This window comes from Cricetulus griseus, chromosome 3, assembly GCF_003668045.3.
Source record: "Cricetulus griseus strain 17A/GY chromosome 3, alternate assembly CriGri-PICRH-1.0, whole genome shotgun sequence".
NCBI lineage: Eukaryota > Metazoa > Chordata > Mammalia > Rodentia > Cricetidae > Cricetulus > Cricetulus griseus.
The window spans coordinates 273,649,584-273,772,183 of record NC_048596.1 but is presented as its reverse complement, the minus strand read 5'-3'; the positions used below and the strand labels follow the sequence as shown (position 1 = coordinate 273,772,183).

General features: G+C 49.6%; 4 protein-coding genes across 13 annotated transcripts; 2 read left to right on the top strand and 2 right to left on the bottom strand.

The window, feature by feature from the left end:
• The first annotated feature begins 13,293 nt into the window (after positions 1 to 13,293).
• Positions 13,294 to 16,096, top strand: Gprin1 (G protein regulated inducer of neurite outgrowth 1). The gene is given in 2 exon segments (XM_035441559.1): positions 13,294 to 15,438; positions 15,440 to 16,096. Coding segments are annotated over 2 exon segments (2,802 nt in total).
• Positions 16,097 to 16,996: 900 nt separating this feature from the next.
• Positions 16,997 to 40,187, bottom strand: Cdhr2 (cadherin related family member 2). Its single transcript, XM_035442979.1, has 31 exons — positions 40,120 to 40,187; positions 39,803 to 39,871; positions 38,858 to 38,997; positions 38,693 to 38,746; positions 38,454 to 38,543; positions 36,199 to 36,288; positions 35,517 to 35,642; positions 35,295 to 35,441; positions 35,135 to 35,210; positions 34,930 to 35,045; positions 34,360 to 34,593; positions 33,468 to 33,623; positions 33,224 to 33,385; positions 32,909 to 32,970; positions 32,121 to 32,364; positions 29,329 to 29,568; positions 27,499 to 27,568; positions 26,627 to 27,232; positions 25,582 to 25,653; positions 25,119 to 25,168; positions 23,148 to 23,296; positions 22,887 to 22,995; positions 21,768 to 21,856; positions 21,330 to 21,398; positions 21,158 to 21,235; positions 20,999 to 21,059; positions 20,796 to 20,920; positions 20,265 to 20,378; positions 20,107 to 20,184; positions 19,764 to 19,821; positions 16,997 to 17,213 (listed from the first exon to the last, which is right to left on the bottom strand). The coding sequence occupies exons 1-31, from the start codon at positions 40,169 to 40,171 to the stop codon at positions 17,073 to 17,075; spliced, it is 3,927 nt and encodes a 1,308-aa protein (XP_035298870.1). The 5' UTR covers positions 40,172 to 40,187; the 3' UTR covers positions 16,997 to 17,072.
• A 14,357-nt stretch (positions 40,188 to 54,544) lies between these two features.
• On the top strand, positions 54,545 to 69,368 carry Rnf44 (ring finger protein 44). Of its 8 annotated transcripts, none has more exons than XM_027409854.2 (11): positions 54,545 to 54,568; positions 63,693 to 63,843; positions 64,009 to 64,198; positions 64,757 to 64,924; positions 65,378 to 65,551; positions 65,642 to 65,803; positions 65,892 to 66,013; positions 66,248 to 66,335; positions 66,416 to 66,537; positions 66,611 to 66,710; positions 66,838 to 66,900. In XM_027409854.2, the coding sequence occupies exons 2-11, from the start codon at positions 63,737 to 63,739 to the stop codon at positions 66,898 to 66,900; spliced, it is 1,296 nt and encodes a 431-aa protein (XP_027265655.1). In that variant the 5' UTR covers positions 54,545 to 54,568; positions 63,693 to 63,736. The 8 variants fall into 8 exon arrangements, with proteins under 8 accessions (XP_027265655.1, XP_027265652.1, XP_027265654.1 ...); XM_027409851.2 differs by lacking the exon at positions 54,545 to 54,568 and adding an exon at positions 54,600 to 54,748; XM_027409853.2 differs by lacking the exon at positions 54,545 to 54,568 and adding an exon at positions 58,950 to 59,963.
• A 10,177-nt stretch (positions 69,369 to 79,545) lies between these two features.
• Faf2 (Fas associated factor family member 2) lies at positions 79,546 to 119,042 on the bottom strand. Of its 3 annotated transcripts, none has more exons than XM_027409858.2 (11): positions 118,900 to 118,962; positions 101,510 to 101,578; positions 98,935 to 99,069; positions 94,869 to 94,945; positions 92,106 to 92,244; positions 90,453 to 90,538; positions 90,259 to 90,350; positions 88,970 to 89,147; positions 86,660 to 86,831; positions 85,789 to 85,932; positions 79,546 to 82,577 (listed from the first exon to the last, which is right to left on the bottom strand). In XM_027409858.2, the coding sequence occupies exons 1-11, from the start codon at positions 118,960 to 118,962 to the stop codon at positions 82,395 to 82,397; spliced, it is 1,338 nt and encodes a 445-aa protein (XP_027265659.1). In that variant the 3' UTR covers positions 79,546 to 82,394. The 3 variants fall into 3 exon arrangements, with proteins under 3 accessions (XP_027265659.1, XP_035298869.1, XP_027265660.1); XM_027409859.2 differs by having other exon boundaries at positions 82,395 to 82,577; positions 98,992 to 99,069; positions 118,900 to 119,042; XM_035442978.1 differs by lacking the exons at positions 92,106 to 92,244; positions 94,869 to 94,945 and having other exon boundaries at positions 118,900 to 119,042.
• Positions 119,043 to 122,600: the final 3,558 nt, after the last annotated feature.

Here is a 122,600-nt window from a genome sequence, read left to right as displayed (position 1 = left end):
CCCACCATAATCCTAACACACACTACACATACACACACCACACCACACACACACACACATATCACACACACACACACACACACACACATACACACAACACATACCACACCACACACACGCACATATCACACACACACACATACACACACACATACACACAACACATACCACACTACACACACGCACATATCACACACATACCACATACCCACATACATACATACACCACACACCACACCACACACACGCACATATCACACACACACACACATACATACACACACATACACACAACACATACCACACCACACACACACACATATCACACACACACATACATATCACACACACATACACACACATACACACAACACATACCACACCACACACATGCACATATCACACACATACACACACACACATACACACAACACATACCACACTACACACACATACACATACCACACACATACCACATACCACACACACACACACCACATACCACACACACACACACACACACACACACACACACATATATTGCATACACATACACATACTACATACCACACACATACATACACCACATACCACACCACACACACATACACACACCACATACCATACCACACACACACACATACATATACCACACACACACATACACACACCACACCACACACACACACACACCATCCCTGGAGGCTTTGATTTGCTAAAAGCAGTCAACCTAGATCAGAACCAGTGCACAGGCAAAGGGGACAGGAACTATGGATGTTATTAATTGGTCATCTCAAAGCTTTTCCAAAGCCCTTAGCATCAAGCAAAACTGGAACGAGGTTATCTGGCTACAGCCCAGGAGTGGGCAGTCCTGGGTGTGAAACACAATCGTGTTTGAAATAGACAGGAACATGATATGGGCATGACGGAGAAGGAGGGAAAACATGAGACACACATGTCGCTTGTGAGCATGTGCACACAGGCACTCAGTGGCTTTGGGGGCTGGTTGCTGTCTCTGCTCTGATACAGTCTGCTTGTCTCCATGGTGCCTGTTGCTACACACGCTCTCTTCAAAAAGTCACCGGGATTGTTTATTCCACCCCCAGCCTGGGCATCCGCCAAGGAGCTGCAGGCACTTGTTTATCTCCTGGTGCATACAAATGTGTATGGCTCCCCAGCAGCAGTCCAACCTGAGGCACAAGCACACACACACACACACACACACACACACACACACACACACACACCAACCACATGGGTGTGGGTGACCATGTATGTTTAGTATAAGGTGAGCCCATGTTCTGGGACTCGGTAGAGTATCCATAAAGGGACACATGTAACTCTCCAGAAAGCTCCAAGTAGGCACGTCATCAATATAGCAACATCTAAACTTACAGAAAAGTAAGAGTCATTTGCCCTGGGTTTTGTCCCCTACATCACCCTATCCCAAGAATGAATTACTTGGATAGTGGTTGCCCAGATCTGGGTCACTACCTACTCCATAGATGAGTCCTAGGGAAAGTGGGGGTGCCGCTACAAGAAAGCACATCTGTGTGAGACTTGCAATTAACAGTGGTGTTCTCCACAAATGCTATACTATGCTGGGCACTTGCAGACCTCTGGAAGCCTAGTGTGACCTATGGTACCATGAGGTTCAGAGACCTCAAAGCTAGCAACTGGCAATGCCAACACTGAGCTCACAGGAGCTGCTTTATTGCCTGTTTTCTGTTCCTCGTCTGCTCTAGCAAGTGTTTCGTTGTCCAGAAAATTTAAAATAACAGTTTTATGAACAAGTTCCTTTGGAACATAAACAGTCATAAGGCACAGCAGGGAACACTTGGAGAGAGGCCTTGGCCATGACCTCATAACAGACACAGCCAGAGTTCCGACCTTAGCCTTCAGATGTGCCCACCAAGAGGACTCTCAACAATCCACTACCCGAGTTTTTATCAAAGAGAAGTCTTCAGACTGCTGCGACGGTTTTGCATAGGAGGCCTAGGAAGACACCCCAGCACCGGGACAGCCCCTAAGCAACATCTGCCGAATGCTGTCATTCGTGTGTACCCCACATCCCTTGCCCCTGGCCAGAGGAATTCTGACGTGTAGAGTACTCCATTTTCTAAGACTCATCCACTGTGACTGCCGTCTTAGTAACCTTGTGCTGGCTGCTTCCCCGTCCAGGGTCACCTTCTCACTCCCCTGCTGGTGTCCTAGCACCTCACAAATGAGCCACATGCCTTTCACGTTCACCTCAGGCTCTCAGAGGGAGGCACCCCCAGGATCGGCATCTCACTGCCCCCCACTCATGCTCCCCTTTACTGGCGCCTTTCCCTTTCCTTCTTCCCCGGGCCCCTCCCATCTCAACATCATCCCTTCTACGGAAGCTGTCACATTCGTTTTTGTCTTTTCCTTTTTTCCTTTTTTATGACAGGATCTTATGGAGCCCAAGCTGATCATGAACTCCTGGAACCCTCTTCCGTCATCCTGAGTGCTGGAATTACAGATGTTTGCCACCACACCTCTTCTCTTTCTCAGGGTCCAGACTTCCTGGGAAGGGTGTCTCCTGGGCCGCTGGTGTTCTTTGGGAGGTGCTAGGGTTCTCATGTTTGCCTGTTTGTTTAATACCCTTCTTCCTTATGCTGACTCCCTCCCCACCCCCAAGACAGCCAGCACCCAGTTGGTGTCCCTCCTGCTGTGGCAGTTCTAGAACTCAACTCTGGACTCATATCTTAGGGCGGTCATCCCACAGGCCCCTCCTTCTCCCAACACTCATACAGTGCGTGTCCTTCAGCCACGAGGTAGAACCTCAGAGGACCAGCAGGAGTCTCTCTCAGCATCCACCTCATGACTAAGGCCAGTTCATTTCCCCCAAGTAGGTAAGAGTCACCTACTATCATCCCAGCAAAGGCTTCCGGGTCCATTTATCACCAATCCTCCCCTGAAACACTGCCACCATCGTTTGGTTCTGCTCCAGCATCATTCTGCCTGTGGGGAGAATGTTGTCAATCAAAGCTGGTTCTGGCCACTTTTGGTGTCTCGTGGACATCCTAAGCCTCAGTTGCTTCCTCTGTGTCACAGAGCCAATAATGCTCACCTTGAAGGAATGAAACGATGAATGTGGATGGGGGTTTGTAAATTCTTTGGCAGTCGGAGAACCATTTTCAGCACCAATAACAGGAGAGAGCGACTCTTGCGCTGTCCGTGGTCCTGAAAACGGCCCGTCTCGTCCTCCAGTGAAAAGGTCTATATCTATCATGAATTTCACTGTTTTTGAGATTTGGAGAAACAGAGTCTTGCTGTTTTACTAGGTCAGTCTTTCCCAGGTTTATCTAGTATTTGTAGCCCAAGCTGGCTGAGAACTCAGGGATAGTGACCTGACCTACATTCCTGAGTGCTGGGTCAAAGGCAGTGTCCCGACCCCTACCTAGGTTTTCCTGCGGGTTTTAAATCCTCCCTTGCCATTTAGATTTTCTTATTATTTTAAGTTAAGGTGATCAGATAAGTAGTGGTTCCTAAGACATAAGCCCAAGTGTGGAGCTGCAAGAAGTGTCCTGTATAAGTTTGCAATCCCAATTCGACCTAATAGAATATTCCCTCGCTCCTGAGTGACAGGGCATGAAAGTCATCCACATCTATAAATCAAATTTTAGGTCAGCATCCCTGACTAAGAGTTTCATTCGCCTTCGTTATTATTTTAGCAAGTGGCTTTCACAGTTGAGGCACAAGGATCTCTTATCACTTCCAAGACAACCAGAGTTCTCATCTGAGAGGTGGATGCGGAAGGGTACCGCTCCTCTCCTCAGATGTAGCGGGAAATGGGCAGTGAGTCCTCACACCTTCCGCAGTTGACACAAGTGGAAGCCCCGGACATCGACACCAGGCACCTTCTTTTCTGTGACCGCTAGTCCCATTTCACAGACCTAGAAACTGATGCGCAAAGAGGTGAGATGACTTGTTGGAGGGTATCCAGGAGGAGGACCGGGCTAACCCTGACCAGAGGTGGGCGGACTCCCCGTAGGGGAGGATGCTGCCAGGAGGATGCGGGGAGCCTCCCAGCCCAGGGCGGACACTCGCCGGAGCGTGGGCAGCAGCTAGACAAAGGGCCGGGGGCGGGGCGGGGGGGGCAGAGGCCGGAAGTGTGGCCAAGGGGGAAGCGGGAAATTTCCTCGCCTAGCCAGCTGGCAGATCGGGACGACCCGGTTCCGGTGTCGCCGCCGCCGCCGCCCGTGCGCCCGCGGTGCTCCCAGCTGAGCAGCGGGCGGGCGAGCGCGCGGCCCCCGGGCCGGGGCGGCGTCTGCCGGCCCTCGCGCGCCCCCGCGGCGCCCCTCCCGGCTCTCGAGTGCGCCCAGCGCGCATGCCCGGGCGGGGCGCCCAGCCGACCGGGACAGCGCGGAGTCGGGTCGGCCCGCCAGCGCGGCCGGGAGCACCGGGGTGGTCCGCGCGGCGCCAGCCGGAGCGACGAGGAGCCGGCGCAGGTACGCGGCGGGCGCGCGGCGGGCGGCGGGGCGCGCGGGCTGGGGTCGCTGTCCAGGGTCCTGGACCGCGCGCGGGGCTCGGGCTGTGGGCGGGGGCGGCGGGGCGGGCGGGGCGGGGCGCGGCGGGGCGGGGCCCGGTGCACTGCCCGGCCTGTGGTGTGGGCAGGCCGCCCCGCGTCCAGCCCCGCTGCCCGCCCGCCCGCCCGCCGCTTTGTTCCGCACCGCGATGCAGGAGGGGGCGATTCCCGCCACCGGGGGGAGGGGCTGATCTCATTGATTCATCCCAGTCGTCACACACCCAATGTGGCACACACTCCTGGACGTGGTCACACACCGCGATCCTGCCTGGGAACCTCATTTTTGGACGAGACCACAGGTACACACACACACACACACACACACCCATGGCCCTTGGCCATTCCATCAGACACTCACATCCGGCCACCTGTGCACCCACCCAGTGCACCCAGTGGGGGCTACACACTCACAGCGTCCATCCTGAATCAAGTCGGCGTTACTCTAATGGACATCCAGCCACCCTGCTCTGGCCAGCTTCTGCTTATGTCCCTGCCATACCCTACACCCTGGAGTAGGCTGTGACCCCTTGCCACATACTTGCTTTGTGTCTTAGCTTGCCGCTCTTCTTCAACCCACACTAGCACAAGTCTGCGCACCTTGAACGTCCATCCTTGCCCTTCTATGGGTTGGTGGATGGGAAAATGGACAGATGGTCTGGGGAATGTTTCTCAAAGGAGGTCTTTTGTTGTTACAGAGCCCTTCACCTGTGGTAGCAGGCGGGGGCTTGTTGCTGTCAGGGTACCAGATGAGGGGACAAGTGGCAGAAATGGGGATTTTCAGTCACATTCCCAGGCATACACAAGCCTTTGTCAGTCTTGTTACCATAGCAGGAGATGTTTGCAGGTGCCTGGCAGCTCTGGCCCTGACTGGGGGTGTAGAGATGACTCCAGACTGGGAAGAAACCCTAGAGGAAAAAGAAAAGCCAGGCTAGCCATGTATCCACATTCCCAGGATGGCCCTGCCTGTGAGCCAGACACCAGGGCCTGTGCACACACCCAGGCTAGCTCTCTCAAGGTGAAACTGGAAAGCCATGTAATGACAGATGCACACACCCACAGGGTCCCAGCGGCCCCCACAAGGCATAAAGGCACACCACGCTTTTCTTAACTGGGACATAGGACCCAGGTCCTGGGCCCAGACTACCCTGAGCTTGTGCAGTCCTGCACAAACAGTCCCCTTACTCATTTGCATACCAAGCGATTTGACCCATACACTTCCATGGTCATTTCAGCCCTACTACCTATACTAGGTCACACACGCCTCCTTCTGTAGCCATGTGCCCATAGGGTGTGTGTGTTCCCGAAGGTATGTGTGTAGACGCAGGGACTTTGGCTTCCTCTACGCATGCCTGTGAGGACCATAGGATTTGAAGGATCTTTGGCCTAGGCCAAAAATAAAGGGGCTTTAAGAGCCAGTGTTTGGACCCGAGTTCAGATCTCTAGAACTCATCTAAAGGCAAACCAATGCCCCTGTAATCCCAGGGCTCCAACTGTGAGATGGGAGAAAGGAGAATCCCTAGAAGCTAAAGGTGTACAACAAGAAGACATTGGAAGTAAAGGACTGACACCTGAGGTTGTCCTCTGATTTCCATGTCTGCATGAGAATGCCCACATTCATACATACACACAAAGAGAAAGAAAAGAGCCTAGTCTGGATGCTGACTGGTAGACGGGGAAGAATCCAGGTTTTGAGCTCAGACACAACTAATTGTGAACTCCTGTCTTCCTCCCTTCAGACTTGGTGTCTTCATCTATGGTGAAGGGTAAAGGCCCCGTTGGGAAATTGTTGTGGAGTCTAATGACAGAGTGAGCCTGAGGATGCTGGGTCCCGGGATGGTCGTGGAAGTGTTTTCTAGTGGTAGTGTGGAGGGAAAGGATGTGAGCTCTAGGCCTGGGCTGCCTTAGAGGAGTGGCTGGAGGCTACTGAGACTTCCTCTCAAGCCAGGAAGAATCCCCCAGACCTGTGAGCAGCAGACCCTTTGGAGTTTGTCTCTGGGCCATTGGAATGGGAGACTGAGGCTCCCAGGGTGGGAAACCCCTTACAGAGTCACAGAGCAAGTTAGTGACTACATTGGGTTTTGACTCACATCTAGTCAAGCTGTCTGTTCCCTGTGCTGGGCCCAATCCCATCTCAGATGCTGAGAACCTGGAGCTGGAAACTGGGATGCCAACCTCTTCCTGGGAGGCTTTGCAGAAGGGGCATGGTAACATCCGGCCATGCCTGCCTATTGGACTTTCCACTTCCTTCTTGGAAAACAGGAGCATGTCACCTGCCTGACAGGTGTATGGGCTCTATAAGCACTTGGGCAAAGTCACTTCCTGCCTTTACTGGCATGTGAATAAAGTGTCAAAACTTAGATGCTACAGGGCAGAAAGGTGACATTCATGAGAATCTGACGACAATAAAAAATCCAAACTCAGGATGAGTGGCAGTGGACAGTTAGCCTTACTGTCCAGGACAACACAGGGAGGGTGAGGTTGTGGCTGCTTGCCTCCCTCAGGCCAGTCTTCTTAGCTCCAGCTGGCTGTTGCTCTGCAGGAAACACGCTCAGCTTGCCAAATTTTAGTTTGCCAGAATAACCTGGACATCTGATTTCCACATGAACTCTATCAATGTTTAGATGTTGGCGACTTTGTTCCTTTATTTAAAATTGGCTTAAAGGGGCTAGAGAGACTTGATCTCCTCCACCCACATTAAAAAAAAAAAAAAAAGCCCTGGAAAGCCAGAGACAGGGATGTCCCTGGGCCTCACTAGCCAGCCAGCCTAGCCTAATGGGTGAGCCCCAAATTCCAGTGAGAGATCCCATTCCGAAAAACAAGGTGGACAGCTTCTGATGAACACGAGCCAAGGTTGACCTTTGGCGCACACACACACACACACACACACACACACTGATTTAAAAAATAATTTGTTAGCATTGTAGGCCAATCAAGCATCTCCTAAACCAGATTTTGCTGAATTTTGTCTCTGTTGCAACCACTTCAGACTCAGCCCCCTACCCCGCCCCCTCCTGGGAGCACAGCTGGGCTCTGACAGGCTGAGTAGATAAAAACAGGTTTTCCATGTACACAGCCTGGCCCTAATGTGAGCAGAACCATGTACACCCCTCATCTACTCTAATTCTCACAACAGGCTTGGTGGGGAGGGAGGCAATGAGTTGGTTTGGGGTGGGGGTTAGTGAAGAAGGGCCCTGCTTGAAGTTTCAAAGCTGCTGGATGGTGAGCTGTCTGCACTTTCTGCCCAGGAGCTGGTGTGAGGAGACCCCTAGGGTGGGCTGGGTTACCAGTGTGAAATAAAGGGTAGTGGGGGCTAGGGCACCCCTCCTTTAAACTTTTATGACCCTTGCAGACTGTACTTCCCTCCATGTGTAATTGCTGGACAATTGTCAAATTCCTAGGTTTCAAAGGAGGAAACAGGAAAGTGTGGCAAACCCATCTTGGTTCTCACTGGAATTCGGGTACTTTCTTTTGCCCATCTGCCCAGACACTAAGGCTTATAACATCCCTTTCCACAGCCCCAAGGACAAGATAGGTCACAAAACCAACCTGTACAATTGTTTTGTTTGGCCTTCATGGTATGCAAAAAAATGAGCCAATATTTAAAATATTAAAAAAAAACCAATCCGTATGTATGACTTTGCTCAGTGAATTAAGGGCCTGGCCACAGAACAGTCACACACACACTTCCTGTTTGAAACACACCAGTGTTTGCTCAGTACCCTTAGGATAAGTCCTCACCACTCCCAGACACATGGTTGGCTGCCACTGCCTCTCCCTCCCTTCTCTGATTCCAACTCTACTCCAGTCTCACTGGCCTTTTCATGGATGGCTCAGATGTTAACCTCCTCAGAGGGGCCTTTCTGGACCACGTGTCCAGACCAGCTGCCCACTCCTTTGTCCTCACAGCATCTCATATCAGAAATGACATCATTTGTTTACTACCAGCTCACTACCCTCTGCTCCTCTTCTCCATATCTGAAGGTCAGGGGCCACACACTCTACATTGCTTACCCCCAACACTCGGGATTTGCACGGGTGTCTGGTGAGTGTTGCATTATGGGTGCATTCTCATTTGCCACAGGGACTGGAACCGGGTGCTGTTGCCTCTGTCTATGGCCTAGTCGTCTCTATTTGTGTCACAGTCCCCACCGTGACTCCTTCTAGTCTCCCTCACTTGCTTCGGGGTCTTCAGTCATCTCCCTTGCTCTATTCCAATATCACTATCGTGGGCAAAGTAAATGAAGACAGCCCCATGCATGCCATTCATGCCAGCCAGGGCCCTGCACTCTGGTGCCCTTCCACATTCTCATCTCCATGCTGATGAAAACCAGATCCAAGAACTCAACCAGACCCCTGTCCCACTTGACTCTTGCACACACCCCATAAATCAAAAAGGTACCAAAGCCAGCTCTCCAAAACCGAGGGCCCTGTAATCCTCAGCAAGACTTCTCTCCTGTGTGTCCATCCTTGGGATGACCTCCATCACCCCAATCCTCAGATTTGAGATTTTAGGGAATCCAGTGGTGAACAGTACCAGCTGAGACCCATCAGGAACCTTAAGTTCAGTCAGGGACTCGGGTTAAATGGAAACGTGCAGAGTGACAGAAACCTGGCTAGGGGGACAGGAAGGGGCCATGAGACTCCAGAGGAAGCTGGTAGGCAAAGAAGGCTTCCTGGAGGAGGGAACACTTAAGCTGAGAACTAAAACTTTAATAAAACTGTATAGGACAATAAAATAAAATAAAAAGATTTCAGGTATTAAAAAAAAACTGTATAGGAGGAGAAGATTCCTACAGCAGAGGGTGTTTGGAGGCTGAGACAGGAAGGAACGCCAAGCCATGGCTGTGCACAAAGCAGTTGCGTGTGTGTGTGTGTGTGTGTGTGTGTGTGTGTGTGTGTGTGTGTGCGCGCGCGCGCACACACGCGCATGCACGCTTGGGTGTGAGAGTAATTCATGAAAGATAAATACCAACAAAGAAAGTCAGTGTGGATATCTAGGGCTTAGATGCCCATTAAGGAGATGCCCACCCTCCCATAGAGCCAGTAAAGGTTGCTTTCACATTCCTGTTTTTCAAAAAGGTGCAACCATGCAAAATGGAACAAGAGTTCCCGTCACTTACTAAAGTTCAGCACAAGGTGTCCCTCACCTGTTTGTGGTGATGCTAGTATTAAGCAACCTACTGTGCTACCAGTCCTAGAGACACAGAAAGTGTGCAATGCACTGGGATGACACCTGACAGTGACAATAGGAGTCTACAGTATGAAGCTGTTATTTTGTTGTTTTCTTGTAGTGTGGGGGATGGAACCCAGTGCCGCACATGCTAGGCAGTCACTCTGCCACTGAGCTACATCCACAGCTCTTTATTGTTGTTTTAGAGTGAACGCTTTCTTGTTTATTTTTTAAGTTGCTATAGGGCTAGAGAAATGACTCACTGGTTAGGAACACTTACTGCCCTTGCAAAGGACCCCTATTCCGTTCCCAGCATCCATGTTACAACCGCCTGCAATTCCAGCCTCTGGCCTCCTCTGGCTTCTGCACATATGTACATATTCCTATATGCAGACAAACACCTGCATGTAATTTAAAATAAGCATTTTTAATTGACGATATTATGCTATATCACCAGTAGCATCTCAACTTTACTGAAGCCACAGGGAGTTGCTGACCCATACTGTTTAGGACTGCACTAAGTATTCATGGTGCTATTCAAGCAACCACAAGATCACCGACAGCACATGTTTCTCAGAATACACACCCACGGTTACAGCACACATGCAGTGTTCACCTGCAACCCAAATTCAGGCACCACAGAGGGCATACAAAAGAAAAATAAGATCCCAGCTCTTACTTTAAAGAGGCCATCACAATGAAAGTTTCATGAGATTTTATCTTGGAATTGTCTGCCTATAAATAAACCCAGGAACATGTCCATGCTTCTCCTTGGCCACACGCATAGAACCTGGCGGTTATGCTGGCCCTGTCCTTACATGCCTTTGCTTGCTCAGTCTGTCTTGGGCAACTCTCTCATCACTCTACATGTTCCAGTGACCGTGTGGTGGTCCACGTGGACGTCTCATGTGATTTCCTCATCACTTCAGACATCTTCACCACCAGGTGCTCTCATGCACCCCAATGTACCATCCTGTGTCTGCAGGAACATCCCTGGAAGGGGACTTGCTGGCCTAAACACTATGTGTCTTGTAAACATATTGACAAATACCCTGCCTAAAAGATTACAGCTGATTTAATTTCCCAACAAGAATATAGAGAGTCTGGGTCTAGGAGCAGCATCACTAGACATTAGAAGGATCATTCCGTCTTTCACATAACTAATATGTACGGAGAATTTACTTTCTGTCTGTGTGCCGGCTGTTCTTGACTCTGATGTGTGGATGAGAATAAAGTCCCCATTGCTTAGAAGTGTGTGTGCATGCATGCATGTGTGTGTTATGATTTGTTTTGAGACAAGGTCTTGCTATGTAGCCCAGGCTGACCTCAAATTCAAGCTCCCGCCTTTGTCACTGGATTACAGATGTGCCACACCGTGAAGCTAACATTCAGTGAACACATATCTATGACAGTAACAAGTAGTCTGGATTTTAAAATTTCAGTAAAGCAAAGCTGGGTGTGGTACCTTTAATCCCAGCACTGAGGAAGGAAAGACAGGAAGATTTCTGAGAATTCGAGGCCTACATAGGGAGTTCCAAGCCAGCCACACACTGTCTACACAGTGAGACTGTCTATATATAGAGACACGGTGGATGGAGAGTGACAGCCGGCTTTGGGATGGCTGTTTTATACAGAGTGGGCCAGGACAGACCACAGAGAAGAGACCATGCAGGTACTTGCAGGGAAATGTCCAGTGCAAAGGCCCCGAGGACCTGGGGTGGGTATTTAAGGAGCCAGAGTGTAGCCCACTAAGGTTAAAATCACACAGAGAGAGGGGAGGCTAGAAGGTAGGAAGGACCAAAGGAGACAACAGACCCAGCCAATGCAGGGTCTCGTCAGTTACTGTAGTTGCTGCTTCTTTGCATCAGCTGGGGAGATGCTGAGTGGTTCTGAGCAGAAAGACATGATCTGCTTGGGTTTTAAGACTCCTCTGGCAGCTTTTAAGAATAAACTGGATAGGGAAAGGAAAAGCAAGGGTAATCTAGTACAGAGTGGTGAAGCATGAGGCCCAGGGTGGAAGCCAGATTCTGGATATGTTTTGAAGGCAGATTCATTCTATTTTGCTGATAGGTGGTTCATGGCATACGAAAACTAAGAGAGATTCTAGTGCAGTCATTCTCAACTGTCCTAACGCTGCGACCCTTTAATACAGCTCCTCGTGTTCTGGTGACCCCCAACCATAAAATTATTTTTGTTGCTACTTCATAACTGTAATTTGCTACTGTTATGAATTGTAATGTAAATATCTGATATACAGGATAGCTGATAGGCAACTCGAAGGGGTCTGACCCACCTGTTGGGACCTGCTTCTCTAGAGATTCTGGCCTGATCATGGGTGAGATGGTCTGGGGACAGGTAAGAAACAATCGCCATCTCTGTACATTCTGGATGCTGCATGAGTAATGACAGTTTCTCCGAGTCCATCTGCCTGCCAGACCCTCTTCCCAAATGCTCCCCAGGCATCACAGACTCATCTCATCCCAAACTGTTCCCTGTCTCCTGGCCTCTCCAGCTCAGTGCTATTGCCCAGCAATCCCCACCTTACCCAGTATTCTGCAGGCCACGCCCACCACCACTCACTACTGCCAATTGCCTTCGCCAGTTCTTGTTTCTGCCTGAAGGACCTTCAGGGTGCTGTCTTCCACCAGGGTCCACTGCATGGAAGGGGCTATGAGGATGCGTGGGGATCACTTGAATGAGAGGCTGAGTGGCTTCCTCGGGGTTTTAGTCAGCTCTCCTCGCCTTTCAGCCAACCGCCACACCGCCTCAGAGCCGTCTTGGAAAGCACATGACCATGTCCTTTCCCTGACAGTCCATTCACAGTTCCCCAGGCCTACACAGACATAAACTGGTGGCCTACAGACATGTTTTCTTTGGCCCACATAGTGTTTGGGGTTTTTATTTAAATCTTGAATTAGTTAGCATATTTTACATCGAAGTCTGGATTTCCCATTTTCCTAAGACACCAGGAGAATGAGAGTTCCCAGGGTTCATTTCTCCAGGACAGCTGTTGGCCCCTCTTTGAAAAGCCATGCACTCTACAATTTGCCACAGATGCACTTACCCCCTGTGTTTTGTATACAACCTGCTCCCTTCACTTAAATGACCCATCTAGCCCAGTGACATCCGAAGTTTTCAGTCACTAGCCTTGAAGATGAATGCAGCACTTTTGGAAGCATGTTGCATGAGGTGAGGCTGACAACGGTAAGGAAATGGTGGTGAAATTGAAAGGTCAAATTGGAGCCAAGCTGTGAAGGGTCAGTCTGTCTGTCTGTCTGTCTGTCTGTCTGTCTGTCTGTGTTATTGAGGCTTGGTCTTACTGTGTAGACCAGCTTGGCCTCAAACTAGAAATTCTCCTGCCTCAGTATCCCAAGTACTGGGAGTATAATGATGCAGGGAGTGATAGAGTTAGATTTATGTTTTTAGCCGAGGCCTTCTTGACAAGAGACCAGACAGAGAATCTGGTGAGGAGCCTGAACGTGGCTGGGTCTTTCAGCCATGGAGACCCAGGAGAGTCTCCTAAGCCCGTGTCTGTGCTCTTTGTTTCAGACATTGACATCTGTGGAGGTAGATGCGCAGTACTGAAGACCCAGCCTGGTTCCAGCAGCTGCAGAAGGACGCCAGCCCCTTCAGACCCCTCTGCTCCCCACAGGATGGGAGCCTGGGCACTGGGGGCCCGGTCATGAGGGACTGCTGCTCTTCCCCAAAGGCCATCCCCACACCCCCAAAGCATACCCTTGACCACAGCCTAGGCATGGACTCCAGATACAGCAGTCCCAGCGGGGCTGGGGAAGGGGCCTCCTGCTCTGAGAGCTCTGCTGGGAGCTTAGCCTGCCTGTCTCCCACCTGCAACCCTCTTCCAGAGACAGTAAGAGAACATGGAGCCTTGATCACAGGAACCTCTGAAAAGACTGCGGTAGGGAAGCCGGAGCCTGTGCCCTCAGCAGACAATCCTCCTACAGCCCCAGAGAACAGAAATCCTGTGTTCTTGGAAAAGATGGAGTCCATCTCCTTGAAGCAGGCAGATTCTACTTCCCCAGGAAAGGAAGAGGCTGGGCCCTTGAGAAAGGGAGAGTCCGTGTTGATGGGAGAGGTAGAGCCTGCAATCTGTGGAAAGGGGGAGCCGGGGGCCGTTGGGAGGATGGATTGTACAGCTCCAAGGAAGGAGGACTCTGTATCCTTGGAAAGAGTGGATCCAGTGTGCTCCAGCAAGGTGGATACAGCGACTCCAGGAGGGGGAAACCCTGGGTCCTCAGGCAAAGTGGATCCAAGAAAGGAGGACCCCACATATTCTGGAAGAGAGAATCTTGGATCAACAGGAAAGGGAGATCTTGTGTCTTTGGGGGAAAAAGAAATGGAACCCCCAGAAAAGACAGACCCTGCATCCACAAAAAAGACAGATTCTGGGTTCTCAGAAAAGCCAACTCCAGGATCATCAAGCAAGACAGAACTTGGATCCTCAGGAACAGTGACTCCTGGGACCAAAAAGGTGAATCCTGTATGCTTGGGGATGGTGGATCCTGCAGCTGTGGGAAATACAGAAACTTTGTCCTCAGCAAAAGAGGGCCCTCCCTCCTCAGGAGAGGGAGGGCCTATGTCTGTGAGAATGGCGAAAACAGGACCTGCTGGACGGCCAGAAGGTGTGTTTTCCCCCAAGACAGATCCCACATCTGTGAACAGCACAGGACCGCCAGGCAGCGTGGACCCTGATTCCTTAAGAGATGTGGAACTTGTGTCCTCAGTGAAACCAGAGATCTTGTCTTCTGGGCAGGCAGAACGTGTGTCACTGGTAAAAACAGAAACCCTATCCTCAGGAAGAGAGGACCCACGGTCTTCTAGAAGGGTGGACCACACAACTGTCACAGGAACCATAAAGACATCTCAAAAAGGGAATCCCGAGTCTTTGGGAAAGACAGACCCCGTGTCTTCAAGTTCAGCAGATGCCAAGTCTCTGGGGGCCTGGGGGTCGGTGCCTGCCTCAAAAACTGAGGCAGAGACTGAGGGGAAAGGAGGCCCACTGTCCTTGGAGAAGGCAAGTCCCACAGCCTCGGAGAAGGCCGAGCCCCTCGCTTTCCGCAAGGCAGGCTCCGCAAACCAGGGAAAGGCAGAAACTGTTCCCTCTGAAGAAGTGGGCTCCACGACTGCAGGGAAAGTGGTCCCAACGGCTTCAGGAAAACTAGGTTTGGTGTCCCCGGGGAAGGTGGATCCCATGGCCACAGAGCGAGCAGAAGGCATCCCAGAGGCGAAGGCTCCAGAAAGGAGGAATCCCGTGAATTCTGCCAGTGCCTCAGGGAGTGCTGAGCCCAAGCCTGGGGTCAAGGTGGTAACCCCGCTTCCAGGCGCCTCCTCCCCGGGCAAGGTGGAGGCGCCGTCTTCGCAAGAAGGGCAGCCACGGGTGTCTGGGAAGATGGATCCGTCAGGAAAAGTCGACCCCACGGTGTCTGTGGAGCCTGTGTCCCTGGGGAAGGCCGAGTCCGCATGTCCGTCTCCTCTGTCTCCGGAGAAGGCCACGTCCTCGGGTGGCACACCGTGCGGCGCAGCCCAGCCTCTGGGAGCCGCCGGGAGCCGCGGGGCCCTGCCCGAGCCGGAGCCCGCTGCCAGCCCGGGCCACACAGACCTAGCGGCGGCCGCGGAGCGCTCGGCGGCCCCGCCCGGGCCCCGGACTCGCGACAACTTCACCAAGGCGCCGTCGTGGGACGCGGGGCGGGGGCGGGGGCGGGGCGGCGCCGCCCCGCGAGGACGCGGGCACGCAGGCCGGCGCTCGGGCGTGCGTCTCGGTGGCGGTGAGCCCCATGTCCCCGCAGGACGGCGCGGCCGGCCCGGCCTTCAGCTTCCAGGCGGCGGCGGCGGCGTCGACGGCGCGCGCGCCCAGCCCCGCGCCCGGGCCGCCGTCGCGCCGGGACGCGGGGCTGCAGGTGTCGCTGGGGGCCGCCGAGACGCGCTCGGTGGCCACGGGGCCCATGACCCCGCAGGCCGCGGCGCCGCCCGCCGCGCCGCCCGTCTTCCCCGAGGTGCGCGTGCGGCCCGGCTCGGTGCTGGCGGCCGCCATGGCGCCCCAGGAGGCGGCCGAGCCGGTGCGCGACGTGAGCTGGGACGAGAAGGGCATGACGTGGGAGGTGTACGGGGCCTCCATGGAAGTGGAGGTGCTGGGCATGGCCATCCAGAAGCATCTGGAGCGCCAGATCGAGGAGCACGGCCGCCAAGGGGCGCCGGCGCCGCCGCCCGCCGTCCGCGCGGGCCCAGGCCGTGCAGGCTCCGTGCGCGCCGCGCCCGCCGACGGCGCCGCCAAGCGTCCGCCCGGCCTCTTCCGCGCGCTGCTGCAGAGCGTGCGCCGGCCGCGATGCTGCTCGCGGGCGGGCCCCACGGCCGAGTGAGCCGTCCCCGTTTTGGAGGCCCGGGTCGCCAACCTTCTCAGGCTCCCTTCTTGACACCAAGTCCTTGAAAGCTACGCCCCACCCCCACCCCTGCGTGCGCCAGGCCTCCGAGGAGTGGTGGCAGCCTCTAGGGGCTTCTTTCCCGTCCCTCCTTCCCCAAACACTGACGAAAACCCCTTCCGCAGTCCCTTTGTGGCCATGAGCCCGCACACCCAGCCCTGACAACCCCACCCCGGTGCCCTCACAGCCTTCCGCTCCACTCCCTCAGGTAGCAGTGGGAGAGCACAGGTGCCTACTCCCGTCCCTCCACCCTAGAGCTGAGGCAGGCTCCTGAGATTCCCCAGAAGTGGGAAAGACTGCATGCTAAGTGTTCGTCCACGTGTGCCAGGGTCAATGTGAAGCCACCAGAAAGGCAGACTCTGAACCGGAGGTTGGGAGGGGTCTCCACATGGTGCTGGCCCCAGGGCCAGGGTGTCTCTTGCATGCTGTTGGTAGTCCTGCCCCCTCTCCTTCTCTTCCCGCCTAGCCCGGTGCCCTAGTCCTATTCCCTCTCCTACCCAGTCACTATGCACAGTTCCCGTAGAGGCCAAAGGCTAGGACAGCCCTGGGGCTCAGCTGAGAAGGGAGAGTCATGGAAGGTGTCAGGCCACTGGCTGCCTGGCCCACAGCTGATCTTGGGTATTGGGAGTAGGGTGGAGAGCTCGCTTGACATCCACAGTTCACCTCTTATCTCCCATCCCCCACCACCACACCACACACAACACACACACACACAATGCTGTGAGCCCGACAAGTTCCTGTAACCACTCAGCGCCCTGGTCCCTTTCCCTCTAGCCTCAGTTTTTGGCTACTAACTGTCACAGTATACATTGGTAATAAAACCTTTCCCCAGCTCTTGTCTATGATTGAAAGACCATATATTATATTTTGGGGAAGGTAGGCAGTACAGATTGCACTTGAAGAATGGAGGTCTCCATCACAGATCTGTGGTGTCCAGGCCAGGGTTGGTGAAGGACAGATCCCTCTGCTTCGGTCCACTTGTGCCCACGTGCCTTCCCGAGAGCACTGCGCTCAGGGGCTCTGGTTCCTGTTTGGGCGAGTTGTGTGGAAGTGGCTTCTGGAGAGACAAGGAGGGAATGGTGAAGATGGGGTTCTCTCACCAGACCCTAGGGCAACCTGGGCCTTCACACTCATCACCACATGGCTCCTTGGCTAGAGTTTCTCGCCCTCACTCCTGCTGGGGTCTCTGTCTTTCAGAAACAGACATGGCCAGGCGGGATGGGCCTCTGGCCTTTGCCTAACCCCAAGAGAACAGTGTTCTAGCACTCTGTCCAGTCTTAGGCCAAAGAACAACTTTGTCACAGTTCCTGCCACCTGTTTTTCTCCCCCCCCCCCCAGCAAGCCATGTGTTGGGCAAGGTCGGTAAATTCCCTGACAGAGCCATAGACGCCCTGCTGAGAGGGATAGAAGCTGAGGCTCGCCCTAGCTAAAAGGCAGAGTGGGAACTGGTCAACCATTGTTGTAGATGTCCATGGTAAAATATTAGTTTCTGCTTGAATTTGCCATCTCCTTTTTCATAAATGTCACCCAGGATTATGCCTGTACCTTGTCATGACACACATGTCCCCTGTCCTTCCTCTCGCCCTCCCCATGTGATGTCACACAGCCCACCACTTCCACATCCCCCCTCACACATATCCCTTCCTATGGGAAGGCCCAGCCCCTGAGCTACTTACTCTGCTGCAGCAACCACTCCCCTTCCTCCACAAGGCCAGAGCCTCAAATCCCCTCTTCCTTTCCCTGGATTCTATAAGGGCTTTTCCAGCCTGGGGATGTTACCATCCCTGGTAAACAGTAGAGCATGCAAGAGCCTGGGAGGAGTTAGTCAGTCTGCTTACAGACCCTGAGCCCAAAGCAACCAACCAGCATAGCACTAGATAATGTAACCCAGCACCTAAGGCCAGAAGTCTTGACTTCTGAGCTAATTTATCCTGCAGGCAGCCAGGCCTTAAGCCAGTCAGCACTCCCTGAGCATCTGTGTCCACGATACTTGATTGACAAGGGGGATTGGGTGGTTTCCCGGCTACTCACACCTTGTACACAGTGTTTACAGGGCCCTTATAGGTCATGGCATTCACGGATTGCTAGAAAAAAACCTGTCTGTCCCTCAGCCAGTCACACCGTCTCTCCAGACTCTTCTCTCAGAAGTCCTGCTCTTTCCCAGCCCACAGGTCAATCAGGAACCCCTAACTCCACTCTTGGAGGTAAGTCCACAATGCCCTCCTCAGGGCCTTGAACTTTGTTGCCTCAGTTCCGACAGAGTTCTCTAGCATTTTTCTCAAACCACCTTCACACAGCCCCATCCACACACGGGGCTGACCAGCTTGCTACCCAAGATCCCCATTCTTGGGAGCCCATCTAGAAGTCTTTATGCCAGATTTTTCATCATTATACATTTGGACTCCTGTACAAGCAGAAGCTTTAGTTGAACCTATCTATCCAAGAAATTAGTCCTCTACCAGAGGTGGTGGCACACACCTTTAATCCCAGCAGTCAGGAGGCAGAGGCAGGAGGATCTCCTAGTTCAAGGCCAGCCTGGTCTACAGACTGAGTTCTAGGAAAAGCCAGGGTTACCTAGAGAGACCTTGTCTCGAAAAAAAACAAAAACAAAACAAGAGTCCTCAGGGAGAATAAGGTCTGCAGCACGGGTAGGTTGGGGCCCTTGGGGAGGGGTGGTGTGACAATGCAAACACCACTTCTTTCCCAGAAATGAACAATTGCAGCTAATGGGCCCCAAAGACCTTCCGCTCCAGTGGGAGGAGGGGGGCTCCTCTAGAGAGCCCTGCATGGCGTCACTGACCAGTTCCAGTGTTTCTCCACTCTACCTAGACATTGAAATTGCCTGAAAAGTCAGGCAAGGCAACATGTACCTGAATTCCCACCACTAAAGACACTCGAGCGGGAGGAAGAAAAGTGTGAGGTTGGCCTAGGCTACACAGTAAGACCCTGTTGCAAAACAAAGCTCAGTGAAGAAACTAGAATCTGCTGGGGAGCTTTGGCAGCGTATTCTTGCCCTGTGACACTCTGTCCCACCCCATCCCACCATGGGCCATCGGGATCAGGATCTGAATGTGACCCGAGTCAGTTGTTTTAGAATTCCCCAGGTGATTCCAAACTGTGAGTTCTTGATCTCATCTACTAACCAACTAAACATCTAACCAGTTAACCAACTAACCTAGATAACATGGAGTGGTGTTGTCATTTAATTATCTATTGAGCTTCCCTTCTCTCCTTCCCTACCTTTGTTCATGTCCATATTTCTCCCTCACCTGCTAGCATTTGTATAGAGACCAAAAATGGCTTTTTCTTCTCTTTTTCATTGGTTTGTTGTTTTGTTTGTTTTTATTTTGGAGACTGAACCCAGAGCCTCAGCAAGCGCCCTACCTTCACACTGCCTGCTCTGACTTAATCCCCACGTCAGCCTTGCAGAGTTCATGTTCTGATTACCATTTACAGATGAAAAGAACAGAGAGCCAAAAGCAAGAAGCAGTTCACCAAAGAGCACCTTAGGGAGGAACAGGGAGTGGGCCTCATTCATCCTAAATTCCACCCCTTCAAAGAAGTCTCAAGTCAGAAGCCCCGGGTACCAACCCATCCCCCATCCTACCTTGATTTTCTTACTGTCCGTGTCCAAGTCCACAGCGTTTTTGTCTAGGGAATTGAGGCTATGGGAGGAGGAGTAGAACTTAGATGGTTAGCAAACTGACCCAGCCTTCCCAGTCTGTGACCTTGCCGCCACCATCACCATCACCCCCAACGTTCTAAGTATCACCACCTACACCACGGCCATCACTGCCGCCATCACCAGCATCAGCATCACCAGCTTTGCCATCAGCACCGTGAACACTGTCACCATTGTCACCATCACCATGACTGCCACCATCCCCATCCGCATCACCACTCATCTCCTGCTACCAACAACCAGGCTGGTAGTGAGAGATGCTGTTCACCTGACATTGTCCAAGTCACTGGAGGAGAGGCACTCCAATCCCAGATCCTTGGTGGGGAGGTCCAGCATGGGGTTGGCTCTGGGGAAAAAGTTTGGTCAAGCAACCGTGGCCTTCAGCCATCTTGCAAAGTATCTTGCTCCCTTTTGACTTGTGCTCACCGATCAGTGTTGTACATGTTAGTCCCGGGGATAGCGGCAGTTGAATTCGTTGCTTCTATTGGTGTCTTCCGGGCCTCCTTGCCAGCCTTCATAGCTTGAAGCTTCCGGTGATAACTGTTGAACCGGGAAGAAGTCACTTTTGCAACATAATCACCTAGTGCCTACTGGGAGCCCTTCGACTGTGACTTTACAAGGATCCTGGCTGCTGATGATGTTAGCTGTGTTTTATAGGGAGTAGAACCATCAGCAAAGGGAATGTGTTGTTGAAGAACCACCTAGGCAGCCAACGGTGATACCTAGACTAGAACTCAAGGAAAGCTACCAGATGTGTTCTGGGAAGGGGAAATGGCAACGATTTGAAGTGCTCAACATTTCTGCCCCAAATTCATGGAGGAACCTAGTGCCAAACCCATTTTGCAGGCAAGGAGCAGGCAGTCTTGCTCATGTCCCTGATGCCTGACCCTTTCTACCCACCCCACATACATTGGGTATCTGGGCCAGGAGAGAGCTGGAGACAAGGGGAGACCATACCTCTTCCGCACACACAGGAGGGCAGTGATCAAAATCACAAGGACCAGCAGCAATGCCACTACCAGTCCTATGATGACACTGGTGAGCAGTTTGGGCTGATCGGACTCCTGGATCTCCTGGGAGCTCTGGGGGAGAGGGAGGGTGAGAAGACTGCGGGATTCACACCCCTCCCCTACCTGTGACCTCTGACCCACCACACTCACCACCACCACCAGGCCCAGTTGCAACAGCTGCCTCAGCGCATCCTGGTCTCTCCGAATCATCCTGCCACAGAGCCCTGCTTAGACCCAGGGCCACTGACCTCCCCCGGGGACTTCTTGTTCTGCTTTCCCCTGCCCACCCTCCCAGACAGCCCCACTCACAAATTCAGCTCATTAAGTGTCAGGGCTGACCCATTGGAGAAAACAAAGTAGGCATCTAGGTAGGACTGGACTTGGGCCCTGGAACAGACACACAAACAGCCCAGGAACATCACAAGCCTCTCCAACTATGGTTGCTTGCTTCAACCCAGCCACTGTGCCTGGGGACACTCACCGAGCCGTAGAGTCTATGTTCTGGATCGTCACAACGTAGACAGAGGTCCTGGTCGCCTGGACAAGAGCCCTACAAATATGCAAGCATTACAGATACACCGAGTGGGGCTATAGCCCAGGACTTGGCCAGGGCTCTGCCAGTGGAGTCAAGCAGAGGGAAGGTGTGTTCACTAAAGAGCTGACATTTCTGCACAAACTAGAGATGGAAATCTTTTCTTCCTGGGCCCTTGTTCTTCTCCAGGGCAGGGCTCTCACAACTGCACACGGCAGTTTTGTTCCTGCCCACTCCACCTGGGACTGAGCATGGGCTTCTGGGGTGCAGGCTCAGGGTCAGAGATAGGGACAAGTTCAAGTAAAGGCCAGGGACAGGGGAGAGGGGTGTCTTATGGAGGACTAGCCCCTTAGGCCTTGTTCTGCCCGCAGCCCTTCCCAGACCTACGCTTTAATCTCCTCCACGTTGGCGCCCACTTCCACCTTGTTGGTGGAGAACTGCAGCCTCACACGGTAACTCTGGTCCACAGTGAAGAGCTGGGGGAGAAGGGGTTGTGGAGGGGAGACATCAGAAACACAGGGCAACCACAAGATCTCCGGCAGCACATGTTTCTCAGAACACACACACCCACGGTTACAGCACACATGCAGTGTTCACCTGCAACCCAAACTCAGGCACCACAGAGGGCATACAAAAGGAAAATAAGATCCCAGCTCTTACTTTAAAGAGGCCATCACAATGAAAGTTTCATGAGATTTTATCTTGGAATTGTCTGCCTATAAATAATCCCAGGAACATGTCCATGCTTCTCCTTGGCCACACGCATAGAACCTGGCGGTTATGCTGGCCCTGTCCTTACATGCCTTTGCTTGCTCAGTCTGTCTTGGGCACCTCCCTCATCACTCTACATGTTCCAGCGACCATGTGGATGTCTCACGTGATTTCCTCACCACTTCTGACATCCTCACCACCAGGTGCTCTCATGCACCCCAATGTACCATCCTGTGTCTGCAGGAACATCCCTGGAAGGGGACTTGCTGGCCTAAACACTGTGTGTCTTGTAAACATATGCAGAGATTGACAAATACCTTTCCTAAAAGATTACAGCTGATTTAATTTCCCAACAAGAATAAGGAGAGTCCACTAGAAGGATCATTCCGTCTTTCACATAACTAATATGTACGGAGAATTTACTTTCTGTCTGCGTGCCGGCTGTTCTTGACTCTGAGGTGTGGATGAGAATAAAGTCCCCATCATTTAGAAGTGGGGAGGGGTGTGGTTTATGATTTGTTTTGAGAACAGGTCCTTCTATATAGCCCAGGCTGGCCTCAAATTCAAGTTCCTCCTGTTTTTGTCTCTAAGCGATGGGATTATAGGTCTGAGAGACAGAGGCAGGTGGATCTCTGTGAGTTCAAGGCCAGCCTTGTCTATATATGGGTTCTAGTCCAGTCAGAGCTACATAGTAAGACCCTGTCTTAAAATAACATAATATAAAAACAAAAGAGAAAGGAAAAACACAGGGCTAGCCAAGAACACCAGAGGCTGGAGGCAGGGAATGGCACTTACATTCAGAGTGATCTGGGTTTCCAGTGCGGGACCCACAACAGGCTGGTCCTGAGCCTGAACTGTCACCTGGTATATGCCTTGGAGAGTGGAATCAAGGCTGGTCACCAGCCTGTGAGAGATGACAAGACACAGCTTTATTCTGTAACCGAATCTGGGTCCTTTTGGCCTTCGGGAAACCTACCTGTGTACCTTGCAGGATGGAGACCCTGCCTGAGGCTGTGCTCCCCGCCCCACCCATCCAACCATCCATCACCACGTTACATGATGCTGGCGGTGTACAGGTCAGCATCCACAGACCGGACAATCCGGAAGACCTGGACAGGGTTGGTGGCCCCGTCCTTGGAGACAAAATCTGCTTTCGGGATGGAGAAGTCGATGATACTGTTGTGTGGTGAGTCCTCATCTCTGGCCTGGGAGCAAGAGTGGATGTCTGGGTAAGGCTGGGAAAGGCCTCTCCGTTCCCACCATGACCAGAAGCCGCAGCAGCCACTAAAAACGCGGACGTGCTTTTTATTTTTAATTTTATTAAATAGGGTTTCACTATGGAGTCCTGGCTGTCCTGGAACTCACTATTTAAGCCAGACTGACCTTGAACTTTCTGTGATCCTCCTGCCTCTGCCTCAGAAATGCTGGGGCTACAGAAGTCTACACCACACCTGGCCAGGCGCCAGGCTTTTTAAAGATGAAGTTCACTGTCTTTGACATTTGCCCCAGTACCTTCCCATGCACCCCGGAGTAGCAGGTCACCACCCAAAGTCCTGCCATACTGAGAGTCCTCCCTCTCCTCTCCCCAACTGCCAAGCACATACACGCCTACTCACAAACACAGCCACGCTCGGCTTAAGAGCACCTACAGTGTGCGTCCTCCCTTAGTGTGCGTCCCCCCTTTAAAGCACTCATTTCAGGGCCCATTAATGTGAGCCCACATTCCCTAGTGGGACAAACATTCTAATGCCTTTAAAAAGAATGTGACAGAGAGCTGGGGTGCTGGCGCACGCCTTTAATCCCAGCACTCGGGAGGCAGAGGCAGGTGGATCTCTGTGAGTTTTAGGCCAGCCTGATCTACAGAGCAAGTGCCAGGATAGGCTCCAAAGCTACAAAGAGAAACCCTGTCTCAAAAACCAAAAAAAAAAAAAAAAAAAAAAGAAAAGAAAAAGAAGGAGAAGAAGGAGAAGGATAGCTCCTAAAGACCAATACCCTACATTGTTTTTAGCACACACACATCCAGTGCCCACACCACATGCATGCTATGTGCACACACATGTATGTACGTACGTGCACAGACATATATACACACAGAAAAGCATGTGCACCCTCCTGCACATGTGTCCCTGCACATATGTGCACACATACAAAAGAAAACAATCCAAAACCATGAGTAAATGAGGACATGGGCCTGCAGCTGGCTTGAGGACTAGAAATTAACTGTCTTAAGTCTCAAAAGAACCTACAAAGGGAAAATTGCTGTCCCCAGGAGAAGAGCTGTGCTGAGGACACCCTCTACTCTGCAAGGGAAAGGTCAGGCCTCTCCAAGCCTGGGACATACCATTCACATAGTGTTAGCCAGGAGCCACCAGCCTCTTGTCAAAAGGGGGGAACTGAGCTGGTTGTGGTGGCTCATGACTTTAATTTCAACACTGCAGAAGCAGAGAGTTAGATTTGAGGCAAGCCTGGTCTACACAGTGAGTTCCAGAATAGCCAAGGCTACCAAGTCAGACCCTGTCTCAACATACACACACACACACACACACACACACACACACACACACACACACACGTGCACACACACTTAATCCCTGAGAAGCCAGACAGCTGCAGCCCTAGGGCCTCACCCCACATGGCCTGGCCACCCTCTAGTCTCTCTCACACACACATCCATCACCATAACAAATTGAAAGGATTGCTGTAATTGTGCTCAGGAAGCTATTTAAGTATAAGAAGCCCTTTTAATTTACAATTGGCTATGGGTTCTCGATCACACTCAAGAATCCTGGCATCGTCGGGAAATCTAGCCTATAAGTGGTATTTCTGGTCATGAAATTTTTATGAACATTAAATTGAACAATTAGCATGGGCTGGGCAAGTTCGGCTACAGCTCAGGCTTAGTATCAGCCGGTTGTGAGCCCAGTGTATCTAGGGCTGAAATGTCTTGGGGCAGTTGAAAGGTCGGAAGTCCTTAACTCTGTCCCCTGGAGTTGCTGTGACTGGTAATGCCTGGAGCTGAGAACTCACCTGCACAAAAGCCACCTGCTGGCCGGGGGACACGAGCTCTGGAATGATCACTACAAATGTAAACAGGAAGAGGTCACATGGCTGGGACAGTGCCACCTGGCCCAGCACTGCCCACCAGCTGAGTCCACAACACAAGCCCATCCCCAATCCCCCTGCAAAAGTGGCCCAATGCAGCTGTTCCTGAGGCTGGAGCTGACAAGGCACCCATCCTCATTGTACATATGGGGAAACCGAGGCTCGAAGAGGAAAGGCCTGCCTTAGAGCCAGCCAACAGTTGACCCAGAGCTGGAATGAAAGCTCAGGTGTCCCTTCTAGCCACAAGCTGGGAACAGAGGTGGCCTGGACCCCTCTGTGCCCTATAAAGGGTTTACAGGGGTGGGAGAGGGAGGGTGTCTAAGAGTAATCCCATATTACAGTATGTGTAGCTACAACAGGGTGAGGATGGGCGGTTTCATTCATTCACCAAAGGTCTGGTTGACAGGCAGGAAGTAGGGAGCATTGTCATTCTTGTCTTCGATGACGATGGGGAGATCTCCTGAGGACATGAGGTCATGTGGGTCAAAGCTCTGAGCCAAGTCTGCACCCAAAGAGCCTGGGCTTCATCAGGCTTTCTCCACCCCTGCTCTTCCTGTCCTCTGCTCACCCCTGCTCCTCACCCAGGTGTCCCCACAGCCTCCTCTAGATTTCCTGTCTGTTAAGGTTGTTCCCACCTCACGGAGGATGGACAGCTGGTCAGAGCCACACAAGAGTGGCCGTTCAGGAGTGGGCCTGGATCTGCCCCAGCTGACCAGGGTATTTTATACATGGATGGGTGTCACTCAGTAGCAGCACACTTGACTGGCATGAGAAAGACCTAGGGCTCCATTCTCAACACGCCTAAAAGTAAGTGTGTGTGTGTGTGTGTGTGTGTGTGTGTGTGTGTGTGTGTGTGTAAATGTTATTATGTTTGTCTACATTAATATATAAGTGTGATGTCAGTTGGTCATTTAAACACTCACTCTGAGCCAGCAGTCGTGACACACAACTATAAATCTAAGCACTCGGGAGACTGAGGCAGGAAGATTATAAAATTGAGGCTAGCCTGTGTTACAAAGTGAGACCCTGTCTCAACAAAACAAAACAAAAAATCCTGTCCACTCTGTGCTGTGGCTCCCTGGTCTTTCGGTTGGTTGGGCATCACTAGCTCATGAGCTGAGCAGGGATAAAATGAGCAAATACCGTGTACCTGTGCTGTGCTCATTGTTAACGCGGCCCAGGCGCCTGTGTGGAGGTGAACGAGGGTTTAGCTAGCTCTGGAGTTCTGTCTCCTTTGTGCTGTTTCACAATCGGCAGCCTTTAGCGGGTGCTTCCAGACACCCCACTAAACACTGTGTGCATGCCCTCACACTCCACAACCCGCCCTTAGCCGATCCCCACTGGAAAGATGGAAAACAGAAACCCCAAGAGAACATGGCCAGCAGATGATGGGGGTCCCTGGACCCTAAGCTTCAGCCCGCAGGCCCTCTCACCATTGCTGCTGTAAGCATCAAAGCGGGAATCTGTGTTGAGGTCATGTGCCCGCACAACCAGTGTGACCAGATTACAAGCCTCATAGTCGATGGCCTCACTCTGATTGATGTACACTAAGCCGTTGGCATCCATAGAGAACCATTCATGGCACACGCTGCCCACATCAACGTTATCCTTGGTGCAGATGACGTCCACTAGTTCTATTCTCAGCAAGGAATCGGTATCCACATCCTGGGCTGTCACCTGAGCCACCTGGCCATGCTGGGAGCCATTCTCGGCCACAAGGACGGCCCGGAGTGAGGCCGCATCCAGGGTAGGTGGCTCGTCATTTACGTCCACCACAACTACCGTGACACTGGCTGTGGATTCAAGGCCCTGGGGTCCTGGGTTCTCGGCGCTCACTGTCAGATTGAAGAATTTCTGTGCTTCATAATCCAGGCTCACATCAGGGAGCAGCCAGAGGTACCCCTCGGCCCCCCCGTCTTCCAGCACATAGCCTCGGACAACAAAGTTGTTGACACCAGTCCCGGACAGGCTGAAGCTGATGCGGTTGTTGGTTTCTGTCTGGTCAGCATCCCAGGCTTTCACTGTACCCACAAACTCTCCTATGTACAAAGGACAGAGGTTGGAGGGCTAGCCACGTCGGCCTCAGGCACTCCAGACTGGACCTACAATGGAGCTGTTAGCATGGGCCTTACTATTTGGCGTTAGAGATGGTATATGAACAGACTCTGCTCCAGTGTACCCTACCCAAGTAGGGTATGGTACACCTCACCAAAGGATGACACCAGCAGGAGTATCCTGCATAATACCCAAAGCACTAGGATACATACCCTCGTCATCTGCACAGCTAGCCCATGAGAGCACATACCTGGATCCCTCTCCTTCACAAAGAATTCATAGGAGGATTGGTTGAATATAGGCAGGTTGTCATTGATGTCCTAAAAGGAGAGGCAGGTCTGAGTCCTAGGGACCACGTGGCCCCAGGGTCATCCTCCCCAGAGCCATCTGAGAAGCCAGTAGTAACTCTACTCAGAGAGAGCCATGGGTGTGTCCCTCAGACAGCACCACCCAGTTTCCAGATGTATGGACAGCCTTCCAGAGAGGCCAGGAAGTGGTCCTTCTTCTGTTTGTCTGACCCCAGCCCAGAACTACTCTAGTTCTACTTTCCAGAACTGTTAAAGGCTCCTGTCTGTGTCCCTATCTGGCTTAGTCTGAGGTCCCATTTCTCAGACCGGTGACACAGGCTCTGTGCTCAGTCTGAACAGGGATCTGATGCCCTGGACATCTGTCCTTGCCTACCACACACAGCTGGAGCCCTGTCTCCCATGCTGTCCCCAGTCTTGTCAGATGCCTGGGAGATGCCCTGGACGCTCCCAGCCCTTGCCAATCTGCTGGCATACAAGCACCCTTGATGGCCAGTTTTCTGTGAATAACCACAGGATGGAGACCTGGGAACAGAACCCTAACCCTTCAGTAAGGTGTGCCATCTCTACTCTTCCTCCCACACCCTCCACTCCCTCTTGTCTGTCTTCTCTCTATTCCCCTCTCCCCTCCTTCCCTCCTTCTCGCCTTCCTTCTCCTTTGTCTTTTTCTGAGATAAGAGTTCTCATCATGTGGTCATCTCCTGAGCTTGTCACATCCTTCTGGAAATGCAGAAGGGACCTCTGCTCGCTGAGGCACATGGTCTAAGAGGGACTCCTCAGACCTGTGTCCCTGGCTTCTTGCACAAGGCTGCTGAATTCTCATGGTCGTCCTGACTCACACAGAAGAAGCTAAGACATCAGCTGAGTCCATTTCCTCTCTGCCTCTCCTGTGGCTTTGGCGTCTTTGGGCTTCATTGTCCTCGTTTGAAAATAGGGCAGCCTCTGACACTTACATCAAGAGTATGAAACTCGTGGGGCAAAGGGACCCCTCCACTTCAGTAAGCGTAATTCTTCATTTTTCCCTATAGTATCCTATCTTGTTTCCAGGATGCCAGCAAGTATGAAATCTACCTCAGTGTCTCCATTGTCTCTGAGGTCACAAGGTCCACTATGCAGCCCATGATGAACTAAAACCCTCAATCACCTACCTTAGTCTCTTAGGTATTGAGATACAGGTGTGTACCACCGTGCTTGACCCCTTTCTCTCTCTCTCTCTCTCTCTCTCTCTCTCTCTCTCTCTCTCTCTCTCTTTCTCTCTCTCTCTCTGTTTTTGTTATTTGAGACATGGTTTTTCTATAGCTTTGGAGCCTGTACTGGAACTTGATCTTGTAGACCAGGCTGGCCTTGAACTCACAGAGATCCACCTGCCTCTGCCTCCCGAGGGCTAGGATTAAAGGTGTGCGCCACCACCTTGTGGCCCTTGCTTTCTTAATAAAGTGATTGTCACCATCTCTACCTTGGTGTACAGGAGACACAAGTGGAGTCTGCTTCACCTGCCCTTGGCCTTTGCTTGGTGTCAGTGAGCAGGGTTCCAAGCAAGATTGTGCATGGCAGTCAGAGCTAAGGCACTGCGCGCCTTCCCTGGGTGACACACCTTCAGAACTTGTGCGTTCATTCATGCTAATTTCATCCCTAGTCTTCCTGCCTTCAGGGCTAGGACCACCAAGGTCTGCTATGCTGAGTGCTCAACCTCTCATCTACCATGCTGTACAAGGCAGGAGGCATGACTTGTGCTAGAGTCAAAGAGCTAGGCAGTGTGAGAGCCCCGGCCTTACCTCCACAGTGATGCTGACATTGACTTCAGTGCTGAGGGGAGGGTTGCCACAGTCAGCCACAAGCACAGTTAGTACGATGTGGCCTTCCAGGGCAGGGTCAATGGCCTCTCGGTCCAGTGGCTCCAGATTCCTGAGGAGCCCTGTGTTGGGGTCTATGGAGAAGTTGTGGCTGTAGGGCCCAGGCAGCAGGCTGAAGAGCAGGCGGCTGTTGTTAGTGTCTGGCTGGTCATCGTCATAGGCCTATAAACATAGTCAGGTAGGTATACAGGCCTCAGGCCCAGCCCCTCCCTCCTGCACTGGCCTAAGTGGCCATTGGCTGGAGCCAGGGGGAGACAGGTCATGGCTCCTGCTGAGATGTGGAACACAGCCAGTGAGAGCTCTTGGTCTCAGCGCTGAGCTGTCTGTCTCCCGGATCACTGTTGTGTGCATCTTGCAAACCTGGGCCTAAGCTAGACCCTGGGAAGACCTGAAGTGGAGGTTCCCACAGAGCTGATACTACCCAGAGGGTGGAAAAGCATATGTAGGGACTTGACATTTTTTTAATGTAAAATTATGAAATTTAAAAAAAAAAGACTGGTTTTTCCATGATTGCTACAGGATGCTCCTTTTCTGCGTCTGTCTGTCTGTCTATTCACACACACACACACACACACACACACACACACACACACACACACCAAGTGAATTACATCCCTAGCGTAGTACTATGCTTTTTTCATTTTCGAAGTTTAAAAGATTTTTTTTTTATTTTATATGTTTGAGTGTTTTGCCTGCACGTATATATTATAGAATAGCATTTGTGTGCCATGGCCACAGAAGGGCATCAGTCCCCCTGGAACTGGAGTTATAGATGGTTGTAAGCCACCATGTGGGTGCTGGAGATCAAATCTGGTTCCTCTCCAAGAACAGACAGTGCTCTTAACTGTTGAGCCAGCCCTCCAGCTCCACACCCAACTTTTCTTTGAAACAGGGTCTCACTATGTAGCCCTGGCTAGACTGGAATTCACAGAGATCTGCCTGCCTCTGCCTCTGCCTCTCAAAGGTGAAATCAAAGGTGTGCAATATCACTTCTGGCTACAGTGTTGTGCTTCTTAAACAGCTCATGCTTCATACAAAGGGTGTGTGCGTGTGCACAGATGCATTCTTGTCAGGGCCCCAAACATCTGGATTACACTGGAATGAGCCTGCACAAAGAATGCGTGTTCTTCCACGATCTAGCCTTGTCCTGAGGCCTTCCTCCTGACTCCCAACCATGCTGTCACCCCTAAAGCTCCCTATGGTCCTGCTACCCTTGATGGCCCAGATAACACCATCAGTAAAGGTCTGTGACGTGCTTAGTGGGAGCCCCATGAGCAGGAGTCAAAGTAAAGATCCTCTGTACCCGAGTTCAGCAGAGGACGCAGCCGGTGTTGGGATGTGAGCTAGTCAGTCCTTGTCTTTCTGCCCTGCTCATCACAAATCATTCTCCTCGCTTCAGTTCTGTTGGGTCTTGCTCAGTAAATGCCCCCTTCATAAGCAGCTGGAGACAGCTCTTCCAAAGGCGCAACCCATCTGTCCCTAAAAAGGGCCTCAGTGCTTGGCTAGTTAATTTGCCAGGCACTCCTCTGCATTCATAAGGGTACCACAGTTCTGAAAAATCAGAAGTGTTTCTCCCACGAGGATCTTAAAGACCATGGGCAGGAGGAGAAAGTCCACGGAGATCTGGACTGCAGCCCCACTATTGCCATCGATGGCAGCGCGGTCACAGAAAGGCTTGACTTTGAAACATCTGCAGGGAGCCTCATCCCCTGAGCGATGAAGGGGCTGGGCCAGAGAAGTGACCTTCTGAGGCACCTTCTCTGCGTCATCCTAAAGGAGAGTCTCAGTCTCCCACCGAGAAGGATGGAAGGCTCCCCAGCGTCTTTGGAGTCACAAGTGGGTTTTTACCGTATGACCCTGGGAACCTGGCCACTGAGTTGTCTATTTCAGCTCCAGCTGTTAGGCAGCCCACTGCCAGGGACTGTGTTCCAACTGTGTTCTTTGGGTTCTGGATTTTTTTTCTTTTCTTTTTTTGTTTTTTCAAAACAGGGTTTCTCTGTGTAGCTTTGAAACCTATCCTGGCACTCGCTCTGGAGACCAGGCTGGCCTCGAACTCACAGAGATCCACCTGCCTCTGCCTCCCGAGTGCTGGGATTAAAGGCATGTGCCCCCAACGCCCAGCTGGGTTCTGGATTTTAATGCTACCATTGGACCCTTTAATGATGCCACCCATTTTTGTTATTTGTTCTCTGTTTGGATCATGGGTTTTCTACTTGCTTTGCTTTTCTCCAAGCATTGCTTGCACAGCCCTGACTGTCCTAGAACTTGCTCTGTAGACCAGGCTGGCCTCAAACTCAAAGATCTGCCTCTGCCTCTGCCTCTGCCTCTCTGCCTCTGCCTCTGCCTCTGCCTCTGCCTCTGCCTCTGCTCTGCTCTGCTCTGCTCTGCCTCTGCCTCTGCCTCTGCCTCTGCCTCTGCCTCTGCCTCTGCCTCTGCCTCTGCCTCTGCAGTGCTGGGGAATGTACCAGCACACCTTGCTTGGACCTTCCTTTCTGTGTAAGTCATGCCAGGCCTCTGCAGAGCACCTTAGACCCATTATCTCATGCCCTGCTGACTCTGAGTAAGGACTACGATTCCTCATTTTCCAAGAGGAGATAGATGCCCAGAGAGACTGAGTGACTTCCTCAGAGCCACACAGTAGAGTTCAAACTTCATACAGGGCCAGCATGGTCCCCTCCCCCACCTCCCCACCAGGTCCAAGGTGACTTTCTCACCTGGATGGTCACAGAGACATTGCCACCCTCCTCAGGCACAAAGATGTTGTAGGAGCCTCGAACCACAGGTGCATTGTCATTGACGTCCAGCAGGGTGATCTCTAGTGCCGTAGTGCTAGACTGGTTCCCGCCGTCGGTGGCCTGCAGTGTGAGGTAGTACACTGCCTGCTTCTCCCGGTCCAGCAGCGTGCCGTTTTTCACCGTCACAGTCCCTGAGTTTGGGTCCACCTCAAACAGGTCTTCTCTGCTCGGATTTAACCAATAAAATGACAGGACATGGACTTACATTTGAATTTCAGACAAATGATAACACAGACGTGAAGGAATCTCATGCAATGTTTCCAACATCCTTATGACTGTGGGTTGGTCATGCTGTGAGCACCCTCAAGCCTCCAGGTGTGGGACATTTGGTCCACCGTGTGTGATGACGTTAGGAGGTGGAGCCTTTTAGGGAGTTGTCCCTGGTCTCTTCCCTTCCTCTGGTTTCCGATCTTGTCATGTGATCTCTCCATCTCATACAGGGCCTCACCATGTGGTCCAACATACTCTGAAGTCCTCACATGGAACAGTGGATGGCACCCCACCCCAGGACTAAATAAACCTTTCTCTTTATAAAATGCCCTGCCTCGAGTGTTTTATTATAGTCACAGAGAACTAATCATTTTTAGAATTGTTTTTCTGGAACAGACACACAGCTGAGCACCTATACTTCTGCAAGCTACTCTGCTCTACCTCCCGACACCCACAGGGAGGTAGAGAAGAGCTCCCCTGCACACCTTGAGACTTACCCATTTCCTGGAAGCAGGCTGTAGGTGATGCGGCCCCATTTGTCCTTATCCTGGTCTGTAGCCTGTGAGGCAAAGATGGCAAGACACTGGAGACAAGGCCATCTGTGGTGCCACACAGCTCATTCAACAAGACTGTTGTGCACCCTGGCTCCAAAGGTTCACCACACATTTGCATTCACACCCTCACCCCCGGTTGCATCCACACGAGCATGCATGCTTGCAGGGACCCAGTGACACTGAATGAAACAATGGGACAGTCTTCAATCGGCCCTTTCAGCATCTTCCTCCCAGCATGGCTCATCCAGTATCACTCACATTGATACTGCTGGTGACCACAAAACCTGTTGGACTGTTCTCCGGCACGGTGAGTTCATACAAGCTCTGAGAGAACGTGGGCCTGTGGTCATTAATGTCTCTAAGATGGATGGTCACCGTGGCAACAGAGTAATCATTGCTGACTGAGTCAGTGGCCACAACCTGAGGACAGAAGAACAGGTGGCAATATAGGGGCCTGGTGACCTGTGGCCTCTGTATCGCACTGCATCTTGGCAAGCCATACCTTCACATACATCACTGGCTTCTTCTCATAGTCCACCATCTCTGAGTTTCTTACCACCACCTGCACACTGACAGACCCTGCCGCTCGCTCTGGGGACACGTTGAAGGCGTCAGCATCTTCGCCGTCCAGGGACAGCAGGAAGGTACCATTGTCGCCCTGTTAAGGAGGGTGGTGTAGTAGGGATTGACCCCCTATGTGTGTCTTTCCCCAGTTGTCAAGCTCAGGCTTTCTGCAGAAGCCCTGCCCAGTGAGACCCACAGAGGGAGTCAGGAAAGACCTAGACAATAATCCAGGCTCAGGAAGTTGGGCTGGCTATTCAGCTCTGTAAATGCAGCCTGGGCAGTTGAAGACTGCCCAAGGCACTGTGGGTCCCCAGGGCTAGAGACATAAGCCACACTCCCCCCACCCCTATAATATTCCCACCCCATCCCAGCCTGTTCCCTCGCCCGTCATCGCTGTGGTGGTTCCTTCCAAGCTGATCAGTCAGATCACTTTAAACACCCACTTCCCCAAACCACAGGCCAGCCAGAGCCAACAGCACCAGTGTCCCCGTGTCCCAGCCACTCACTGTTGCCTAGCACCCAATATCAACCTCCATTCCACACTGCTTCTGCTCAGCACCACCCAGTATTCCCCTGAACGTCGCCAGACAGCACGCACCAACCTCCACTTTGCACGACTCCCGGATCGGCGCCACCGTCCTTACCATCGTATTTCTACGTTTGTTCCCCGTGGACGCCACCCATCATCCTGCATACTCTGTAATCCACTGCCCGTCTCAACTCCAGTCATCACCACTCTCTTTCCCTCCCCCTTCACTACCCCCTTCTCCCATCTGTGACCCCTCCCCCCCATCCCTTCTCCAGCGGTGCTCCCCCTCCCGTGCACCTGCCTGATCTGGATCATAGGCCACCATGGTCAGGAAATCGATGGGGATTCGGGCAGAGGTGTGCTCATCCACGTAGCCTGTGAAGTTGTCTTGGGCCTCTTGGGGGCTGAAGGAGCAGTTTGGGAGGCTGCAGTTGTAAAATTCTGGCTTGTGGTCATTGACATCTGTCACCCTTATTGTGACCCAGATAGTTGCCTTGGCCTCTTGCCCGTAGATGTTACGATGCCCCTCAGTGGCCTGAGGTACAAAACAGAAGGCAGGGGGCAGAGACCAATACTCAGAGAGCGAGGTCTAAGGGCAAGGGTTAGAGACCAATACTCAGAGAGCGAGGTCTAAGGGCAAGGGTTAGAGACCAATACTCAGAGAGCGAGGTCTAAGGGCAAGGGTTAGAGACCAATACTCAGAGAGCGAGGTCTAAGGTCAAGGGTTAGAGACCAATACTCAGAGAGCGAGGTCTAAGGTCAAGGGTTAGAGACCAATACTCAGAGAGCGAGGTCTAAGGTCAAGGGTTAGAGACCAATACTCAGAGAGCGAGGTCTAAGGGCAAGGGTTAGAGAGAGGAGCCTCACTCACGGCCACTTGTATGTGCACTTCTCCATTGTCATTCAGCAGCTGCTCTCTGTCCAGGGCGCCGCTGACCGTGATGACGCCATCTTTCTCGATGCTGAACCATCCGGGCCTTGTGGAGTCTGATAGGGAGGTACTTGCAGCAGCTCTTCCAGGGGCTCTGACCACCCCACCCTTACCCCAGCCCTCCGGGGGACACCCTGCTTCTCACTGGTGATGCTGTAGGTCACATTGTCATTGACGCCTTTGTCAGCATCCACGGCCTCCACCTTCAGCACTGAGGTTCCCTGGGAGGAGGTTTGATGAGTGCATTTGACCCTTTGCTTAGACACTCACTGCTATCCTGCACCCTCACAGTCCCCAGCACATACCAAGGCCGCATCCTCAGCCACAGAGGCTGAGTAAAACTCCCTGACGAACTGGGGGTCCAGGTCCGGCTCATCAACCACTGAGATGGACAGGAAGACTGGCTGGGAGCACAGGGTGACTTGGCTGTTATTCCACTCACCGCCTGAGTCCTGTGGGCGAGAAGGTCTCCTGTGAGCCAGTGCCACAACTCTGAGCCCCCTAGCTCTGGTTACACGGGCACTCACACAGGCCTTCAGCTGCAGCTGGTAGAAGGCACTCTTGTTGTTGTAGCTCAGGCTTTCATTCAACACAATGGAGCCATTTTGCAGAATGTAGAAAAGATTCTTGCTGTCATCATTGCTGGGGATCACCTACAACAGAGGCTACTTGGGTGACACCTGTTCATACACCCTCCTCTGAGAGACATAGGGCCAAATACGGGCTCTTCCATTGGCTAGAAATGCCAATGTTTCCAAGCCTTGTAATCTCTCTGAACCCTGGTTTCTCCCCTTGGCTGATATAATTGCTACGGTGGGTTGAAAGTAAGTTTTTAGTTGGTGTTCAAGTAGTGGTGGGATCTCTAGCAAACCAGCCATCACAAAACACTTGTGTTTTGATTGTCTGGGTGAGCTTTGGCAAGATCCAGGCCTCTCTAGCCTTGATCTCTCTGGGAGCTGTGGATGCTTCAGCATGCGAGAGGCTGGTGGGGGGGAGGACTGGACCCTCCTCCAGCAACTGGGCAAAGTGAGATTTCCCTGTGGAGGGAGGCGTCGGGGTGGGGAAGAAAGCAGAGGGTGATGGGGTGGTCAGAAAGGTGGGGGGGCGGAGCCAGAGCTATGATTGCCTTGAGGATGCTGCCCCCTGGTGGACACGAGGCACAGGGATGCTGGCTCCCACCTGGGGGACCCAGCGATTTACAACACTCACCTTCTCTATGTAGTACCTCACTAAACCTGCTGGCCCAGTGTCCTTGTCCAAAGCCAGCACAGAGAACACCACGGAGCCGACTGGCAGGGTCTGTAAAAAAGGACTTTTCACCTGTGTGTCCATCCCATCCCAGCCCTGGGCTGGGCCTTCAGGGGAGGCATTAGACAATTAGGACAGGCAGCCAGGTGGTGGTGTACACCTTTAATCCCAGCACTCAGGAGGCAGGGATAGGCAGATCTCTGAGTTCAAGGCCAGCCTGGTCTAGAGTGAGCTCCAAGACAGCCAGTCTCGAAAAACAAAACAGCAAAAATAAAAGATGGGGCAGTGCCCTTTCCCCCAAATAACCCTGGTATGGAAACTCCTCCCTGCACAGTCTCATACCCCCAGAGCTGATTTATACAATCTCCCAAGACCACAGTGAAAGAACATGCTAGAACCCAGCCTGACTGAGCCTCTCCACTGCTCAGTACCCTATAGCCCACAGCCTGTGTCAGACTTCCACACTCTTAGCTCCTGGAAGTTCCCCATTCTTCCCAGAATATGGTCCAAACAGTTTCTGTGGCCCTCAGCAGTCTCTGCCGCTCCCCAGCCTCTACCTACCCTCAGCCTCTGAGGCCAGCCTCATCACTCACTTTGCATGTGCTGTTCCCAAACCTGGAACATTCCTTCCCTGGAGATTCTCCTGGCAGGCTCCATGCTATCCAGGTCTCTGTCTAGAAGTCACCCGCTGTGGAATAACCCTTCTCTACACTGTGAACATGTATTACTCTGATTGGCTTAATAAAGAATCTGACTGGCCAATAGCTGAACAGGGAAAGGTTAGGTGGGACAGCCAAAATGAGCATTCTGGAAGGAAGAATGGTGGCGTGAGGAGAGCAGATTCAGGGAGAAGCAAGATGGGCCTGCCGTGCTGAGAAAAGGCACCAAGCCACATGGCAAAGCAGAGATAAGAAATGAGGGTTAATTTAAATGTAAGAGTTAGCTAGTAACAAGCCTGAGCTACTGGCCGAGCATTTACAACTGCTATTAAGCCTCTGTGTTGGTTATTTGAGAAGTGACTGCTGGGACAGAAAACTCCACCTACAGTCACCTGCTCGCAGAAGCCAGAAGCAGCCCCTCTGTAGGGACTTTCTTGCACTCCTCCCTGCCTTGTCATCTTTGGAGTTTTGCGTCTCTGAACCACCCCTTGCAGCTCGTTTTTCTGTGACACCTGTGCTCCAGATAGTGAGTCCTGGAGCATCACACCCAGGGGAGTCTTGCAGAGCATGGGTGCTGGGTGGGACCTGTCAGGTGGATGTAGGGAGTCACCCTAGCCCCGCCCAATAGTCCTGGGGCAGGTACCAGGTGGACCCGGGGACTCGCCCAGAAGGGCGTGGTGAAGGAAAGCCGGGGTGACGTAAGGGAGCTTCTTAAGGGGCTGCACGTGGGGACGCTGGCCTTTTTTGTTCTGGCCGCGCTGGCTGGGTTCTATAACCTAGCTCTGGCCTGTGTTTTACCTTGGTGTCTTCTGGAATAAAGAGACCATAATCTTACAGGTGGATCTATGCCTGACCCCACTTCAAAGGTCTTCACAACCAAGTGGTCTTGGGGATTCAGAGATAACACCCTGTTAGTCAAGGGCAGCACTGGGGATCTTCCAGTGAATACAGTTAAGATGATGTACCTCTGGCTGAGGAAAGGGCTGCAGCACAGACCAGCCATTCTAGACCTCTGAATTGCCTCAGATTTCAAGTGGCATCTGCATCCCTGCCCTCTGGGAAGCTGGGCCAGACCACCCTAACAGAGTGGCCCTGGACCTGGGACAGTCCTGTTTATCTGCAGGTGCCGTGGCCTTCTGGTTGGTGGCTACAGACAGTGATAATGACATGCTGACCTATGGGATGAACACATGGCCCAAAGTGAGTGTGTAAAAGCCAGGCCTGCGCATGCTGGAAACAGGGAAACAGCCAGTCTTCCTGCCGAAGCTACAGAGGTGGTGAGGTGTTAGCTTGGAGCCGGGGCTGCCGGCTCTGCACCTCAGGACGGAGGCAGCAAGTGACAGTCTGATCAGCGGGCTCCAGCTACACCTAAGTCAGAGTACCTCCAGCTTTTCAGAAACACGAGAAAAGTGGCTCCCTCTGCATCCTTTTCCTACTGAAAGAATCCTAATCCTAGGTGCATGCTGTAAACTGTGGCCCTGTCATTCATGGCCTCCCCAGACAGAGGCTCCACTGAGTGGTGCCCTGGATGCCCCGCCCCACAAAGACTGGGGATACCTCATTGATGCTGGTGGCGTATGCAGAGTTCTGGAAAACAGGTGCATTGTCATTCTTGTCCTGTACTATCACCCGCAGGTCCTTCCGCACCTGCAGATGAGAAAACCCAGGTGAGGTCAGATAGTGTGGTTTAAGATGCCAGAAGAGTTTCGGGGACACCATGCAGAACTCTGCGCCATTTCTTCTAGATGTGCTCCTTCCCCCACCCCAATCACCCTCCCCTCTCTCCTCCTACTCACTGGGCTGTTGTGATTGTCATCTACGAAGATGGTGATCCCGAAGGAATAGAGTGTCTGAAGCAACAGGGAGAAGAGGTCCCTGTCAGTGTGAGATCCCAGCCATGCTCCCAGGACCATCCTGCCCACTCCCTCTCTCCAGGCCTTCCCTGCCCCAACACTCTTTACCTCAGAGTCCAAAGGGCTGGCGAGCTTCACTTCCCCAGTGTCCCGGGTGACAGAGAAGAAATAGGCATAGGTGCCAGTAATCCCATAGGTCAGCATGTCATTATCACTGTCTGTAGCCACCAACCAGAAGGCCACGGCACCTGCAGATAAACAGGACTGTCCCAGGTCCAGGGCCACTCTGTTAGGGTGGTCTGGCCCAGCTTCCCAGAGGGCAGGGATGCAGATGCCATTTGAAATCTGGGATTCTAATCCCCCAGTCACCATCCAGCCTCCCTAGTGCCTCTGGGCACTGGGCTTCAGTGAGACTGTGCAGTGTTCCGTGGAAGGAACACTCTTGGTTGTGAGACTCACTGCCCATTTGACGGCTGCTTTTTAATTTTCTTTCTAAGGAAAAAAAGAACGGTGTTAAATGACCATCTCCATGGTAAGGAAGACACTTGCCGATTAGGAGACACTAAGATTCAGAAAGACACAGTTCTGGTGCCTAAGGAGACACAGACGGCCAGCCAGTGAGTGGGAATCTTGCCTGAGGTCCTCTGTCCTCCACAACTGTGGAATCAACCAATCACAATGGGCTAGGGACCTCCTCAGCCTCCCAGATCGGTGGGTACTCATGTCCCTCATGTAAAGTGATGGAGCATATGTGTAGAAACCAAGCCTGTCTCCCTTGCCTTCAATCCCCTCGAGATAACTGTAACACCGGATTGTAACAGTGGAAGTGATGGTTTATAATGTAAGGGAAGGAATAGAAGCTACTATAACCTTTTCCCCCCGAGTATTTCAGCTCATGGAGGCTGAACCTGCACTGTGAGATTCAGGTGCAGATGGCTGACCACACACGTGATCTTTCGGGCTGTTCCTCAGACCTGGGTGGGGAGCCTGAGCCTATGTGACCACCTTGGAATAAACACTCCGCTCTGTCCCAGCATAGGGACCATTACTCACCCACTGGTAAGTCCTCTGGCAGAGTCACTAACGATGACATATTGAACACTGGTGGCGTGTTGGCTGTCACTGTAGAGATGCACAGCAAGGGACATCTGTACACTCTATACCCCACCACCCCTGTTCCCTTGGGATGCCCACCCTTATACCCAACCTTCAGCCCAGCCCACCCACCTAGACCGAGACTCCTCCATAGCCCTCCCAGAGCCTGCCTAGAGTGGACCAAGCCGGGCATTTATGAATGAGGACTGGCCCTACAGGCTTCTGCAGGGGGTCCCCAGTTTAACGTTACTCTTGTAGGGGAGGGAGGCACTCACCAGACGGCATGAAGGCAGGAAGCAATGCACAGAGCAGCCACAGCCAAGCCATCGTGGAGGGACCTGAGCAAAAGGTGTCAAGGAAAGGCATCTGGGCACAGCCCTCCCTAGTAGCAAAGCCCACTTGCCTAGGTCCGAGCCTAAGCTACTAACGGCCTTCACTCTATAGCTCTGCCAGGGCCTCTACCGCCTTCTGTTCATCTTCCACTAGGAAGTTGTGGGTAGGAAGGGTGCTGAAACCTACACTTAACCCCAGAATTCAGCACCCACCGAGTGCTGTTCTGAGTGTCTTGGGTGTGTGGTAGCCTAGTGTCTGTAAACACAGGGCAGCTGTTAAGCACTGGGCTAAGTCAGTAGCATGCCTAAGGCCACACAGGAAAGAGTGACAAGACATGCTTTGAACACAGGTCTCCTGACTCTGGAATTCATACACTCGACCGCCACTATACCTCCCCTGTCTCACACAGAATGGTTCTGTTCAGAATCAAAGGTTCAGAGGGCCAGGGGGCAGGGAGAGAAAGGCAGACTGGGCCGTGAGTCACATAGCTGGTGGCCGCTATCACGCACTCGGGGAAACACCCTTCCATACCTCTCCTCTACAACTGTCACATCCCCACCACTCCACTGTGTCACATAGGCCACCTTTCCCTCCCATGTTCAGTGTCATCAGCTGCTCCAGGATTCCCTCCAACTCTAACCCAACCCCTGTTCTCACCACACCACTTGTCCTTTGCTTAAAGCCCCGTGACAGGCTGCTGGTTATCAGGGTACAAACTCCATAAGAGAGCTTCCGAGCCTCCCAGCAACCTCCCCAGCCTCATGGCTGACATCTCCACATGCCACTCTGCCCCGTCAACTCTTTCCAGTCTCTCTCCCTCTGCACACAGAGCTCGTGCTTCCCCAGAAACTTGCCTGCTGACCACACATCCCAGCACTCGCCCGCCCGAAGGAACTGACTCCTCCTCCATCTCTACTGAAATAAGTGGGTGAGTCCATGAATCCCAAGCTACCTAAGGCTAACACGAGACACTAGAGACTCAGCAGGGTGCTCGGTGCATCCCAGAGCCTGTGCACAACGCCTCTGGGCCTGGCTCCCTTGGGGAGAAGACACACTGGCCTCTATACTGCAGCGCCAGCTCCAAGCAAGCGTACAATAATTGTTAATGGTTAATACTACAAAAGAAACTCATCTCTTGCCCCTTCACAAACTCCTGGTCCCTTTCTTTCCCAAACTGCCATGGCTGGCTCCCTTGCGCTCAGTGTCCCCTCAATGGCCAAGACTGGCTTCCCCCCCTTTGTTGTCCACCTGCTCTGAAGTCCCAGCATGGCCTTCTGTTTTGATTCAGATCCATCTTGCCTCTCTGTGGTGGTTTGAATAAGAATGGCCCCCATAGCCAAGAGGTGGTGGAGCGTGCCTTTAATCCCAAGCACTCAAGAGGCAGAGGCAGGCAGAACTCTGTGAGTTAGAGGCCAGACTGGTCTACAGAGTGGGTTCCAGGACAGAGAAACCCTGTCTCAACTAACAAAGCAATAATAATAATAATAATAATAATAATAATAATAATAATATAATAGCCCCCATAGGCTCAGATATTTGAATGCTTACTCACCAGAGAGTGGAACTATTTAAAAGAATTATGAAGATTAAAAGTAGGTGTGGCTTGATGGAGGCAATGTGTCATCAGGAGTGAGCTTTAGGATCACAAAAGCCCAAGCCAGGCTCAGTGTCTTTCTTTTTCTACTGACTCAGATCAAGATGTAGACTTCTCCAGCACCATGTCTGTCAGAGTGCCACCACGCTCCCCACCATGGTGACAATGAACTAAACCTCTGAAACTGTAAGCCACCCCAATTAAATGCTTTCTTTTATAAGATTTGCTGTGGTCATGGCATCTCTTCCCAGCAACAGAACACCAACTAAGACATACAATTTCCCCCCAACAGAAAGAAAACACTGAAGTGAGTATCTTCACACTTCAGGTTACAGAAGTGTCGGGGTTGGGGTATTGGCCATTTTAAACATCTGGGGACCTGTGTTCTGAGTGCCTGCTGCATGATGAGTGTCCCTGCTTACTCCCTCAACAGGTGCTTGCTGACATCTACATCTGCCGTCTGCCAGACCTATTTCCAGCGCTAGCAACACACAGTGAGCAGACAGGCAGGAGGTGGCCTTGCTCAGCTGATGGCTGCCCAAATGTTTGCTGATTACCCATGAAGGAAGAGAGCATGGCAGGGGCTGAGGAGGGAGGTCATAAAGAATAGAGATTAGTTTAGGTGGTATGACAGACAAGTAGTTTTATTCATTTTTTGACATTTTTCTCTGCAAGGAATGGAAACTGTATCTTTTTCCCTATCACCCTGGCTGGCCTGAAACTTGATCTGTAGAGCAGGCTGGCTGTGAACTTGTAGCAATCCTCCTGCCTCTGCCTCCTGAGTACTGGCTGAATCAGGAGTGCTAATTATGGCTTTTTATTTTCTGTAGTTTTTGATGTTCTGACATGTTTGGGGTGTAGCTGGCTGGAGGAGATTGGAGCTAATTCCAGAGACAGCAAACAAGGCCTTCAGACAGGCCTTCCTGTACAAACGGAACAATTCAGTCGGCAGAGATTTGAGGGGTCAGGCAAGGCCCTGTGAAGAGTGGAAGAGCCTTCTGCTTTATCGGTGCCATCCTCTGTCACCCTCTGGGAACCCCACTGGAATGGCAACAGGGACACTGGAAGGTAGGCAGCTGCTGGCATGGTGTCACTTTATCACTTGAAACAGAGTAGGGGTAGGAGTGGAGTGTGCCCCTGCTTGGGGAATCTCCCCTTCCTGTTCTGGCTATCTCTGGCTGTAAAACTTATCACCACAGAGAATACTGGCAAAGAACATAGCGAGGACACGCGTTGTGATGCTTTCCTGTACTCCCAGCACTTGGGAGGCTGGAGCTGGAGCATCACTCAAGCCCAAGGAGCATGATGAGACTACTATTAAACACACACACACACACACACACACACACACACACACACACACACACACACACACCTTTAATTCCAGAACTTGGGAGGTAGAGGCAGGTGGATCTCTGTGTCACCCACAACCCAAAGCCTCCAATCAGAGTTATCTAGATTCAGCCATAGTCATAGTACAATAAAACAGAGCCTCCCCTGCCCCAGACTCCACAGCCACACACAGAACTGCAAACTTCGTGGAAAGACCAACTCTGGAGACAGAAAACTGGAGAGACCCAGGAACATTATAATACTGGGCACCCCCAGAAGACCAACACCCAAGATCAGAAATGACTCAACATTTGGGGCTTGCTCCTGGCATTTAGTATGTAGAGGCTCTACCTCACAGGCCTGCTCCCACGGAAAATTACCCACCCCAGTTCAACTGTGCTGGGGCCATGGGCCCCCCAGGCTGCTGAGCTGTGAGAAGTACGTTCATTCAATTTCACTACTACACACACAAAATCCTAGCTGAAGCCCCAAGTACCACGATTAGAGTGGAGCAATTCTTGCTATACCTAATCCAAACTCCTACAGAATCATGAACATTAATAACAATAAATTGTTGTTTAAGCCACTGTGCTCTGGAATATTTAAGTATATAGCAGTGAGCGGCCAGAACACTATTTCTGCAAAATGCTGAAAACAAATGATTTCCAACCTAGAATCCTATCTATGCCCAATAAAATTCTCAGACACACAGTCTTAGACTGAGCCCAGATTTTTACCTCTCAGGAATCAAGTATAGAAGTCAGCGGAGTCAGAGAAAAGGGTGCCAGCCCTGTAACAGGGATGCAGCTGGCTGACGGTGGTCCCTGAAGACCAGGGGCTCCCAATCCTGTGGGAGGTTTGCATCTTTGGCAGAGTGAAAAGACAGACTTGTGGTGTTGAGCAGAAAAGCAAGCAAACAACCAGTGAAGGCAGGAGCGGAAGTCAGTCCTAGTGGGTGACTCTGCTCTTCAGTGAGCCTGTGCTCTACTCAGCTCTGCTCTAGGCTACTGCAATGCCAGCCCACCTGGCCACAGCTCTCAGGTGCTCCACAGACTTGAGCCCCTTCCTTTTCTGCAGAGCTTACCCCTTCACCCTGCCTTTGCATTCTCACTGAAGTCACCACGGAGCTTGCTCTTCCTCAGGACTCCATCCCCCGTGCTGAGAGTGAACGTAGAGGTTGGAGCATGTTGACCAGGGCAGGGGCAAGGCTTGCTACAAGCGAAGACAAGGTCTGTGTTTGGGGCAATGGTGCTGGGTGGAGATGCTAGTGAGTGGATGAGAGGGGGTCTAGGTGGAGCTGACGGAGGTGGTGGTGTGATCATGGAGGTGGTGATGATGGCAGGTGGATGAGAGTGGGGTCTAGTATGTGGTGATATATTGCTTATGATTTACTAAAGCAATTAAAGCAAAGTCAGCCTCATGGTATAGAGATCAGGCAGTGGTAATACACACTTTTAATCCCAACAGCCAGAAGCTAGGAGGTGGTGGTGCAATCTTTAATCCTAGGACTCAGGATTAAGAGGTAGACGGATCTCTGTGAGCTCAAGGCCACTCAGATCTACACAATAGAGAATCACTCTAAAAGAGAATTATAGCTCACACCTTTAATCCCAACATTAGGGAAGTATATAAGACAGAAGCAAGGTCTCAGAGAGACATTCTTTCTCCAGTCATGCTGAGGAAAGGTTACAGTCTGAGGCTCATGAAGACAGGACCAGCCCATCCAGCCTGAGGTAGAGGTAAGAAGCTAGTGGCCAGCTGCTTTGCTTTTCTGATCTTCAGCTTGAAGCTTGAGCCCCCGGTATCAGTCTCTGTGTCTTTTGTTTTTTCGTGTGACATAGGTGGAACTGACGGGGTGATGGTGTGACCGTCAGGGTGGTGATGGATGAGAGCATGGGGCACCAGAGTACTGATAGATATGCTGCGTGAAGAAAATGCTGGGCTTTCTTGCCAGCAGGGCACGTGAGCACCTGACATCTCCATGGGGCTATAACCTGACATCTCCTTCTATTGGGAGTAAAGGAACAGCTACAGGCTGATCGGTCACTGCATATGTAATTCATCCCTGTCACAAAGTTCATCTCAGTTAATCTCCCAAGAAGGAAGTTTCTCCACCCAGCTCAACATAGGAAAGGGAGTTGGCGAAGAAGGGTGGTGCTGGGCTGGCCCTTTGAACACACTATCACGTCCTTAGCAAAGAAGCTTGGAAGGAACCCGCCTCAGTCACTAACAGGACCCCAAACCAGTGGGGTAAGGTGGTGTGCTTGTAACCCCAGCTAGCTGGAGGGTGAGGCAGGAGGACTGGGAGTCCAACGCTAACCTAGAAACATGGGAAGACTGCACCTTAAAATAAAATTTTTATCAGGCGGTGGTTGTGCAAGGCTTTAATCCCAGCACTCGGGAGGCAGAGGCAGGTGGATCTCAGTGAGTTTGAGGCCAGCCTGGTCTACAGAGCGAGTTCCAGGACAGGTTCCAAAGCTACACAGAGAAACCCTGTCTTGAAACCAAAAGAATAAAAAAAAACTTTACAAATTAGAAAAAATGGAATTGAAAAGGTTTGGAGATATACATCAGAGGCAGAACTCCGGGCTGGCGTGCACAAGGCCCTGGGCTCCATGCTCAGCAGGGGACGAATCTTGGTTCTCTCTTTTCAGGACTTTGCTTTTCTCCTCCTCCTCCTCCTCCTCCTCCTCCTCCTCCTCTTCCTCTTCCTCCCTCTCCTCTCTCTCACTCTGATGTGCCATGTTTCCCCCCAGGCTCCATAGTGCCCACAGAGAGGTGAGGCTGAGGAAAAAGGAACCAAACCTTCATTCTCCAAGGCCACCAAGGGCTCCTCTCAGCCCTTCCTGCTCATCCAAGTTCCTGCCACTTCCCCTCCTGTTCCCCAGTGTAGCTCAGATGGCAGAGCCCGCATCTGCACACATCCGCACACTCGTGAGCCACCTCCCCTGCCTGTCCCTAGCTCTTGGGAGGGAGTGATGACTCAGGCTCCTCTTCGCCTCTTGGGAATGTTAAGCCTCTGGGGGACTGGATCTCCTGCCCTGCATCCAGTCACAGGGGCCATCCCCAGGGCTCCTTTTGGCCCTGCTTCCTATACTGTGTGAGTTGACCCCTTTGTCACTATGACTTTTCACAAACATAGTCACTGACCATAATGAGGCCAAAGTTCTGCAGTCTGCAGCATCGTCTCCTGGATTCCATCACTTAAGAAAATGTGTTGTGAGATCAGAAAGTACCAGGTGACCTGTGTCACCTCGATGGACACAGTCACTCCCAAGATCATGCCTGCCCAAGGCTCACACTGGCTGTGGGACACACTTCCCATCCTTGGTGAGCCAAGTCCTTACGGGACCTGGGTCTCTTCCACAAGGAGCTCCCCCGCCCCTTGTGGGTGTCCTGTCCACAGTCCACACCCTGCATCCTCACCCTGTATTTGCATGTCTCCTCTGCCCCAAAGGCCTTCTGTGTTCCTCGACATTGTGTAAATTCTGTCTACCCTTCAAGGCTGAGGTCATAAATGGTGCCTCTGAGCCCCAGTCAGGGGACACTTGTTCAGGATGTAAGTGGGGGGGGGTGCCCACGGACTGGGGCTAGGGAAACTCCCCTGTTTTCTCTTATGGAGAACCACAAGCCAAACTTGAGCGTGAAGTGAGACCCCACTGATGTCGCTGCGCACCTGACAGAGTTTGCTTCTCAATGGGAGGCTGGGCCTGGAGCACAGCCAGTATCCCATTACCCAGGAGGCAGGAGGCCTGAGCTACAAAGGAGGAGCCTGTGAAAGAGAGAGAAGCAGGGGGGGGAGGAGGAAGACGGGCATTGATGGAGATAGGGAGAGGAGGAAAGAGAACAAACGTAGACCCCACTCGCCCCAGGTCCTTGCTCCCAAGCTCCCGTACCATGCTGCTCATTTGGGGCTGAGCAGGAGGCTCTCTACCGCAGCAGGGTAGCTGTGGTGGACAAGTTACTGCATATTTCAAATTAGCTAGTGACGAGGCATTTGCTCGCTCTCAGCACAAAGACGTGAGACCTGTCTGGGGTGAGAGATGGGCCAAACATCCTGATCTAATCATTAATTAATATGGATGTGGAAATGCTCTGCTATGGTTCATCAATATGTCCAATTACTCTGTGTCAGTTAAAAATAAAAATAGACTTCTATTCATGCTGTAAAGCATCTGAGGAAATGTCATTCTGTGAACCCCCAGAGCCAGGCCGTCCTCTGCTGGGCTTAACCAGCAAGGGCTCCTTCCCCTCAGCTCAGCATGCTTCGGCCACACCTAAAACTCCAGGAAACCAAACGCCTCTAGAATTCCATCCACTAGGATTGAGGAACTACCCAGGACTTCTGAGGGGGCCACAGGGCAAGGGGGCCCCTCCTCTGCTAAAAGCCCAGCCGTGGGCTCTGCCACCCGCAGCCGCCCCACTCCTCTCACTCCCCTGCAGCTCTCTCTCTTTCACTTCCGCTTTCTCTCACTCCTTCCCACAGCTGCTCCCCAGGAAGCGTCATCCTAAAAACACTGGCAATTTGGAGGGACAGCCAAGAACAAAAGGGGTTAAATACCAGCTGCAGGTAAGGCTGGACCCAGGGGCCCCTCTGCTGATCCCATGGGGGTCTCTCCTGATCCCACCAGCCCTGCCAAGTGGTCCAGCAGCAAAGACAGGGAGCCAGGGGTATTTTAGCTTCCATCCCCCAGGGATACCAGAGGCATCTGTAGCCAGAGGCAATACCCCCGCCCCTCGTCTTCTGGAGACAGGTACAGATCAGGTCCCAGGCCTGGATTCCAGCACTTCACACACTGGCTGTCCCTCCCCCTCAGCACCAGGCAAGCCTCCCTCTCCCTCAGCTTCCGTCCCCCTGCTGAGGAACAAGTCGACCGTCAGGCTAAGACCTATGCTGACCAGGAGATCTCCGAAATGAAATGCTGCCTCGAGCCAACCAGCAAGTGAGTCCTGTCTGAACAAGGGCTGGCCTGGCTGAGTCTCCACCCTGTGACCAGGACAAGGACTGAGCTAGGGTTAGGGTCAGCATGGTTAGTGCTCCTGAGGTGACCCAGCACTTGATCTCTGAGTCTATGAGGGACAGCCTCCATACCCCTCCCTGCCTGCTTCATGGGACTACTAGCGGTACCGCACCCACTCTACAGATGCAGGAACTGAGGCCCCAAAGCAGTCGGCGGCCCACTCACAGTCTGAATGGAACTGAATGAAGATCTGAGCCCAGCAGAGTGGAGCCAGCCTTCCCCCCTCAGGCCCAGGGCCAGACTCAACCATCTTCCTCATCTCCTTCTAGAAAGCAGTTGAGGCTGTTAAGTCACTTCCTAGAGAGACCCTCCTCCCTCAGCCTTGAAGGATCCCTTTGGCTGCTCCAAATACCCCCCAGTGACTTGAGAAGGCACAACAGGTGGCTGCCACGGCCTGGAGTAGAGGTCTTAGCCCTACATTCTAGAAGAAACAGACTTCACAAGTGGCCTCACCAATTCAAGCCCCGCTCTGCCCAACCCAGTAAAGTGGCTAGTGCCACAGCTGGCTCTGCCCACTGGTGTCCCCGCTCACCCCAGATGCCAGCGATTGAGTCTGAAGGACCCCAGCTTACCCCTGGCTAAGAGCCCCCGAGGCAGCTGAACTGGATGGCCCCCACCGGTGCCCTGGAAGGGGCACAGAGGTAGGGATGTGCGCCAGTCACAGGTGGGCACGGTCTGGAGACAGCAGCCACACAGCCGCAGACTTTGGCACCATCTCCACCTCCTCCGAGCAATCATTAACTGTGCAGAGACCACACCTCCTCAGAAGGTACTGGCTACAGCTGGAGCAGTCAAGGCCCCAGGGCTGCAGTACTGGAGAGACAGGCAGGCCCACGACCAGAGATGCCCAGCTCAGGGTCCTGCTACAAGCTGGAGGTGATGATAGTCAGAGGGCATGCCAGGACCTGCCATCCTCTCCTGGCTGTTCTTCAGTGGCAGGGACCTGTGGAGAAGGTGGGTGGGGAGATTAGGTGGGATGAGGGAATTTGTAATAACTATCAGGCACCAGGCCTCCAGGCCAACCCCTGAGGCTGGCATAAAGAGGGCACCCTGTGGCTCAAAGAAGGCCCTCGCAGTCTGATAGCTGCCCCCACAAAGCAGGCCTTTGTAGGGCAGCACCAACACTGGACATAGTGGCTTATGCTCTTAATCTCAGCTCTCAGAAGACAGGGGCATTGGATTCCTGTGAGTTCCAGGCCAGGCTGGTCTATATAACAAGTTCCAGACCAGACATAGTAAGATGTTATCTCAAAGAAACAAAAACAAAGAAAAGAAAATCAAAGGATAGGGACACTTTTCCAGGCGCTCCACCCACCTACAATGGTGGCCCCCTCAGAAGGGCACTGGTCCCAAGTTCATTTTATCCTACCACACAGTGGGAAGGGGCCTGCACACCAGATCACCAGCCTGTGTGCCTCCTCCAAGCCAAGTGGCCTGGGGGAGATGCCACTTCCTCAGACACTGCTGTGCCCCTTTGAGGTTCCGGTTTTGAATGCAAACCCTCTGAGAGCGCCCGATCCACAAATGGCAAAGTCCTGGTGAAGGCTGTCTTCATGTCTCTTCTGGGGAGAAGCTAGAATCTGCATTTATTGAGCACCTGCTGTGTGCTTTACATTGTGTCTCACAGACGCTGGGTGCAGTGGGAATTAAGAACCATGTTTGGGATGTCCATCCCCAGAAGGGAGCCTAAAGCCACGCCTACCTCCCTTAGCTGAGTAGCTGAGGGGAGCCCACCTGACTCACAGGATGAAAAATGCTCCCCTGTGCCTCCTCATCACTCCCCTTGGGGGTCCTCTATGCTTCTTCCTGTCCACAAAGCATTCCTCACCACCCCCAAGCCATGGATACCAATGTCCAAATAGCCCAAGAGCCCTTGTCCAGGTGATGGTCTTCTAGTTTCCTTTAGGAAACACCCACTCCATGGCGGCTCCTCCCCTCCATGCTGGGCACGTGACTGAGGTCTAGGCAGTCAGAGTTAGGGCCACAGTAAATGGACAGGTTTGGTTATAAGGATCAATGAGAAGCCCGGCATGGTGGCCTGTGTTTATAATCTCAGCCCGGAGGAGGGACAGGATGATGAGTTCAAGGTCAGCCTGGGCTACATAGAAAGGAGAGAGAGAGAGAGAGAACAAACCTAATGATTGGTCTCAAATAAAAGGCTTTATTTGGAATGGTTGAAAGGATAGATTTCTCCCTCCATGTTTGGAGTCTAAACTGTAAGAAAGTGATTAGGGCACCACACAGCTGTTTTAATGCCACCAGAGCAAATGACCAAGATAACCCTAGACTAAGGTAAGCAGAGTTAGGAAACAAAAACCCAGTCGTGGTGGCACAAGCCTTTAATCCCATTGCTCCAGAGGCAGACCCTTTCTTGAGAACAAACAAATGAGAAAGAAATCGAAACAATATATTTTGTGACCTTGGGTTCGCTCCTGGATGCCATCATGGCAGACGTCACTTCATCCACTATAGGACTCGTCACCTAAGCCTTTTTCTTTGATTTTGTCAATTTTGTTTCTGCTCTGACTACATTCCCCTTAGACGTTAGAAGTCCCCTGTCCTTCCAACACTCCACCAGATGCAAGGGAAGAGGTAAGAGGACAGAACTTGACTGCAGTTTGGCCATCTCCCAAATGCTAACCCTGTGGGAAAGCTACTTCTCCTGAGGCCCTTAGCCCAGCCTATGTGAAACTGGGAGCAAAATCAATCACAATGCCAACTTCATAGGATGCTTCTTGTTGTTTGGTTGTTTTGTTTCTTGGGACAGGGTTTCTCTGTGTGTCCCTGGCTGGCCTGGAACTCACTCTTGTAGACCAGGCTGGCCTAAAACTCACAGAGATCCACCTGCCTCTGCCTCCTGAGTGCTTGGATTAAAGGCGTGCGCCACCACTGCCTGGCACTTTATAGGATTCTTTGGTGCTATAGGAGATAACACTGCAGAAATGGAGCCAGGAAGGTGATTCAGCAGGTAAAGGAGTCTGCACTAAGCCTGACAACCTGAATCTGATCCTCAGAGCCACATGGAAGAAGGGAACCAGCTCCTGTCGGTTGCCCTCCAACCTGCACATCTGAGCTGTAAAGAACTAAGACATACTGCTGGAGCAGGACCTGGCGGACTTCCCATTGCCGCCACTCACTTGGGCACCCAGACTGAACCAGAGCTTTCCTCTGTAACTACTGTTCAGTTACCTGCTGCTCATAGGCAGAGCCATGTCTGGTTCACATTCAATGATGTCTGTCATATGCTCAGTGTAGGTGGACATTTTGACAGGGTAGTTTGAGTCCCCAAAGCCTCCCAAATGTAAAACAAGTTATTAAGATATATGTAGCTGCCAGGCATTGGTGGCACGCGCCTTTAATCCCAGCACTCGGGAGGCAGAGGCAGGCGGATCTCTGTGAGTTCGAGGCCAGCCTGGTCTCCAGAGCCAGTGCCAGGATAGGCTCCAAAGCTACACAGACAAACCCTGTCTTGAAAAACCAAAAAAAAAAAAAAAATCTATGTAGCTGGTTGTGCTGGCATGCAGCCTTTAATCTTAGAACTTGGGAGGAAGAAGCAGGCAGATCTGAGTTCAGGGCAAGCCTGGTCTACATAGTGAGTTCCAGGATAGCCAGGTTGAGACACAGAAACCCTGTCTTGAGAAACAAACAAAAAGACATATAGACTATATACCTGGATGAGGGAAGGGGAATGTATAATTGATTCTTGTCTACAATATATATCTTGAGGTTCTGGGTAAACGAAGCAGTCCATGAAAGAGGTTTCTAAGAGTCTAGGTAGGCAAGACAAAAATAAAAACAGGATTCATTTATTTAAAAACATCTAAGGCCAGGCGTGATGGTGCACACATTTTTCATCCTGGCATTAGAGGAGGGGAGCAGAGGCAGGTGGATGTCTATGAGTCCTGGGTTAACCTGGTCTTCAGAGTTCCAAACCAGCCAGGGCTACATAGTGAGACCATCTCAAATGACCAAACAGAAACATGGCTAAGCCAGTAGTGATGAAATCCTAGAATTCAGGAGACAGAGACAGGAGGATCTGGAGTTCAAGGTTATCCCTGACTACAGTCTGGTTTACACAATGAAAATCTACAGACCAGCTCTGGAGCTACGCTGCGGCTACAAGGTTCAGCACCCAGGAGGAGTTTTCTCCCTGAGGTCTTCCTGGGGACGCTATGCAGGGCCGCACACTCCTGACAGGGTCACTCCATGCGACAGCCTTGACATCGGGCACCATTGGGGTCCATTGGGTGGGGAAGTTAAATAACCTGGTGATGTATGACCCCTGCCTAGGCAGGTGGTATGGACGACGGGAATGTCACACATTTAAAGTCTGTGGCACAGGACATCAGTGTCAAGGTCTCAGTGAACACTGGCCTTTGTTGTGGTATGCAGCTTTGTTTTGCTATTGTTACAAGTGTAACCACTTCTCCACAACTGTAGGATAACTCATTATTTTATTACAGATGGAAAAAAATGAGACCCAAGGCCAGACTATCAGTCAAGGGTCACATGTGCTTGGTTACAGTATCTGAGCAACTATTTTTTTGCCTGATTCTCTGACCACAGTTGGTGAATTCTGCTCTGGGAATCAAAGGGACTAACCTTGGGCTGGTGGCTTGGGTGGTGGGAGGAAAGGCAGGTGACCTCACCAGAGGCTCCAGCTGTGCCTTAGACCTTGGGTCCAAGTACACCAGACTGGTCTCTGTGCCCAACCCAACAGGGTGGACCTAGGACTCATTCCTTGCTCTATGGCAGGGCCAGCAACTCTGAGTCACTACTCTGGCTGTCAGAAGGTGGACAAAGGCTAGACTTTTGCATACACATCTGCATAAACCTGATACGCCAATGGCATCCTTCCCATCTGCCACCAGGGCAGCCTGAGAATTTCACTGGGATCCGGGCTGGGATGATCCATGTCCAATGTCAGTTTCAGGGACTGGGAAGTAGAAAGTGGGGTTAAGAGTCAACGATGACCAGGTCCTAAGGCCTTCCTGAAAGTTACCTCCTAGGTTCTCAGGTCCTCCCCCAAGGCCTGGCCTGTGAACTGCACATAAGGATGGGCTCCAATTCATGGAAATGTCGTAGGGACTAATCTTGTAATGTCTGAGAGCACCAAACACAAAGTCACAGAGCAGTGTTCTTCACACGGCTAACGAGGATACACCTAGGTCATTCGTAGCCACCGCGTTAGCGTTTGCTTTGAAAAACAAAATCACTGGGCATCACGGAGCACACCTTTAATCCCAGCACTGAGGAGGAGGCACAGGTAGACGGGTATCTGTGAGTTCGAGGTCAACCTGGTCTACCCTGCGAGCTCCAGGACAGAGAAGACCCTGTCTCAAAACAAAACAAAATCAGAAAAGCTTCCCGTGGTCTCTGTTCTGTTGCACCCTCTGTGCCCAGAAACTGGTCAAGGTTGAAATCTAGGGGCAGCTTGTCCCTAGATTTGAAAGACTTGAAAGACTGTAGCCTTTCGTCCTCTCAGCACTGCCTCAGGGATGACCCCTAGAGCCACGGCTGACAGAGGCTCCTTGGTGGAATGTGTGCAGGCCTCCATGCCCCATCCTCCTAGATCGTAGCCCTTTGCAGGTACAAAGTTCCTTCGGTGCCTGTGGAGTTGAGGATACCAGACCAGGAACACGTCACCCCCAGAATCAGCTTTCCAACCCACTCCTGGCCTCAGACCCCGGGAACGCCCAGGGAACACATTCCCCTTAAACAGCTCTTGTCAGGAGGAAGCCAACAAAGGAGGCTTTAAAGGCCCAGCTAACCCGGAGGGCAACGGACTGCACAAAGCAGCCAACCAAGTCTGACCGGGCGACCCCTAGGGCCAGGGCGGCAAGAACTACAACTTCCGGCATGCTCTGCCGCATGGCCCGTTGGGAGTTGTAGTCCTCACCGACCCGCTTCCCGAGTGGCTAAAAAAATGGCCCGGGCAGGATCTACCGCGTCCTGTCGTATCTGGCGTCTGTGTTCTGTGAAGTGTCCTTAAAAGACCACAGCGTCCTATTTAACTTGTTTTACAGAAGAGGAAATAGAGGCCGCTCTCATGCCGGGACACAAAGGCACCGAGCGCGAGGCGCTTCTCCCGCACTTCTCCCCCCACATCCGCGATGGTGCGGTCCGACAGGCCCATTGTGCGCAGGGGGAGCCGACGTTCAGCTCGGGCTTTTCGCCCGCGCAGAGGGGGCGTGTCCAGATTCCTCGGTCCCGTCCTCCCCCGCTCCGCGTTGGTGAGGCCCGACCAGCCCTTTGCGCACACCAAGCGGGGAGTTCACCAAGGGGGCGTGTCCGGACGCCCCGCCCAGGTCCTCCCCCTAGCCGCGATGGTATGGGCCGACGAGCCCATCGCCTGCAGTGAGGCGGGGGTGACATTCAGATCGCGGCGAGCCCAGGAAAGAAGCGTTTTCAGGAGCTCCATCCCTATTCCCCCTGTCCGCGATGGTACGGCCCGACAAGCCCATCGAGAGCTCTAGGGAGGGGGAGGCGACGAGCAGGGTCCACTGCGGGCGCAGGGGGAGGGCCGCGGCCGGCGGCTTCCGAGCCGCAGCCTGAGCGGGACCGGGCTTCTCCGGGAGCAACGCGCCGCCGCCTAGTGGGGGTGGAGCCCAGCCGTGGTCCCAGGTAACGCCCGGGCGCGGGCCGCTGTGGACGCGGCGGGAGGTGCGGGCGCTTCGGTGAGGCCGCGCCGGCCCCAATCGTCGCTGCGGCCGATCCGCTCGGTCCCAGTGCTGGGGCGCCCGGTTGGACGAGTTTCTGCGAGCTCTACGCTCGGCTGGTGGGGCTCCAGCGAGGATCCTGTGTCCTGTGGCCCCGTATGGGTCCCTAACATTTCACCCTTTGGCAGCCAGAGTGGCTGGAGGTCCAGGAAACAGCGCTGACCCGGGGCCATCACTGCATCTGTGGTGCCCGAAACCCCAGGGGTCGAGAGTCGGTTTGCATTTGCCCAGTCGCAAGGCGATTCCTGTCTGCGCCCCCCTAGGCTTGAGTGAAGCTGGGGCCAGAGAGGAAAGGAATGGGGGCGGGGGCGACGTAAAATTGAGGAAGTGGGGTATTGGTCCTTACAGGCACTGCACTCCTGTAGCCCCGAGTTTTCCTCTCAGTGGTGTAATGCTCTCCTATCCGACTGCAGACCGAGCGGTGAGGTGCGTGCCGTGTAGGGAGGGGTGAATGAGTACAAAGCCCCCCAGCATACAGCCAGGGTTCACCATCCCACTGCACACACACACACACACACACACACACACACACACACACACACAGACACACACACAGACACCGGTGGCATACCCATTAAGACCCACCTAGGGAGGTAAGGACAAGTCCCCTCTTCCAGTGTTAACCTCTGGACAGACAGCCTCAGGGAAGTTAGGGAAGCCCTCAAGGTCACAGAGCCCCTGAGAGCCAGAGCAGCCTGCATGCAACCATCAGTGTGTCCTGTCTTAGTTATGTTCCGTAGGTGAACAGGGCCTCAGCAGTGCCGTCACTGGCCCCGTTTTATGGATGAAGACAGCTCACCCAGTGTCTCTGAGCTGGACCAGAGTGCTGCTGTCATGAGCACCAAACCCAGAGCACATCTGCACGGAGCCACTCTCTGCTCCCTGCCCATCTGCACAAATGATCGGTTATTTGGAGAGGCAAGGCTTGGGGTTCACCCTTGTCCAAAGCAGAGAGGATGTAGAGTAGGGCCTGCCCACTCTCCCTGGTACAGTAGGCTCTGGGCTCTAGTCTGAGGCTTGGTGGTATTTTGAGAGGTCTGAGTCCCAAGGGGGCTGAAGTGTGCCGTGTGTCCCAAGGTCCCAATTGCATGTTTCCTTAGTTTTGGGAAGGTTGTTGTGTCCTGCCTCTACAGAGGAAGATTTGAGGGGCCAAGGAAGAAAAGGATGGAATACTTCCTCACTCAAGAGGAGGGAGGCAGCCAGTCTTCAGGCTCTCACAGTAGGTGGGAACCCTGGCTGGCACCTTCTTCCTGCTTCAGCTCACTAGTGTCCTCTCATGTGCAGAAGAGGCCTGAGGAGGAGGGTGGAATGTCGCAGCAAGGGCTTTGCCCTTGAACCCTGCTGCGATGTCCAGCTCTTATCTGCTACCTCAAGCCACCTGCTGGGCCCTGAGCCTCTCAGTGGTCTTCTTTTGCCCCGGGAACATCTGTGCTTTTGATCATTTCGAAGTCTCAGGGATGTGTAAGGACCATCTTTCACCTCAGTTGCCTCTTCTGTGAAGTGGGGCAAACACTGGCATTCGTCTCTTAGGGTGAGCCACTGAGGACTGTGTACAGAGCCGCTTAGCGCTTGCTGGAGCTGAGGCAGCTTCCTGCAAAGCACTGGGCCACCCTTCTGGGCTCTGTGGTGAGGGCAGTTACTTCCTGTCTCTGAGAGTAAACAGCACCTGACTACTAGGGTAGGCTGTCATAAGGGGCACACAATAGGTGTGAGGGCCACACCCCACAGGGGATGAGCTGTGATGACAGGGAGGTGCACAGAGGGCCACACTGGGATCCCAAAGCACAGGATTCTGAAGAACAGTCCAGATTGCTGGCTTCTGGTGAAAATTGAGGAAACTTGGTAAAACTCTCCTCCCTTCTGTCCATACAGTTTTGCTTGTGACCAGGAAAGATCTTCAGGTTTGGAGGTGGTTTGGGCATCTTCTGTTCTGGGGAGGGTGTGACTGTGGGCCTCCAGGGCCAGGCCCAGACTGAGGAGATCCATGAGGGGCCTGTATGGGGAAAGGTGGGAAAGGGATTGCCTGGCCAAGTAGGGACCACCCATAGTATTTTTGGGCATTTGTGGCCCAGTGGGAGCCAGGTCCCAGATGAGTCTGGACCCTGCAGAATTGAGATGGAGATAGCCCCACCCGCAGCGTGAGCATGGTTCTGTTGGGTCTGGGAAGCCAGAACAAACCTAACAGGCTAGGAAAGGCACAAGGGAGCTGTCTGGCTGTGTCTAGAGCTTGACAGAGAATCTGCCAGACGTGGGTAGGGGATGTTGAAGACACATTAGGCAGAGAACGTGATACATGGGCCAGACTTGGGTTTAAAAGCCCTTAACTGGATTGTGAGTTAGGGTGTGTGTATGTGTGCTCGTGTGCGCAGTTTCATAAGTGCACATGTGAGCTGGTGTGTGAAGGCATGAGTTCAACCCAGGATGTCATTCCTTAGTCACTGTCCATCCTTTCAAAAGACAGTCTTTGGAGCGAACCAACTAGTCTTGGCTGGCTGGCTGGCCAGCAAGCCCCAGGCATCCACCTGTCTCCATGTTCTTTTTATATGTGTTGTGGGGATTGAACTCAGGTTCTCAAACTTGTCAGGCAAGCATTATCTCTGTCTTTGGAGGTTGGTTTTCTGAGGGAAGAAAGCTGTAATGTCTGCTTGGGCAAGTCACCTCATTCTGTGGCCCTCACACCCTCAGCCATACATCGAGGCAGGGTCGGCCCTGTGCCGCCATATCCCTTGTAAAGGCTGGGTTTCAGTGCCCTTAAAATGAGGAAGGCCTTCAGCCAGGATCGGATTATTGAATGAGACAGTAACTATGACAGGGCTTTGTCAGCTCAGCCCTCTGTAAGAGGAGGTGGAAGTGGGGCGTTGAAAAGCAGGGAAGAATTGATTTATAGAAAAGAAAAGGTAACTTCAACAGAAGGGGGCCAGGCACAGCTGGCCAGAAGGAACACCATCATGGTGCAGGAAGGGATTAAAAACGGTTTAGCCCAAAAGATTGATAGGGTGAAGTTACTAAGTGCACCTCCAAGGCCAGTGTATACTTGGTGGCAGTAAGAAGCCACTGCTGACTCCTTAGAAGCAGCAGGCAGGAGTACAGTGTAAGTATCTTTGAACATGGGAAGGATTTTCTAGTTGCTTGTGACTGATGAAGGAAGAATGGATCAGGAACAAAGAGCATCATTGTACTGTCCACACCTGAGTCCCCACACATTTGTAGACAGTGGCTTCCAAGTCACACCTGTGCCACTGCATCACTAACTTGATCGCCTGTTGCTTAGAGATCTGCAAATTGCCCCCAGGTGCCACCTTGTCATCTGGTTGCTAACTGTACACCCACAGTGCAATTGGTTGGTCTAAAGGACATTCTGAGCCAAAGATTGTTCCCCGTGTCCTTCTGGATCCTTTCTATTGGCTGCTTTTCCTACAGGAATTAAAGTTTTAATGCTTGAAAATTGGGCTTATAAAGGACTAGAGAGGTAGCTGAGCAGTTAAGAGCACTTGCTGCTCTTCCAGAGGACCAGGGTTCAATTCCCAGCACCCACATCAGTTGACTCACAACTGTCTGTAACTCCAGTTCCAAGAGGTCCAAGACCTCTCCTGGACTCTACAGGCAGTGCCTGCATAGGGTGCATAGACATACACTCACATACAAATAAAATCCTTTAAAAATAGACCCAAGACCCCCCCCCCAAAAAAAAGCCAAGCAGTGGTGGCACATGGCTTGAATCCCAGCACTCAGGAGGCAGAGTCAGGAGGATCTCTGAGTTCAAAGCCAGCCTGGTCTACAGAGTGAGCCAGGGATGTTACACAGAGAGACCTTATCTCAAACCTGCCCCCCCCCCAAATGACCTAAGATATATTTTATGGTTTTCAGCAAATTTTTCAGTAAGTTGTACTGAAATTTGTATTTTGAGACAGGATTTCTCTGTGTAGCCCTAGCTGTCCTGGGACTCAATCCGTAGACCAGGCTGGCCTCTAACTGCCTCTGCCTTCCAAGTGCTGGGAGTAAAGGCATGCACCACCACCGATTTGGCTCTGTCTAGAATCTTTTAAAGCAAATATACAGTTACAAAAATTTGAAAACCTAAACCAGGATTAGCAGTGTATGCCTGTAATTCCAGCACTTGGGAGGTAGAGGCGAGAGGGTCAGGAATTTGAGGGTAGGTTGAGATATAAGAGACTGTCTAAAAACTAAGTAAATACAAAGAAAATTAAAATTGCCCTCCCGAACAGGTACACCCCGATAATTCCTGTATCCTTTCAGAAATACTATATGCAGATACAATATCCAGTTGAAATGATAATACTGTTATATCTTACTCAGCAAGTTGGTTTCATTTTTTAAATACTTTGAGGTTATGGGATATATCCAATGTACAGAGTGTACTGGAGCCTGTATGCGGCGGCCACATAGAGTTAACCAGTGTTGCCGTTTTGTGCTGACATCTTGCTCTGGGCCGGTGGGCCTTGGAGTCCAGTTACTCCCGGCCATCCTAGTAGGCAGGAGCGCTTTAGGTCATTCTGGTGTTGTGCAGACACCGAGGCCCACTGTGTTTGCTTGGGAGGCTCAGCTTCTGCCTGGATCGGCCTCTCGGTTCTCTGTGGCTCGCTCTCTCGCTCGCTCGCCCCGGCTGTTCATTGGGTGTGTGAAGACAAGGTCTTGGTAGCCGCGGCTGGCCTGGAGGCGGCCCTGGTGCCTTACTTCCTCGACTCCCAGGTGTCGGAAGCGTTGGGAAACCAAAGCGCAGAAACTTCCTGGGCTTGGCGGAGCCAGCTCTTCCCACAGCCCCCCCCCCCGCCGGGCGCGCTGGGGGCGGGGCGGAGAAATGTTTCTGTGACGTCAGCATGCGCAGGGCCAATCCCCCTGCCCCGGAGACGTTAGGTCGTTTGCATGGGTCGCCAGTCATTGGCCTGTGGGGCCGTCTGGGCTGTCGCAGCTTTTTAAAGGCGCCGCGTAACGGAACCGAGAGCAGGAGAGACCGGGGCGCGGCGGGCGGGCTATGAGGTCATCGCCGGCCTGCGGGGTTTGAACGGGGTAGTGACGTCACCTCCGGGAAGCGTGCCGGCCGGGCCGAGGGCGGTCCTCTCATCTCGGCTACGCGTCCGTCAAGGCCGCGGCCCCAGAAGGTAACCGTGACGCGTCCGTGCGCGCCGAGGCCCCGCACTCGGGCCGCCCGGTCCCCCGCCGCGGCCCGGCTGAGGGGGCTCTGAAGTAGGAGGTGGGGGCGAGCAGCCTTTTTTAACCTGGCTTTCAAGATGGCGGCCCGTTAGTCACGTGCCGCCCGCAGAAGGCGATTGGCCGGCGCGGCGTGGAGGGGCGGGCCCGGCGGGCGGGGCGGGCCGGCGGCGGGGCGGGCCCGGAGGGGGCGGGGCGGAGCCCGCGGGGCGGGGCGGGCGGGTGCCGGCTCCCCCGGCCGCTGTTTGCCGGAGCGTCCCGGCGCGCCCCCGCGAGCTGCCTCCCGCGCTGCGCGTCCCCGCCGCTGCGAATGTTGTGAATCAAACGTGGGGCTGGTTCCATCCGGCCGCCGCGGACAGTTCTTAAAGGGCCAGCCCGCCGGATCGCACAGCTGCGTCCTGCGCCGCCCTCCGCTCGGGTCCCGGCCGGCCGGGGAGGCGGAAGACCGCAGAGCAGGCTCGGGAAGGAGTCAGCGCCCCGGCATCCGCACCCCGACCGCCCCGCGAACAAAGGAGCCCGCGTGTTGTCGGGCGGCTGCCGGTGAGTCGGGCCCGGCCCCCGTCTTCGGACCCGCACCCCGGAACCGCGGGTCCCTCGGGGACTCGCTGTGGTTTGCCGGCTCCGTGGGCGTCGATCGTGGGCTGCCGGGGTGGGGGCGACGGCCGTGAGGCCCCCGGGCCTGGGGCCGCCTAGGCTCGGCCGGGCCAGCCCCGTGCGGAGCTGGGCGCCGCGGCGGAGGGAAGGAGCCACCCCCTCCCCCTGCAGCCGCCACTTCCTTTGTTGTTGCTTTTGTCTCACGCCGAGCACATGGTCCCGGATCCTCGGTTCTTAAAGCCACAGCGCTCTAGCCCTTGCGCTGCGGCCCGGCCTCGTCCCTCGGTGTTCCTCCGAGTGCGGCACCACGGAGTCAGAGGGGTCAGCGGGGGCCCTCCTGGGACAGGTGTGCGAGCTTGGGCCCTGTCCCCAGGGAGGGGTGGCTTTGGAAGACTGCTGGAACCCCACTGCCTGCGTCTGGCCTGCTTAAAGAAGGAGCCTGATCCTGGGGACTTTGTTTTCCTCCCCCACGAATGTGAACACCTGGTTTCTGGTATCTGGCTTTTTAGGGGCGCCCTGAGGAGATTTCAATCCCGGTTTTAATTTGTTGCAACTGAGGCATAGCGAAAACTAAAGGAGTTCTTTAACCAAGGTCACCCAGGGAGCCTACACTGGCCAACGTGCGGTGGTCCCACCGTCAACTGCCTCTGCTGACTTAACTGCGAGTTGGGAAGCTCCCGTTTAGACGGGAGTTGGACGAGCAAGTAGGGAGGGGGGAGGTTGTTTTCCCGCCTAAGCTTGCTCTCGGTCTTGGAGTCTAACTTTGCTGGTCTTCAAGAAGAGAACGAACGTCTCTTTTTGCAAACAGACTCCACGCCAGGGTCAGATGTGTGCTTGGGACACTGTACCTGCCTGACAGGGTTGTGGACTCTTGGGGGCAGGATCGGACTTAGGGGAGAGAGTACAGTGAAGAGGTGTGGTAAAGTAGTGTTGCTGGTTGACCTTGATTGTGTCTCGAGCTCGTGTCCAGCACAGCTACTCATTGGTAGTAAAAAGAGATTCAGCGTGTCCTCTAGAAGGAGTATGTGGTTTTTCCTCTGACCGCTGTCATCATGAGAGGATGGGACTTGGGGAGTGTGGGTGTAGGGCACCAGCCAGGACCAATTAATTCCCTTCCCCGTGGTCTAGAGCAACTCCTTGGGGCTTCAGTAACTGAAATGGGCGTGTCCCCTCTTGACCACTTTTGTTCCTGGTAAGTTACAGAATCATCTTTCCCTGCCGGGGTACACAGCTAGGACAGCATGCCTCTAGTCCTTCAGCACCTAGGGTAGGGACCTTGTGTCTGTCAGGATTGAAGTGCAGGATATCTTACTTTCCAGTAACGATGTTCACCCTTCAGCTGCCATTCCCTTTAAGGATTGAGTCTTCTGTTAACTTTTGAGTGGCCCTTGCTGGTTCGCTGGGAGATCATTCTTAGGGTGTTCCCATTTTTACAGTGGAGGAGTCTGTTGTTCAGGGTCCAGAGGCCATGGGCCTAAGACCCACCCTGGCAAGAAGTTGGGGGTGTTGTTGGGGTGGTGCTGTGGCTGTCAGCACCATCCCTCACTGATTCCCCTGTCTCTTGGTTTGGGGTGGGCCAGGATTCCTGTTGCACGTATTTGAGGGGTGGGTTACTCCTGGCGCTTGTGTGGGACTGGCGTGGAGTCGGGAAGTGAGGAGCTATGTGTCTGAGCATCTGCATTTGGCCCCAGCCAGGGTTCACAAAGCCAGTCATCAACGATGGCCAGGTGCAGAGAGAAGACCGGTTTTCTGACTGAGGAGGACAAGTGTCCCCTCCCTTTTTAGCCTCAGTTAGAGACTAAGATTTGTGGGGAGTAATTTATAATCTCCCAATCTTGACTCACTGGCAACACCCTGTCATCATTACCAGACTGTGTGCTTTTATACACCTCCATGATGGGCTTTATTCAGAGAATCCCTCCCCTGCTGAGTGCCAGAACAGAAGTGAATTCCAGCTGTGGCTTTGGCCAGGTACCCTTGGATAATGTGGAGAAGGCACTCTCCTGTTGAGACTTGGAGAATTGGGACCCAAACTTGGAGAGTCCTGGGTAAAGGAAATGGTTCTTCTGATGTTCACTGGAATGACTGAGGTGCTTAAATGGCCTTACTGCTTTGCTCTGTCAGCAGGTAGCAACATTTGGAACTGGACATTAGATTTGCATAGGTTTGTTGGTTGAGAAAGAGTGGAAAGGCCACCTTGTGGCAGTGATGGCAGGGGGCTGGCTGAGTGTGATAGTGTCTCGGGGCCTCATGGGGTTCACAGTGTCCCTTGCCAAGGCTTCCTCCTGACTCAAGTTCGGAGTGAAAGCCTAGGTTGGAGCCCCGGCCCTGGCCCGTTCCCACTCGTCTTTCTCAGATTCATCCTTTTCAAAAGGCTCTGCTTCCCACATTGGGTCCCAGAGCAAGGACATGGCTGCTGCCAGGCCCAGCATGCTGCCAGTGACAGGTTTCTTTCCTGGGCCCCCTGAAGCCTTGAGGTGGCCTTCACTGTCAGCAGCAAGGTGTAGAGACAGGCTTGAAGTTGCCCTATTTCCTAGTTTCAACACGTATATGGGACCTAAGGCACGGAGCCTCTTCTGCGGAGCCTGCTAAGAGCTTTCCTTAATTAATGGGTGGTATCACAGCTGAGTGTGCACCAGGGTGAAGGGCTAAGGAGAGAGGATGGTGTCTGACCTTAGAACAAAAGTTTCCAAGGGTGGGAATTCAGGGAATGGCTCAGACAATCTTACCTAGCACTTGAGAGTGAGTCCAGGCCTCTTTGGAGTTCCTCTTCAACAAGCCACATTAAAAGAGAACCTGGAGCTCCCAAGAGCCCCATCTGCCTGGAGGCCAAGATGTAGCCCCAGGCTTAAGGGAGCTTCCTCCAGCTTGAGCCTCTTTGCAGCCAGCTGGCCCAGAAGCGTACCGGTGCTTTCTCTGAATTTACCCATGTTCTGAGATTTGATCCAGCTAAGTCTAGCCTGTCAACATTGGACCCCAGGCTCCAGAGGAGGACCTGTCCAGGTTTTATCAGTCTTACCATTCCTAACTGTACAAGCAACTGGATCTTTCTATCACTCTGATGTCATCCTCTGCTTGCTTCCTAGGGTTGTGAGCCCCGGCCCAGCTCCTCTGCCTCCCTGCCTCCCTGATGAGACCATGGGCTCTGGCGGTGACTAAGTGGCCACCCTCTGCCCCTGTGGGTCACTGGCGATTCTCTACAAGATCTAGCAGCAGTCCAGGCCAGCTCTGGGGAAGGTAGGAGGAAGTCTCCATCCCTAGTTCAAGGGCAGCCATCTTGGCTTGGATTGGGGGCAAAGGGCCCCAGGCCCCAGAGCTATCTTGGCTTCCTAGTGTGGGTTATGACCCTGGCTTCCCTCCCTGCATTATAAATGAGTGTTGGGGCTCCTCTGTGTGGTACAGCCTTGGCCACGAGGGGCCCCTGGCCAGCCCACCTGCCCGGGATGAGCACTTCCCCTCCCAGCAGCTGCTGCCCCGACCGCCACACCTCTCTGTAGAGGAGCACCGAGCCTCAGCTCCTGCCGGCAGGAGCCCACGAATGCTGCACCCAGTTGCCCAGCAGAGCCCGTTCATGGTTGATCTCCACGAACAGGTAGGTAGGACAACTCTTAACCCACCCCCACCCCAGCTTCTATCAAGTAGTCTAAGAAGCAAAGCTGATTCTCTCTTGCATGTTAGTCCCGTGATGGGGGGGGGGGGGATGACACCAGGTCCCAGAGAGGGAGGGTCTTCCCTGGGATGCCTATTATAAAGGATTCATTAGGACATGAGTTCTGCCCAACAGGACTCTTGTTTTCTGTTTTTTGAGACACAGCTTCTCTGTAGCTTTAGAGCCTATTTTTGGAACTTGCTCTGTAGATCAGGCTGGCCTTGAACTCACAAAGATCCTCCTGCCTCTGCCTCTCCCTCCTCTCCCTCCCCAGTGCTGGGATTAAGGATGTGCACAACCACCGCCTTGCTACCAACAGGACTTTATGTTTTGAGACCCGGTCTCACTATGTAACCCTGGCTAGCATGAAACTCCCTATGTAGACCAGGCTGGCCTCATGTCCCAGAGATTGGACTGCCTCTTCTGCCTCCTGTGTGCTGGAATTAAAGACATGCACCACATTGCCTGGCCTCCTACAGTTCCCTGGTGCTCTCTCCACAGGTGCACCAGGGGCCTGTCCCTCTGTCCTACACAGTCACCACCGTGACCACCCAAGGGTTCCCCTTGCCTGCCAGCCAACCCATCCCTGGCTGCAGCACCCAGCAGCTCCCGGCATGCTCTGTGATGTTCAGTGGGCAGCACTACCCCCTCTGCTGCCTCCCACCTCCGGTGAGTGAGTGCTTTCTCCCCCTGCCCGTCCCAGCAGGTGTGATCATGGGCACCCTTAGCAGCTGAGCAAAGTGCCCGTGCCCGTGCAGGCTGACAGTATACTGACTTAGCCTGCTAGCCATGACCCTTCTCGGCAAAGGACACGTGTGTGTGTGTGTGTGTGTGTGTGTGTGTGTGTGTGTGTGTGTGTGTGTGTGTGTGTGTGCGCGCGTGTGCGCTCCCACAGAGGTATGAGGCAGTTTAGAGGTCAGGGGTTATTCTGTGCATTGGCAGCCGCACTGCAGTGGAGGCTGTGGTGTGGCACCCTGTGTTGGCGGCCTAGGACAAGGGAGGGACTTGCAGAGCTGCCGTAGCTCCTGGCTCTGTGTGTACAGTAAGAGCCTTCATCTGTGTGGTGTGCCCTGGCCTCCATAGCACAGCACACAAGCCCAGCTCTGTGCCGTCTCTCTGCAGCTGATCCAGGCATGCACCATGCAGCAGCTTCCTGTGCCCTATCACACCTACCCCCACCTCCTCTCCAGTGACCACTACCTTCTTCACCCCCCGCCGCCGGCCCCGCCACCCCAGCCCACCCACATGGCACCACTTGGGCAGTTTGTGTCACTGCAGAGCCAGCACCCACGAATGGTGAGTTTGGGGAGCTGAGGGGGAGGGCAGAGCAGGGAAGGCCAGGACTTTGTGGTGAGCAGCTGGCTGACCCATCCCTTCCTCTTCCAGTCCCTGCAGCGGCTGGATAACGATATGGACCTTCGAGGGGACCAGCACCCCTTAGGTAGCTTCACTTACTCCACCTCTGCCACTGGCCCAGCCTTGTCACCCTCGATGCCCCTTCATTACCTGCCCCATGATCCGCTGCACCAGGAGCTGTCCTTTGGTGTGGTAAGTGCCACCCCTGTCCCCGTAGCAAGCCTAGGGCAGCCGGCAGACAGGCCTGCCCATTGACCCACCACACCTGCTGTGTTTGCAGCCCTACTCCCACATGATGCCAAGAAGACTGAGCACACAAAGATACCGTCTACAACAGCCGCTGCCGCCGGCCCCGCCACCGCCCCCTCCATCTTATTACCCAAGCTTCCTCCCCTACTTCCTGTAAGTGCCAGCGTAACTTCCTTAGAGCCGTTGGGCCTTGTTTTCTAGGGACCGCCCCAGCTCTGGTAGCCCACACCACACACAGCAGTTGTCCCTGCCTTTCTTCTGGTGTGCTTGAACAAACACCAGGGGCCTGATTTGAAACTGCAGAGCTCTGTGCTGTTTGCATGCAGGGGTGGAGGGTGGGCGCTCTGTCCAGCCTCCCCCTGCTGACCCGCACTCTGGCTCCTCCAGTTCAATGCTGCCAATGTCTCCGACGACCATGGGCCCCACCATCAGCCTGGGTCTGGATGTGGATGACGTGGAGATGGAGAACTATGAGGTCTGTGATGCCTGTGATGGGAGGTGGAGACGGGAGGCCGCCAGCTCTAGGTGCTGCTGACCTCCCTTGCCTGGCTCTAGGCCCTCCTGAACCTGGCTGAGCGGCTGGGAGATGCCAAGCCCCGAGGCCTCACCAAAGCAGACATAGAGCAGCTGCCGTCGTACCGCTTTAACCCTGACAGCCATCAGTCTGAGCAGACTCTGTGAGTGTTGCACCGAGACCCCTGGGAGGGTACTCAGCTGTCGGTGTGGGCGTGACACTGTGTTCCTCTTCAGGTGTGTGGTCTGCTTCAGTGACTTTGAGGTGCGGCAGCTGCTCCGAGTCCTCCCCTGCAACCACGAGTTCCATGCCAAGTGTGTTGACAAGTGGTTGAAGGTAAGGTGGCCTAAACCAACTCCCGGGAAGCCCCAGTGCACAGGTATGGGGAGTCTATCCAAGTCAAATAGGTGGGAGCAGGGAGGTCAGGTAAGAGTGAGGTCTGATATGTGGCTGTTCCTCCCAGGCCAACCGGACCTGTCCCATTTGCCGAGCCGATGCCTCCGAGGTGCCCAGGGAGGCTGAGTGAGGCTCCGCAGCCACCCTGCCCAAAGCTCTGGAAACGGGTGGGGGGAGGCAGGGAGTGGCCCAGGGAGAACTGTAAGGGTGGGGCCCAGGCCTGTCTCAGCATTCCCACCTGCAACTCCAGAGCTGGTGCCAGGGTCAGCCCTGGAGAAGCCCCTGCAATAAGCCCCTGCGTTTGCCAAGCTCCAAAGACTCCTTCCCCAAACTGCCTGCCTGCCCGGCCGCCCGCCCGCCCGCCCGCCATGGAGCTGCCTGAGTGTCCCCAACTCAGTGTGCCTCTTAGTTTGTCCTTGGGCCCTTCTTCCTGCTGGCTCTGGGAGGCAGGAGTCCATCCCCACGTGTGGTGGCTGGTGTGGTTCCCGCCCCAAAATGGGCAAAGGAGTAGCCACCCTGGGTCAGCTGGTCTCCTGCACTGAAGTGAAGTGTTCCCTGCACAGGTGGTACTGCCAGGTCTGTGGGCAGAAAGCCTAAGTCCCAGGTCTGAGTCCTGTTCGACTCCAGACAGACTTAGGCCGTCGGCTCTGCCTTCACTGCTGTGCAGATGGGTCTGACTCCCCAGGACCCTCACCCCCAGGTACAGCATTCCAGCTCACCCCCAGGCTGGAGGGCATCCCTGCCAGGCTCTTTGAGAAAATGGGATGGGGGCTCCAAGCTGGACACACATTCTGCAGGAGTCAAGCCACGATCTGGGCATGTCCTTTTGTTCCTGGTGGCTGCCCCTCCACCAGCTACGACGTCAGACCCACGCTCCATCTTCTCCCCCTGTCGTTTTGCATGAATGTGAGGAACAGCAGTTTTTGTTTATTCATTTGGCCCAGAATTGCGTGCAGGGGGTGTGGATATTTAGAGGTGTTTAGTGGGGTTTTTTGGTTTGTTTGTTTTTTGGGTTTTGGTTTTGTTTTGTTTTTTGTTTTTTCTGGGGTTTTTTGTTTTTTTTTTTTTTTTTTGTTTTGGGGTTTTGTTTTGTTTTGTTCCCCCTTCTTTTTTGGTTTAATAGGAGTGGGGTGAGGGCATTAGGGACCAACCAGGACCAAATGCCCAGGGGGCAGAGAAGGGTCAGGTTGTGCCGCACCAGGCCTCCATATGAGTGTGCGGCTGGGACTGCACTGGGCGGCTGGGAGTCACAGGGCAGATTGGGGGTCTGTGCTCAGCTGATAACTGCCATGCACTGTACTGCACATGTCCCTAGAGCCTACCGGGACCGTTTGCTTTTCAGGGACTTTCCTCCAGCCAGGGGCTGTCTCCCACCTGCCTGGTTGAGTCTCCTCCTAGGAATCCCCTGAGGACAGAGATCAGGGAGGGTGTGAACCTCCACCTGGGGGCCCCTCCCAGCCTGATCCCTGCCCTCCAAGGTCTGGAGGAGGCTGAGTTCCCTACCCTCCTTTCAGGTCCTACTCCTTTCCTTTCCCCATCTGGGGTTGCTGCCCAGTGAACGAACCGCGTGTGGGGCCGGCACATCCTAGCAGGCAGCCATAGGCGCCTGCTGCCTCAGGGATGCTCCAACCACCCTCGTTCCCCTGCAGCAGCCCTGGCTCCCTGCCTCCCACCCCAGCCTGCCAGGAGGCCCATCGGCCTGGTCCCACCCCACAAGAACCCAAAGTCTTACTGTATATAACTCCAGGTGATGTTTCTATATTTATAGCAGTGTTGAAAATCCACGTGTTTTACACAGAGAACCACCTTAATCCAACCCTGGTCCCTTCCTCACCCCAACAAAAGGTTTTCAAGCCCTTGTGGTTCCTGGGGCAACAAAATTGGCTCATGGATTGTGTTGGCTGCAGTGACAATTCCAACAAGCAGCTATGGGGGAATATACCTTTTTCTTTTTTTTTTTTTTTTTTTTTTTTTTTTTTAAATCATTTAAGAAAGATTTATCAAAAAATTACTTGGGGTGTTTGTGATTTGCCGACCTTGCTGTAGATGCCATGTCACCAATGATTTCCTGTGGTGGGGGCTCGGCATTGTTTACTCTTTATTTACCAACTTCTGGCCTAGGCATGACAGTGGGCACCTCCCCCAGCATTGCTGGGCCCAGCGCCTGTGTTCTGTTAGAAAGGTTTTTATATATATATACACACATATATATATATAATTACACACACATATATATATATATATAAACACATGTGATTTGGGGGCCCTGTTCCTTGCACATCTTACAGTTACCTCATTTTTCCCATGTATGTATTTGAGAAAATGCTAATATATAGAGAAAATGGTTCTTAAAGCTTAAATGTGTGGTTTTTTCCATCCCGTTGGACTCACATTGGTTTGTAGCATTTAACATAACTAGTATGTTGTATTATATATGTGTATACGGATTGAAATTTTTAACAGATTTGTACTTTTTTTAAAATGAAAGTTGCTAGTTCTGCTTGACCAAGTAGTGCAATCATTATTTTTTTTAATATTGTTGCTGATTTCAGAGGGATATTCACTAATAAATGTATGATGTATACAAGTGCTGCCCAAGCTGCCTCTGGTGTTTGTGTGTTCTTCTGTGGGGAGGAGTAGCTGGGGGTGGGTCACAGAAGACATGGTGCTCTGCTCTGGACTGACCAGAAACAACTGCCCCCCCCCCCCCCCCCCCCCCCCCCCCCCCCCGTGAGTTGGATTCTAATGGCAAGATAGAGACATGAGGAGAGACATCCTTTAGTGGTCCTGACATGTAGATTCTTGTGGCCTTCTGAGGTGAATTCCTGTAGTCCTGACATGTAAATTCTTGTGGCCTTCTGAGGTGAATTCCTGTAGCCCATGCTGGCCTCAGATTGACTGTGTGGCTGAGAATGAAATCCAAATCCTCCTTCCAACTCCCAGTACTTGGCATTTTTTGAGACAGTCCTGCTGTCTGACCCAGGGTGGGCTCAGCTTTGTGACAGTTCTGCTCAGCCTTCCCAAGTGCTGACATTCTAGGTAAATGTCATCACACAGGTCTGGACATTGAAATTCTGAGGTAGTGGGCATGTAACTTAGTGGTAGAGTGTGTTAACTACCCAGTGTGTTCCCAGCCCCATACCTCATTACCTGCACAGTGGTAAAACAAAATCCGAGGTAAGTTGCTATGACTGGCTTGGGATTTGGTCCTGCCTTCTAATTCTGATATCTCTCCAGAGGAAATCCACTCTTGCTCGGGGACTCCTTTTAGTCATTGGACAGCTCTAGTTGTAGACCAAACCTGAGCAATTCAGTTCAGTCTGTCAGCTCAACAGTATGATTGGCCAGGCCACAACCCCAGAGAGGCCTGTGCACTTCTGGCTTCATTTCTCTCCATGGTGGCATTGGATGCAGGAGTGAGCATGTCAGACAACATGCTCTGAAGGGCAGTGGGCTGGCCCTAGCCTTGTGAGGCATTTCTACTCAGGTCATCCTCATGGGGCCTCTGGGTCATTTCCAAGATGGAGGGCAGGATCAGCTGAGGTGTCCAGCAGTCTTCAGAAATCCATTGGAAGCATCACAGTTGATACAGGTTAAGGACTCTAAGGTGACAGGAATCTGGATTGCACGGCTTAGCTGGGCCCTGCGCTGCCATGTGCTGTTGATTCTTAGGGCTATGTGTCCTGTATTTGCTTTGGCTCCAACTGCACCCCCTGCAGCACACTGAGATATGGCAGACTATGTATTGGCAGCAGCTGCATCCCCATGGCCCTAGAGCCATGAATATCTGAAAGTGGAAGTTTGTAAGCTCTTCACAACTTCAGAAAGCCCAAAGAAAAATCACAAGTTTTCAAAAAATTCACCTCTCCTTCACAAAAGACAAAGTAACTTCTCTTTTTGAAAGAGAAACTTCTTCAGCTTGATAAGAAATGTCAGCAAAAAGCTCAACAGCTAAATCCCAGTTAACAAAAGCCTGGATGCTTCAAGAGCCTGTCACTGCTGAGCAGCAGCAGGAAGTCCCAGGGAAGTGGACAAGAAGGGAACATCCTGGATTTTAGCCCAGCTAATGGAAACCAGTGAAGAAAACCCATCTGAAAACTTCCAGACAGTGAATTCAGCCGGCCACAGGGTACAAGGTCAGCATAACTGTGTAAGCTGAGCGGTGGTTTGTGCCTGTAGTTGCAGTCACTCTGGACAAAGAGACAGAATGATTCCTTGAGCCTAGCAACTAGGGGGCAGACTGGGCAAGATCCTAACCAAAACAGAGGAAGGGAGAGAAGAGAGAGAGAGAGAAAAAGTCTTTCTAGGCCGGGCGTTGGTGGCGCACGCCTTTAATCCCAGCACTCTGGAGGCAGAGGCAGGCGGATCACTTGAGTTCGAGGCCAGCCTGGTCTGCAAGAGCTAGTTCCAGGAAAACTTCCAAAGCCACAGAGAAATCCTGTCTTGAAAAACCAAAAAAGAAAGAAAAAAATCTAGAAGCTAGCAATAAATACTGGAGAAAAGAAAGTCATTGCACAGAACCTAGGCCAGCCTTCACGTTGCTAGATAGAAGGTTTGAGCTTGCACCTTGGTGCTTCTGTCTCCTGTGCCAGAACTGTAGGCTTGAACTACCAAATGTGGGCTGTGTTGGCTTCCATCATGCTGTGCACTCAACTGAGCCAATACCCAACTTGGACACATGGAAATGTAATTTAAAAACAGTACTATTCCTAACCAGTCAAAAACTTGGGGCTGTAGAGATGGCTCAGCAGTTGAGAGTATTCCTCTTCCAAAGGACTAGAGTTCGATTCCTAGTTCAAAGTCAAGTGGTTCAAAACTACCTGTAACTCTAGCTTCAAAGGATGCCCTGCTGCTGGCCTCCACAGGCATCCATACATGGCATACAGTCACACAGACATTATACACACAGACATATATTAAAGGAAAATTTAAGACTTACATGCTGGAAACTAAGCACTGACGTATAGACAAATCGAATACAAGCACACACACAAATCGAATCCAAATAAAAGGAAAGTTCTTGGAATCGAAGAATCGGCTCCATAAAGTGCTGCTGTTCCATCTGTTTAACAACTTAACCAAAAGTTCAGCGAAGTTTCTGGCCTTTTCTGAAATAGGTATGAAAATAACAAAGGACCTAGAGAGCAGCTGTAACAACTTTGCAAAGCAAGAACAAAGTGGGAAGAGTCTGCCGGAAAGTAACACTCCGTACATGGCTGCATCCACCAGGACTGTGGAATTGATCCAAGATGGCTCCTCAGGTAAAACCTGATGACTGTGCTTTGATGGGGGAATGTCCTTCTGTATATATATTTCTCTTACTGGTTGATGAATAAAACCAGTAGCTAGGCAGCAAGTATAGGTGGGGAGAGGAAGAGAGCAAAGCCACAAGGAGATACCATGTGGCTACGGGAATGATAGGATGTGCCAGGCAGTCTCTGGTAAGATAAGGCCATGTAGAAATACATAGATTAATAGTTATGGGTTAATAATTAAGAGAGAGCTAGCCAGTAAGAAGCCTGAGCCATTGGCCAAACAGTTTACAATTAATTTAAGCCTCTGTGTGTATTTGGGGCTGAAGGGCGGCGGGACCAGGCAGGACAGAAACTTCAGTCAACAGTGCTTGATCCTCAGGACTCACACAGTGGAAAGAGAACTGTGTCCTCTGACCTCCACATTGTGCCATGGTGCACACCATATCACATACACACACATGCACGTAAAAAGGCAACATGATAGATTATTACAGATAATGGAACAAAAGTAAAGAATCCAGAGGTTGGGGCTAGAGAGATGGCTCGGTTTTGGAGCACTGGCTGCTTTTACAGGGGACCCAGATTTGATCGCCAGCACCCACAAGGGGACTCACTCTGTCCAGGGGGCTAGAAGCCCTCTTCCGGCTTCTGCAGGCGTACGTGTATAGTGTACAGACAGACCCACAGTCTCACCCTGACCGTCCTGTTTCTATTTAGACAAGACTGGTCTCAAATTCACAGAGATTGGCTTCTCTCTCTGCCTCTGGAATGCTGGAATTGAAGACGTGAGCCACCATGATCAGCAAGCCAGTAACTGGGTACCATCAAAACAAAAAACAAAAATCCTGCAAATCATATCGCTGACAAGAGACTCATTTCTCATATATAAAAGCAAAAGTCTGCCAGGTGGTGGTGGCGCACACTTTTAATCCCAGCACTTGGGAGGCAGAGGCAGGTAGATCTCTGTGAGTTTGGTCAACCTGATCTACAGAGTGAGTTCCAAGATAGCCAGAGCTACATGGTGAAACCCTGTCTTGCTGCAGCAAGGAAACTAATTTTTACCTCAGCCCCTGAGACTACACTTCAGCTATCGACAGATCTGTGGCTCAGACAGGCCATTCTGGAAACCTGAAACCTGTAACACTCTAAGCAGTTCAGCTAATACCCCCTCCCCAGCCCTCACCCTCCATCCCTGTGTTACCCAGAGTTCCATTTGGGTTGTCACTCCCTCGAGTGGACCAGCTTTTCCTGATTACAGTTGTTTATCCTGTTTAAGGTCAGTAACCCCAAGTTAATAAGGTACCCTGCTTGTATTTTGTTGTCTGCCAGCTTTGTTCTTGGAGAGAGCAAAACAAGAACCTGGGTGGAGACAGGAGACTGGCCTCCACTGACTACCAAAGCCAATTGCAAGAGTTACCCTTGACTCTATTTATCTAACACTACCAAAATGATAGCATTGGAGAAACTGCAAACAAGTCAGTACAAATGTGGAGTTAGGCATAGGAAATGGCAACATGAAGTCATTCGTGGCGGCAGAATGACTCTGTGTGTCATTGTGTGAACAATGACAAAGGGAAAAGAATCATACGAGCATGTGTGCTGTGCACAGGGGTCCATCTCTGCGAGTTCGAGGCCAGCCTGGTCTACAGAGAGAGTTCCAAGACGACCAGGGCTACACAGAGAAACCCTGTCTCGAAAATCAAAATCAAAACAAAACAAAAAAATGCTGAGCGGTGGCCAGGCGGTGGTGGTACACGCTTTTAATCCCAGAACTCAGGAGGCAGAGGCAGGTGGATCTCTGTGAGTTAGAGACCAGCCTGGTCTACAAGAGCTAGTTCCAGGACGACCTCCAAAGCCACAGAGAAACTGTCTCGAAAACAAACAAACAAAAAACCTTTGAAAGTTATAGATTGTACCAATGTCTATTTTCTGGGTGGTTTGGTTTGCTTTTTAATCCTGGGACTCAAACCTAAGGTTTCTTGCATTTTAATGCTCCCTCAGCATCTCCTAGCCTCTCAGCCTACCAGGTTCCATCAAAGAGGAAGTAGGTACACATTGGATCCTTTTGAAATAGTTTGCAATTCTTATAACCCTAAAGTTATTTTGACATAGGTTATGCATGGTGGTCCACTCTTACAGTCACCCATTTGGAGAGATAACCAGGGAAGACTGCAGTGGGTTTGAGGCCAGACTGGGCAGCATAATGAGCTAGGTCTTAACTAAAACCAAATAGCCTGTGGAAAACTGTAAAGACCCAGAGCAGAAGGGCAAACTGGAATTGCCACATAAAGGTATGCTGTGGGCTTTGGGTTGCTTCCTCTCAGAAGCTCTGCCTGCTTGCTAGCAACTCCAGTTGTGTTTGGTCCATGGGGATAGTGTCCGTGTCCTGTGAGTTCAACCTGTGTCATGGCAGGAAGAACATTTGGAGTTCTTGGGTCACATGGATCATATAAAAGCCTAGGCATTCTATAAGGGAAATCTGGTTACCCTGACTCCTGGGGGAGTCTATTGAGTGCTTGGCATATCATTTGTTTCAAATAAGTTTATTCAAAAAAACCAGCTGACTTCTGCCTCAAGCCAACCAAGGCACAAAATTCTTACCTCCAGAAGCCAGGTTCTAAAGCAGGGGTTAAAATACACAGGCAACAGCTGTTTCAAATGGTCACCGGGGCCTTGAAGGATAGGCCCCCAAATGAAGAGGGAGATAATGTGGGGCTGTCAGCCTCTCTGTTGCATCTGTTTTCCACAGCCTAAGAAACGTCTTACTTCTACCCGGAGAAACTGGGGGCCAAACAGCCTGGTTCTGGGACTGACCAAGAATGACGACAGGCCCAGTGCCCCAGGTTGTCTTAAGAGTGAACAAAGGCCCTGATTTGGTCCGTCTCTTTGTAGGCTACTCTCTGTCTCCAGACACCTCCACACAGGAAGTAGAAAGCCTCGGCCCTTTGAGGAGCCTAGGGTAGGCCATTCTTGGGAAGACAATAATTTCCACTCATTTCAGAGGAAGGCATTTGGAGCGATGCGGTGTGCCCTGGTGGCTTATGCACAGCTCCTCTGCATGGTGCAGGCAGTGGAGGGGCAACACCCAGCCCCCTCTTCCTGTCAGCCTCTGCCTCTCCTCCCTTCCTACCCCACTGCTTCCTGAGTGCTGGGATGAAAGGCAGCCACAGCTAGGCTTTATTTATTTATTTTTGACAGGTTCTACGTAGCCCAGTCTCCCTAGTGGTGTGGTTACGTATGTGTACTCTTATGCCTGACCCTCTTGTTTTTGTGTACCTCCTGAATTTTCCCACCATTAAAAACAGAACTATACCATAGTTAAAGAATGGCGTCTCCCTTCCCCACCTCCCCACAGAGGCAGATGTAAACTAATAATTGTGAAGGCTGAGGGTATGGCACAATGGTAGAACATTTACCTACCATCACCAGGCTCCAAATTCAGTCAGCAACACACACACTCAAAAGCAAACAAAACCCACACCACTGCCTACAGTGAAAGGCGGTCCTCCTCCTATGGTGAAAGGCAGAGGGTGGTCCTCCTACTACGGTGAATGGCAGAGGGTGATCCTCCCTCCTATGGTGAAAGGCAGAGGGTGGTCCTCCCTCCTATGGTGAAAGGCAGAGTGTGAACCTCCTCCTATGGTGAATGGCAGAGGGTGGTCCTCCTCCTACTGTGAAAGGCAGAGGGTGGTCCTCCCTTGTATGGTGAATGGCAGAGGGTGGTCCTCCCTCCTATGGTGAAAGGCAGAGGGTGATCCTCCCTCCTATGGTGAAAGGCAGAGGGTGGTCCTCCCTCGTATGGTGAATGGCAGAGGGTGATCCTCCCTCCTATGGTGAATGGCAGTGGGCGGTCCTCCCTCCTATGGTGAAAGGCAGAGGGTGATCCTCCCTCCTATGGTGAATGGCAGTGGGTGATCCTCCCTCGTATTGTGAATGGCAGAGGGTGATCCTCCCTCCTATGGTGAATGGCAGGGGGTGGTCCTCCCTCCTATGGTGAAAGGCAGAGGGTGATCCTCCCTCCTATGGTGAATGGCAGGGGGTGGTCCTCCCTCCTATGGTGAATGGCAGGGGGTGGTCCTCCCTCCTATGGTGAATGGCAGAGGGTGGTCCTCTCTCCTATGGTGAATGGCAGGGGGTGGTCCTCCCTCCTATGGTGAATGGCAGGGGGTGGTCCTCCCTCCTATGGTGAATGGCAGAGGGTGGTCCTAAGGAGCTGCACTCAAGGGAACTTTCTGAGGTGACTGAAGTCGTCTAAAATCTCCATTTTTAGTGAATGAATAAACTTTTGTGCAGACTTAAAAATCTGGGTATTCTCGAAAACCAAAAAATGAAACAAACAAAATCTGGGTATTTAGCAAGGTGCTGGAGGTGGTGGTGGCGTTTGCCTTTAATCCCAGCCTCAGAGGCAGAGGCAGGTGGATCTCTGTGAGTTCAAGGCCAGTCTGGTCTATAGAGCGAGTGCCAGGACAGCCAGGACTACACAGAGAGACCCTGTCTCTAAAAACAAAACAAAAGCCCTGCCCATAGGTGCGTGAGGAGCACCACTGTGGCCATGCCCAAGGTCTCATTCGAGCAGGTGGGGAGGCAAGGCGAGGCGAGGCCTGGGGGGCTTCCCAGTGGGAGGAGTCCTTAAGCCTCCACGGGAGGTTCACAAATGGTTGGCCCCATTCCTGCCTAGGAACCCTACAGCAGGCTTCCTTCAAGGTCTCCGGGCTCCTTGGGTGAGCAGACAGCCCTTTTTCCAGGAGGGCGGGTAGGCGAGCCAGGCGTGGGTGTGGAGAAAAATAACACAGCTTATTTTATTTAACAGATTGTATTGTTGAATGGTATCCCTCTAAATGTACTGAATTAAAGAAAATTATCATTAAACAAAACAAAATGTAAAGAAAAAAAAAAAGAGCAAGAGCAAAATTTTAGGGACTCCTAAAATTGTAGAAGTAGGAATAACGGGTTATCAATATTTGGAGAATGGCTGGTAGCAGTCACATGGGGACAAGTTGTCCAGGTGAATAGCATGTGCCTTAGCATTGTACTACAGGGTCACCCATCAGAGTGATAGAACTGCTTCCTAGTGACAAGTCATAGGAAATCAAGTTGCTTTGTTTGTTTCTTGAGTCTACGTAGCCCGGGGTGGGCTTAACTAAACCTTCCTGCCTTAGCCTTGAAAATGCCATGTGCAGAGTTCCACTTATAGACTTTATATTACAGGGAAAGCAAGCCTCAACTGTTTTTTTTTTGGGGGGGTAGCTTGAGACAGGGTTTCTCTGTGTAGTGCTGGCTGTCCTGGAAAACTCTGTAGACCAGGCTGGTCTTGAGCTCTGTCTCTGCCTCCCGAGTGCCAGGATTGAAGGCGTGCACCACCATTGCCTGTCTGCAAGCCTCAAAGTAAAGAAACCTGGGCATTTCAGGGTGTCATCCTGAGAGTCAGCAAGAGGGAAAACTAGGAAGTACTGGAGTTGAGAAGCTCCTCAAGCATGGAAGCTGAGCCCATGGGTGTGTGGAAGGGGCCCTAGCAGGGAGACAGCACAGGCGGGGGCCTGGCTGAGCAGGCAGAGGGGCTTGCTGCCAACCCTGAGAGTTCAATCTCCAGTATCCACATGGTAGAAGGAGGGAACTGACTCCTTCATGTTGCCCCTTGACCCTTTTAATCCTCAAACTAAATGAAAATCTTTTGTTTCTGTTTTTTTCAAGCACACAGGAGTTCCAAAGGTGCTGCAATGCAAATGAGGCTATGCCAGAGCCAGGCACCATCAGTCAATAAGCGAAGGCTCACTTCACTCCAACCCCTTATTCACACTTGGGTGAATTTTGTTGTTTTTACAAGTCTAGGAAGAGACCTCAGACCTCCACTCACACTGCACACTGGGCCAGCTTTGTGCTTCTGCTCTGCTACTGCAGGTCCACCAGGAGAAACAGGCGAACCTCCACAGGGCAAACCACACACTGCTGAAAACTGGTATTTAGCGAACACCTGCTGCACAGCACTTACCAAGTCAGTTGTGCTAATGCTACACCAGGCCAGGCAAGGTAGTACATGTCCTTAATTCCCGTACTCTTGATCTTGAGTTCAAGGCCAGGGCTACACAGGGAGACCCGACTCAAGAAATAAAGTGCTACAGCCAGTCCACTTTTTAGCTGCTGAAACCTAGGCCTAAAGAACAGAGATCACATGACCAGAATCACCCGCCACCAAAGTCAGACCACTGTGTCTGGCGTCAGTTTAAAATGTCTTTGTTTCTGTTATTGCCACAATTTTTGCAGGCAAACTTTAAATTGCGAAATGTCCATTTTTAGTATTTTCTGACCTTAGGTGAATAAACTCTTGCAGATATAGTCTGGGCAGACATTAAGGTTATACTTACCATGTACTTTTAAAAAGATGGGTTGTTATGCCGGTTGTTGGTGGCACATATCTTTGATCCCAGCACTAGGGAAGCAGAGGCAGGTGGATCTCTGAGTTCGAGGCCAGCCTGGTCTCCAGAGCGAGTGCCAGGATAGGGTCCAAAGCTACACACAGAGAAACCCTGACTCGAAAAACAAAACAAAACAAAACAAAACAAAAAGATGGGTTGTTGGGTTGTTGCTGGGTGGTGGGAGGTGCACAGCTTTAATCCCAGCACTCAGGAGGAAGAGGCAGGAGGATCTCTGTGAGTTCGAGGCCAGCCTGGTCTACAGAGAGTTCCAGGACAGGCTCCAAAGCTACAGAGAAACCCTGTCTTGAAACCAGGTGTCCCCCCCCCAAAAAGGGAGTTGTACTTGTGATGCAGATATAAAAATACAGGCAAAACACCCATACACGTAAAAATAAAGATTAAAAAAGACCCCTCCCCATCTGTGGAGACACAAAAGAGTGGGCGAGGGTGACAAGGATCCATGGAACTCTCCGATGAGTTCTCTGGAGCAGGAAAGGGCAGAGAGGAGAAAGGCTGAGGCTTGAATGAAAACAGGAGCAAAAGTCTCCCCTGGAGGGGATTCTGCCAATTTCTTGGCTAGATAGTTCCTGGAGCCCAGCTCTGCTTTACAGGTACAGCATACATGACAATGCTCCTTCAAAATACATTCCTGTGGGACAGGGTCGCAAACACTTGATGTCTGTGTACTGGGTGTTGTTCCATATACACTTTTTTATTTTTTCGAGGCAGTCCTGGCTGTCCTGGAACTCCCTTTGCAGACCAGTCTGGACTCCTCCCAGGTGCTGGGATTAAAGGCGTGGCCACCGCCGTGGGCGGCTTATTACACACGCACTTACCTTCACTTACTAGTCAAACTTCTCCCAAGGCAAGATGGCCCCTGCTTCATTTACACTTGGGAAATGAAAGCTGTCTGAGGTGATAAAGTTGATTAGTGACAGCTCAAGCCCGATCCCATCAGGCCCCTCTTCCTACACACAGTTAGCTGTTCCTCCCAGGAACACAGTGTATCTGTGTAAGGTCTATGTGAGCTCCAGGATTCTCCCACCGCCTTCCCGCTTGCCTTCACATGGGAAAGTTTCTATACAGAAAGACCCACAGCTAGTTGTATATTTTTTTGTTATAAAACGTTTAATGTTAACCTACAATACAATGTAAACCTTTATGAAAAAAATTTGAAGTACACTAGATTTCTTCAGGAAATTAACTACTCAGGTGCAGTACAGGCTGGGGTACTGCATCTTTTATGGATGGATTTTCTGTTGCTGTTTTTCTCAAGTCAAAACCTCCCCCAGACAAACAGAAAACCCAACCAGCTGTAAGGTGGGAGGTCCCTGTCCAGCACCAGGCGACACCCTCTGATTTTGTGTTTTGGGTGCTACTGCTCCTTCTCAGTCAGTTTCTGAAACTCTTTTGTTGGCCTTGGCAATCATTAGCAATTTTCCTAAGAGCAGATCAGTTGGAGACTTTTAGTTTTTTAAACAGACAGGAATTCTCCTGCCATCTCTCCTCTGTTATCTCATGGTGGAAGCAAGCAAGGAGAAAAAAACCAAAAACAAACCTACTTGCTGCAGATAACTCTGCCGAGGAAGACCAGATAGGACCCACTGAAGCTGCAAAACTTCAACTCACTCAGGCATCGTCGCTTCATCATCCTCATGGTCATTCAGCTGAGGTCACATCCGTGGGAACAAGGGACAGAACTTCTGTCATTCATGACATGCCCAGAAGCGAGTTAAACATAAGCAAAGGCTGGCAGGTCTCTTCACACTCACAGGTCTTAGGGAGTCCCAGATTGAATGACAACATGTCAAGTTCATACGTTACCTAGGAAGGGGGGAAACGGCACCCAGACGACACAACTAGGGGCAGCAAGAAAATGGAGCCGTGTCAAGCTCCTGGAGAACTTGGTGTGGTGGTGCACATCCACGATCCCACCACATGAGAGTGGTTAGCGGGAGGGTAGGAGTTCAAGGCCAGCCTTGGGTATGTAGCATTTGAGGCCAGCCTGGGCCACCAAAGCTCAGAGAAAAACTCAGGGGAAGGGAGAGATGACAAGAGTCAGGCAGGTCCTTCAGATAAAGCCTCCAGTACACGAACAGGTTGCCCTCAGGAGGCCCTTTTATTACTCTGGCATCTAGTATCTTTTTGTAGTTATCAAAAGGCAGGAAGCATAAAATGTACATGTTACAGAATGAGGAAAGGGGGAAAATCACAACTTCCTCAAGCAGGTGTGAGCAAGAGACTTCCACAGTACAGCTGCCTGTGTGCCAAGCAGACAGACACACAGGGACTAAAACTGGGAGGCAGGCTCCAAGTGGAAAAGCCCCTGCATAGCTGTCACTGAGATAGGACTTCATCTGAACCCATCTAGTCCCATCACTACAGTCTTGGCATTAGGTGTGGCTTCTACCCGCCCTGGCAGACAGCCAGCAGAGCTAACATTGCCCAAGGTAGAACTTAGAGCCCTGTGCTAAGGCCACAGGACATTTTCAGGTTTTCCAAAGGACTCCATGAACTAGTCCCACCCACTCCCTCTAACAGAGCAACAGCACATTGCTGCCAGAGAGAGCAGGGGCTTCTGGAGAGGACCAACACAAGCTATGCTTTCTCTTGACTGGAATGCCTTGCTTGCCTAATGACAGTATGTTAATGGTTACAGTTACTTCAGAGGGCTGCAGTGTGTCAAGCCTGTACCAGTCTAGCTAGTCCACACTTTGGAATACTTGTCAGTGCACACTGGTTGTTAATGCGTGGCTTGATCATGTACCCACAACCATAAACTAAACCATAGAGGAGACATGTAGAAGAAAAAGCCTCTGTTGCTTCAACATGGTGAAAGAGGGAGGCCAAAAGCTGCCTCTGCAAAGTGGCCTCCTCAGAAATTGAAAGGTACCTTCCAACAACTTCCACAGGCTGGGATCCCATCTCCCCTTTCTTTGAGACAGGGTCTCCTATGTAGCTCTGGCTGGCCTGGGAACTCAAGAGGTCTGCCTGCCTCTGCCTCCCAGCGCTGGGACTAGAGGTGTGCACCACCACACCTGCCATGGTTCTATCCTTAAAGCATTATTATCACACTTGCACTCAACAGGACGGGTCCCACTAGTCCTTTGGAAAGGCACTGAGCTTGGCAAGTTAGGAAAGCTGGATAGAGCAACATGTGCAGAGGGCAACCAGACCCTTCGCCACTACCTGTTACAGATGCCAAGGAAAAGCTGCAGTTATGTATAACACAGGTGTAAATCCATTGTGGAGCACAAAACCCAGAATTCTTCTCCCAGAATTGCTCCAAATGGGGTACACACGAAGCAGAACTGCACCAAAACAAATGACCTCTCTGGGATATGAGAGGAGCAGTGGCAAAAATAAGCGCAAGTTAGCCCAGGGCACCTTTATTACACTGCCTTGGGCTAAGGAGCCCAGGGCATCTGCTCTTTATCAAATAAATTTAAAAAAAAAAAAAAATACACCTAAGTCAGCCTCATTCCTTTGGTCGTTATCATTACAAAACAAACAGAAACAAAGTTATTCGTAAACTGTGAGCAGTCTGTTCCATCCTGGCTTCCGCTCCTCCTCAGGAGATGCTGCTGTAGCTGCTTGATGGAGGGTTTCGTCTGTGTTTTCTATAAAAGCAAGAATGAATGCGAGACAGAGGGAATGTCTCCTTTCCCACTGGGGACAGATGGGTCAGAAGTGAAGTCTCTTCCTGGAAGGTGTGTGCAGAGGCTGGGGAAGGTGAGTCTGCCGAGCAGGCTTGTTCACTGCTGACCCTGCACACGCACAGTGTGGTTGTGACTCTTGCAGGCAGCATGGTTTCTGATCCTTCCTTAGGATGCAGCAGTTTTCTTAAAAAAAATATTGTATTATAATAATAATAATATGAATTTATCTCTTGTTCTCTCTTTTTGTTTTTCCATTTCTTTTAGGGATTGGGGTGGGAGGGAAGAGGCAGAAAAGTGTCATTCGTCTGTCAGGTCCTGAACAAAGAGAACCTCTGTGTGGCTGAGTCCCGCCTCCTGCAGTGTGGGGGGAGTGGGCCATTCCTCTGAAGGGACACAAGGCAGGACCCGTCTTGGGAAATTGGCTTCAATCTGAAACTTCTCAGGACTTTCCTTCAAGGAGAATAAGAAGTCATGGATGACCTGTAGATGCCACACAGAAAACAGTGCAGTGAGGAGACACACTGTGAACCAGATGTCCCCAACCTTCCCCAGGGTGACCCAGGTATAAAGTAGCCATATTATAAGGGAATTCTACTGCAACTATGTTTACTTCCTTGGAAAATCATTGTGGTTTCTTTTTAAGAATTAACAAGGGCCAGGCGTTGGTGACACACGCCTTTAATCCCAGAACTCAGGAGGCAGAAGCAGGCGGATCTCTGTGAGTTGGAGGCTAGCCTGGTCTCCAGAGCGAGTTCCTCCAGGACAGCCACAGCTATGTAGAGATCCTATCTCAAAAAAATTCACACAAGCCCATCATTAGTCCTCTGAATTATGTTTTTTTTTCTTTGAGAATCTGTAGGTAAAGCCAAACAAAAAATTTTTTTGAACAATTTAACTTTATGTGCATTAGTGTGAATCCGCTGGAACTGGAGTTAGTTATGTGGGTGCTGGGATTTGAACACAGGTCCTCTGGAAGAACAGCTAGTCCTCTTAACCACTGAGCCATCTCTCCAGCCCCACAATTTTAAACTTTTTATTTACCTACCTACCTACCTACCTACCTACCTACCTACCTACCTACCTACCTACCTACCTACCTAAGGCTCTCTCACAACATAGACCAGGCTGGCCTTAAACTCAGAGATCAACCTGCCTCTTCTGCTTCTCAGGGTTGAGATCAAAGGCATGCACCAGCATGAGGCAATTACACCCACCAAAGTAAACAATCTACTCAGAAATAACCAGTTACAGAGAAGCCAGAGTGTAATGCACAGAATATTTCCCCTTGGGGCTGTCTCAAATGATCTGCCAACCTGGTGTCCCATTACCCTAGAAGATATTAGTTACTTGCTTATACCTTTTTACAGAAATTATTTATTAATCTATTTGCGCGCGCGTGCACTGGTGTTTTGCATGCATTCTAGGGCAGTGAATACTGGAGTTACAGATATTGTGAGCTGCCATGTGGTTGCTGGGAATTGAACCCAGGTCCTCTGGAAGAGCAGTCAGTGCTCTTAACCACTGAGCCATGTCTCCAGCCCCTTGATAAACTTGAAATGACCTCAAAATCAGAAACTTAAAACCGATATATTGCAAAAATTCATACACTCATCCTTCAATACCATGGATCCCTCCCCCAAGCCAAAATCCTCAGACATTCAGATATAACTAAAGCATTCTTCTGTACCCTTTGAATTCTTTAATGTACTTAATGAACTGACAATATTATACACATTACTGTTTTGTTTTGGAGGTTTTATTTTGTTTTTCCTTTTTTTTTTTTTTTCCATAACTGGCCTCTGCCTCTGGAGTGCTGGGACTAAAAGTGTGCACTACCACGCCCAGTGACCCATTACTGTTAGGGACTAATCACACGAAATAACGATGTACCTGGGTGGTGGTGTAGCACACCTTTAGTCCAGCATTTGGGAGGCAGAGGCAGGTGGATCTCTTGAGTTTGAGTCCAGCCTGGTTTACAAAGTGAGTTCCAGGAAGGACAGCCAGGGCTACACAGAGAAACCCTGTCTCGAAAAACCAATCAACCAACAAGGGTGCAAAATTCACCCAATAATTTTATCTACAGGTGGCTGTATCCATAAACACATAACAGGAAGCTGTCTTATGTTACTATTTGGGACCCACTCTAACTGGTTTTCTTTTTCTTTATAAACTGACATAGTGTAGAATTGTATCACATATTTTAGTCTTGTCCTTTGAGTCTCCCTTAGCCTGGAAACAACCCTCAGTTCCTCTGTGGAGTTCAGTTAGGCTGTGCATCTCTGGCAGAAACCCCAGGGAGGTCAAAGGGGAACTCCATTCAGTGCACCCCACTTTGGCAGTTTCCCCACTGCAGGTACTCTCTAACTGGCGTGTTTCTGAGAGAACTCTGAGACTATGAAGGCATGTGGTTTCTCAGTCTTTTAAATTTGTTTATATTAATACAGGTTCCTCACTTCCTATTTTAGCCCAAAGGCAGTATGTTATGTCAACAGTTAGTGTTCACACTATCCTAGATGGAGTCAAGTTTGAATGGCTGGCTGGCCTCTGTGTCTTGTTCACCGTGCGCATCCTCTCTGAACAATGCCTAGCATTCTGCACAAGTTGCTCTAGGTTTTCTAGACTAATGTTTTCTTTCTTCTGGTCCAGCCCCAAAATCAGCCATTTCCAAGGACAGCATATTTAAAAAAAAAAAAAAAAAAAAAATTCCCCCTGTGGGTTTCTCTGTGTAGCTCTGGCTGTCCAGGAACACACTCTATAGACCAGGCTGGTCTTGAACTCAGAGATCTGTCTGCTCTGTCTCCCGAAAGATGGGATCAAAGGCGTGCGCCCCCACTCCCCAGCTTATTTTAAACTGTTATCCCTTATACTTACTATTTTCTACATTTGATTGTTGGGGGGTGGCGTGGCATATACTTGCTATCATACGTACGTGGACATCAGAGAACTCTCAGGAGTTCATTCTATCTTTCTACCGTGCAGGTCCCTGGGATTGAACTCAGGCTTGATGGCAAGCACCTTCAGGCACTAAGCTCTAGCACTGGCCCCTTTTATTTTTGAGTTTGATGTACTCCAGGCTGGAGGTCCTCTGGGCCAGTAGCAAGTACTTAAATAACTTTAGTTCAAGGCCAGCCTGGTCTACAGAGTGAGTTCCAGGACAGCCAAGGCTACAAAGAAAAAGCCCGTCTCAAAAAACCAAAACAAATACACATATACATATACATTAAGTACATAAATCTTATTAAAACAAAAATCAAGGGCTGGGGATGTAGCTCAACATCAGATTGCTTGCCTAGCATCTGGGAGACCCTTAATTCCATCCCCAGCACTGAAAAAACAAAACCCAAAAATTCAGAGGTGTGAATCTCAACCCTCAATATAAATAAGCACATGAGGGGAGCTGTATCTATCGGCTTCTCTCCCAAGCCATCACCCCATTTCCATTCTGTGCTTGTCCTTTGAGTCTTAGCTTCTGTACTGACCACTTGTGTTTCTAGTTCAGAACATGATGGGTTTTCAGATTAAAGTTAAAGGGGTGGGGAGAAGCCACATCAAAGGGCTCAGCAGGGAAAGGTCCTTTCTGCAAAGGGGCCACCCCAAGGACCCCTACAGAGGAAGAAGGCTGGACTAGCGCTCACACGCACACATCTACAGCTTGAATCCGCATATGCCATCTGGCTTAGGTGACCCTTACTGATAGAGACTGTGAAAACTGGAATCGTCTCTCTACTCTGGAGTCATTGGGTAACTTGAAAATGATCTTGACGCTCTCGGGGTCATCTGCAGGTGGCTCAGGAGGCAGGCGCTCCAACTTTCTTTCCTTTTCCTCCTGCAAGTTCTAGAGACACAGACAAAGAAAGGTTGAGATAAGGCTCAGATAGGGAAACAAGAAACCAGAAATACATGGCCATGTAGTTTATTGCTCATCAGGAAGAAAATTAGTGGACAACTACTGTAGGGCAACTCTCCTGGGGGCCAGCAGGATAGCTCAGCAGGTAAAGGTGCAAGCCTGAAGACAGACCTGAGCTCCACCCTCAGAAACCATGTCAAGGGCGGAAGGAGACAAGGGTCCCCCAGAGCCATTACCTAGCCTCCATAGAAGCACGCAACTTGGTGTGCCAGCACTCACATTATAACATATACACAAAATAGACACAATCATATTGACTGTTTCACTGAGCAGGGTCTCACTACGTAGCCCTGGCTGGCCTAGAACTGGATATTTAGATTAGGCTGGCCTCAAACTGACAGAGATCCATCTGCCTCTGCTTTCCAAGTGGTAGGATTGAAGTTGTGTGCCACCACATCTGGCTGAATAAAGTGATTAAAAACAACCAACCCCTAAAAACCCACTTGGCAAGAATGGAGAACCAACGTCACTGAACGACCTGAGTATTTGGAGGGAAAGGATCCTGGCTGTAAGCAAGCAGCAATACACAGTGAAACAACACTGTGAGCCAAATGCCAGTCGGCTAACCCCGAAACCAGGAACAAGTAAGGTGAGAAACAGGTTGCCACCACTGCAACAGCACTGTGCTTCACCCGCGAGGACAGGACGGGCTCACCTGCCGCCTTCTCTCCTCTGCCAGCTTCTGCTGCTGCACTTCCTCCTCCTTTCGGCGTCGCCGCTCTCGCTCCTCTCTCTTCTTCCTTTCTTTCTCCTGGTCCGCCCTCAGAGAAGCCAGGTAGGCTTCATCCTGCTGCTGTCTCAGCACTTGGGTCTGGTTCCTTTCTTCCCTGCAAACAGATCAAAAACACACCAAACCAAACCCTAATTTCACGAAGCTGTTCTCGTCCTCCCCTCGCACTCTCTCTAGGGATGGCACCCAGGGCCATGCAGTGCTAGGCAAGGACATTTCGTGACCGTGTTCCTCCCATTTCCCATGTCTTGAAGGTTGGCCCCTAGCTTGAGATCCTCCTGCTACTGCCTTTCAAGTACTGAGATTAGAGACACGCCTACCCTGCCCAGCTCCTGGTTTTTATTTTATTAAAAAAATATTTTTTTATGAGACAGTGTCCTGGTTGCTGCTATTTGTCAATCTGTCTCAAGCTAGAGTTTCTGAGGACAGAGAAACACAACTGAGAGAATGCTGGCTTCTAGGCAACCCTGTGAGACATTTATTTCCTCCCTCCCTTTTTTATTTTTCCAGGCAGGGTTTCTCTGTGTAGCTTTGGAACCTGTCCTGGAACTCACTCTGTAGACCAGGTTGGCCTAGAACTCACAGAGATCCGCCTGCTTCTGCCTCCCAAGTGCTGGTATTAAAAGCGCACACCACCACTGCCCAGCATTGGGGGGGGGTTTCTTAATTAGTGATTGAGATAGAGAGCCCAGTTCATTAACGGCAGGGCTTCCCTTGTGTTAGCAGTTCTGGATTCTGTAAGAAAACAGGCTGAGCAAGCAGGTAAGCAGCATTCGTCCACGGCCTCTGCATTAGCTCCTGCTTCTAGGTCCCTGCCTGCTTTGAGTTCCTACTCTGACTTCATCAGATGATGAACTGTGATATGGAACTAAAAGCAAAATAAACTCTTTACTTCCCAATTTGCTTTTAGTCATGGTGTTTCATCCCAACAGCAGAAACCACAGGGTTTTATATATCTCAGGTTGGTCTCAAAACCCACTATGTGTTCAAGGATATCTTGAACTTCTGATCCCTTTTCCCAAGTGTTAGGATTCCAGGCAGGATCAAACTTGGGGTCGGCATACCAGGGAAACACTATACTAACTCAGCTACATTTCCAGTCTATGTTCTATTTCCAGTCTATGTTCTCTTACACTGAAGATTTGGTGGCATGGTAAAAATGTTGATCCATGGGAGCTGGAGAGATGGCTCAGAGGTTAAGAGCACTGGCAGCTCTTCCAGATGACCTAGGTTCTAGTCCCAGCAACCACATGGTGGCTCACAACCATCTGTAATGAGATCTGGTGCCCTCTTCTGGCCTGCAGACATATATGAAGACAGAGCACTGTATACATAGTAAATAAATAAATCTTAGGTCAAGCATTGGTGGTGCACGCCTTTAATCCCAGCACTGGGGAGGCAGAGGCAGGTGGATCTCTGTGAGTTCGAGGCCAGCCTGGTCTCCAGAGCGAGTGCCAGGATAGGCTCCAAAGCTACACAGAGAAACCCTGTCTCAAAAAACCAAAAATAAACAAATAAATAAATAAATAAATAAATAATCTTAGAATAAAAAAAAAAAATCCACAAAGGCATTTCAAAAGCAGTGCAGAACAGGATATGAAATGAGTTCCATTTTTCCTCAGTGGCAGGGTTAATGTGGGATTTGGTCAGGATCAGAATTTGGTGTCAAAGACTTTGTAGCAAGTCTTACCTCACTGGCTCCTCACTTCCTATGTGACAATTTCATGGATTTATATAATAAACAAATAAATGAGTTTCGGCTCTCAACAAGAGGGTCAGAAGTGAATTGATTACGCAGACACCCAGCTTGTCCACTGCTGCAGAACTAACTTGTCTGGATTGTGGGCGAAACCCTTACACATCTGGAGCAGAAGTGATCTGTTCTGAGTATGGCAAGAGAAGCAGTCCTTGTGTTTGTTTTCCAGTATTATCCTCAGAGTAAGCAGACAGAGGCATGAACAAGTGTTTACGGCATTTAAACTACCCTACAATTATGACTGCCTTCAAATTTCTTTGACTTTCCCATTTCAAATTTTCTATAATTTGGGGAGGAGTTATAACCAGTCCTCCTCCCTTTTCACATTACGATCTTTCTACAATGTTCAGATTCTAAACTATTTTTCAACAGGAAGCAAAGGCTTTTAAAGCTCCTAAGACAACGGAAAGAAGTTTGTGGAACCCCAAGTCAGCCCTTTCAACACATCTGTTTCTTTTAAGAAAGGAACTCCCTGGTACCTTTCTAGTCGTTCTGACACCAGGTAAGTCTGGTTTGCATCCATAATAAACGTCAACTGGTTGATGAGGTCATCAGGTTGAATGAGGCCTTCTAGCCGGCCCACCACAGTCATGCGGCGATCCTTCAACATAATCATAGCCAGGAACGGATAGGTGTTCTCTCGTAAAGCCTGTGAGACTGTCAGAGAGACCCAAGAGACCCAGTAAGACTTAAGTATGAAACAGATCAACCCCCAGACTTGGCATACTGACTGACAGAATGCTTTACTCATGGCTGGGGAAAAAAGAAAAGTGCCACTTCTTCTCTTCCTATTTTCTTTTCTACTTGTTTCTTATTTTTTTAATAATAACTGATGGTGGCTCACAACCATCTCTAATAAGATCTGGTGCCCTCTTCTGGCTTGCAGGCAGACATGCAGGCAGAACACTATACATGATAAATAAATAAATCTCAAAAAAAAAAAAAAAAAAAGAAAGAAAAAGAAAATAGCTTTAAAAAATAATAACTGCTGGAAATACACTTAAAGATTTATTTCTTTTTCATGTATATCAGTGTTTTGTCTCCATGTATATATGTGTGTAACATGCAGGAATGGTAACTGCAAAGGCTGGAGGAAGACATTAGCTCCCCTGGAACTGGAGTTACAGATGGTTGTGAGCCACCATGTAGGTGCTGGGAATAGAACCCAGGTCCTCTGGAAGAACAGCCAGTGCTCTTAATCGCTGAGCCATCTCTCCAACCCTCTACTGTATTTCCCCCTACAGCTGTGTACAGAGATCAGAGGACAGCTTTCTGGAGTTGGTTCTCTCCTTCCACCATGTAGGATGAACAAACTCATATTGTCAAACTTGGTGGCAAGTGCCTTTTCCAACTGAGTCATCTCTTTAGCCCCTATCTGGTTTCTTCTTCATCTGTTCTGTCACGCGTTTGCATTCAGAACTGAGGTGAATGATTAGAATAGGACAAGCCTTTTTGATGAGTCATTATCATCATGCTGGCAAATGTTGCAAAGAATTAAAGTCTATCAATCTCGATCACACTTCAAAACGTGCTAATCGTATGCTCTTGAATCTTAATGTTAGTAGTCTCAGACTGCTTCATAAAATCAAAGAAACAATACAACCTTCATCTCTCAGGACTACTGACAAAATTAAATGATATAAATAAAAACTATGAGTAGCATTATGTCAACCACAGAACAACCACCCAAGAAATGGCAGGGTATATTTTCCAGACTCCCCCAAGGCTATTCTGGTACTCTTGATTAGGCAAAAGAAACACCACTCACCCCTGTAACCCTCGGGTTTGTTTGTAGAACAAGCCCAAAAGAGCATCCTGCTGTTTATCAATGAGATGACTTCAGGTGCACACAGAGTGTTGCTATGGGACAGGACGAAAACAACATGAGAACAATTCGCCAACTGTAAACTGTCAAAAAAAAAAAAAAAAAAGGTCAGGAAAGAAAGTGATTCATCTACTTACCGACAGAACTCATCGGAGTCCTGGTGGTCATCTCCATGAAGATAAACCAAAAGAAATCGCAGTTCCCGCTTGGCATCGTTAAGTGCCTGCGAGAGAGAGAAGATCACCACTCACTATTAAGATCCTGGACAACTCCTGAGGCCAAGGGTCCAAATGCATATAACTATGTGTTAATCAAATCTACAACAGCAACAGAAAGGTGGGGAGGGAAATAAGGGGGAAGAGAGCAGGAAATTAAGTGTTTCTCAGACTTCCCCAACCCCCAGAATTTTTCTCCCTATAGAGTCCAAGCCAACAAGCTCTAATGAAACAGGTTTTAGTGTTGTTAGACTTTACACTGCACCAGGCACATGAGAGTAGACAGGGTAACACAAACAAGTCAGAGAAAGTCAGCTGTTTTCATGGTTTAAAGATAAAAACAGGAGACTGTGACTATGTAAAAGCTACTTTGCAGCCATAAAGTTCTTGTTAATAAAAAAAAAAAAAAAAAAAAATAGCTGCAAAAATCAGTTGGATCCAGCAGAAGACAAGCAAGAACGAAGGACCAGGGCACCCAAAGGCTTTCTAAAGAAGATCTTCTAAGACAAAGCAAGTGTCCATGGGTCTTGTGTCACCCATGGTATCCTCCTGAGTACCCTCCACTCTAATTTCCATGTTCTCAATGGCTGGCCGTAGTCTACCCTCAAGATCATACAAACAAGTGCTTCTCTCCCTCATCCCTGTTACCTGCAGCCCTAAGCAGGGGTCCAGACTCTGTCTAGCAGGTATGTGTAATGTTCCCTGAGTGGGACAGCAGCAACCACCAAGAAGACCAACTGTGAGGAAAAGCAGATGTGGGGGACAAAGCAGAAGGAGGGTGACCCTGCCTTCTCCCGCTAAGAATCAGAAATCCTGGACACTCCTGAACAGAATCACCTTTTAACTACATCCATGGTGTTGATTCTTTATTTTCCTCTGACATACTATGTATCCCTGTCACCCAGTTCTCCTCCCTGAAAGGTGACAGCTGAAATGGCTGTGGCTTAGTTTGAGTAAAATGAGCCACCTTGAGCCTATGGTCTACATTCTATTCAATTCTATAAAGGATCGAAACAAATTCAGGTTTTGCCTTCTAGGTGTGTACATTCTGATAACAGCAAAGACGGGAACACAAATCACTGTAAGGAGGAATGTAAATTGCTACAAATTTAAAATAGAGGGATGGAAAACAAAAGGGCAGGCCAGTGCTTTAGAAAGCAATGTAGGGCCAGACAGGGAACAAATGGGATGGTTAGGAGAGGACGGCATGAGCTGGTCTGAAGGATAGGCAAGATGCCATTAGTCATAATGTTAGAAGGACATTGGGGGGGGTGGGAGCGAGCGATAAGCAAGGCACTGAGGTGGGGAAGTGTTCAGGGAAGGGTGTGGTTGGAACGTAGGGTGTGAGGAAACCAGTTATGCAAAAAGACATCAAAAGAAGATTGGGATTAGATCAAAGAGGGCCTAGATGAAAGGTTCAGTCCTGTCTTTAAAGAACATCTCCTGGAACCAACGGAGAGCTGTCCAAGTTGCCTTCTGAGTGTAAACAGCAACACGACCAGAGCTAAGCTACACTGTCCTTTGAGAACAGCATCTTACTCTTAAGTTGGCATCTATTTGGTTTGTGGCACTGACCTGGCTGTACGTTCCCTGGTAGAAGACAGGGTGTGCCCTCCCATATTTCTCTTCAAAAGAGTGCATAAATGAAACAATGTCCCCAACAGGGTCAGTGACCCGGCTGCGAGGGTCAGGCCGTATAAAACGAAGAGCAAACCTAGGGAGGAAGGAATAGATATCACATGAATCGGCTTCCTGTAGAGCACACGGAGCGGGCCAGTTTGTGCAGGCGTTTACAGCTGAGCCAGAGGCATGGGTGGGGCAAAGGGAAGCCAATGGTGAGTGAGTGAGCGCCACCAGACCCGAGGGCAGAGCCCGGCTCAAAAGCCACAAAGCTGCCAAGTGTTCCACTGTCTGCTCAAGAAGAATGCACACCACTAGGACAACATTCCCATGCTGGCCTAAACCACCCCGAGTGCTTTCTGCAGAAAGCAGGGCTAGAAGGACTTGGTAAGGAGGGTCCCAATCCTAGGCACTGTCTAACATAGCAGCCACTAACTGTTTATGGCTATTATAAATTTGAATACATTAAGTTAAATACAGTTAAAATTCAGTGCCTCAGTCACACCTGCCATGTTTTTAAGTGCTCAACAGATATATGTGGTTAGTGATTTCCATTCTGAACAACAGAGATGAAGACTGCATCTTACCAAAAACAAGTGCACTGGACAAAAACTGCTCAAAAGGAGACACCTCTTTCTGGATCTTCCTACTTGCAGCGCCCTCTCCTTTAGTTCTTCTGGGATTTTGATGTTTTAACTCACACTCTCAAGTTACTCATCAATAGGGACTTCAAACCTGAATTTAGTCACAACTTATTTGTTCTTCAAAGGGGCAGGTAAATTTGCTCGATGTATTTACACTAATGTCATCCATGGAAAGAGTCATAAAACTGCCCCAGATGTGGAGGACTGGTGGCTACTTTTGATTCAAGGATGCATTGCCCATACATCTATTCCTAAAGAGCCCATCCTACCACACTGTACCGTACCCTTTCTTTATGCTTTGGGTTTCCATGCAAGGCAGTGGGGTAGAGGATGAAGTGGTACATTTCACATTAGGTTGTCTGGATGACACCACTGCATTAAAATTAGTAAAACATGCCATGCAAACAATACTCATTTACTTGAATTTTTAGCATAGGATAAGATGACTACACTCTGATGCTTTCTTTACCAATTCTTGAGCCGATTCTTAATACTTTAACAAATTCTCCATGTATATGGGATGATACTCAACTTTCCCTGAGTCATCAGGCCAAATTCATTAATACAAACATTCCAAGAAAATTAAAGACAAAATGTAATTACTTTTATCTATAGGGAAGCAGTTACAAATGCTTCAGAAGGCTGGTGCTTGGACTGTTTTTCTAAAAAGGTTATTTAGGGTTATCTTTTCTCAAGTGTCCAAACTCTAGGAAGGGGGCGGGGCTTTATGTTTACTGTGTGTCATTATAATGTGTTTCCACAGCCAATGTAATGTAAGACAGATGTGTCAACTCAGTTTTCATTGTGATTTTCAAAGATATTATGGTTCCACATGCCCATCACTGAGTAAAACAGAGATGGGAAAACTACAGAGCAGGTAGCCAGCCACTAAGAGGTTTCTGACAGCCAGGCAGTGGTGGTGCACGCCTTTAATCCCAGCACTGCAGAGGCAGAGGAAAGTGGAGCTCTGAGTTCTACACCAGCCTCGTCTACAGATGGACTTCCAGGATGGCTAGGACTACACAGAGGAAAAAACAAACAAACAAACAAAAAGAACTTTGCTACAGCAAGGATGCAATTAAACAAGAGACCACGAGAAACTATTACCCAATCCCTGAACTTCTGCAATGGCTGGGTCCTTACTTCCAGCCTCTGCTACTCAGAACAGAAGCTACCCTGAATCTGAAAGGGGGCACTTTGTATTTCCAGCTCCACCTGCTGGCCTGGATGTCACGCTCATTCATTCATGCTCTCTCCACCCTTACCCAACTCAAAATCCTCTTGCCTCCTTCCCAATACAATCATAGGTGCGTGCTAGCACACCTTGTCTCTAGTGAGTATCTCAGTCTCACACAAAGTCTGGGCACAGCTCCAGACCACAGTCTGTGCTAAGCTTGCTCTGCCACAAGTCAGGTCACAGTTATCATCTCCTAGCTCTGGACACACACCACAGCTCCCCATGGTAAGTTCTTTGAATGGTACACGAAGAAAGCTTGATGGTGAAGGTATGAAACAAGTGGGTGTATATGCAAAAGGGTTCCAGTGTTGGCAACCTAAGCATTACTAAGGCAGAGGGAAACGTACAAAATATTGCCTAGAAAGATGCCAACAATCTATGGCAAAGTGGGTATTCTCAGAGCAAGAAACTCTTGTGGGACTGTGAACAGTGAGGCAGAGGAGAAGGGGTTTGGGGTAGAAGCTCCTGCAGTATGAAGTTAGGGGATAGATAATGGTGGTTAGAAAGGAAAGGGCATGGTGATTAACCAGGGAATGACAAACACGGTGGGGAGGAGGGATCAATAAACATAGGCAGACTGGTTTGAGTCTTACAAACAACAGCCAGGACTAATTTAAAGTCATTTATAACACCTTCCACTATGCATCAGCTTAAAACATTTTTTTTTTTTTTTTTTTTTTTTTTTTTGCTGTAGAAAAAAGAGAGTGCAGGAAGACTCAATGTGGTAACTAACTGGCCAGCCAGAAATGACCGAGCATCAAGTGCACTCTAGCCTAGTTTCAGCTTCAGAGCCTACCTACCCTGTGGCGAGTAGCGTATAAATACCAAGGTACATACCTAAATATATCAAGTATCGTGTAATAGGTAAACCGGAATGGAAGCATTATCAAGTAATAACCCCATCCAAGCAGCCCCTGAAATTCCAAAAACAAAGTTAGAGACCCCACTCTCTTGAATGTCCAACACTTCACAAAATGGCTAGTTCATGTTTCCACGCCCCCACCCACTATGGTGACTCCCCTCTCTATAACACAGGGTCCTCTTCCTGGCAATCTCACCCTTAAATGCTATGCTTTTAGTATTATTTCATCTAAGACTATTATTTTCCCCACAGAAATTTTGTCTTTAATCTCCATAACATCTTCCAGCAACGACTCATATTCATGTTCAACTTCTTCCCACAGGATAAATATTCATTCTTTCCATCAGACATTTAAACATCAATATATGGCACATAGAAATATCAAGCGATAATTGTTACTTTGGGAACCTGTATACAACAATAAGTCTATTATCACAAGAACAAATCCTTACAGCTACTAATCTTTGTAATAGCACTAACTAGCCTTATCTTATATACAAACAGGGCTTACTGTCAGCATCAACATGTCCTATGTAATCATTGGAGTGAGCTCTAAAGCTAAATGGGGATCAGGGTCTCCATCACAAAGTAAGGCCAGTTCAAGAGAAGGAAATATGGGTATATAGAGAACTTAAGTTATGTATTGCTCTGGGAATATGGAGGGATGGTTTTTTTGTTTGTTTGTTTGTTTTGTTTTTGTGCTGCTGCTGTTGTTTTGTTTTGAGACAGGATGTCTCTATGTAGTCCTGGCTGTCCCACAACTCACTATGTAGCCCAGGCTGGCCTGTTTGGGGCAGCTGAATGCTAGCATTTCAAGCAGGGACCCTTAAACTTGGGAGATCTGCATTCGTCTACTACAGTCTTTCTTCTCTCCACCTATGGCTTTGTTTTCTGTAGTTTCAGTTACCTCAGACAACTGGGGTCTGAAAACATTAAGTGGAAAATTTAAACAAAAAACTAAATTTGTAAGTTTTCAACTGCAAATTAAGTAGTGTGATAAAATAGTATCCTCTGCTGTTCAGTCTCACTCAGGGAGATTCTCTTTACCCAGCAATCCATAAATAACACCTGACTATTAGTTCTTCGTAGCCATGCTGGTTAGCAGATATGTCAGGGTGTTGCTTGTATTCAAGTAATCCTTGTTTTTACTTTAAAAAAACAAAAAAATTGCTCCCTGCTAGGCATGGTGATGCATGCTTAGAGAGGCAGAGGCAGGTAGATCTCTCTGAGTTTGAGGCAGCCTGGTATACATAGCAAGGTCAAAGCAGGGCCATACAGTGAGACCCTTCTCAAAACAATGACAACAAAATGGCCCCAAACTGATAATGCTGGAACTGACATGGAGAAGGGATATCACAAAGTGATCCATTTAAATGAAAAGGTTAAGTCTTAAGCCAATAAACCAAGCTGGGCGTTGGCAGCGCACACCTTTAATCCCAGCACTCGGGAGGCAGAGGCAGGTGGATCTCTGTGAGTTCGAGACCAGCCTGGTCTACAAGAGCTACTTCCAGGACAGGCTCCAAAGCCACAGAGAAACCTTGTCTTGAAAAACAAACAAACAAACAAAAAGCCAATAAACCATATGGTGAGGTTGCTAGAATCTATAACCAATATTTTTTTGTTTTGTTTTGCTTTGTTTTGTTTTTCGAGACAGGGTTTCTCTGTGGCTTTGGAGGCTGTCCTGGAACTAGCTCCTGTAGACCAGGCTCGTCTCAAACTCACAGAGATCCACCTGCCTCTGCCTCCGGAGTGTTGGGATTAAAGGTGCGCGCCACCAATGCCCAGCTTACAACCAATCTTTTATTCACAAAATTGTGGCAGAAATCTGTAAGCTTTGCTGCTGTACCTTAAACAGCAAAAGTGACAGCAAATGCTTGATGAAGATGGAAAACAATCATGAAATAAGGCTTAGTAGTCCTGGAGTTTAGGTACCTACTGAAGACCTTGCAAGTGCCTCCACTAAGGAAAAAGGTGTAACTAAGCCCCACATTTATCTGCAGACACAGCTACACTACACTGTCATCTGACACAGCTACACTACACTGCCCAGGCTGACCTCAAAACTTGTGATTCTCCTGCCTCAGCACTCTTTTGTTGTTTGGGTGCTTTATTAACTTTAATTTTATGTGTATGGGTTTTTTCCCAATATGATGTCTGTGTGTTATGTGTGTGCCTGGGGCTTGTGAAGACTGGAAGAGGGCACTGGATCCCCTGGGACTGGAGCTACAGATAGTTGGGAGCTACCAGGAGGGTGTTGGGATCCAACCTAAGTCCTCTGAAAGAGCAGCCACGTGCTCTTGACTGCTGAACTATCTCTGTAGTCCAGCCTTTTTGTCTCCCTGAGACAATGTCTCACAATTAGAGCTAGGTAGTCTTCGAACTAGAGATGCCCCACCTCGGGCCTCCTGAGGGCTAGGATTACAGGCATGCACCACCATCCAAAGTCACTTTTGAAACATTAAACACTCCATACACACATACAAAAAAAAAAAGTATGATATTGGAGTAATTTTAATTGCTCTAGGATTGAATGAAGTGCTTTTTTTTTTTTTTTTTAATTCTAGATGCATGTTCAAGGGGTGAATGTCATCACTCAAGGATAAAGAAGGTTAAGCTCCAGAAAGTTCTTTGGAGTTCATGACCACTTATATATTTTATCTCCTTAAACAGACATGAGAAATCAGATTGTAAATAGGAAAGCTAAGACCAGGGGAGCCATGGAGCACACAGACAATATAACCTGGACTACAGAATCGGGTCAACAGGCAGAGGTGTGCCCACTGTCACCTGACGACTTGAGTTTGAGCTCTGTGACCCACATGGAAGGAGAGAACTGACTCTGCAAGTTGTCCTCTGACCTACATACACACATATACAAAGAAATAAAATGATAAAACAATACTTATAAGAGAAAGGAAAGGGGAAGAGAAGGTACATGTGACAGTAAATGAGCTCTCTGTTAACCTCCACACACGCTAGTCGCAGTCAACTGGTGCATTTTGAAATGCCTAAAATTTAAGTGGCCCCTCGTTACCACCAGCCCTTCAGGGCCAACTTCAAAACTGGCACAGGGTCCCTAAAGATTCTAAGCACTGCCTTAAAAGTAGCTGAAGTCTCTCTGAAGAGCAGATGAGAGGTGGGGGGGGAGCGGAAGTAGAGGAGGGAAAGGGAACTAGAATCGGGATGTAAAAATAAAAATAAAAATAAATAAAAAAGGAAAGAAAGAAAAAAAGTAGCTGATGTCAAGTAAACTGTGGTCACAAAGAACTTAGATTTTAATTTAATGGTGGGAAGTTGCCAGGTATAGTAGATTCATGTAACAATTCTACAACAAAAAGGCTGAGGTAGGAAGAAGGTCCAAGGTTTGAGTCAGCCCATCTACAAAATGGGTTCCAATTCTGCTTGGGCTATAGTGAGCAGCAAATCAGTCTGGGTTATTTAGTGAGCTCCTGTCCAGCCTAAGCTATATAATGACTTCCAGTCCAGCCTGGGCTACAGAGTAAAATCATGTCTCCAAATGAAACAAAATCTCTCTCTCTCTCTCTCTCTCTCTCTCTCTCACACACACACACACACACACACACACACACACACACGCTGAAGAGATGGCTCGGCGGTCAAGAGCACTTACTGCTCTTACAAATGACCCAGGTTTGGTTCCCAGCACCCACATGGTGGCTCACAAGAGCCCATCTCCAGTCCCCAGGGATGCAGTGCCGACCCTTCAGGTTTCCATGGACTCCTGTAGGCATGTGGGCACAGACATATGCTCAGAAGCAGCTCCATATAGCCCAAAGCAGACATTTCAAAAGCAAGCTGCTCAAAACAAGGTACAGAAAACACTCTCAGTAAAGAACAGAAAATAGTTCCTATAGTAATTCATTAACAAATCCAGGGAAACCGATGAACCCATTAAATCTTCCAAGGGTCCATAGCTAACAAGTTTATACTGTCAACATTTCTTTGGCTCTCACACAAAGATAACAAAACCAGATGGGGTGAAATCATTAAAAAGGGGAATATTCTAGCTACAAAACTTGCCCTTGGCTGTGGTCTTGAGACAACATAGCTGTAGATCCTGTGATCAGCTGTATTAACCTGTAGGGGTCGGGAAGGAGGTGGATTGAAAACACTCGGCACACCCTCTTGCTCGTTCAGTCTGTCCTGGACTGCAGCCTGAGAAAGAAAACAGAATGCAGAACTTCAGTGATGCTCACATCCACCCAAGAGGAAATGTCTCAAAATAAGGTGAACATTACATGATGGTCATGCCAAGGGACCTTTATTCTGCTGTGCTATGGGGCAGTGAAAATTCTCACAACAGGCAACTTGTCTTGAAGCACATTACTACCATTAGCATGTGTTCTGCACAATGGCTACAAAATAATGGGCTTTACCATACAATCCCAGGAAAAGCAGCACACAGAACACAGCATGGCAGCACCTCCAGGGCCGTACAGTGGGCAGTACTGATTGTTAGTATCTGATAGACAGTTTTGGCAAAGAGAATGTAGTCTGAATACAGCTCCACAGCCCAGAAAGAGACTAACTTACAAACCTTAGATTCTTTTTTTTCCATGTTTTTATTCATCTATTTATTTAAATCCCAGCCACCGCTTCCTACCCATCCTCTGCCTCCTAGTCCCCCCACCCCAACCGAATTCCCTCCTCTTCGGTCTCCATCCCATGAGTATCAACAAAACATAAGCCTTAGATTCTTTATGTGCAAAATTGAAGAAACTTAATGCTTGGAATTAATCTGAAAAAAAAATTTTTTTTGGTAAATAAACAGATTTTTTTTTTTTTAAAGTAAGAAAGTCTTCAAAGTGGAAGGAATTTGAAGGGAGAGTCAACTTAATCTGAAAATCTGAATATTCAGGACTTGGGATGTAGCTCAATTGATGAGTGTTTGCTTGCATGTATGAGGCAGAAACCACTGCTATAATCCCAGAACTCAGGAGGCGGAAAAAGGAGGATCAGAAGTTTGGGGTCATCCTGGGCTACATAAGGAGTGAAGTCTGGCCTTGGCTGGAGATTCTGTCTCAAAAACAGAACAAAATAAAACCTGTTTTCAAATCCTGTTCCACAATGTTTCTTAACTGGTTTTAACCTCCATCAGTATCCTATCAAACACTATTATCAGGCTGGTTGGTTGTGGCGCACGCCTTTAATTCCAGCACTCGGGAGGCAGAGACAGGCAGATCTCTGTGAGTCAGAGGCCAGTCTGGTCTACAGTGCCAATTCCATGACAGGCTCCAAAGCTGCAGAGAAATCCTGTTACGAGAAACCCTGTCTGGAAAAACCGAACCAAAACAAACAAAAAACAAAAATCAAACAAAACAAAAAAACTATTATCAAGAGAATGGGACAGTCATTTTATAATTCATTTGAATTCACAGTTGGTGTCAGAAAGAAGAGTGGTCTTTGGGAGGGCTGTGTATCCTCTAAAATTGATAACTGGACTTAACCTTTATGGTTTGACTAATTCCAGGCAATTAAATCACAGTCAGTGGGAAAAGAATAACTTTTCAGGTCTGGCAGACTGGCTCAGTGGGTATCTTAATTAGCTTTTTGTCATCTTGGTTCAAGCTGGGGTCATCTGGGAAGCGGGAACCTGGACTGAAAAGATGCCTCCATGATACTTGCCTATGGGCAAGTCTGTAGGGCATTTTCTTGACTCATGATTGACGTGGGTGGAAGAGGCCACCCCTGGGCAGATGGTCCTGGATAATATAGGAAAGCAGACTGAGCAAATTATGGGGAGAAAGCCAAGCAGCTCCCCTTCACAGCCTCTGCTTCAGTTCCTGCCTTGAGTTCTTGGTCTGACTTCCCTCGGTGACGGACTGGAATGTGGCAAATTGCTTTGCTCATGGTATTTTTATCGAAGCAACAGAAACACTAGCTAAGTCAGTAGCTAAATGAGCCTGCTGTCAGGCTTCACCTTCCGAGTCTGAGCCCAGGACCTACATGGCAGAAAGTGAAACAGAGTCATAGAAGGAAGAAAGTCTGGAAAGACACACACTGTGCTTCTTCCTAAAAAGTGGAAGAATTTTGTGTTTAAACCTTTTTATTTTTGTTTTGTTTTTGGTTTTTGAGACAGGGTTTCTCTGTGTAGCCCTGGTTGTCCTGGAACTCACTCTGTATATCAGGCTGGCCTCAACCTCCTGCCTCTGCCTCCCGAGCGCTGGGATTAAAGGTGTGCGCCTCCACATCCCAGCCAGTATCAAGAATCTAAACATAAAGGTGGCTACAAAACAAAAATTAAAAAAAAAAAAAAGGCTCCAAAAAAAGAATCCAAATATCTAAGTTTTATGCTAAAACTAAAATGAGAATTTTGTTTTCATGGAGTTTCCATTCTAGTTACATTCTAGTAGAACTACCTCAAAGCAACTAATGTTGCAAATGTAATGAATACCAGGGGCATGGTGGTGAGAACACTTGTTGCTAGGAAGACATAAGGAGAGAGGCAATACATGAATGCAATTCTTTACTTTCATAGCTTCTATACTTCTACACATGTGTTTTAAACACAAAGAAGCTATAATTCTGATATCAAAATAAACAGCAGAGCCCTACAGGGAAAGGGCTGTACCAGCAGAACTGTAGGAACCCATACCTCCATGTTCCAGTTATGCTGCTCCAAAGCAAGGCGACACTGATCCATGGATTCTATGCCCGTCAGGTCCTGAAAGGAAGGGGAAGCACAGGTTACTACGGGGCTGGCTGAGATGGCAGAGTAAAGTCCTGGGTTCCGTCTCCCCACACAGCATGTGTTAGCAATCAGGAGGGGTAGGAAGAGGGGTCATTGTTGGTCACAAGAGGCAAAGGCAGTTCCAGGACAGGTTCCAAAGCAACAGAGAAACCCTGTCTAAAAAAAAAAAACAAAAACAAAAACAAAAAAAGGGGGGGGGCTGGAGAGATGGCTCAGCGGTTAAGTGCACTGGCCGTTCTTCCAAAGGTCCTGAGTTCAATTCCCAGCAACCACATGGTGGCTCACAACCACCTTGAATGGGATCTGGTGCCCTCTGCTGGCATGCAGGCAGACGATTGTATAGACTGTATACATAATAAATAAATAAAATCTTAAAAAAAAACAAAAAAGACAAACAGGAAACCCTGAGCATAGGGAACATGGAAATTTTATGTATTATCAGTGTATTTTTGTGTAAATCTAAAGGAATTTTGTTTTGTTTTGTTTTTCCAGACAGGGTTTCTCTGGGCTTTGGAGGCTGTCCTGGAACTAGCTCTTGTAGACCAGACTGGTCTCGAACTCAGAGGTCCACCTGCCTCTGCCTCCGGAGTGCTGGGACTAAAGGTGTGCGCCACCACCGCTCAACAATCTAAATGTATTCTAAAATGAAGTTATTTAAAAGTGAAAGGGCTGGGGGCTGGAGAGATGGCTCAGTGGTTAAGAGAAATGACCATTTTTCCAGAGGTCCTGAGTTCAATTCCCAGCAACCACATGGTGGCTCACAACCACCTTGAATGAGATCTGGTGCCCTCTGCTGGCCTGCAGGCAGAAGACTGTATAGACTGTATACATAGTAAATAAATAAAATCTTTAAAAAAAAAAAAAAGTGAGAGGGCTGGCCATGTGGGTCAGTGGTAGAAGACTACTTTAGCACAGGGAACAAGACCTGGGATTACCCTATGATGACAGCAAAGAAGACTTAGATGCCTAGATTTCCCACTCCCTACCTATACAGAAAAACAACCAGGGGTAGACGGTTGTTTAACCAGCAGCTTAATCAGATTCTCTGCGGCACACGAAAAGGCTTTATTTATTTATTTGGTTATTTAGTTGTTTTTTGTTTGTTTGCTTGTTTGTTTTTTGAGACAGGGTTTTCCTGTGTAGAACCAGCTGTCCTAGGACCAATGCCAAGTGGCTCCCTTATTTTTTGTTTGTTTTGGGGGGGCAGTCTTTGTAGTTCTTTCTGACTTGAAGCTTACTATGTAGACCTTGCTATGACGGCCTTGAAATCATAGAGATCCATCTACCCCTGGTTGTTTTTCTGTATAGGTAGGGAGTTTCCACTAGATTCTACTGCATAACTACTACTGAGAATCACTAACTCTAAATGCTAAACTGGGCATATGGAGCACACCTTTATCGAAGCACTGGGGAGGTAGAAGCAGGCGGATGGATTTCTATGAGTTCAAAGCCAGACTGGTCTACAGAGAGAGTTCCAGCACAGCCAAGGTGACGTAGTGAAACCCTGTCTCGAAGGAAAAAAAAACAACAACAAAGAAACCTAAGTGCTGTGGGAATGACAATTAGATGTACATATATGTAGGGAGAAATCCCATGTATCTGTAGCGCTGACCACGCCTGTTTGGGTGTGGTCACAGATACATAGAAGGTGTGGGATAAAGATCGATGAGAAGCGCTCTGCGTTTTTTTGGGGTTCCGGTCAGGTCTCAAAAGGGTGCAGAGACTAACCTGGGTCTTTGGTGTAAGTAATCTTCCACAATAAAATACCAGTATCATTCTTATTACGTATCCTGTTATATTTCTGCTACATACTTACACCATTTGAAGTTGTTAGTAGAGTGCCTGCCTAGCATGCAACCACATAAAAACTAGGTGGCACAGCTGGCCATGGTAGTGAGCACCTTTAATACCAACACTGAGGAGGCTGAGTTAGGTGATCACTGAGTTCAAAGCCAGCCTGGGCTACACACAGAGAAACCCTGTCTCCAGGGGGAGAAAAAAAAATCCAAACCAAACCAAACAAAAAACCAGTACACTGTCTGGGCACAGCCCTGCAAGACTGCAAATTCAGGACCAGTCTAGGCTGCTGGGTGAATTCCAGGCAACTTTAGCTACACTGTGAGATCTGGTCACAAACACCATGATCATCGAGTCGAGGACCTCTTTGGGGGTGGAATGATCCTTTCACATTTGAAAGCCTTGATAGACACTGCCCAAGACAGTATGAAGTTTCCATAAAGACTATTTCAGTTTACATTGTCTAAAGCTGGTTTCCAGTGCAAGTCAAAATCTACCTTATTCCCATATAGTGCCAACATATTTCCCAATGCCAGAGGGGAGGGGAGGGGTTTTCCTTTAGCTTTGAAGTCACCTGTGCTGTCTCAGAACAAATGTGTTTAGCTATCATGCAACTTAAGGAAGGAAAGCTATATTGTGGCTCACAGTAGACGATGCAGTCCGTCGTGGCATGCACTACCAGGAAGCAGAGAGGATGAACTCGAACACTCACGTTCCCCTCTCCTTTATCCAGCCCAGGACCCCAGACTATGAAAAGGTGCTGCTCACTTTTCGGGGGGCGGTCTTCCTACCCCAGTTAACCCAATCTAGATAACCCCTCACAAGTACACCCAGACATCTGTTTCCATGGTAATTCTAAATCCCATCAAGTTGACAGTCAAGATGAACCATCACCAAAGTAAAACAGAAACAAGAAATGTTAGACTTAACCTCAGAGATTTCCAGTTCTTTTTTTTTTTTTTAAGATTTATTTATTATGTATACAGCATTCTGCCTGCACGTATCCCTGCAGGCCAGATGAGGGCACGAGATCTCATTACAGGTGGTTGTGAGCCACCATGTGGTTGCTGGGAATTGAACTCAGGACCTTTGGAAGAGAAGCCCCCACTCTTAACCTCTGAGCCATCTCTCCAGCCCGATTTCCAGTTCTTTTCGAAGTAAATTTGTTTAAAACTCAACAGATTATAAATCTGTCTTTAAAAAAAAAAATTCTTCAGGAGGTAGAGGCAAATGGATCTATGTTGAGTTCGAGACCAGCCTGGTCTACAAGAGCTAGTTCCAGGACGGTCTCTGAAGCCACAGAGAAATCCTGTCTCAAAAAAGAAAAAAAAAAAAAAAAAAAGATTCTTTTGTGCTTATGTGCATCTATGTATGTCATCTGTGTGATGGACAGAAGATTGCCCTGGGAAGGGTGACAAATGGCTTTGAGCTTCCTTACATGAGTGCTAGGAACCAACGTCAGGTCCTCAGGAGGAGAAGCCAAGTGCCCTTAACCACTGAACCATTTTTCTAGCCCAGCCTATCATTTTTGTTTTTAAAATCAATTTTCTTTTTTAATGTGTTGGGGTTGAATCCAGGGCCTCACACAGGGTCAGTACACCCCCAGCCCTGCTTGTCAGTGGAATAGCCTTATCATACATTAGAAAATGAATACTGCAGGGTGGTGGTGGCGCACGCCTTTAGTCCTAGCACTTGGGAGGCAGAGGGAAGCGGATCTCTGAGTTCGAGACCAGCCTGGTCTACAAGAGCTAGTTCCAGGACAGGCTCCAAAGCCACAGAGAAACCCTGTCTCAAAACATCACACACACACACACACACACACACACACACACACACACACACACACACAAAGAAAATTCATGACTCGGCCCCGTGGTGGTGGTGGTGGTGGTGGTGGTGGTGGTGGTAGTGGCATTTGAAGTAGCAGCAGCTCGTGCCTTTAATCCTAATGCTCAGAAAGCAGAGGTAGGTCTCTGAAGTCAAAGCCAGCCTAGTCTACAGAGTGAGCTCTGGGACAGCCAGGGCTACATTGAGAAACCCTTTCTCAAAAATCAAAAACAAAATGAAACCCTGACAGTTATTATTTTCTTCCCCCATTCTCATTCTCTCTACTTACATACAGGTAGAGGGAGGGTGTGTGTGTGTGTGTGTGTGTGTGTGTGTGAAACCCTGACAGTTATTATTTTCTTCCCCCATTCTCATTCTCTCTACTTACATACAGGTAGAGGGAGGGTGTGTGTGTGTGTGTGTGTGTGTGTGTGTGTGTGTGTGTGTGTGTGTGTGTGTGTGTGTGTGTGTGTGTTCCAGCGCTCACGTGAATGCCTATGGGAGCCATAGGGTGACCCTGGGTATTTTCCTCAGGAATCACTCAATGTATTTATTTGGCTTTGGTGTCACCACTGGCAGGCTTCTTCCTAATTTCTTAAGCATCACTCTTATTTCTACAGTTTCAGAACTATTTTGGCTATCTTCACTATATTGAACAATTCCATGAGAAAAATATCACCATCATGCCATTCCCATCAAGAGTTAAAAAGATCTGCATAGGAAGTCAGTGAACTGCAAGTTCCTAACTGGTTTGCTCCTCAGAGTAACCTTGGCTTACATTCAGATCCACTGACATTTGATGTCACTGGAGACAACACTGGAAGGAACAGTTGCAACTGAAACAAAGGCTCCTTCTCCCACTGATCAGCAATTGTTGCCACACCCCCTCGGGCAACCCATCTGAGTGTGTCTTACTCCCTCCTCCCATGAATGAACCCCCCTATGATTTAGGAGCTGCATTCAGATACAGTAATTTACACAAAATTATAACTGATGACAGCATTAGAGCGAGGTGGGTGACATTATTGCTGGGCACTAAAAGATCCCTGAATTCCAATCAGTCACAAGTCCTATATAGAGGGATATTAGGAGAGCTGTGTGAGCTACTTTCCTCCACCCAACCCTGTTCTAGTCATAAGTTGAAGGGATGCTCATCACTTGGAAAGCAGATACTAAATTATTATGATTGCTGATCTAGCTCTTAGGAGAGTCTAACTCAAGGAAGAAATCACAACAGGCTGGGTGTCTAACGATTTAACTGGTGGGAAACCAGGGTATACTCACCTGGTTTCCTAAGTGCTTCACTTCCCACATCTCAAATGTTTATAATAACACATTCTGTAGACATCTAAGTGCTCTATGCTCCAATTGGCTTGCTCGGGCTTATACTTTAAGTTATTCCCAGAGTAAAACTTGGCAAACAAAACATACACACAAACAACAGAAAAACAAGTAACCTTTGCTTTCTCCTTTCCACCAGACAGGTTTGCTAACTCAGGAGAAAAACAGAATTTAAAGTCCATTCAGAAAGTGATGACCACTAGGCTTTGAGCTGTAACTAAAGCCCTTAGCTATCTGTGTTGTTTACATTTAATTCTTATCTCCCAGATTAAACAGCAGCAATTCCCACTTACTAAGCACCTACATTAGGTAATAAGTACTTTCTCATTTTAACAGTGAGTAAGCCAAGTATCCAAAGGTTACATTGCTAGCCCAATAATACTTGATAACAGTAAGTCATGCAGTGGTGGTGCATGCCTTTAATCCCAGCACTTGGGAAGAAGAGACAAGTAGATTCTCTGTGAGTTCAAAGCCAGCCTGATTTACACAGCAAATTCTAAGACAGCCAGGGCTACACAGAGAAACCCAGTCTAGAAAAACCAAAAATAAACTTGATAACAGTGAAAAGCTAGGACAACTTCCAATGTCCAGGTTCTCTTAAGCAACAATGCCTCCAATTCTTTGCTTGTTTGTTTGCTTTCAAGGCAGGGTTTCTCTGTGGCTTTGGAAGCTGTCCTGGAACTAGCTCTTGTAGACCAGGTGTGCGCCACCAATGCCTGGTTGCCTCCAATTCTTAATTCAGACAATATAAATGTTTATTGAAAATAATGGTAATTTGGCTGTACAGTGGTGGTGCAAGCCTTCAATCTCAGCATAGGCAGAGGCAGGTGGATCTCTGAGTTCAAGGCCAACCTGGTTTAAAAAACAAGTTCCAGGACAGCCGGGCTATGAATAGAAACCCTGGGGGTGTGGGGAAATGCTCATTCTTGCAGAAGACGAAGTTCAGTTCCCAGCACCCACATGGTGACTCAAAACCGGAACTCCAGTTCCAGGGAATTCACTGTCTTCTTCTGAACCATGCAGGCACAAGGCACACATATGGTGCACACAAACATTCAGCCAAAACATTCATACACATAAAACACGTTTAAAAGGATTAAAAAGAAAATGCTGCAAGCTTACAGAGCCTCATATCAGGTTGACTTTGGCTGGCCAGGAGCTGGAGCTCCCTTTGGAAACCAGGCTGGCCTCAGCCTTAGAAATACAATATTTTTAAAAACATTAACGATTTTGTTTTGTTTTGTTTTTCAAGACAGGACTTCTCTATGTAACAGGCCTGGCTGTCCTGGAACTCACTCTGTAGACCAGGCTGACCTCAAACCGGGAAATCCTCTGTCTCTGCCTCCCTAGTACACTCAGCATTAGAGGGAAAAACATCGCCCAAACACTAAAACCCAAACCTGTCACACAGCTATTTCTAACAGCCCTACTTGTTTGCAGTTTAAAACAAATTAATAGGATCCAGAAACGTGGTGCCAGTGACAGGAGAGTACAGGCACAGAGCTAGACTTCCAGTCAAACCTCAGTGACAGCTGGGTAAGTTACCTATCGATCCTAGCCAACTCATCAACAGCAGAACTTACCTCATTTGTTTATTTGGAACCCTGGTCAAAGTTAATGCAATAATGTTCAACCAACATATTACACTTTTAAATCTCAAGGTGTAATCAGAATACATTAGTCAATTCCCTTCCATAAAGAAACTGTTGCTGGGTGTTGGTGGCGCATGCCTTTAATCCCAGCACTCGGGAGGCAGAGGCAGAAGCAGGCAGATCTCTGTGAGTTCCAGGCCAGCTGGTCTCTAGAGCAAGTGCCAGGATAGGCTCCAAAGCTACACAGAGAAGCCCTGTCTTGAAAAACCAAAAAAAAAAGAAAGAAAAAAGAAACTCTTATTTACTCCAAATCACTGTCCTTAATTCTCTAAAATTTTAGCTCACAGATCCCTAACTGTTACGTTTTTTGTAGAAAAAGAGGAAGAGAGAAGCAGATGGGCGCCAATGTTATGTTTTTGTGTAAATTAGATATAAAGAAAAAGAAAAGGGTGCAAGATGAGACATATTGACTAGTTTATTATAGGCCCAGCAGAGTAGAGAGACTGAAGAGGAACAGGGGCAATGGCTGACCGCCATGGCCCGTCGCCATAGAGAGAGAGAAGAGAAGCAGAAGCAAACAGAGTGAAGAAGCGGAGAGAGTAGGTAATAAGTAGATGTGGGAATGAAAGGTGCAGGCTTTGATGCTGATCGGCTCTACCTCTTTAAGAGACGGACCCCGACCCCTGACAACAGTCAGGGCACGCACAGGGACATGCCATCACCACGCATTACCTCACCCACCACCTCACCCATCCTGCGTGAGGACTCTGGGCATGCATGGAACCTCAGTGCGCACGTGCAGTCTTCCCTTTGAAAGTTCCAACTTCCCTGCTGCGCCCCCCCCCCTCTCTCTCTCTCTCTCTCTCTCTCTCTCTCCTTCTTTGCTCTCTCTTCTCCCACCTACGCTTGCTCTCTGCCTCTCTATGGTGACCGGCCATGCCGGTCAGCCATTAACTCTGTTTCTCTTCTCTCTTAGTCTCTCTGCTCTGCCAAGCTAATAATAAACTAGTCAATATGTCTCATCCGCCTCTTTTCTTCTTTTTCTTTATATCTAATTTAAACAAAAAACATAACACTAACACTATCTCCAACTCTATTGCTGTCATACGATTTGCCTAAGTGTTCCAAGTCTGCATTCTGTACCCACAGGTGCAATTAGATCGAAACCCTCAGTAGCCAGGTATAGTGGCATGCATCTGTAATCCCAGCAATCTAGCAGCTGGACGCAGAAGCAGCAAGTTTGTCAGCGAGAAGCCAGCCTGGGCTACTAGCAAGACCTTGTTTCAAGGGGTGAGGTGTTTCAGAATATTTGTTTAACTATGTAAAAATGTGTTGCTGTTTTATCTTGCCTACCTAAGGCAATAGCCAGGGAGGGGGGTACCAGGTGGGACTTCTGGACAGGGAGAGTTAAGCAAGAGGAGGAATTTAGACAGACATGGAGGAAGTGGGAAAGTAGAACACACAGAATGAAGAGAGGTCAAAAGCCCTGAGGCAGAACATAGACGAACAGAACAGGTTAAACTAAGTTGTAAGAGCTAGTGGACAAGCTGAAGCTAAGGCCCAGCATTCATAATTAAGTCTCCATGTGTCTCTGTTTGGGAGCCGATTGGCAGCCCAAAGAAAATTCCAACTACAGTGAGGGGCTGGGGACGTGAGGCACTGGGCTGACCCCCAACACTGGACCCCCAAAAAGAAAAAGTAAACCAAACATGTACATGCAAACATTTTTAGCTCATTAATTCTTAAACAATTCAACTACTTCTGTAACATTTATTATTATATTATCAAGTACATAGAAAGATGTGTTTCGATTAGACACAAACTTTCCATCATTTTAACTTGAGCATCTTTAGAACTGGTTATCAGTGGGAACTCTAAACCAATCCGCCTAAGACACTAATGGACACCTGTCTACATAACTCCTCCACCGACCTCTGGGGAAAGATCAGCTATTCACTTCTGGGGTTAAATCACAGTTCGCATCACATAATAAGCACAAAGCCCTTCAATCTAGAAACTTTTACCCAAGTGAGAAATTCCCTTAAATGAAAGCCCTTCCTCTAGAAATCCCCAAATTTCTCCATAATGCCAAACACCTAACATTCGTCATGTTTCATGTGCTGACTTCTCTGTCTGTTTCCACTAGTATAGGAGCCACACCAGGGTAGGAACTGTGCTGACTGTGTCCAGTGCCTACAACGACAGCTGAGTCACTGAGAACGGGATCCGTCTCTATGTGCAAGAACATACACTGCAGCGTTGTTTGTGGTAACGAAAACACAGAAAAAAGGAGGGAGGAAGGGAGGGAAAGAAAATGCGACTGCCCATAAATGTCATGGTGGTTCACGTAGCACCAGGAGGTAGTGGCAGGTGGCTCTCTCTAAGTCCAGGCCAGCCTGGTTCCAGGTCAACCAGTTGCTCTATAACATGGGCAGACCTTGTCTCAAATTGATTAATTAAAAATAATTCTGAACATTTGAGTATTTAATATTTGCCAAGACTTCAGGTATATTAACATTTAAACATTAAAGCAACTTTATGAGGTGGATAATATTATTAGTCCACAAAGAAACTATGCCACAGAGACAAATTAAATGGTAACTTGTCCAGAGCTGAAAGTTAGTAACTGGAGAAGGCAGAATTCGAATCCCGAGCCTTCACAAACAAGCATTCACATACTGCTGACTTTCACAGTACACACACGACCCTGTAAGAGAAAGGCATCCTCTTGCCCAATGAGAATGGGCACTGTAACCAGTCAGTTAGCGGAGTGCCCGCCCACTGAAGGGATCATCACTGTACTTCATCTTAACAAGCATGCACATCCAGACAGCAATCTGCTGATGGACAGGAACAAGACCACTGGCATTCTCAGATCTTCCTAGCAAGCATACTGCAGCCGGGTGGTGGTGGCGCACACCTTTAATTCCAGCACTCGGGAGGCAGAGGCAGGAGGATCTCTATGAGTTCGAGACCAGCCTGGTTTACAAAGCGAGTGCCAGGATAGGCTCCAAAGCTACATAGAGAAACCCTGTCTCGAAAAACCAAAAAAAGAAAAAAAAGCACACTGCATTTATTTTAAGGAGAATGCAATCTTCAACTTCTGCCAAACAACAAGGGTACAATCCCTTGTCTCAGCCACTTTCCTCAAGTCACTTAGCTATCTTATACCAATAATAACTGAATACCAATTTTCCCCCCAGTTAACTTGTCCCATAGTCTTTCCAAACCATTTAAGTTCATATAAGCAAAACAACTTTTGTAGGAATTTTACTTGTTCATATAATATTTAATTAAATTTATATGACAAAGATGGGCGGTGGTGGCACATACCTTGAATCCCAGCACTACAGAGGCAGAGGCAGGTAGATCTCTGTGAGTTTGAGGCCAGCCTGGTCTACAGAGTGAATTCCAGGACAGGCTCTCTAAAGCTACACAAAGAAACCCTGTTTCGGAAGAAAATAATAATAATAATAATAATAATAATAATAATAATAATAATAATAGTATGACAAACACCAGTAACACCAGTCCACATGGTTCAGGAGCACACATAACTGACTCTTGTCAACAGTACAATTCAAGGAATGGGCTACATATATAGTTCAGTGAAAGGGAACTTGCATAAAGCCCAAGCCTGTGTCCTATTCTCACTTCTACCTCTGCCCAAATACAACGGAAATGCTAAGGGCAAAAATACTTAAGCAAGGCCATGAGTTGGTTCAGTGGGCTAAGGTTCCTGCTACATAAGCCTGATGTTCAATCCTGAAACCCATGCAAAGGTGGGAGAGAAAGTTAAACTGTGGTCTTCATATGTATTACAGCATAAACAATCGTGTCTAAAAGAGAAATAAGTGAGCATATTTGTAAAAACTATACTTGAGCTGGGGAGATAGTGCCATAGTTAAAGCACTGCCATACAAGTAAGGACTGGAGTTTGGATGCCCAGAAACCCACATAAGTGTCAGGTGGATACAGAGACCACTTGTAATTCCAGCCAGGAAAAGCACAGATAAAGACTCCCAGAGCAAGCCGGCTAGCAAGGCCAGCCTTATCACTGAGCTCTGTGTTTCACTAAGAGACCCTACAACAATGAGTAAGGCAGAAGAGCAACTGATGGTGATCCCCAACATCAGTCTCAGACCTCCACATGCACACCCACACACATATGCAAAAGAAAAAGTGAATACACTCCCTCACCCCTACACACACACAGGGAAAAGGGGGGGGGCTGGAGAGGTGGCTCAGGTGTTAAGAGCACTTGTTCTCACAGAGGACCTGGATCTGATTCACAGCATCCACAATTATCTATTGCTCCAGTCCAAAATACACCATTCAGGCAGGCATGTGAGCAAACACTCATACATATAAAGTAAAAGTCTAAAAATCATTTTTTTTAAATAGATAAAAGCTAAACCTTAGGAAATAGAGGCTACCTTATACTCGGTGAGGTGAAGATTAGGGTAAGAGGACTTCTTTTCTTTTCTAAGATTTATTTATTATGTATACAGTGCTCTATCTGCATGCATGTCTGCATGTCAGCAGAGGGCACCAGATCCCATTATATATGGTTGTGAGCCACCATGTAGTTTCTGGGAATTGAGCTCAGGACCTCTGGAAGAGCAGCCAGTGCTCTTAACCTCTGAGCCATCTCTGCAGCTTGGTAAGAGGGTTTCTAAATTAAGCATCTCTACACATAGAAGGAAAAAGTACATGAAGATATGCAACAATCCCTAGTGTTTTATTTGATGACATATTGCCTAGGATATGCCAAACATTGCTTGGTAGGGGTTTTTGTTGTTGTTGTTGTTTTTAAAGATTTTATTTACTTATTATGTACACAACATTCTGCCTCCATGTATATCTGCACACCAGAAGAGGGCACCAGATCCCATAACGGATGGTTGTGAGCCACCATGTGGTCGTTGGGAATTGAACCCAGGACCTCTGGAAGAGCAGTCGGCGCTCCTAACCTCTGAGCCATCTCTCCAGCCCCTGTTGTTTTTTTAAGTAAAAATAAGTCAAGTTTGGGAAGCAGAGGCAGGCAGATAGCTCCAAGTTTCAGGCCAGCTTGGTGCCAGACAGGGCTACACAGTCAGACCCAGTCTCAAAAACAAAACAACCAAGCAAACAAGTCAAATGTGGTGGTGTATGTCTATATCCCAGCTCACTGAGAGCAGAGGCAGGAGACTTTTGAGTTCAAAGACGTCTGGACTGTATTGTGAGACCTGGTCCACAAAGAGGAAAACTGGGGAGGTGAGGATGGAGTGGAAGTAGGTTACACAAAACCAAGGATGTGTAAAAAAAATCCTTACGGAAACTACTAGTTTATGAGCTAACAAAAAATAAATTAAACGGGAGAGGAGTGGAACAGGGCAGCAGTTAATACAGAGACCCGTAACTGTCAGAGGGCCGAGAATAAGTGACTGCTGAGTGCTCAACTCTAAATAGGTCATTCCTATCGGCTCCCTTCCTCCCACAAGGTTCCGAAAGGAGGAGTGGAGACAATGCTAAGAGCTGAAGAGTGGTATCTTCTGGATAAGACACAGCCCTCGCACTCATGAATTCATGTCAGCTAAGACTGTCCGCAAAAAATCAAGCTCAGATTATGTCAATATTGCAACAGGCAGCAATAACTGAACTTAGTGGGTTATTCAAAAAAGAAAAAGACATCAAGGTGGGAAGGGAATGTGTTGAGATGTCTGCTGAGGAAGGAACTGGGGATGCATATACTCAAGATACATTGTACAGGCCGGGCAAGGTGGCCACACCTTTAATGTCAGCACTCAGGAGGCAGAGGCACTGGGACCTCCGAGTTTCAGGCCAGCCTGGTCTATATACTACCAGGACAGCCAGGGCTACATAGAGAACCTGTCTCAAAAATCAAAAACAAAACAAATACATTGTATACATGTATGAAACTGTCAAAAATGTTGTTTTTCAAGACGGGGTTTCTCTGTATTGTCCTAGAACTCGCTCTGTAGACTAGGCTGGCCTTGAGCTCACAGAGATCCACCAGCCTGTCTCCAAGAGCTGGGATTGGAGACGTGCACTACCACACCCAGCCAGGATTATTTCTTTTAGAAAAAGAAAATGGATAATGTCCATCACATAATATAGCACTCCCATTTCACAGAGAGAGAGAGAGAGAGAGAGAGAGAGAGAGAGAGAGAGAGACACTCAATGTGAGAACTCACCCAAGACTGTAAAACTCACTAGTAGCTTTCCTTGGCCAGGATTAGAAGAAGAGAGAAATCAAAACTCAAATAAATCACTGTGATTTTTTTAAACGGATGAATGGCAACTATCATGTACTCACCACAACTTCCAATTCCCAAATGGAAACTCCAAAAAATTACTTATAGATTTGCTTCTACAATCCAGGCTTTAAATAACTTAAAAAAAATAATTTGACTTTATTTTATTTGCATAAAGGTATCAGATCCCCTGGAACTGGAGTTACAGACAGCTGTGAGCTGCCATGTGAGGGCTGGGAATTGAACCTGGGGCCTCTGGAAAAACAGCTAGTGCTCTTAAGCACTGAGCCATCATCTCTCCAGCTCTTTTTTAAATAACTTAAGAGAATATGAGTCATGCCTTGTTATCCACTTACAAATTGTTTTTTTGCCGGCGTTGGTGGCACACACCTTTAATCCCAGCATTCAGGAAGCAGAGGCAGGCGGATCTCTGTGAGTTTGAGGCCAGCCTGGTCTCCAGAGTGAGTGCCAGGATAGACTCCAAAACTACACAGAGACACCTGTCTTGAAAAACAAAACAAAACAAACAAAAAAAATTTTTTTTTCAGCCAAGTATGGAGGTAGCCACCTGTCATCTCTATCCCCAAGTAGTAGCTAAGGTAAGACTGGCCTACATAGGCCACCCAGCGAACCCCTTTCTCATAAACAAAGAGAGCTGACAGGACGGCTCAGTGACTGAAGGCACTATCTGACAAGCCTGACACCTGAGGTCAACCCTTGGAACCCACAGGGCAGAAGGGTCAATCGCCTCTCACAAAGTGTCTTTAGATTTCCACATGTATTGTGGCATGTGTGGCCCCACACCCACACATTTAAATAAATAAAATGTAACGAGTTCTCTAATTAAACAAACAAAATGACATTCCTGTGCAAGCAGAAGGGGATCACTTCCTCCTAGGGAATGGTACAATCACTCCTTTCTTTCTGAGCATGCCATCCCTGCCTTGGTGCTAAAACACCAGCCCAGAGGCAGTAAACTAAAGCACTGGAGAAGTCTATATATTTGAAAATTTGTGGACACTGACTCCAATAAAAGTAATTTAAAACACATCTACATCAGCTCGTCTTTAAATTTATATACCTATTATTTTCTAGTGGAAATAGCTCAAAACATAGTGTCTACATTATTCCACTCAGCTAATATAAACTCAGCTAAAATAAACCAGAGCCATGAGAATTATACACACATAAGACAAAACAAAAACAAACTTAAAAATATCAAATGGACTGAGAAACATGATGCACATGCTTTAGAAAATTCTAACCCAATCACATCACAAAAAGAAACATAAGAAATCTCAATTTCCTGAAATGTTTTATTTTCACTAATTCATTTATTTAGGCTTTTGGAGACCTCACCTTGTAGGATAACCTGAAACTCAGTATGTAGCCCAGGCCGGGCCTGAACTTATACCAATTCTCTCTCTCTCTCTCTCTCTCTCTCTCTCTCTCTCTCTCTCTCTCTCTCTCTCTCTCCCTCCCTCCCTCCCTCCCTCCCTCCCTCCCTCCCTCCCTCCGTCTCTTTTCTTTTTGGCTTTTCTAGATAGGGTTTCTCTGTGTATTCCTGACTGTCCTGGGACTCCTCTGTAGACCAGGTTGGCCTGGGACTCCTCTGTAGACCAGGTTGGCCTCGAATTCGGAGATCCACTCTGCCTCCCCAGTGCTGGGACTAAAGGTGTGCACCACCACTGCCCAGTCTAGCAATCCTCTTAACCTCTCAAGTGCTGGCACTGCCATTACAGGTGTGAACCAACATGCCTGGTTCAACTGTACCTTGTGAAACATGGACCCACACAGAAAACTGGCTGTCAGCAGTGCCACCCTGTTCTATTCTGACACCCATGGAAATTCCAAGCACATGACCCATAATCCTGGAGAAGCAAACCCCAAACCTGGTGGTGGTGTCACTCCCTAGTTAAGAAAAGCTCTCATGACTGTCTCTGCCTACTGAATTGAGCATAGTATTGACAGGTCTCCAAAATCTGGCTCTAGTTTACCTTGTCACTCCCGGTCTACTTCCTACAACAGATATGTCCACACCTTCCCATCTCCAAGTGAGAAGCCCACTTTCCCAGCTTCAAACATTCTCCTGCCCGCCATCTGCTCAAATTCCAACCCTCTTCAAAACCGAAAGGTCTTGTGCTAAGAGCTCAGACTTTCAGGCCACAGCTAGACCCACTAGATCTCCACGAACAGCTTCAGGACCTAAAGCAAATAAGTCAACAGATCTGTTTCTGTACCAGATACCATAGAAGGCACAACACCCTTTGTACTTTTACAAGGTAACTGTGTGGATTGAGCATGATGGTTATGCATCATCTTAAAGCATAGTAGGTAACAAATATTAACTTCTAAACCATCCTTCCTTCCTTCCTTCCGCCTTCACCATCAGTAGGTTTACTTGTGTCTAAACTCAAAGACAAAGACACAGAGACACACACATAGACACACAGACATACACCCCAGAGGGCTTTCTGGGAGCTCCTATTATTCATGTTATGTACCTTGGCTTCAACATTAGGATACAAACACAACACTCATGAATGTGGATTTCTAAATATATGCAAAGCACTATTTGTGCAAATTATCTGACCAAACAGGTTAACAGTCATCTAAAAAAGTTTAAGGTTATAACATCTGACGTTTGTGTATGTCAAGCAATACTTAAGAGCAGTCTGAGAAGATAAATCTGATCCAGGCTTGCTTATAGAACACAAAAATACAAAATGCATTTTCTTAATAAATTCAACTTCATACACCTTGACAGGTGTATTAATCTTATGACAATATTAACTTGCCAGCCACCCCGTTTCTGACAATGTCCACTGAAGAAGATGAGGAGTTCCTCAAGCTCTTTATCACACAAACATCGCCATATATACTCACACTCACACACGGCTTACCCCTAAGAGTTGTAAAGTGTAGTCTAGCCAAGGTAAATAAAACCCTGAAAGTAGTAGTCTGCAAAGAAGCAAAGGCTGACTGTTCACTCTTTAATTCTAATCTGGTGTCATCAATTTCTCTATTATAAACTCCACGAAAATGTCAGCTATGCCTATGATAGTACTTTACCATTTACACGCTCCCAACACATTGCCTAACAACACACTCGAACACACAAAATCAACATCAGAGCAGTTACAGCCCACTGTTAACTACATACACACTCTTACACACAGACTGTACAGCAGAGACATCAAAAGCCCACGAAGGGCTCAAAGACTGTGCTTATGTGACACCACCAACGACTAGCTGTGTGACCTAAGCACGCTGCTTCCTTTTGTTTGGAAAAGGCTGGCCAGAAAATCGCAATCCTCCAGCTTCCACCTCCTGTCCTCGGAGATTACCGTCCTGGGCCACACCCACTGGTGCTACTTCTTACAATCCATAGCCATGTATGAGACAGGGGCTGTCACAGTAGAACGCCATTGGGCTGTGTACTAATCGAGGTAACATGCTCAATGTTAGTGACAGTCTCACACATTTAGTGGGCGGCATTCTAACAAGCAGTGTCTGGCACTAAGAACTGCTCAAAATGAGTATTTAGCACGTTCCCTATTAGAAAACGAGTTCTAGTAACTGTAGTTCTATCTGAAGTCAAACGTTGATAGCAGCAACCGTTTAGGCACATTTTGACTGTTTACAAAGTCCTTTCAATACCTTGTAACATCCATAGACTCCAGTTTACCTCCAAAGCACCCTCAAGGGGACAGACATTTTGAAGTCATGCATTTAAGAACTAAGGCAACTGGCTAATAACGCCACGGTGACCACCACGGTGGTCTCCTCCATGCTGACCCTCCACCTCGGTTAAGTGCTTAGTGCCTTTTTTTTTTTTTTTTTTTTTTTTTTTTTTTTTTTTTTTGGTTAACGTAACATCCACTAAGAGGAGGCCGAGTCCTGCAAGTTTCCACCCTCCAGGAGAGCCAGCAGTTCAGGAGAGAGCCGAAGGTAACAAGATCCGGTCAGAAGCCATCGATGGTACTTAACGTCGCATTGTTTCCTCATGTGGCGTCCTCCCACTTCTCTAGGGCAGGGGCCAGGGCTGTGTGTAGCGCTTCCTTCCCTACTACGGCCCTCAACGCAAGACCCCGAGACCAAGAGACCCTCGGCCTCGGCTGTGGAAGGCGCGGGGCGGTGGTGGGCGGTCCGGACCCGCGAGCTGACGCCAACTCCGCGATGGGGACTTGGGGTCTCTAGCACAGCACACCAGCAGTCGACGGGCGCGGAGGGGCCGCGCGCGCGCGAGCCGGGCCCGCGCCGCTACGGGGACCCGGGGCGGCTGGCCCGGCGGAGGCTGGAAGGCTGGCTACCGACAGAGCTCGGGGCCGGGGGGCCGGGCAGTTGGCGTCGGGGGGGAGGGGGCCGCCTGCCGCTCTGAAAAGGGGCCCAACCCCAACCTGAGGATGGCTCGGCGCTCCTCTAGGGCCCCGCTCCCCATCCCGCGGCGGCCTGCGCTGCACCGAGAACTCGCTGCTACCTGAAACTGCAGCAGCTTCTCGGTCTGCTCCTGAGTTAGATCCTGCTCCTCAGGCGCCGCCATTTTGCCGCCGCCTCTACGCTCCTGACCCGTCCGCACCGTCACCCGCCGGAAGTGACCTCAGGGGCCACCGCTTCCGGCCCGAACCGCCGCCGGAACCCAACTGCGTCTGCGCGCGCCGGCGCCCGGGCCCCGACCGCGTCCCGCCGCCACAGGGCGGCGCGCCGGAGTCTCGGCCGCCGAGCAGTTCCGGGGGAGACCGGGCCGAAGCGGGGGCTCGCCGAGGAGCGGAGACCGCTCGGGTGACAGTGCGGCCCGGCCGCTTCTTAGGCGTCGTGCAGACGTCCCCGACGCCCTGGCGGGTGTCTCAGGACGCTGCTGCTTTAACGGCCGCTCGCCGGGAGCGCTGGTAATGAATGGGGTAACGGGGCTTGCGGACCCTGCGGCCCTGCACCGGCGTGCGAGCCCCGTGTGCCGCTCGCCCTTCGTCGCTTTGACAGACCCAGGGTGGATACTCGGACTAGGTCCAGGCGACTTGACTTGGCGTGTTTGACACCTCGCGAATGACAGACCACCCGGACTGTTGCTTTGGTCGCCTGCGGTTCATTTACAGCCCCAGGGCGGGAGAGGCACACTCCAAACCTCCAACACTGGAGAGGCTAAGCGTAGCGGGAGCATCTTGAATCCAAGGCCAACCTGGGCTACATAATCAGACCCTGTATCAAAACAACCACCAAGAACAACGCCCCTCTCTGCTCCGGTTTTTTCTTAACCTTTAGAACCTTCTAGAGAAATACTGTCCAATAAAAATACGTGGACCACACATACAATTTAAAACGGTAGTCACACTAGGGACAAGTGAAATTCTGCTGACGGGAATTCCATTCACTATGGAAATCAGTTTAAACATTCTCCTAAAATTAAAATTAGAACCACTACATAATCCAGCCGCACCAGTTCTGGTATATGCCTGCAAGAATCAATTTAGTTTACTATAGAAATACCCATATTCACGTATTTACTGATGCACAGTACATTATAGAGTCGGCCTAAGTGTCTAAAAATAAATGAATGGATGAAGAAAATTCTGTATATAACTGGGAATGGTTGCTAACACCTTTAATCCCAGTACTCGGTTGGCAGAGGAAGGTGGAAACCTGAGTTCCAGGCCAACCTGGTCTACAGAGCAAGTTTCAGGACAGCCAGGGCTGCACAGAGAAATCTTGTCTAAAAATAGAAAAAAAAAAAAAAAAGAAGCTCGGGGGGGGGGGGGGAGCGGTGCTGCACACCTTTAGTCCCAGCACTCAGGAGACAGAGGCAGGTGGATCTCTGTGAGATCGAGACCAGGCTGGTCTACAAAAGCTAGTTCCAGGACAGCCTGGAATCCTGTCTGGAAAAACGGAGGAGGAGGGGCTGGAGTAATGCCTCAGAGGTTAAGAGCACTGACTGCTCCTCCAGTGGTCCTGAGTTCGATTCCCAGCAACCACATGGTGGCTCACAACCATCCATTCTGAGATCTGGTGCCCTCTTCTCATGTGCAGACATACATGGAAGCAGAATGTTGTATACATAATAAATAAAATATTAAAAAAAAAAGAAAAGCCGGGCGTTGGTGATGCACCTTTAATCCCAGCACTCGGGAGGCAGAGGCAGGTGGAACTCTGTGAGTTCGAGACCAACCTGGTCTACAAGAGCTAGTTCCAAGACAGCTTCCAAAAAAAGCCACAGAGAAACCCTGTCTTGAAAAACCAAAAAAATAGAAAAAAAGAAAAAGAAAAAAAACGGAGGAGGAGGAAGAAGAAAAAAGAAGGAAGAATGAAGAAAGACACACATACACACAAAACAAAAACAAGGGACTCAGAGAGATGGCACAGTGGTTGAGAGTGGCTGCTCTTCCAGAGGTCCTGAGTTCAATTCCCAGCAACCATGTGGTAGCTCACAGACATCTATAATAGGCTCTGATGCCCTCTTCTGGCCTGCAGGTATATAAGCAGAGCACTCATACATAAAAAATAGAAATAAATTTTTAAAATTCTGTATACATGTACAATGGAATTTTATTCAACTATAAAGAATGCACTTTTGTTTGTAGGGAGGTGGATGAGACGACTGGAGACCGTCATGTTGAGTGAAGTAAGCCATTTTCACAAGGTACCACATGTTTTCTGACTTATAAAGAATCCGAAGCTGAAAGGAAGAGGGGGATTAGCAGGAAGGATGAAGGGGAAATGTGATGGGAGGGGTAAGAAAGGATGAGATGATCAAAGCATGCTTACATATATACGTGGAAATGTCCTTTACTTTGTGCAATTAATGTAATTCTAGTAAAAACCCCAAGGGAAGGGCTGGGCAGATGGGTTAATTGGTAAGTGTCTGCCAGGCCTCCACCAGGACCTAGTTCAGATCCCTAGCATTCACATAAAAGTCAGGCCCCACAGATCTGTAATACCAGTGCTGAAGGGCAGAGACAGGCAGATCCCTGCAACTCATTGACATCCAGCCTAGCCAAATTGTCCCAAATTTGGGACATAGCCCAGCCAGCCTGTCCCAAAAAAGTAAGGTAGAAGAGCTGGAGAGATGGCTCAGTAGTTAAGAGCACTTGCTACTCTTACAGAGGACCTGTGTTTAGCTCCCAGCACCCACATCACACGACTCATAAACTCTGTAACTACAGTTTCAGGAGATCTTATGTCCTGTAGCCTGCTGCTTGAGGCTACACCTCTCTGCCTTGATGTACTCTTATCCCTCCAGAACTATAAGTCAAAATACACTCTTCCTTGTGTGAGTTGCCTTGGGTGTAGTGTTTTCTTCACAGCAAGGAGTAAGTGAACAATATACATTTCTTAATTATATTCTTCTGTAGATACTAGGAATTCATCCAAGAAATGCTCAATGCTTGCTTTGAGGACAGATGTCATCAAAGGTAAATGGTGCAGAGCTATTGCCCTCGAAAAACACATAAATAGAAAAGTAAAAGGATTTCACCAACTCTTTGGAAGTATGTGTAAGTGTGTGTGTGTGTGTGTGTGTGTGTGTGTGTGTGTGTGACATGTTATTTATTGGGTCCCAATCTTATGCCTAAACCATACCAATGTTAGACCCCCGAAAACTCAAGTATTCGGGGTCCCAGGCCACGTTCGCGGTCACCCCAATCACCAGGCGGATTCGAGAGCTTGCTGCAAACTGCGCGAGGCTTTATTGTAATTTAACGAACTAACCCCATGTTAGCTCGGGTCTTTCACCCACCCGCCATGGCGGACAGCTAGAAAAGACGGCTTGAAGCCGCTGCGTACAGATCTTTATAGGGCAGCGTAAGGGGAGTGTCTAGGGGTACCCGCAGGCTCACGATTGGTGTTCCTCCAGGCTTGGAGGGCTTGCCCTGTGTTGATTGGTCAACTGGTTGTTATGGCCCATAGACCCTCCCAGGGTGGTTGCTATGCTCTCTACGTCATTGCTGTGCGCTTGTCCGTAAAGCACACCCAGAGCCATAAAGCATAGCGCCACCAGCTAACTTCTGATTGGTTCCTTGTCACGAAATAGGCATCTGACTTTCTGGTTTCTAGGACAAGGTCATAGAAGCACATGTTTGGCTGTTATGGCTGTCGAAAGGGAAGCTGGTTCCTTCACCAAGACTTGTGACTGAACAATTATCTCTAGTTTGCCAATGCCTTGTGCTTTTATTTCTTTTTTAAAATTTATTC

Bases quoted from the DNA above. Each gene is read 5' to 3' on its own strand.
- Rnf44 (XM_027409850.1), top strand. From the start codon at position 63,737: ATGAGACCATGGGCTCTGGCGGTGACTAAGTGGCCACCCTCTGCCCCT. The intron at 65,552-65,641 runs GTGAGTTTGGGG...TTCCTCTTCCAG, and splicing joins AGAGCCAGCACCCACGAATG to TCCCTGCAGCGGCTGGATAA. The intron at 66,014-66,247 runs GTAAGTGCCAGC...TGGCTCCTCCAG, and splicing joins AGCTTCCTCCCCTACTTCCT to TTCAATGCTGCCAATGTCTC.
- Cdhr2 (XM_035442979.1), bottom strand. From the start codon at position 40,171: ATGGCTTGGCTGTGGCTGCTCTGTGCATTGCTTCCTGCCTTCATGCCG. The intron at 35,442-35,516 runs GTGAGTGCCCGT...TCTCGCCCACAG, and splicing joins AGCTGCAGCTGAAGGCCTGT to GACTCAGGCGGTGAGTGGAA. The intron at 32,365-32,908 runs GTAAGTCTCAAG...AAATCCGAGCAG, and splicing joins AGCCTGCTTCCAGGAAATGG to AGAAGACCTGTTTGAGGTGG.
- Faf2 (XM_027409858.2), bottom strand. From the start codon at position 118,962: ATGGCGGCGCCTGAGGAGCAGGATCTAACTCAGGAGCAGACCGAGAAG. The intron at 101,579-118,899 runs GTAGCAGCGAGT...CCTTCCTTTCAG, and splicing joins AGAAGCTGCTGCAGTTTCAG to GACCTGACGGGCATAGAATC. The intron at 85,933-86,659 runs GTGAGCCCGTCC...CTGTGTCTCTAG, and splicing joins CAGAGGAGAGAAGGCGGCAG to AACTTGCAGGAGGAAAAGGA.